The following is a 125,127-nucleotide window of genomic DNA, read 5'->3' as shown; positions in this document are numbered from 1 at the left end:
AATGCAACATTGTCAATATTGTGACTGCTGAAGACAGACAGATAAACACTGTCAAAGAGGCATTGTCAGTGTCGAAGAATGTCAAAGGAAATTTGTTACAGTTTCATCTTGTGTTCTGGATGCGCTATTGCTGAAGAGGAGTCAAAAATACTGCAAAATTATACTGGATGAATAACCTACCATAGCCTCATCTTCCTACTGCTGTTTACTCTTCTTGTTGCTATTTATTTCAGTTTATTTCAAGCACTTGACTTTTAAACAGGTAGACTTACTGAGATCAGAATCTATTTTTCAGATGAACACGAAAACATAAAAAAAGTACATGCTAGTTCCTCCAGTATAAAAATAGTCATGAATGCCAGTTATGTGTTATCACCTGCAGCAACTGCTCCTTCAGCTCTGAGTCCAAAACTTAGTGAGTGCAACAACACAAACATTTCCTGTGTTAGTGTTATCTTTTATTTCTTCTGTTTGATTGACTGCAAAAAGCACAATGGGTTACACGCATATGTTGAATTTTTGAAACTATCTTGTTTGCATTGCCGAGATAAAAAATGTTGATCAAATCAAATAACTAACCCCCACAGGTTGTGTGGAGAGCTCCTTCCCATTTATAGGCTATAATAATCAGGAATTTAATGTGAGGTAGTATTATGCTAAATCATATAATTTCATGCAATTAGGTAATATGGTGTTAAAGATAAAGAAAATGAATACAGTTATTTTGCATGGAAATAAATAAGTGCAATTGGAACTTTTTACAGTATGTGTTCAGTAAACTGTAAAGTCTAAGGACGCAGTTTAAAAAAGTTTCATGCAAACAGTTTGTCACCTAATTCATTAACACCTGAAATGCAGCACTGTACAAATATTTTATATAATCTTGTGTTCTTTTCCTGTGTTTTTATCATTATTGTTATTTTGTTCTGTGTTCTATTGCCTGTGTTGTTTTGCTATTTTTGGCTTGTACTGCACTTTGGTAAACTGTTGTTTTTAAATGTGCTTTATAAATCAATCTTGGATTGGGATCTAATTTTTGCATATTGGTCTTTACTATCTAGAGCAGGGCTGTTAAACTCATTTTAGCTCATGGGCCACATACAGCCCAATTTGAATTCAAATGGGCCAGACCGGTAAAACCATTGCATAATAATCTATTAATAACAAAGAATGTTTTTGCTTCCTTTTCGTGTAAACAAGTACATTCTGAAAACGCTCATCCATTTATAAAAAAAGATGATGAACAGCCTGAGATGTTGGAAAAAAGATTTCAAAAACATACCTCAGTTTTCCCACATTCAGTTGGTGTACAACTCACTGCCAATAAATGCTAACTTTCCCATACATTTCCACTCCTGTGTAGTAATGTTGGCATCACCGCACCAAACTAAAGTGAAAGTTATTAACGAAACAGGTTAAGTTATCCCCTGTCTTATAGTTTCAGCCTTAGCAATTGGGGTCATCTATATTATTCTCAGATATAAATCAGGTACTAATTCTTTTGTACTTAAGATGCTTACTAGCAATATTTTTTTACAGTGCTCAGTTTTTTTTAAATATGACCACCAAATAAGTATTCATTGACCTGTATGTATGCATGTAGGCTGGAAAAGCCTCTGAAGCAGCATTTTACCTGTCAGCTCACTGTTTAACTTACAAGTGCATCAATATTAGGTGTGTAAAGTCATACAATAGGCTAGACTGGATCCTTTGGCAGGCTGGTTACGGCCCGTATGTTTGACACGCCTAATCTAGAGAAGGGGAATCTTTTCTTTATAATCAGTTGCGGATGTAATAAAGTAATTCAGCAGCACTGATATGTGATTATATGATTTAACTAACAGCATATTAGAAGTACTTAACAGTCACTTAACCTCATCCTGCTACAACAATACAATTCTGAATATATGTTTATGCATCTGTAATAGTACTCCGTGGGTTTTTATATTACTTGTCTTTTTTAGTTACTGTTTTTAATTGCTATTTGATGATAGCATGCTAAGTTTCCCCTGCATACAAAATGTGCTGTAGAAATAAATTCGCTAGTGCTAGAACAATATATCCTAATACAATGCCAAAAGAAACCATTCAGTTGCTTTCTTGATTTTGCCAAAGACAATTTCCAAACATATTTTTAACAAAATCTAAAATGTTACCCATTGCCAAAAATCACTCTACAGAGGAGAGAAAGTAATGAATCTCTGAGAAAAAGCAACTTGCTATTGCTATAATATATCTTAACATGATGCAGAGAGGCAGCTCTGCTGCTTACTTTTAATTTCTTTCATTTTACTTTGCCAATGACAATTTCCAAACATATTCAAAATAAATTTAAAATGTAAATCAGTCAAAAATTGCTGGCTTTGGCTTTTTTAACAAATGAATCTGAACCTTTTTTTCCCCCTCCCATCTTTATTTGCTAAAAGTTAAGTTTTGAACATAATTGGAAAATTCCTGTGAATGTTTAAAAATGGCTGTCATCCTGTTTTTAAAATCCAATTTATTTCAACTTGATTTAATTAGCACAGAGAATTGGATTGTCTCATGATTGGCAAATCACATGGAGCTTAAACAAAATCAGAGATGATGTTCAAAGAGTTATCCCTTTACGTTATTATTATATATTATGCATCATTTGCTGCATCGTACGCAACGCATTACTGTACATATGATTTCGTGCTATCCTGTGTTTGGGGCCCCGTGCGTAAGCAGACCATAAGCTGGGACTTGTCAAAACAAAGTGGACCTAACGTAACAACTGAGCGCCGAGTGTATCCATGGAGAGATTACAACCACAAAGAAATCACAGTCAGATAATGACAGTGTGCAGTACTCAAGATACACTATCTTGCAACACACAGGTCACCCCGCCTGATATTTGCTATCACCATAGTAACTCGACATTGGTAATCATTTTGGAATTCCCCAACAGCGCGTGCTCCCTCACACACACACACACACACACACACACACACACACACGTACAAACACACACTGATGATTCAGAGAGGCGAGCTGCTCCTTTGGTACAGAGAAGAATGTAAAGGGAAAAAGGGGAATGAGAGACAGATTGAATTGTGGTTTCCACTGCGAGTTGTGAGTCACGAACACGAGGGAGGGAGGGACTGACAGAGAGAAAAAAGGAGACTATTCTGGGATGGCTGCTATAGCAACATAATAAGCAAAGGGGGCAGGTACTTGCATGGGTGTTTCCATAGCAATGCCCGGTGTGTGTATGGATAAATATCACATGCCACAAAGCAGACTGTAACGTAGTAAGAAACTTTTGTCTGCTTTGTTACTGTCTTTTAGGTGAGATAATATCCCGTCTTCCTGTTCTTCCAACGTAGCCCGAACAGTCTTTTCATGTCTGCACACTAGACTCATTTAACAGACTGATGCTGCTGGAAACACCTTTCACATGTTCGGTCTTGCCACTGTTGTCATATTGTGCAGTCAGCGTTATTAAGTTTACATTTGGATGCATAACTTACGCCCAGTTATTTCAACAGACCAGCCTTTCGGAAAGTGAGGTAACTTCATGGATTTGACACATTCATTGAGACACAGATACCTGTGTTCGCATGTGATTAGCCCACCGTGTGATCAATTTCTACACAGCGTCCAACAATCACTCACTGTTCAACTGTTTTGACTCATCGATCTAAGGGAATGATAAGGGGGTTTGCAACAGTTTCTCCTCCCTTTGGCTCACCAGCCATCTGTTGTGCTTCAACACAAGTAGATACCTTCCTCGGCTGCACATTCCAATCATAGCTGTAAATGTTCCAACACTTCGACTCTTTCTTTGGGTGGAGGGGGGTTTAAAGCATAAACCACCAACAAGTCAATACACGACATGGCAATCTATCCGTTCACAAGCAAAGTTGGGGTACCTGTTTGTTGAGTAAGCTCCTCCAGGCCAAAACTGCCTATTTTTTAACGAATATCGTAAGAAGTTTTTAATACGTCTTGAAATAATATCTGTTATTCTAAACTGTGCTGATTTTAGTTTTTAAACCTGAAAAGTACCTGTTTGCAACATGGGACAATTGCAGTTGTGTTTCATGAGAAGATAATGGTTACCCTGAGGCCAATGACAAAATTGAAGGTTCAGTACACTCCCAAACCTCAAAGTAATGCAAAGCTATTCATTTCTGACTCACTTTTAAGGTTAGTATTTTTTAATACACAATGCTGAATAATGAGTATAATTACTACATCCACTGGAAAGATAATGACAGGGCATCTATTAGCATGATTATATCTTTATTTCATTTTGTACCCAAGATTTTGTTTTTCCATGACAGACAGTGAGCAATATTTCTACGCATGGTAGTCATAGTAGTGCGTATTATAGTTTTGCTGTAGTTTGACAACATCATTCCCAATGCCCCACCTCCAGAATCTGGTAATATGAGCCACAGACAACTCTGGGGTTTCATGTCCAAAAGCGCAGGGGCTGTCTGTTTTCCCTCTGCCGTACCTCTCTCTCTCTTCCCTCATGTCACGCACTTTCCTCTCCACTCTCACACTGGCAACCTCTGTTGCAGGGCAACGCAAACTGCACAAGAAATAACTAATAAATAGTCCAGTTTCTAAACAATGATGACCTGCTTCAACTTCAAGATGTTACTTCCAGGCATCGTTACCAAAGCCTGCTTAGTTGCTGTAACGAATCGTCTTGTCTCTCCCTGCCTTCTTCAGCTATTTCCCCTCAACACACTCACCTTTGACCTCCTTCATTCCATTCCAGTACTAAATTACTATGCTGAGTTTTAGTGCCACGGGGAAATGTGCAGCTCACACCCCTTTAAGTGCACCAATGGGGAGATACGCCCCTCGCTCCGGAACCGAGGGCAAGATCCGAAGGTCACTTTCCTCGCCCAATAGGAACATATACGCATGCATTTCTACCACCATTGAGAGTCTGCATGCTTTTCATAATCCCCCGTTTTACATGTTTTTGTCAGTGTCCTAACATGCCGTCACTAGAAATCCATTCCAGCATTGACAGGTCACTGGCTGTGCCTCAAATGCGAAGAGGGGACACTTAAGGTGAAGAAGCCCTCAAGTGCTGACTAAGGACCCATTTTCCTGCCCCCATTTTTTGCTCTAGTTTAGTGTGTGTGTGTGTGTGTGTTAGTGGCATTGCAAGCCCAACCCCAGACCAGAGTCTTAGGAAAACTCTATAAAACTCAGAGGGAGGGACTGTGTATGTGTGGCGGCTGAGTGTTGTTTCTGTCCGCCTAGAGACGCCCCTACAACCGTCAGACAATAGTTACGCACTCTGGTATCGGCTGTTACAGAGCTGTTAACATGTCTGCAGAGAGAGACCTATCTACGTAAGGACTTTGCGACCAAAACTTAAACCTTTTGAGACCTAAGTTGATATCACTTTTCTTGTGTTGCATTCAGATGTGCCTTTCACATCTTTTTAAATATTTGAACCCAGAGCAAATCTGTTTGATTTCTTTCAAAAACATGAGAAAAAAAGCTAATGAGCAACTTGGCAAGAAATGTCCTGAAAAGTGCAAAAAATGAGCAGATATATATATATATATATATATATATATATATATATATTAAGTGACCATGAAAAATGTATTAATCTATAATTAATTATCCGAATTCAATATTTTAAATTATTTTTACAGATTTAATATAATTTCTAATTTTTTTTTTTTTTTCAGTTCATATCCTTGTCATGTCTTTTTTTAATTGAATTTATTTTTTGCACACTTTCATTATACTTTCTTTTTATTAATTACTTGCTAATTTCTGGGTCATTAAGTTGCTAATTTCCTTACTTCAAGCATTTACCCATGTTTGCTACCCAGGGTTAAAAAAACAAACAAACAAACTGCTCACTCTACTGTATAATTATAACTCTCATTATAGAATCACCAAAACGCTAAACCCATAGAAGAACTTCTTTAGCGGTAACATCTGCATTGTATTAACCTTTGTTAGAGAAAACTTTGTTGGATTCCATCCCCGGACTCCCCAGTGTTAGCTCTTCACCTCGCTGTTGCAAGCCCCCCCACCGGCCGCCTCACTCTTTTCCAGATGTGCGTCTTGCAACAACAGATGCTCAGCACATGCATACCATGCCAAAAGCTCCTATAGGGGGCTGACAGCCACACAGGGACCTTGTGCAGTGAAACAATACAGCCTCTCTCTCTCTGTTCTTCCCTCACCGGCACACCTCACTGCTGCTTTTTAGAAACACCCCCTTCACCACCACCAACCCTGTGCACGGACACAGAAAAATGTCCAAGGAAAGAGGAAGCGAGGAAGGAAAAAGAGGTAGTGAGTGTGTGGCTTAGAGAGAAATAAGGACACGGGGGGAGGAAGGTTGGCAGGACTGGAAGAGAAAATGTTGCTGTTGGCATCAAACTGTGTATTGTTCTTGTGGCTGGCTTTAGTTTGGCTTTTTAACTCTGAAGTTACTAAACACGAATAAAACCCACATTTGTATGGATTTGATATTGCAGCCACCATGTAGGAAACATCCAAGAGCTTTAAAACAACACGTGCTCACGCCTTACATTAATATGGTTTTTGACTGCATGATGAAAAGGCTTTTGTAGCACCACTCCCTCAGCAATCGAAGGGTTAGCCATCAGCAACGTTGTAATGCGGCAATGCTGTGGGTTAAGTCGAAGTTATTTGCTCAAGTTACAACCCTCTTCCACACCACGATCCACAGGATGGGTGAGTCATGTGTTCAAGGACTTGCAGGCGCTTCGCTGTTGTGGGAACATTTCCATTTTCTGATTTCCATGTAAGCGCAGAACAAACTAAAATGGCCTCCCTGATTCAACACTACGGTGGAAGATGGTTGCACCAAAATGATCTTGAATCATGCTCAGTAAGTTGGAGAAAATGACACATCTGACTCACTCCAGGGTGAGATTCCTTTCCTGTGCATCTCTCTCTCGTGAGTGTGAGTGTGTCAGAGCAAAAAACAGATCCACCCATGAGCTTTTTAACTTTAGATTCTAATATGATTAAATTAAGACTGATTGTGCTCAAAAAATTATTTAACATCCTCAAGAGTGACATTCAAAGATGACAAATTCTAACGAATATGAATAAGCTGGAATCATTAAATGGGCTGGTCCAGGTGTCCTGTTTTCCCTGCAGCTATAGCCAGCACACAGTGACGCACCAAACAAAGAAATCAGTTATAGCAGAAATGAAATAATGAGCAGGTGTGGGAACGGTCAACAACACATGATCATAATAAAGATACAAGCTTCGATATGGTTGGGTGTGTCACATTAAAGCATTTGTCTTCACAGTCTAACTTTCCCTCTACCAAACAGAAAAATAAAGCTTCAGAAACACCTCCCTTAATCAATAGATAAGAAATTAAAGAAAATATAGTTTGCTGTTAGTTGATAGCTATGATTGCACAGAAAATGGCAGACAATGAACATGGTCTATTCTTTTTTTTTTTTTCTTCTGAAACGATACCAACTTGCAGAAGTAGGCACCGAAAAATGACATTTCTGCATTTTAGTTTGGTGCTGTAAAACCATACAAGATATTTTTATGCCGGCCTATAATGTAAATGAGTTGTCCTCAGATGCACCCAATAAACAATAAGCAGTGTTTAGGAAATAACCCAAAAATTAGCAACAAACTTGTAAAAAGTACAAGAGATTTACCTGAAAATTAGTTCAAAAAATGTAAAAAAAATAAATAAATAAAAATTGAACAAGGAAATGACCTGAAAAAAGTGTCTTGAATAATATTTCTATAACAATTTTAAAATGTAATTATTGTGATTGTAACATCGGTTTTCTGGACATTTTTCCCTTGCTTTTTAAAAAATTTTCAAAATTACTAATTTCTTGCAATTTTAACTATTTCTTGCTACGTTGCTGTCATGTTCCCCTTTTTCCCAAATCAAACCATTTTGCTCAGGGTTAAAAAAAAAACAAAAAACCAAACACTTGTGAAAGGTGTCTGAACACACCACAACAAAGGTGTTGATCTGGGTTTCGAAGAGTTACAATATGCTGTATGTTCATGTAATGTTTTAAATGAAATGAAATTGTGAGTGACTCGATTGTGAAATTAGAATTATTGCAACAGTCTACGAAATTTTTTTATAGTCTGTGTGCAGACTTCTCGTTTCATCAGTGCTGATTTCTAACGCACATGTGCATAAACCGTTAAGAGGATTGAACTTAAAGGTTTTTGGTAAAATATGAAACAAATCTAAAAGTTGTGTCTGACTCAGTGAAACTTACAGGAAAACTACGACCTTATACTAATGCCCCTTAGCATAGTGGAACACATTTTAAAGGTTGTCCTCTTTATAAAGTTCAGCTTCAGGCTTTCTCTCATCTGAGAAGCACCAGAAACATCAAAAACAAAAACCCATAGTTTAAAGCAGACAGCATTCTTGTCTTAGTCTGAGTGAACCACAGAGCTCAGCCCAGTCATTTTCTCTGCTGGATTCTGCCCATTCAAAAAGCCAAACAGCTTTCCCACAAGTCTTTGCCTGCCCCCTGCAGGATTAGGAGCACAACAGCCGGACCGTCAGCCTGCAGTGTGAAAGTAACTGATAAGTAACTGTTCTGTGGGAACTATTCAAGTGTTATACAGAAAAAAAAGTTTCCCAATTAGGATACTTGCTAAATGTATTCATTCATTCTCAACATGAGCAATAAAACCGTAAAATGGGTCCGTTATCTTCGGAAGAAAGTCGCAACGTGACACCGAGCTGAAAAGCTTTGTTTCACTGACCTCTTCTGGTGGTAAATATCAACTTTGACACATATCACCACACCCAGCACTGCCTTTGGGTGTGGTGCTGTTGTGAATTCAACACAGATGTTCAGAGAATTGAATTAACTTCTATAGAAGTGTAGCAACATGTTCACTACTCTTGACAGCAAGTTGAAAAGGCAAGATTTTCAACTGCTGCATTACTCTTTTTATGTTGTGAGCTCAAATTTAAGTGTTCACCACAAACACTTTGAGTTTTGGTGTTTAGAGGTAGGATGTAGAATAAATGTATTTATAGCTGGGGTACCACTCACACGCAAAACTCAAACAGACGTCAGACCACACACATCAAATCCCATCGATGGCATTGTGGAAAATGCTTTATTTCGCAGGTCGAACAACAAAAAAACCAGTTTGGGGCCACTGAGACAATGACTCTTGTCTTGACTGTCATTCCAAGTCATTCTTGCAGTAAAGTAAGCACGTGGTGGCTGAAAGTCCATACGTTTTAAGTGCTGGAAAGCAGAAGCGCAGAGTGCTTTCGCTCAAGACTGCCTCCAGTGTCCTCTCACTTGAAGATCTTGCCCTGGTTGAAGGCTTTACCCACGTGCTTGAAGTCTCCCTCCCAGGCAAAGTACTCCTTTACCATGGTCTTGCACTCCTCGCTGTTTGGATCCAGCTTGCGCCAGTCATATGATTCGTAGTCGATCTGCCAGTCTGGGCACAGCTAAGAGGGGAATAAAAACATTACTTGAATGAGAGTGAATGTTCTTCAGGGTCTAATGAATAGATAATGTCGCACCTCAACTGATTATCAGATGATAGATTACGCAGCAGAGAATACTTAGACCGTAACATGGTGTGCATTGAAATGCAGATCATGAAAGCAGCGCGGTTAGCTTCAACAATCTAAAGAATTTCAAGTATAAAACGTTAAAAGATAACTTATTTTACTTTGAACACTGCCTCAAGCAATATGTTCATTCTGAGCTGCAGTCTAATTTAGCCAGTGAAAAAAGCCAAAACAGTATTGAAAACACCTACTGACCTACAACGTCTTAATATTACAGTCACTTTCAGATCCCGAGCTTAGGTATCGTTTGTGCCCACAGCATGAACCAGCCTGTTACCCACTGAACCAGAGACGACTGGGATGAATATGGTCTCAATTTTCTCTTCCCCTGTCAGATTAAGACTTGGTGCCATGAGTGGACACCGCCTTGCCCAAAGACAGGGGACCACCGGCTTAAGGACAAAATATTTGATTGGCTGTTACTCTTAAGAAACTTACCTAGAGAAAATTAGGGCTGCAACTGTCGGTGTATTTGAGAAAAAAATGTCACGGTACGGGGGTCACGGTCCAGTGCATGCAGCCACACGCGGAGTACACGGTATGCAGATTGATGCACGTAAAGTGGAAACAAAGTTCAAGTGCCAAGTTCCACCTGTTGCCATTCGCAACATATGTTGAGATTAGCACAGCCAGTCGACTGGCGTGCGAGACAGTCACACCGTGGCGAGCTGATATGAAGCAGGAGCTGCAGACCTGTACGCAGTTTTCCTGTCTGCTACAACTGTGACCGACAGAGTTGTGTGTTTTGTTTGGCTGTTTTGAACAATCAAATATAGCCAAGGTGGAGCACTGCGACTGCAGGTTTGATTTTTCTAGGTATTTCTGTAATGTCACCACATTAACAGATGCTTTGCAGTTTTCTAGGCTGTTGTGACCTGTTGTCTTTGTGTGTTTGTTCAGTGTTGTACAAAGTGTTTAAAATGTCCCTTTTTTTCAAATATTGAAAATAGTTTATAGTTGCCAGTGGGCAAAAAGCTTTCAGTCCCAAGCAAGAGGGTTTTGTCTGTCTTTGACACTTGCACTATTGTATGTCCAAAAATAAATGAACAAATGGATCCTTGTGCGTTTTCTTCCCCCCCCCCCCCCCACTGTTTTGAAACTCATAAACCAGGGTATGAACCCAACCCCGACTTTTGTGAACTATTAAACCCTTACTTAATGCATGAAAGATCAGAATCAGTTTGTATGAGCATTAAATGCTTGAGGGTGGTGACGTTATCAGGCCGGGACGTTATGGAAAGTGTGTTCACCCGGTTCAGTACTTACAGTGAAGGCCAGGTTTTGGCCTCTGAAGATCCAGATACCAGAGATGCTGCTGTCGTTGTTGGTGCCAAACAGGATGACGCTGGCGAAGGCATTCTTTCTGAGTTTGTCCAGACGCTGGAACATACCTGTTAAAAGGTTTGAGAAGTTATATCAATCAACAGAAACCAAAAGTCATAACATGTGTAATATGAACTGGATTTAACACACTGACAAATGGCATTTGTTAAATTTGACTCCGTTTCATGATTATCCTTTTCAGAAAGCGCCAAACAAAACAGACAGAGCTTTTTTTTTTTTTTTTTTTTTATAACACCTGCAGTGTATTTTTTTCACTGCCCCACAGTTAGTCTTGTTACTGTGCCCACAGCATGAACCAGCCTGTTACCCACTGAATCAGAGACGACTGGGATGAATATGGTCTCAAGTTTTTCTTCCCCTGTCAGATTAAGACTTAGTGCCATGGTAGGACACCGCCTTGCCCAAAGACAGGGGACCATATGTTATCCTCAAAGAGGTGAGTTTCCTAACTGGTGTACAGACCTGTTCCTACACATCAACTTTTAGGGAGCAGCAGCAGCAGCAGCCAAGATTGTTAAATTTAATTACTTCCAAGATAAGCATTGGCTCGTGCAGCGACTTTGCCTTGTTTAACTTATCCTTAGTAACGTACACTCTGAGTATGACCTTATTCCAACTTCACTGAACAGCTGTGCTACATTTAAATATGGGATAAAAACACTTGGGGAACAGATTTATGTTACTCAAGAATCTACAGACCTCCAGATGTTAAACAATTCTACATGCTCAACTGCAACCAATGTGTTCATAAAAACATGTACACCACTGTTAAAAAACAGACTGTTGTTCTTTGGACGATGACAGCAGACCTGAACAAATCTGTGAAAGTTACGGCAATACATGAATTAGCAAACCCCTATATGTGATGGCCCAAGACCTAATTTAAAAAGTTGCTTTCTGGAGTTTCTTTCCAACCACAGAGGCAACATATTGCTCCAGATAAATAAGTAAAGCTGAAAAACACAAAAATGTGCCTTCATGAACATCACGTCAACAAGCTATGGGACCCCTGAGGTCATTCGCTTTAGATTCAAGAGGATGGGTATAGTGGCGGCTGCTGAGTCTCACCTGTGATGAGGTTGCAGCTCTTGAAGGTAAGTGTGAGCTCCTCGGGGTATTTGTACTGGCTGTACCAGACAGAGTAGCCCTCCTGGTCAAAGTGCTCCCAAAAGTGGGGAATGGCTACTGTCAGGGTGTCCTCATTGGAATACTTTCTCTTGAACTCATCCATGACAAATGTGCTGGAAAAGTAAAGGGGGAAATGTGGGGTCATACATACGTCTGCACAGGTAGGTTAGAGAGTGTCATAAAGTTTAGATACATCGTCTTTAGAAGCACATTAACCTCCACTTCCTCTGCTGGCATTGATTATAACACTAGAAGCTAATTTCTGTTCATCAACAACTTCACTTTGCTGTAGTGTTATACTGATAATATGGAAAGCACAACCTGCAAGCTGATGGGTTTGTACTTTACTGTACTTGTGTCTTTTAGCTTTGGTTCACAACCTATATTGCGCCAAGAACCCCAAAATTGAGGTCACAGGTCCCCGTTTCTTAAGATTTCACCTTAGAGACCTCTGAAAAGGTTTTGGTTTTTGATATGATTAAGACCAAAATTCTCTTCTTCAACTACAATTGAAGATACAACTGTTAAGAAGTGAATCATATAATCACAATAGTCACTTATATTCACATTGGGTTCACTTCTATAGTAAATTAGCTGCTAGCCAAGGCTGGTACAATGACTTATAATTGTGTGCTGTACCTGTAAAAATAACATAAAATTCAACCATATGGACACATTGCCATGGTTAAAAACTTCATTACAGAAGGTGCAAGGTCCTACACTACAGACTACCCGAAAAACGAAACCCATCTCACAGAATAAAGTTTCAACTCTAGATCTTGAGGTTCAGTCTGGTTTGTGCTCATATCATGAAACAGCCTTTGACTCACAGAAACAGAGATGGCTGGGATGAATATATGGTCTCAAGTTTCTCTTCCCCTGTCAGATTAAGACTTGGTGCCATGACCGGACACTGCCTTGCCCAATGACAGGGGACCACCTGTTTGCTTCCTGATTGGTGCACAGGCCTGTTACTGCCACATGCACAGTCTGAAGAAAAGTTCTGCACTAAATGTTGTTCTTTGCCACTGCTCATATATACATTGTTCACAAAAAATGTGAAGAAATCAATGAGAGTGCTTGCCAGAAAACACTTTAGACAGAAAAGCAAAAACATCTTTCTACCTCTTTGGCAGGGCTGCGAAGGGGTCCTTGGCTTTGGGCTCAGCAGCCAAAACAGCATCGCAGTCATCCATCTCCTCCTCGGGGGCAGGCTTCTTCTCTTCCTTTTTCTTTTCCTTCTTCTCCTGGGGCTTGGCTGCCTCTTTTCCTCCCTTCTCTTTCTTAGCAGGGGTGTCTTTCTTGGGCTGCATCTCTGCAAACTTCTTGGCTGGAGAAACAAAACAAAATATTAAAAACATGTTTTCTGTTAAACCTTACAGTTTTCTGACTTTGGTATTGCAGTGAAAACCTGAAGGTGAGTTTTGTCTTATAAGGAAACATTACAATGCTCTAAGGTCATTTTCTATACTGTGCCCATATCATGAAACAGCCTTTTACCCACTGAAACGGAGATGGCTGGGATGAATATATGGACTCAAGTTTCTCTTCCCCTGTCAGATTAAGACTTGGTGCCATGACTGGACACTGCCTTGCCCAATGACAGGGGACCACCTGATCTCCCCTGAGGGGAGGGGAGCTGCCTTTCTGGCTAGGACTTTGAAGATGAATTGTAAAAACTGCAAGAAATTTGATGTTTGTTTTGTAAAAGCGATTGTTTTTTGTCCCTTAAGAGTAATTCAGTATTTCCTTTTTATTATTATTATCATCACATAAAAATAAATAGTTTTGTAAACCCTGTTTGTGTCAACTTGCATCTAGTTCTTTCAGTGACTGCTTTAGCCACAAACAGAAGAACAAAACTTTGAAAATTTAACTTCATTCTCAGGAGAAGACTTTTATCCAGGTGTCTTCAATGTTTTACAGATCAAAGACCCCTTACCTGAAGGAGAGGGAGCAGGGACCCCCTACTTCATACATTTTATACAGTGGAGCTGCATATTGAACTAGGCTCACAATAACATGAAGGGCGGCCTTAAGTGACACGTATAAACATACCTTTTAATGGTGCATACAATGCTACGCTATTAAAATAATTATTGGTAGATTCATACATTTATAGCTTAAGACTATAAAATTACGGACGTAGCTACTGTGACGTCACCCATTAGTCCCTGGACTCCAAATCTGAAGCCTCGAGTTTGGCTTTTTGACAGTTCCCATCTTGTTTTTTTGGAGATAAAAGTCACCGTATTTGGGCGACAGGCTGGAGAGGGGTGGGGGAGTGGGGGGTCTGACTGAGAAGGCGAGGACACTATCGACAGTCTGTCACTCAAAGAACTTAAGCAACCAATTTGTCTTCACTAAAAAGATGTTGGATTCAAGTCAATTTGTATTTATGGACATAATTTTGGGGGGAAAAATAGCTAAAATTAATTACCAAAAACTTTGGCAGACCTAGCTTCAGATATGGTGGATTTACAGCTCACATAAATCAAATATAATACAGTCTGACTGTTATCTAGTGTCCACAAAAAACGCTGCACATTTCTGGGGCCATCATGAATGCCGCTATCATACTGAACATCCTCCTGAAACCCTGTTCAAACTTCATATGGGAAAAAAAAAGGAATCGTTGCATATACATATTCAATAGCCAAATGGTACTTGACTGGCATAACTGAGTTGGGTACAGCCCTAGAAACAGCAGCATAAGCTACCATTTAAACAAAGTTAGGGTAAGCAGAGGGCCTGGTTAACTGTAAAATCAGTTGCACACCTACTTTATCACCTATCTTGAATGAATTTGGCTCAAAAATGTGACAAGAAAACCATTGCAACTCCCTTTAATTACACGGGATGCTCCAGCAGCCAAACACATGCTCAGTGTGTGGGCCTTTTTATCTCATTACTGGTGACTCACCATCAAACTGGGCCATCTTTTCACACAGCTTGACCTCTCCAAGGACAGCCTTGAACTGGGGCTGGTTGACACAGGTGGTGAACCAGCGAGTCACGTTGCCGAAGGGCTGACGGAAAGAAGGCTCAAGGACCTGCGGGGGACAGAGAGGCGTTGTGACTCAAATCAAATCAAATATTGCTCAATCAAATGTTAAAAAAAAAAAAAAAAAAATCAATGAAAAGAGTGACTGGCTTTGTGTAACTCATCTGTGTGCATATCAAACCTGTTTGTAGAGCCACAGCATGGAGCAGGCTACAGTGATGTCAGCAAGGCTGACCCTCTCACCCACAAGGAAGGTACGAGTGTTCAGGTGTTGGTTCAGCACTGTGAGAGCCCTCTTCACGTCCTCCTTGGCCTGCTCTGTGGCCTGGACAGATCCAAACAGAAGAATGACTGTGCAGGATTACATAAACTCTACTACAAGTGCCAAGTCTCAATTACAAGGTGTCACATTCTGGCCAACTGAAACTGGCCCCCACCTTCCACCGCAGCTACCAAATAATCCTCTAAGTGTTTAGCTTGACCAGAAAATGCTGAGCTGCAAACCTGTTTGTTGAACTGCATGATTCCCAGAGTGGGGAAAACCCATGCGCTGGCTGGAGGGATGATCTCTGAGTCAGCGAAGCTCACCCACTGCAGCACCTGGGCTGCGGCCTGGGGAGTGGCACCACGCAGGGCATCATTGCTCACTGTGGTTGAAATTTGGAAAGCGTTTATTTTTGTCAGTAACAATCTCTGGAGTCATACTGATTTCACAATATTATACATTTGTACAGTAAGCACACAGAAAAGGTTTGTTTCAGGGCTTTTAACTCTGTAATTCAATACAGATGTAAAATCAAGAATTTAAATCTGTTGTACAGACTTGTTACAAGTTTGACAGAAAGCTGCAAACAAACCCTGATGCATTTTAAACACGTAACTAGTCCATCAGGTACAGTAATTGATGGTTGCATTGTATTTAGGGCGTGCAGTACCAATGTGCTGCAAATGCTGGCACACAGTGACCCGTGGATCTTTAATAGGTTTGACGATTACAGTCCTGAATTACAATTAAAATTTGAAACCTATCGGAAACAAGGTATTCATGGGGAAACTGTCCCTTAAACCCTGCAGCATCTACTCTGCTTCCTTTAAGACTTCAGGTTAACTATATGGAGCTTTTGAAAACCCAAATTGAGAAGAGCATGCGACACATAAGTGAACCATTTGATCATAAATAAATGAGACTTACAGTAGTGAGCAATGGCATTACTCTCAAACAGACAGAAGCCGTCATCTCCCTGGTAGGCGGGGACCTACAAACAATGGCAGAATTCAACAATTTAACACATTTAGCATGTTTTTACCAAGACAATTATGCAATCAAGTGCATCATGAGACATGCTGAGTTTGACAGCAGTAGAGTAGTCAAACAGGTTAAAGCCCTTCTGCCTAGCTATATTTGATTATTGGTTAATATGCTTAAATGCAGTAACTGGTTCTTCACATTCATTGTTGACATTGAAACAATGAGTTCACAAAAGCATGCACATCTGTATGACAAAAAGACTAAGTGCTAGACAAGAGATAATACAAGAGTAGACAAAAAAGTCTGCACACTAGATTATCAGACTAGTCTGATGAGCATGTAGATCGAAACGTCACCTCGGTGATAATTATGTTAAATATACATGGGAGCATAATCAAGTGTGCAGACTTTTTGACACTGAAATAAGAGCCACTGTGTAAAAAAATAGCCCTTCAAGATGATCTTTACTGCACCTACCTTGCCCAGAGGGAAGTTGTTGAGGAAGGCAGGAGTACGGTTCGTCTGCCCAAAGGTGAAGGCAGGGGAGCTGCTGGCGACTTTGAGGCAAGCCCCACTGTACTGGGCTGCAATCTGGGCCTTGAAGGCCCGCCAGTTCTCTGGGTACGTGTACAGAGTCTGGAAAGGGGAGAGGCAACATTGCAATTATTAAACTTTACAAACACATAGCAAGTCTAATGTGAGCATGCATGTCACTTATTTGTTGCAGGTTAGTAGAAAGATATGGCAAGATGAGGATGTTCAAATGGCAATATCTCACCATGGTACAAAAAAAATACAATCTTGGCTCATTAATACTGACTTAAGAATACACTGACATATCCAAGACATACACTTCTTGTAACTGAAGCCACAAATCCAGGTAAAGGGAGATAGCTTGGTCTGGTAACGTTAGTGATTTTCATACAAACTCAAGAAGCTACACAGATCTGGATGCTCGACCATTTGAAAAGGACTGGACTGCTATGTGAGAATGTTGACAATGGAAAAACTGCCGGCAACTAATGTAAAATGCACCCTTTCGACCAAGTACAAGTAAAAAAAATCAGCCATATTCACGTGGCTTTCAGCTTGCTTTAAATGCTAACTGATGCTAGCTATCATTGCCGGCAATAGCAAGCCAACAGACAACGTCCGCATATAATTAGCTTTAAACAGTCGGCGTTTAGACTACAGAAACAGGACACATGCGCTAACTTTAGGCGAAAACGCCTATAAAGACAATTGTATGTTTTCACAGCTTGAAAATAGCCATGTTAACGTGGCACAAGCCTGGGCCAGGAGAGGGGCGTCATTCACTGTGAATGCAACGTCAGGATAGCGAAAGCTAACCTCAGTTTGTATGAACACTGAATGAAATCCTTCGTAAATGGCCTCAGTAACAGCTTCCTAACGGACCGATAGGATTGTTATCATATAAAGCTCTTTGATTAGAGTGCAGATGGACCCGATTTTCGGCGGATTGCGCCAGGAAAGTTGAAAGAAAACCCTCAAACTAGCCATCTTTCCATCTTACTCACCCCTGCCGCCATCTTCAGGACGAGAGAAAGAAAGAGCGAGCGCACCACTGACGTATTTACGGCCACAAGTCGTGCGCGCACTTAAAATTTTCCGCGTTCACGTGTCGCCTCACGTTAGGTAAGCACAGGGTGATGCTTTGCCACATTTTACACACAGAGCATGTCTCTTTGCACATAAAGATCAATGCTCTGACAAAATTTTAGCAGACTGTGACGTTTAAAAAGGAAACAAACATATAACAACAAATAAAATATTTTATTACAGTCTGGGTACAAAAAACATTAACAAGAGTTGAGACAGAAATTGTGAATTATAAATGAAAAAAACAGTAAATTAAGATATGCTACTTCTACACTCTATGCCATATTGTTATAAATGTAGCAAGCATTCATCTGTATTTTATTTCAGTCTTGCACCAGTTCCAATGAAAAATGCAGGCTGTTTAGCACAATAATACAATGGTGCTACTATGTTACCACACCATATCAATCAGTGTAGAAAAATATTTATTTTAACAATGACGAAACTAGGCTACCACATAAAATGTCCCATGTAAAATGTGCTCCCTCTGGGGCGAATCAGCTCACAAGACCTGAAAAGAAAACACAGAGGGCAAATTCAATCATAATAACAAAAAATAAAACAGCACAGCCAAAATTGTTCCATTGCAACCACGGTAACCAAATTGAAAAATTGTTTCAGCAAATAATGAACCATGTTTTCCTTATTGTGCACAATCATTTGACACTAAATAAATACATGCACAGCATTTTATCAGTTCTCATCTAACAACTGGTATGACAGTGTTCTGTGAAATACTCACCCAGATAATCATCCATGAGAGATCCAATGGCAAACTGAAAAATAAGGGAGAAACTTTTTACTGACTGTAAATCAGAAATTCAAAAATCAGTTCTGTAAACTGCGGTGCAACATCTGAGATATAGTGATACACCTTTGTAAGTAACACTTACAATGTCATTCTTGTCCACTCTTGTTCCCACAATCTTTAGTCGAATCTCATCATCTTGCTGGATTACTATGTCCTTTAAAAAAGAGGAAAACATCCTTGAATGTAAATTAAAGCGACAAAAAAATGACATTAGGAGCAAAGGAGTGAGTGGGACAACTAGTGCATTCTGAATTTATGACAGTACACTTTTTGTTCCATTTTTGCTGTCTCATGTTTCCAGAAAAATAGCTTCATTAACATCAATGTCAGTTTAATTTCCTGGATCTTTTTATGGGCTCATTTCATTTAAAAAGTTGTCAAAGACAAAGCAAGGAAGATTTGTTTAACTAAAAAAGTCAAGGAATATTTAGATCTTTTTTTTAACCTCCAGCTGGTAATAAGATATGATTAATATTCTTACCTCATCAACTGTTTTATAACAAGGAGGATTGGAATTGGGGTCGAACTCCATTTCTGAGGGGATGGACTACAAAAAATAAAAGAAAATCTTGTGAGATAAAGATAATACAAAACGGAAAAGTGCGTTAATGCCAACTTATTTGTTTAACAACTAAAGGTGTTAAGCTGACTCACATGACGAGAGATGAAGCAAGACATGGGACCAATTTCTGTGAACAATCCAACCTGCATATGAAAACAGAAATATATAGAATTCAGATAAAACACAAAAAAGATTTCTGTTATCACTTATTCATAACTTCACATTCAACGCATCAACAACTACAGAAGCATAAACCCTTTAGCACATTTACTGTGATAAAGTTAACGGACAAACTCTACAACAGGGAATTTCATTAACCAAAATAAAATGTAGGTATTTTTTTTTGTATAATTAGGATATCTCTACCAAACATTATCTTCATAATTAATATGTTTCATATTATTTTACTTTTTGACAGCATGTACTCATGAGATTTGGTCATGAAAATAACCGGTTGCAATACTGCACAGTTTTTTTTTTTAGACGTAAATGTACACATCTTGGACAGTAAACAGTGCAGAGTCAAGATGATTTATTATAGCATCAATATGTAAAATTTCATTTTTCATGTAAGAATAATGTCCAATCATAAAAATTTCCCTTGTGACCAGTGAACCTGCACTGTATTGTCCCTCACCTTGTTAACCTGAGTGACCACAGCATCCACCACCTCTCCTTTGAATGGGCGGAACACGATGGCCTTGTACTTGACTGGGTAGAGGACAAACCCTCTCCCCGGCTGGATTACACCCGCCCCGATGTTGTCAATGGTGGTGACCGCGATTACAAAGCCATACCTGAGTGAGATATTTACATAAATCAATGACATGTTTATGTGCATGCAAGAATATTAATGCAAAAACAAATATTGGGCCTGATTTGTTTCCTTGGCTGCTGTTGTATATTGCCAAGTCAAAACTCACAGTTTTACGCACAAGGCCATAGGTCAAAATGACTTAAATTAACCTAAAGTGCTGGAGCATCGGCCCTCCTGTTGGTGCCTACCAATTATGGATCTCCATCCTCCAAGAGTTTCAGCCTCTCCCCTTGATTCATTCACCTATGTTTCGATTATGTGTACTGTGTCTCACATCATTATTAATAAAAATCACATACAAATGAAACACATTCAACTGTTAAGTGACAGAGGATTCAACTTTCCGTTGTTTCTGAAAGTTGTGGCCCTCGCAGTCGACTTTATGCTTCTTTTCTGTGGCCATGTCTGCTACCTAGCAGAAAATGTCTGCTGCTTTAGTCTGTTTGCTTGATTACCATCAAATTAGCTGCATGGTTTCTACTTGGTGCATGTCTACTAACTCACCACGTGAGGTGAAACATAAAAAATGCAAAGTGACTTTGCTTAATAAACCAATATTGTGTGGCAGGCCACATACAGTATATTTTGAAAGACTTGCCAGGGGCCCCTTAAAATCTATCCGAGGGCCATTATTGGCCCCCGTGCCGTACTTTGGACGTGCCTGGTTCAGCCAGTCCTCTTTGGTATTTGGCGACACCTGGAAGCTGCATGAAATCCTCCTGGATCTGTCTTTTTTAATACTTACTTTGTGTCATATGGAAAGCCTATATTGTAATTTTATTATGTCCGTTTATTCTGTACACACACCATCTATTGCACATCTCTCTGTCCAGGGAAAGGGATTCATCCTCAGTTGCTCTTCCTGAGGTTTCATCCATTTTTTTCCCTATAAAGTTCCCATTTTGTCCTTATTCTTTGCAAGAGTCAAAGGACAGAGGGTGTGGTATGGTGTATAGCTTGTAAGGCCCCCTGAGGCAAACTGTTATTTGTGATATCATACTATATAAACAAAACTGAATTGCCTAGACAAAATGATTACTTATATTGTGGTACAAACTGTCAGATTGCACAGACAACCCTAATTATATTCATCACTTGATAGTTTTTCCCCTATTAAGCCTCCTCCCCTGAAAGCGTGCACACACACCTCTGCATTGTATTCAAGTTCACAGCACTTTAGTTACATCTGTTTCAGCCTAACACATGGAAGGTGTCACTGAAATGACAGTATAACATAACTTTCCAGTCAAATTACAGCCTCCTCGCTGCTTAACTAAGAAGCTCTCAGGACAAAAACCAGCTATTTGTATGTAAAGGCACATCATGAAGTATTGCAGCCACTCACTTGCCAGTGCATGTGCCCTCCACTTCTGTGAAAAGCTTCTGTTTCACAGTGTTGAGGAGGTTAGGGCCAAAATACCTCGGGTGTAGTAAGATTTCATGCTCCAAAGAAATCTAAGAACACAGAAAACATATGTAACAGGAGACAATGCTTACATTGGTGGTGTGCGAGTTGCATGCTTTAGATAATTCACTGTTTCTAAGTGGTTATGGATGTGATCCTGCCGGTGCTGCCTCCAGTGAATCAAAATTAGATGGAAAGATTTCTGTGTGTCTATAAAACAACAACAACGCTAATCAAAGTTTTGTTCAGCCGCATTAGCTATGCTAACCGATCAAGCTAAGCACACATTGATAAACAAAACACCCATTCACAGCTATTAGCCGGCTCATACACGGATGTTAATACACATACTTACATGGTAAAACATTGTTGCCGTTATGTTCGATTCGCACTCGATTAATTTTGTTGTTTTGGTAAATTATCTAACGCTTTTTTCACTGAATAGATGAGATTCAGCCGCCGCTCACAGCCATAGGTTCGCGACTAATTCATTTCCGGTGCACGCTGGGCACGCACGGAGTTGTCATGGGCTTTTGTGCCCTGGGTTCTTTCTCGCAGGGAGCTGGAGTAAACCAAGTACATTTATTTAAGTACTGAAGTTAAATACAAATTCGAGTTTCTTTTCATGTCACTTTATACATTTACTCCATTACATTTCAGAAGGAAATGTTGTACCTTAACTTTACTGCATTTATCCAAATACTTTAGTTACTTCACAGATTTTCGATTAAAAAAAACGCAAGAAGAGTTGATAAAATGATATTTTGTTGTAAATTAAATTTTTTATTAACGTCCAGCTGAAATGATTAGTTGATTAATAAATCAGTCGACTGACAGAAAATTAAATGCCAACTATTTTGATAAAAATGTAAGTCTTTTTTTTAAATATCTTTGAGGTTTGTTTATGTGATTCTAGGGTGCCTTTCCCACCTTTTAATAAAAAATAAAATAAGCTTGAGGGGTTTTTTGTGTTTTTTTTGTATTGTTCCGAGTTTTTAAGGTGTTTTTAAAAATAAGTTTGTGTTTTGCCTTAGTAAAAGATCATAATACTTCTTCCACAACTGGGTATAAAGCCACATGACTAACTTTCCACTGGAGGGCAGAAAAAAACCTGCCTCAACCCTTTTCATCTCAAACTTTAAGTGAATTGTTTATTTGGGGGGGACTTGTTGGACGTAAACTGCATAAATACCATAGATGTATACAGACGTAAACGCCCTATGGCACAACACTACACACGCGCAGCCAGGCGGCGGGGAGTAGCAGTGCACGAGGGCAGGGACAGACAGCAGGCGTGACTTAATGCTGCTCTGTGATTGGATAGTTTCACTGGAAGATTTTTAACAACACAACAAGAGATACATGGTAAACCTTATCATGATCAGTGTAACACAGACTTTTTATATCCCCTAATTTTTACAACAATAACAGGCGCCTGGCACTAGGAGAGACTGATAAATATATTTAAATTTTTTTTTTATTACATTAGCAGCTGTAAGTCGATACCTCTCAACTATTTGACTTCCTTGATCACTCTGGACAGGCTGCAAACTACTCGAGCTGACAGCTGATTTCGACGCGCCTCTCGACTGTTCTGCACTTTCTGACATGGCGTGCAACCTCGCGTCGAAGTTATTTCGCCCCCCTGTGTTCACACAGCTGGTAAGTTGCCGAATACTTTTTTTTTTACTTTGCTCCTCTGGGTGCTGTTTCTGTTTCACTCTCCCGTCCTCCGTCCAGGCGTCCCTCAGATCGGGTTGCGTGTCTCGTGGGAAGGCGGCGGCTGCGGCGGCGGCTGCGGGGATCAGACACTTGTCCAGCGATCCGCCACCGGAGAACATCAGCCGCTACCCAGTCCCATATAAGAAAGACCTCCCCTTTGATATAGTGGAGCTTATGGAGGAAGTTGAAGCAAAGGTGAAAAAAAACCCCTAAATAATCTATAAGAGGCATTTTACTCCACAGACAGCATTGTCACTAAGTCTTATTTCACTACCTGCTGTTGTCTTTACAGGGAGGGTTTTTGCCCAATGTCTTCAAAGCGCTTTCTCACAGACCAGCAGAGTTCAGAGCCTTCTTTGCTTACTACAATGAACTCATGAACAAAGAGACAGGTTTGTGTTTACGTTTTTCATTTCACATTCAGATTTCCATTATTTGTCTTTTTCATTATGGACTTCCATAAAAGCCAATAGCAGTGCAGGTCAATAATAAATAGCAGAATAAAAATGAAGTAGGTAAACGTCAAAGTTCAAAATCAGTCATAATTGAAAAAAAGTTATAAGCATCTGTAATTAGGTGAAAGCTATAAAGTGTATTGTTGCAGAGACATGAATGGCCCCTATAAGTGTCTATAAAGTGCAGTTTTATTTTGTTTTTTGACCACACCCATCTGATACAGACTGGTGCTTTAAACAGGCACTGGGGATTTTGGTGTGCACCCAGTCAGAGATGCTAATTCAAGGACTCAGACTGCATCTTGTCTCTAACTGAATCTGCAACTCTGGCTCTGCATAATTTACATTTTTATCTCTAGTTAGGGAGTTATTTAAAAAAAAAAGAAAAGAAAAGCTGAATGGGTGTATCATGAACCTACATGTGAACTTTGGCTTATTGACTAAGGAGAAGTTTGGACCCTGAGGGTAGACCAGTTAAGAACAAGTGGATTGTAATACGGATAGAGCATCTAATTATCGTGTTTCTGCTTTTCAGAGGTGGATTATTGAAAAATGCTTTTAATGAAAAAAGATTAAGACACTATGTGCCACAGAAGTTAACCTGAAAGTGGCCCAGTCCTCTTCAGCTAATATTTGACTTCACAAAACCAAACTATGTCAGTTGTGCGGTTTATGTGTGGTTATTGGATAACAGCTATCAGGCTTTTTATTACGTGTTTAGCCATATCGACATTCAAGCAAAACACAGAAAGCTTCCAATAAAAATCTACGAGGAACCACTGAATCAAACATTACAACCTCAGGACCTCAGACCACTAAACCGAACATTATAAACTTGCTTTGCGTGAGATTGTACAGGTGTTTTTGGCGCTGTTGTCACCTCCTGAATATCATGGACCTGTTCCAGGAGGCAGTTCACTCATTTATCTGTGTAACTTTGTTGATTCAAACCAGCCACCTCGCTCTGATACTGTGTACTTTATACTTTAGTGTTACTCGAATGTGTGTGTGTTTTTTTTCCACAATTCCATATTAATTTGACATCTAATGTCTTCCAGGCGGATTGACCAAGGCAGATCGTGAGCTGATTGTAGTGGCTACCAGTATCCACAACAAGTGCCTTTACTGTGTGGTATCCCACAGTGCATTGCATCGCATCTACTCCAAGAAACCCACTCTTTGCGACCAGGTATAATCTTTAAAGGAATACCTCACCCCCCAAAATGATCATTTTATATCAGTTACTCACTACATGTTATGCTGATTTTTTTTCTCTTTTTCTCGCATGTCTCCACAGTGAACAAAAATCCATTAACAGAAAAAAATCTTTATGAATTGAGATTAAAGGAGATTGTGCATAAAAACAGCAAAAATATATCAAAACATCTATGTGCAAACTCTCACACAACTCTTGCAGTATAATCCAAGTTTCATTTATTGAGTAGTATGCTCAAAGTACTTGACAAACACATGCATTTTTGCTAAAATAAAACAATTTAAAACACTTCAACAAAGTCTCATGCAAGGACGAGTAGCATGCCGGAACTGTTAATGTTTTATCAAAAATGTGACCAGATAAATGAGAGAAGGAATATACTGCACGAGCTGTGTGAGAGTTTGTAAATGGATGTTTAGATATAGTTTTGTTGTTGCTGATCTCTGTCCCCCTTTACTTTAATTCAATAAGAATTTTCTTTGTTTTTGGATTATTTGCTCACCGTGGAGGCATACGAGAAAAGTTTTTCCTGAATTCACTGTAACACGGGGTGAGTCATTAATAAAATAACCAATCACATTTCTTGTGTCTCAGAAAAGTTTTATATTAAATCCCATACATTCTGTCTAATGAGCTCCTTTCCTACTCTCACGCAGGTCATTGTTAACTATGAGAACGCAGAGCTGTCACCTCGTGAGCGCGCCATGCTGGACTTTGCGATGGCAGTGTGTCGTGCTGACACCATCACAGAGCAGCATTTCAAGTCTTTGGAGGAGGTGGGCTTTGACCGTGAGGATGCGTGGGACATTGCTGCCATCGCTGCTTTCTTTGCCATGTCCAACCGTCTCGCCCACCTCACCGACATGAGGCCAAACTTAGAATTTTATAATATGGGCCGTATACCACGGGACAAGAGCAAGGAGAAGGGGAAAGAGAAAGGAGAGTAGCGTTACAGACAGATGTCAGGGTGTTTTTTGGGTTTTTTTGCTCCCTTTTGTGTGAAGAATTAAAAGATTCCTGCTTAAATGAGATGCAATATTAGATCTATAGTTATCCAACTAGATAAGTAATTCTATTTGAATGTTAACACTAGAAATGGGAATTGATAACATTTTAATTGATACCAATGCCAGTATCGATTCTGCTTATTGGTCCAGTTCTTTATCAATTCCCCGAAAGATTCCTGATAAATTTTCCTAGTGGAAAAAGGGTAGGCCTACATTGGTTTCCAGCATCAACACAACTGTTTTGTCATCTCTGAATCTGAACACACTGTCGCAACAGAGCAGAAAAAAAGGCATACATGTGACTCAGTCTGTCTGTCATCATATATAAAAAAAAGACAATATTTGCTCAGCATTTATTTTCATTTAGATTTTCGTAGTCAAAGAGAAAACCTGCTAAGCCAGGCTGAGTGGTGCCATTGTTATTATAACACCCTTTCAGCAGCACAGATGCATTGTTCTCTCCTCTCTGCCGTGGCTTGTTTATGTTGGAAGTTTTCAGCAGCATAGACGCATGAGTTTGACATTACTGTTTGCCAATGTGCAACTATCAGAAAAACATACTGAAGTCTGTTTCCCCTGGAGATATCGTATCTTAACCTTTTCCAAACCCTTAGCATGAATCCTAACCACTGAGGGCGGCACTACGCATTAACAACAGGGAAACACTATTCGATGGGGGATCACTATCCGCAACACCGTCATTGATAAAAGGAAGTGATGAGCTCGGAAGAAAATGGGTTTGATGGATCAGACTATTTTGAGAACTGGTGCTCAAGTGGAACTGGTTCTCGGTAACCATCCCTAGTTAACACTGGAATTAGTTTATTCTGAGATCATAATTTACGTTCTACAGTCGCTTGAGTGAGCCATGGTCGACATGGAGAAACACTTGGCACTGAAAACGGAAGAAAGTGAAATAACTGACCTCACTGATATTTTAGTAAAAGCTTCAAATCAGTCAAAAGTCTCCTACTATTACCAAAGTGTTTCTGCACGGTCACCACTTTAAACATAGCACTTAAAGCTCCCTCACTTTTCTTTATAATCCTCTCATGTGTAAATGTGCATTATATCTGAATGACTCCAGTCTTTAAAATTCCTGCTCATTTAGATGACAAAGAGGCATGAGAGAAAATCTGTTTGATATGTACCTTCCTGTGTGTGTGTTAATGAGGCAGACACAGTTTTGTCGGTGTATTATTTGTCATTGTCTGTAACTGCTGTCATTATTTCTACGTATTTACCTTGATATTTTGACATTTTTTAGGTGGCTTTAGTTGTCACTTGAAACTTGCCATATGGTGGGGAAAAGTTACTTTTTTTGCACCTATTTGTCCATTATATTAAACTTAAACTGACATCAGTTCATTATTGTCTTTTTACTTCCATGTCATCGTCTTAAAACTTCTAAAAAACAATCACATGAAACTCAGAAACTCACTGAGAGTACTCTGTATAATTGGGTGTTGTCACTGGACTAGCAGGAAGAGTGTAAATAAGTTACAAGCATTGTTCACAGCAATGTGAGTTTGTGTACTAAAGTTACAAGATGAAAACTCTCAAAACTCTCTACACCTTCCATTTAACTTTTAAATAAACTATTTTTTCCTTATACTTTGTAAAAGTTGACACTTAATTTTTTGACTTTACTGCATAGCTTTTCTTGCAAATACTACTATTACTACTACTACTACTACTACTACTACTACTACTACTACTACTACTAATAATAATAATAATAATAATAATAATAACAGATGGTGGGACAGAAAAATGAAGAATTCACATAGTATTAGTAAAGATAATACTTTATCCAGGGGGAAATTTCTGTGCAGCAGTTGCGATACAAAGTTAGGTGAGTGTGGATAAGAAGCCTGCAATATACTAAAATAACAGCAGAAAAAACAAATGTGTAGTGAATAGAAAATAATATATATATATATAGCAAATATAAAACTAGACAACAGTAAGGTACACAACAAAAGAACTTGCCAACAGTAAGGTGCAAAATATTGGTACAAAAAATAACTGACAGAAAAGTGAGGTATTGCGTATCACCATCAGATGGCACCACATCCACACACATATTGGAGTGGCTTACATTTACACTGCTGAATGGTGAACGTGATCTCATACCCCATAAGAGCTGCACATGTGAGAGACATTAGCTGACACAACCTAAAAGAGAGAAAAAATCTTTTTCATTTTGTGCTATTATTAGTGTTAACATCATGCATGATGGATGCAAATCATAGCTATAATTTTTTGTTTCTTTCACGGGAGGTGTGATGAATCACTGCTGCTGATCTAATTTCTGTGCACTACACAACATTCTCTCCCAAAGTTTATTTTCTGGCAACCTACTTTTAATGTTGACGTCCCTGTGCTATCTATTACCTGCAGTGATACAAGTCAAACATGACTCCAGGCGTCAGCAGAAGATTTACTTTGGTGTGCATGTCTGAGTGACGCTGGAGTTACAAACACCGGATTGCAATGAGAGCACATTTGCAAATATTTTCTTTTCCATGTGCATTTGAAAACTACATTGCTCACTTTGATATGCTGGAGATATTTGCACTCTGGAGAACGTGTTTGACTATGAGCAGAGCTCTGGCGAATGACAGCCCAGTCCAAAGAATCACAAATGATGTATGGTGTACACGTTGAGTGACGATCTGAAAGTCACCCAGACACTGAAAGTCATCCAGACTGCATATTTACTTCAAGGGAGTGGGAATAACATACACACACTCACTTGAATTCCTCTGACAGAGGTTGAGACGCATTGTTGAATCGTCTGAAAGCTAATCTATTGACATTAGTAAAGGTCATTTCACTGATAGTTTCCTCCCTGTGCTTCTCCTGTTCTGTCCCTATCACCCTGATTCACTGCCATATGTCTCAGGAAGTGCTTTTGCACTATTACAGCTCATCATTAAGCACCAATCCTCCTGATCACCATGTCTCCTATTAGTAAAAAGGGAGACAACAGGCTCCAGACAAGGCTCATTTATGGTCTGCTGCTGTCCTGTTGTCACTCATCTTGTAACTCTCCAGGCCAACAACAGAGTAGAAAATTAACAGATCACATGAAAACAAAGTTAACGGCTTTCAGGTGGAGGCTTTCACCGGTTTGTCATTGTAGTTTGTTGGTACATTGATGGATAAATCAATAAGATTTTATTCCTGTTGCAAACTGGAAGGGGAGTCAGGGGAGGCTCTGTGCCTTGTCTTTATTCTCCTGAGGCAGATAAAGCAAGTCATGTCAAAAGGGGGCATGATAGAGAGCAGGAGAAAAGAGCTGTAGTGTAAAGTAAGAGGATTGCAGAGGTTGTCGGTCAAGTGGAAAAAAAAGATCACCGGTGAAGTAGACATCATTTATGAAGCTTAACTTTGACGTGGGTGGATATTACTGCACAGTAAAGAGCCGTAATGCAACAGGTTTAAGACACGCTTCATCTGCACAGCCCTCACAGTGGCTCTCACAGTATAGTATATTTTCCCACAACTTACAGAAATTTCTCAGTGGATTTTGCATACAGTTTGTGGTGTTTAAGGGAAACCCAATTCACTAAAAATCACAATTGAAACAGAATATAAAAGAATCACTTTACCACTCAGAGGTTTCACTCACACAGCTTTACAGCCTACTTCTAGAGACAATGGACAGTGCTAAATGTTATGTTAAAAAATGTCCCCCAGGTTTACAACACGAAAGAATCATGGACCAGAGAGATAATGGACAAAAAGAATTTCAAATGTTAAACCAACAAAGACAGAGGCCCTTAAAGTGACCAGATGCACCCATATCAAATATTATCACTTGATTGAATATGTATTATGAGTGGTTATCAGCCTCACAGACATGAGTTATAGGGGGCCATATGCTACATATATTAGAAGCTTCAGAGGGCCATTAGCAAAACTGCAAATCCGAGGACAGCAAAGGAATGACCTGTCCTACTCTACCAATGATCGCTAGTGCTTGTTGACTTTGTTGGTTGTATTTGTTAGGTTCAGGCAAGAGGAGTGGGATTGGTTTAGGGTAAAAATGTCAGCCAAGCAGAGTCAGAGTAGGGCAGAGTACAGCAGGCCAATCCTAGGATACAGAGATTCACTACAAGTTGTAACGTAAAGTTGTTTTGTTAGGTTTCATCCTCACTTTGGATAAGCGCCCCTACTACGTGATTAGATTGAGAAAAAAGATCGTGGTTAAAAATAAGTACAATTTTTTACGAAAGATGACATGACATGGAGCGATGTGACGTGGAAAACTACACGTGTCAGTTAAAATGAGTCAAGTTTAACTTTTGATTTCTCAAGGAACAGAAACACCTCTCTCCTAGGTTAAAGTCTTGTGTTTGACCAATCGACCACCTCATTCTCCTCTACGTATACTTGGACTTTCTCATTTTTACACTAATGATTTCTTACCTGACTTTGTCCTTTGCTCTCATCATAATTACTGCGGCAACTAGTAGATGCAGGAGGCCCCCTTCTAACCTATATCTATTAGGCTAATAACCACTGATAATGACCATTCTATATTATTTCTGCTGTTATGAACTCTAGTAATAACTGTCAAGTAAAGTTTATGCTTTGATACATGAAGCTGTTAAACTGTGAGTCTGCCATCTCTTTGTGTCCACGCAGTCTCCAGACTTCCTGCAGTTAGCGTCAACCCACATAGCTGGAGGAGAGATAAGAAGGGGTGCTTTTTGGAAGAAGTACTTCTAATCTTTTATGCCTCTGCTGGGTGTTCACATTAAACTTAACACAACTCTGAGAGTTGTCAAACAACTCTTGCAGTCTTCACACTCACAAAAGAGAGGAGCCAGAGTGGGCAGTTAAAGTAGAAAAAATGAATTTAAGGAAAACACTGAGGGATGCTATGCCCCAACTGTGCGTTCAGATTTTTCTCTCTCTGATTTGTAGTGGCCAAACACTTCAAACTGTGCTGATGATCAGTGCATAGCTTGCTGAACTGTAACATCAGCTTCAAAACCAATATAAAACCTTTCACCACATCTTTGACTTGATGTGAGGGCACAAGACTGGAAACTGCTCATTCGGTATGAGCAGGGATGAAGTATCAGGATGAGAAGAAACAACTTTTACAGTTTGAATTCTTGGTCTATCATTGCAGTTAGCATTTTAATGACAAACAGACAGAAGAGGTCATAGAAATCTTTCACTCTGCATCAGTGCAGGTTCAATTTCAGCCCACAGCTATATAACCAACCCCCCCACCACCACCTTCCTGTCTATCTATAGCCGTCCTATCACTAAAGGCAAAAACTTTCAAAATATAATCAAAATTTAAAGAAACAACTGCTGTATGGCAAGAATATCATGTTGTTGTAATTTTTAAATACAACATGCTATATTTCTTTCATATTTGAGAAAAGTTTGGTATTTTAGAGGGCAAGATGGACATCAGACCTTGAATCATGAGATATAATTCTTGAATTTATTATTTCTTTCTGTCAAAATTAGGTTTACACTCAGTTTGTTGTTTGATTGTGTTTATTGCTCTTTGAAGTAGTGCCTATTCAAACACAGATGTGACATCTTGTTATACCTGTATTTCTAGCACAGCTACAACTGATTAAAAAATGAGAAGTGGCCATTAATACCCTCGAAAGGAAGGAATAAGGGCTTTTTTCATAGGTTGCCATCATGTTTTTGGTGTTAAGTAATAACATACCAGTATAAAAACTGGCAGACATTTGAATCTCCCCCACAATAGCCTCAGTATACCAAAAAGCAGCAGTACTCAGGAAATGTGCTTCGAATAAAGGGTACTACTATAATTTTGTCCACTTACACACAGTTATTTTGTGCACAGATAGCACTTCAATATTAAAATCATCATTTGAGCTGAACTCTCAAAATAAAAATAACTGGAAATAATAAAATGTAGTCCCTGTTGCTCATTAATTATATCAAGAATTCTATTTTAGGATGGCTTTTTTCTTTAACTAAGATGCTCCATTTACACACCAGGGATACACTCACACTTTGTGACTCATTGAAGAAAATGCAGGCGGGCATAAGGGCTGAATTCTAACCAAGCAAGTACATATGGGACATTAGCAAATGGACAGACACAAGGACGAAGCCATTATGTTCGGTATTAAGAAAATGTCAGCTCCTGTTAACTGAGCATGCACGCTTGCGAGTCTGCATATGCACACAGTGTTGTGTTAATGTGTGTACCCAGTCGTTTACATTCCCCAGTAAAGTGTGTGTGTTCAATAAGCATGTTCTGTGAGCATATGCAGCTGGGGTCATTTGCATTGATTTAATTTGATGGAATTTCACATGTAAAAGAGCAGCTACTTTCCCCAACAGACCTACACCAAAGGCTGAACATGCAGTCAGTCACACAGCTGTGACACAGGGAGGACGAGTGAAAGGTAAAGCATCTTTGAAGATGGGCTAATTGAAATATGTCAATTTTGGTGCACATTGTTACAGTACTGTACACTGGTAGTATCAATTAATGTAGCTTAATTTAGAACATGGTCAGTGGGCCGCCCTGGACCTTGTCATGGGTCAAATCTTGCCCACAGTCTGTAAGTTGACTGACTGCTAAAGGAGCTCTAAAGCTGCTTAGGTACACGTTGATAAATGTTTTGTCTAACACATGATTGTTAGTTACCTCAAGTTACATAGCCCAGGGTTTGGAAAAGAAACATGGTTGGACATACCTTAAAACAGTGATTCCCAAACGGTGGTCGCCACCAGCTGCTCCTGTCACAAGAGGCCAACACCAGCCACAGAACTAGAAAGATGAAACTAGAAATTAATATGATCAATCTGCTAAAACACAAGTAAAACAAATGTCAAGTAAATATCAACCAAAACTGTTCCTGTGAATTGAACACAGCACATATTACTCTTGGTCAAACCACATGGTTTGATATTAAAGAGACATCCTCATATTTTGTCACCACTCTTTGACTATTATGTCCCTCTACAAAAAAAAAAAAGAAAAAAGGTGTTGGCATACCCACATTTTGTAATTCAATCATTTTTTATTAAATATCAAACAAATTAAACATTTAAGCAAAAATCTATGACCTTGGGATGCATTTGCACTCCTACATAACAATAAAATAATCCCATTTTAAACACAACGAGTTTGTTTGTCTCACCAGGGAAAGCTGTGCACAGCTATGGAGCAGCTATGAAGACACACCTGTGCTCCATCAGCCTCTTAACAACAAGGTGCTCTCACACTGATTAGCCAAATTGTGCCTGGGTCCTTGTGTCCCCCTCTAAAGTAATCTGTCCAACATAAAACCATAAAGCTCCTAATACTGCAGGATTGCTTTGCAAATTTCAGAATTACCTAGATCACCAGGATTTTTTCACTAACATCAGTGAAGACATTTATTAGTGTGGATGAGGAGTCAGAATGAGGAGACATGGATATCACAGAAAAGTAAATTTCTAAAAATCCTAAATCTGATCAGGGTGCAGGTAAAACTGCCAGCAGCTGTCACACAGTGCATCATGAAGATAAAAGTTACAGTGACTCACAAGGAAAGGTGTGGCAGCAGCCAAGGGAACTCTAAATATCAGCCAGCAAGAAAAGGAATACGTTACATGTTTGATGTTTGCCACCAGAAGAGGTAAACAACACAAGACTAGGACCCAAGTTACCCACCAAGTTCTTTTAAACTACTGCAGCATATAATGTCTATCTGAAACTCTAGCGCAGAGCTAAGCGATCCTCTGCTCCTCATCATCCTAACAACACTGAAATACGGACACGCTGCATCTCCACATGGCTGAAGCTCTTTCATGACCTCTCAGTCAACCAGTTTGAGAAGTGTTTTAGATTAGACTGTTCCAGACTGATAATCCAAATGCACATTTGCTCAGATTACTTCATGCCTGCGGATTAGAGCTCATGCACTATGTCATATTTGCGGCTGAAAGAGAGAGATTCATGCTTGTATTGTTTCTGTTTGTGTATCCTTGCTTGTTTCCTAGAGGGTATTTGTGCAGTCTAGTGTTTGTTTACTTTCTGCATTCATGGCCGGCTGTGCACTCACAGGTGCTGTATGTTGCCCTTTACGTTATTTAGTGATATATTTCAATAATATTGGGTTTTCTCAGTGAAAGAGCAGTTTGGTTCCCGCCAATTCAGCCATCAAAAAGTGTGACCTGCAGCCTGTTCTCTGAGCTCCATGAACACACTGGAGCTAATGGCTTCAATATTAGATGGAAGATTGTTTAATCGCTGTGATGTGTTTGGTTTTTGGCATCAATCCCAGTTTATAGTTCAAAGGCTGTTTTGTTTTTTCTGTGTTTTCACCGTGTTTAGGCTTCAGATCAGGCTTGAATCTAGGTTGTAATACTCTTAACTATTTCGTAAGACTGCTTTCTCTGCGGTTGTCCTTAAAACTTGGCAAAATTATCACTTGGCACTCTATTGGGCATATTTGCAAATGCTGTGCTCATTTGTTTGTGTGTGCCATGAATATGAATATCATTTGACTCATTTAATTGCTGCCATATCTCTTCTGGGGGGGGGGGTTTACATGTCTCACATATAAAACTGATGTTTTGGTTCCAGCCTGCAGACAGAGCCAAGTAAACAGTTGTCCAGACCCCTGGCCCCACCGAGAGGAGTGAGGGCTCCGCTCTGTGAGGACAGCCATGAGGAGAGCGAGAGGAGATGAGACTGATGGATGACAGACCTTCCTGTCCAGCCAGCCCCACTGCTGCTCTCTCATTTGGCAATGTGTCACATTAGCATTCAGGCTGTCCCTTTTTCCCACCCACCGAAATGAATCACAGCTTATTACAGTAATGAAAGTGTCACGACAGAATGTAATAATTAATGCCTTAATGAATTACTGAAAAGTAAAAACACAGGAAAGATAGAAATATATAAACAAAATAAAGAAAGTAGCACTGATTAGTTTCTGCAAAAATATAGACTTATCGATACACATCGATTCTGAATATTTGAAGTTTCTAGCAACAAGAAAATTCACAGACCAACTACATGCATTAAATCCTCTCACGAGATGTTACTCAGCCAATCAAATCTATGCATTACGATCAGCATTGCTACTGGAATGAGAGATACACACACCAGGGAGAGACGAGTCAGTTTAGATTCTCTTTCTTGCTGACTTTGTTGCTGTATAATAACAATACTAGACTACCTCACGTGCTCCAGGCTGTTCTCATGCACTGTTCGTTTGTATACCTACGAAAAGAAACGCACCACAATTCATTTATGCTGAAACCCATGCAATCATGAGCCAGTAATGCATTTATAATTGGGAAGGCTACAACCATGTGACCGAGGCATAATGAATTAAAGAGGAAGTAGACCAAAAGTAAGTTTTAGAAAGGAGTTTGGTGGGTCAAACAAGACAGAACTGTGAGAAACCAAGAGACCTTTGAGTTATTTTAAGGTACGTGGTCACAATATTTCTTCTCCTAAACATAACTTTACTTGCCTAAACCTAACCTGTGTAATTTTACATTATGTGCATAATATCCTTTTAGGGGCGCTAATTTGTTAGATATCATAAAAATGGTTTAATCCGCATTTTCATAAGAGATCATACGAATTGTTGCATAAGTATATGTTGTATGCTCCGGTCAAACGAATCATAATTCCCATGACTTTCGGGGCACTGTTGTTTTTCAATGTTTGTCCCAAAATTCATGGCAATCCCCCAAAACCACAAATGTCAACCTCATGATCGCACTACACTAAAAGTCAGGGGCTCACCAAAGTCAGTAAGCCTCATCCTCTGGGGTCCATGAATGTCTGTACAAAATGTCACGCCAGTCAATCCGATAGTGCTTGACTCTGAACCAAAGAGGTGGATTGACTGATCAACCAACCGGCAGACTGACACTGCCATCCATAGAGCCACAAGCATGACTGAAGAGTAAAGCGAGCAAATAAGTCGCAACAAAGGAGAATAAGAGCAGAAAGTGATCTAACCAAGGATCTGTTAGGAGTGTGCGAAGGTTAGAAATCGTTTGGACTTAAGAACTGGACAGGTGGCTGTGCAACGCGCAGGCCAAGGAGGGGAAAGACGATCATCTGGTGTGGCAGCAGAGTCCAGCAGGGTTGTTTTTCCACACTCCCTAGGGGATTGTGGGATTGATTGGGATTGGAATGAGAAAACGTGAAGAGGGAGCAAGAGAGGAGGTAAAGGTTCCCGGGGGATGAAGTCCACTAACTCTGCTGCCGAGCTGAAGCGTCTCTGTGTGTGTTGAGAAAGAAATAGCATTTGGCTGCTGAGGCCTGCCTACCCACAATCCACCTGCCACACACATGAACACACAGCGAGAGCTTCATTTTTCTTTTATCTAATAATGCTGGGCCAGCAGTTCAGCAGGCAGAGGTTGTTGCCATATTGGATGGTAATAAGACTGAGCTTCAATCCATAATTTTTTCATGGATTTCATTTCTCTACTGCCCTTTTTCGCTTTGCCCCATGGCTTTGTTGACCTGTTTATGGTTTGGATTTTAGAATAATGAACCTACAGTATATCAACTACCGTAGTTTCATTATTAACCATCACATATTAGATTTTAATCTCTATTCCTGAGGGGAAAAAGTATCTCTGTTTTGGTTCCTAACTTTTTGATTCCCTGTGAAGTTTACATCAGCTGCACGCTGAGCTCAGCAGTCTGACCGTTTGACACTCTCTGAACATGCAATCTGGTCTCGCTCAGGCCCCCGTCGTGCGCAGTGTGTGTGTGTGAATGTGTTTATGTTGATGGTGTATAAGCATGTTTATGTGTTGGTGTGTGCCTGCAGTTTTGTACACGTGTGTTTGTGAAGCATCCTGACACTCTGTCTTGCACTTTGCCACATTACAAATCAGGCTGCATATCATCAACGTCAGAGCTTCGTGTCACAGGCCTGGCATAAAACAACAATAGCAAACACAACAACAACAACAACAACAATACTTGTTTACATGTTGTCATCTCAGAAGCCTGAGTGTGACAGCTGAGCTGCTCTCCTTCACAGGGGGTTTGCTGTGCATACCAGGCAGTGTTGATGAGATTGGGGCACACACATCTGCTCCAATGGTTTGTTTTTCCCCCAGACTGTTATCTAATTTTCATGATGTAAGACACAATATTAGACACCCAGAACATAAGGAAGAGTGGGGAAGGGCAGAAAGATCCCAAATTCTGGAGACCAAGGAAATCCTTGAATGTTGTCTCTGGCTGGTAATATTACGTCTGGTCCCTCTGACATGTCATTTGAGGAATATCAGCTTTTGTGCGTCAGTCTGTCAAAGTGTGAAATAAAAGTATGGCTTCAGTGTACCTGAGTGGAACACCGACTGTAAAAGATAATGAGTAATATGTTGCACTGCATCCACATTTTGTTTGTTGTATAATTTTGTCGTTTGGTTAAATGTTGCTTTGTATTTTTGTATTCATATCTAGTTTACATTAAACAGTTGATGTTCTGGTTTAAAAGACAAATTTCAGATTTTTTTTCTGACCATAAAGTCAAATAAAACTCAAACTTTCAAGAGAAAAATAACTTTGTAGTATCTGTTTACAGCAGTATAAATAAAATGACAAAAAGCTTTTTCCTTCACAATTTCTCTATATTTTGTTGCATAATTTTAGCCTCACAAATCTTTCAGAGCCTTAATCTGGCAGAGGATCTTTATTATCTTTATCTTAGGACTCTTTATTTAAATAGAATGAATTGTAGATTGATAATAGAATGAATTGTAGATTGATATATCTGTGTATGAATGGTAACCATAACAGAATAAAGAACACTTGGTGTGCATTTGAAAATGAACATTGTGTTTTAGTCCTGCATTCACTGAGTCTCCACCTTCTCACCACTGTTGTGCTCTGATCCCTGATGAAATTCTCATGTGCGTCTCACAGGAACAGAACAGATTTCTAATTAAACTGTGTACAGTGTGGTGACTGACTGCTACAGTTTGTATTCCCCAAATTCCTGAATAATTACAAGGTTAAAACTGATTTAGATTATCTGCCTTTTCCCTTGCGACAAACACCATTGTGCTCAGGTTTGCTACGGTTGTACACAATCAGCGTTGTACATGTTTTTACACCCTAAACGCAATCCAGGATTGTGCTTTTTGCAAAGGCTGATTGTTGATTAATCAGCGCAGTGCTCACAAATGATAATCAGGATTTCATTTGGGTTCAAATGAGGATGCAAAATGTGATTTAATTTTGAATACATTAAAAACAAACAAAAAACAACAACTGCAGTCTATTGTAGTGAGGGTGTGCCACCAATCTTCTATTCTAACAGCCCAACCTATTCAAACTACATCACTTATTTAATCCAAATTGGGTTTTTTAATGTGTGTATGTTGCATTGAGCAGGTGATAATCTGAATTATAAAGTGAATATGAGTAAAGGCTCACAGTTCACTCTTAGTGCAGAAGCACCTCTCTCATACAGTAGGAACAGAAATACACACACAAACATATTTTTCACCCAAACGATCTCTATGATCACAGATAACATCACCAATATATTTTTCACTTAGGATGCCGTCTCCCTCTTCCATCACTCACTTGCTGTTTCTGTGGCTGCAGCTCTTTCTCTTATGGTTCAAAAATCAACACCGATGTCATTTTAAAGTGTGTCAGTGCTTGTGTTGATATAGACCTTATAACTGTCCTCATAATTTGGTCAGATGAGGCTTTGCACAGTTACTCACAGTGATTCAGTGCAGTCAGATTTAGGTTGGAGCAGCACTGCTTCAGGGTCTTGCCGACGGGAGTTGAGCTTGTTTGTGTTTGGGTGCGTTTCCTTGCCCTTTCTCTGTGGCTGCAGTTAGGGCGTCCTTGACTCTTCCTGCCTCCAGCAATGGTTGTTGTTGTTTTGTGTACCAAGACGACAGTGACCTCCCTCCTCTTTGTTTTGTTCCATTAATGAAGGTCACCTTGCTAGAGCAATAACCTACAACAGATTTGGACAATTTGAGCTAAATTTTTTAACAACATTTATTCCACCAAGGAGGTAATGTTTTCTGTCTTTGTTGTCTGTTTGTTAATAAAAGCAGATTTCAATTTTTAAAAAATAATGTAAAGAATGGATTTAACAGTTTTTGGTGCAAGTAATGCCCCTTTGCTGTCATTCTGAAAACCTTAAACTATATTTCATGCAGTACCCTTTTCCTATGATTGTATTTCGACATCATTAGTTTGATTTTCTCATTTTCTTCTTGTTTTGCTGTGCTTATTTTGCTCTTATCATTGCTTCCTAAACTTGACAAGGGCACAAAGAGCAATAAATTAAATGTTCACAGGTTAACTCACCAACACCCAAACACAGCAGGCAACAAATGACAGCAAACAGGTGCAGCTCCTCAGCCTTTAAGTAACCAAAACAGACTGATTGGCTGCAGGTTCCCAGATTCCACCAGCCAGTGGCACAAGAGAGGAGGAGATAGAGTTGAGGCCTGTAGAGCCCCGGGAGCAGCACAGCAGAAGTCAGTCAGATATTCACCTATAGGGAAAAGTAACAGGGGCAGTTCTGGCCACAGCATGCAGGTGAGGACGGGACTTTATAAAAAGTTAGCGAGTGGGTGCTAGATCATATGCAGCAGGCATCCAAGAGGTAGCTGAAAAAATCAATGAAATGACACAACCCCCCCAAACCCCCAAACAAAACAAAAAACAAACAAGGAAATGGCACCAAAAAAACAAACAAAAACAAAACAAAAAAAAAAACAATCTGGGGTTGGCTTTCACTTTCACTGGAGATATTGTTAAAAAACTAACCAGCAGTTCCAACATAGTACACCTTTATAGAATTATGCAGCCTTAGTAAGGGGCATGCACTCAGTGCATAAGGTCTTACTCAGTTTTTTGTTCTGTGCACAACCACGCGTTCATTTCTAATCTTGAATCTCAATCTAGCTAAGGTGAACAGTAGAAAATACAGAAAGAGGGATTAACCTTTAACACAGTGTACAAAGAGGCTGCTTGTCTTTCAGCCAAAATGCCTTGAGAACCTTCAGGCACTGGGCACACACACACACACACACACACACACGCACGAACATATGGACTGCCAGAGGTCACTTTTTATCATGAATTTGCCATTTCTATCCTTAACCTATAATCTAGCCTTGCAGCTGGGATCCTCTGTTTATCCTCGGTTATGTAACATCCTTTAGCCTACATGTGGTCTACTGACTAGTTGCTACCCTTAAATCCAGTCTCCTTCTTTCTTTTTTCATGTAAACAGAGTATTTAAACCACAAAACTTATGTTCCAACATGATCAGAAAAAAAATACAAAGAATAATCACATCCTATTTGTTTTGTTTTTCTGATTTTTACTTTTATCACTCACCTGAAAAGTTTTATTGGTTTACTCCTTTCCTCTTTGATTTTTCATACTCTCCCATATTGAAGATAGATTACAGGCAAATTGACGTGTGCTCTGTACCAAAAATAAAACATTATATCCCCTGCAAAAAAACTGCAGAGCTGAGCCAGATATTAAATTAAATTCAAAGTGGATTCCCACTTTAATCGTGCAATTGTATTAGGATAGTGTTGCAATACTAAAGCGGCTCTTATCTGATCAATCCAAATCACAACTAGTATAACCATTAACCGATAATCATACAGTTTGATGCTTGAAACATCTAAGGATAGTTTCTAAATTTTCGAATGAATCCCTGTTTAAAAAGTTTGTTGGAAGTGCTGTGCATCCCTCTGGCTGTGAGCTGCAGTACTTTCATCTGCCTCCGTCATGGACTGTTTCACTCATTTTTATTCCCATGCCCCTTTAATAAATGATTAGAATACTGACACAGTGCAGGAGGCATAACTCAGCACTTTAGTGTCCCTGTGTATTACACACACAAACACACACATGCAACACAGAGGAGCACTGACGTCACTCTGGTGGTCTGGCAGGTAGCTTTCAGTCAAGAAAATGTATCCCCCCACCCAAGATAAATAAATTCCACATCTGTAAAGTAAAAGTACTTTCTATACTAAGTCTAACTGTATCTCAGACATTTGCCTGTGTTTTTTGTCACACAAACTCTGTGTGAGCAGACACTGTTCGAAAGTAGTCTTAAGTTTGAGATGATCGATTCCGGAGGATGGATACACAGCTGATACCATTTGAAAGATTGATTACTGACGCCCTTTAATAACCTTGATACTCTGCAGACTTTTTTAAAATAAAAATGTATATCTCTTAAAGGAATAAATGCACCAACCATTGTGCCTCAAATGTGGGTTCTGTCTGACTGATTGGAGTTAATCCACAAAACATCAAACAACTGGAAGTCGAGAGGCAGCCTTTGTTGGCCACGCAAAAAAAAGAAATCAGAGCACATTTCCAAGACCACAGAAGGAAAACATGCCCCACATTCTTTGTCTTGCGTGCTTTTTTGGCACATTTCAGCTCAGATTTCTATTTGATTTTCTCTCCCATTCAATGTTTTATTTCCCTCCTTATCTCAAACCAAAGACAATTTTCTACCACTATCTAAGAAAAACAGAGCTTTACTGAAATACAGGAATTTATATAGTATATTTGTGTTTTCCTGATTAGGTTCTTTGACTTTGACCTGTCAAAAAAGTTGAGGCTCAAGCACAACTTTGAATTTTTTGCCCTTGTATCGAAGTAAGTGCATCCCATCCCATTAACATGGCACAATGAATGAATATATCACAGTAATGAAAGCTCAAGATTTAGAGTCCTCTGTGACACAAACACTAGACACTTTCATGTCTCATTAGTCTTCCTAATAATCAGTGATGACACTGATGGTGACATTGTGTTTGTGGATGTGCTAATTATTGCAAATGTACCACAACCATATAAATGACCGATTCTGATTTCCTCTTGCATGATCCTGAGTAATTTTGCACTTCACAGATCTGGTTGATCTGTTTTCTTGAAATTTGGCAGCGTACAGTAAAGCAGCATGCACTCTGATTGAACAACCGATAGTATTGGCTGATATTTTGCCTTCTAAATTAAAGGCTCAGTTCACTCTAAAATCCAAAACATATTTTTCCTCTTACCTGCATTGCTATTTATCAGTATAGATTGTTTTGGTGTGAGTTGCTGAGTGCTGGAGATATCGGTTGTAGAGGTGTCTGACTAGTCTTAAATGTAATAGAACTAGATGGCACTCGACTTGTGGTGCTCAAAGCACCAAATTATATTTGAAAAACTCAGAGGCAATGTCTCTTTCCAGAAATCATGACGGTGTTATTCAAGATACACAGTGATCTACAGACCTTGTTGTGAGCAGTTTAATAGGAATTATTTTCTCTCTACAGAACACCTCCTGACTGTATCACTGCTCAGAGGGATGTCATCTGCCGCTATTTTACCCAGCACCACCAATGTTACAGCACCACCGATGGCGATGTTAGCTTCTGGGTTGGCCTGCAGAGAAACATCAGCCCTGGAGCACTTAATAGTACAACAGGTAAGATGAAAAATAGACTATTTTTTGATTTGGGGTTGAACTGTTCCTTTAGCAAAAGCCTGCAGTTGACAGAAAGTAGAGGTTTTGGTTTGTGTGTTTGGGATAATGCTATGAATGCTGTAACATTACACGCTGTAATTTCAATTTGTTCACCGCACTCTGTGTATAAGGCTTACTGTAGTTTATGTGGTGAGTCTTCGGATGACTCGTTTCTTCTTAGAGTGAACCTTCCCTCCCTCCACACTCTGCCCCCACAGATGTTTCCAGAGCCTGTTATACAGAGAATAAATACACTTTTATTAACAGAGAGCCAAAAACTCACACTTGGAATGACAGAGAAAGAGATAAAGAGACCGATGACTTTAGCTACGACAAAGAAGTGGCTGGGAGGTGGAGGTGGAACTAAACACGTTAACAACTTTGTTATGTGAATCAGTCACTCGGCTCCCTCTACAAAACACAGACAAAACTCACTGACACATAGGGCCTTTTAGAAGTCTACAGTATATTCTCCAGTGATGCGGTGGCAGATGTGTTGTGAAGTTTTTGACTACTTATGTACAGTTAAGTCCAACAAGGTCCATGAAAACTGGTATTTTTTACAGCAGTTTTACTTGTCCTGCATCCTGTGGTTGAATGACTTGTGTGGTGTCAGAACTTTTGTTATAAGATGTACTGTACAATTCAACATACAGTATTTGACTACACTTTAAAGAGACACCTGTGCATTTTGTGTTACTGGTCAACACCAGTAAATACCAGTTGACGCAGTGCTTTTTGATACAATATAGTGGATGTTTCATTATTACTTTCCGAAACTGTTCTTACAGATTCTATTAGCTCAAATAAAACAGATGACACAAAATGAAAAGTGATCCCTAACAAGCATTCCTATTCTGAAGAATAGAGAAAATGCCTCTACATTTGTGTCAGAGCAATTAAATTATTTCAAATGTCGATCAAAGAGAAAGCAAAAACAATAAAACTCACAGTGAAACATCTCATTTTAATAACTAACCTAACATCGTTAGGGGAATGGTAAGAAGTCTGATTTCCCTAAAAAGAATGAAGTTAGTGTATGAGCTCAGACTGAGGTGGTATTTGTACATATGTGTGTGTGTATTTGTATATACAGGAGAACAAAAGTTGAGATGATTGAAATGAACTAAAAACAAGGCGGTGAGGTGGATGGTGGTGCTCTGTGAAACACTGTACAGTAAATTAAAGGTGCTGTATGTAACTCTCAAAAAAAGATATCATTGAATTTTGTTCCCTATACTTAGGGAAGTAAGTAGGGGTTCTGGGGGTCCTTCCCAAGAAAATATGTTTTCTGCATTCTGGTGACTGTAGGAACCAAAACAACAAATTAGCAAGTACACTGCATCAGCATTTTTATGTCAAATATATTTCATATTTCATTTGATTTAGTTTTTGGTTCACGACCATGGCACTCAAGCCAGGAGGAAGGAGGGAGGCCAGGCTGTAGGCTTGGCAGACCCACAGCAGGCTGTTGTCCCTGGCGCACACACTCCTGGGTCCTGGATGCCTACACAAGGTGGAACGGGAGACTCACCGTCTTTGGGAGACAGCTGGGTGACCCTCAGTCCCAGGGCCAACCCCAAACCCTTGCCAGAGTGTCCCATCAGACTTGTACACGTGTAAAGCGGTCAGCACAGAGATGAGGTCTCATGTGTCAACTAATGTGGGCCTGACGGGCGCCCCTGTCTGTCCTTGGAGAGTGAGAGAAGAAGAGAGAGGGGGAAGCACCAAAGGGTAGTACACATTTAGAGATGTAGGACTTAAACACGCTGGTCAGTGCCAGAAACAGGTTATAATAAAGAAAAGCAGAAAAAGGTGTGAAATAAGCAATAAACCCGGAGAAGACAATAAAACAAATGAGTCTTCAGGGAAAAACACAAGGGTTTGCATGTATGTCAATCCCAGGTCGTAAAATATTAACTTATTACTAACCCAAAGCGTCGGTTTTCAACAATCAACTACCTCTCTCCAGAGTTACATACAACACCTTTACACCATTTTTAAAAGAATAGTGCAGATAAAACAATGATATTTACACTGTTTTAAGGGTGAAGACAACAAACTGACACATTATCTTCCCCTTACTGATATCTTACTCAATGTAAAAAAGAAAATCTATACAGTGCCCTCCTCTGCTGCCCCAGTGATTCCCAACCTTTTGCCTCTAGTCTCCCCAGTGTCTTTTTGTTTAGTCTGCATGCCCAAACAATTGACCTCCTCTAGATAAAAACAATTTGTCTCTGACATTGAGACAGAGTTGGAGAATAAAAGCATGTTTTTATTCTTAATCTTAAATGCCAATGCAACCTAATGATCTTTCTCTGTAATTATTTATTCATCAGTCATGAATATTTTTTCCTGATTGGTTCAATTAACTACATGATTCAGCAGCTTGGCAGAGCTGCGAGGCTCCATTTACTTTCATGAGTTAATTTTTCTCATAAAACACTGCATGGCCCAGTTCCTTTCCAATGGGGTGCCCAGACTGCAGGTTGGGGACCACATACTGAACTCTTCATTGTTTTCTCCATCCACTCTCTCTCTCTCTCTCAATCTCTTCTTTAAAACATTATCTTTTTGTGCCATCTTCATTCCCTCTCTCCTGCTGCTGCAACCAGCTATGTGAAGTCCTTGGAAACAGCCTCTATGAAGTTGGGTGCCGACATGAGGATGGTGAAGGTGCAAATGATGGAGAAGAGAGAAAAGGCCACCAGGCACAGCCGGTCCACCACCGCTGCTGCAAACTTCCACTCGCTGCAGATGGCCTCAGCCTCGTCTTGGTCCCGGAACCGCTGCGCTATGTACGACACCTCCTCCAAAATACGCTGGATCTCTGGTGGAGGGATGCTGACTCCCATCCCAGGTCCAGCTCCCATTCCCAGGCCTGTGACACCACTGCCAACCCCTCCAGGTGGCTCAGCCTCATCGCTGGGGGAGCCGTGGGCTCGTCCCCCTAGTGCTACCCCGGAGTCGCTGGAGGGCGGGCAGTGTGGGCTCTCTATGGGGTGGTAGTTGCCGAAGTAGAGGCTCATGGAACCGTTGGAGGTGCCTGTGGGGCAAGGTGGGCAGGATGTCTGTGAGAGGGGCATGGTGAGGCTTGGTACGGTGCCCAGCTCTATGGAGCTGGTGCTGGAGTGGTGCTGGGATCTGTGACGGTACTTGTAACCAGGCCGCTTGCGCTCATCACCAGGCTGTTTCATACGGAGAAACCAGGCACACCAGTTCAGAAGAACCACCCGTACCTAAAAGAAGAAAGGGAGCATTACACGCACTCACATATTAACTAAGACATTTCTGTTAAATGCTACTAGCAATTACAAAAGAGACAATCATCTGATTAAATCAGTTTCAGTCACTCACCCACTTGGGCATCTTGCCTCCCTGAGGGTCATGATGGTGAAACTGCAGGACTATAACAGTCACCACCACAGACATCCCCACTATCATCATGGTGCTGGCAAAATACTGGGCTGCCAAGTGCAAAAAAAACCATCAGAAGACTTTTAATTTTGTTCAGAGATAAATACAAGATTATGCATTTTATTACTTTAAAAATGAACAAGCCAGTGGTCCCATTTAACAAACATGTTTTAACAGGTAAAACATTAAGCTTGAATTAATTCAAAAATAGGTTGATTTCACGCTGTAACATGAAAGAAAAGCACATCCAATCAATTTGTGCAAGAAGTCATATCGCTGAGGGGAATAATGCACACTTGCACTGGAGCAGGAGAAATAAAATCTGTGCAAAAATTGTGAAACAAATAGAGAATACGAGAAAACAAACCCAAAGACAATAGAAGAAAGAGAGAGAGAGAGAGAGAGAGAGAGAGAGAGAGAGAGAGAGAGAGAGAGAGAGAAAGACATTTGCGCCGGTTCTGGAGGGATGTTTTTACCCAGAGAAGGGAACAGTAAGAAAGGAGGGTAGCATTAACTGAAACTCACGCTCTTTCCGAGCATGTACAAACACACAAACACACAAACAAACACGCACACACACACACACACACACACACACACACACACACACACACACACACACACACACACACACACACACACACACACACACACACACACACACACATGCACAGCATCTCTGAGGGCATACCCTCCTTTTGGTTGTTTGCCAGTAGCTGTGAACAAAGAAGAATAAAAAGCTAAACACGACTACAGCTGCTGCAGTGGCAGCAAAGTCAAACTTTGTGCGACCTCGTGAGATCTGGGGTTATGACCACATTTGTTAGGATTGAGGAAAACACATGGAAAGGAAAAGCAAGGTGTGCTTGAAGGCATACTTCAACGCCCAAATGGTCACTTGTATGTTAATAATTCAGTCTGTGGTGCATTAAACGTGTGAGAAAAGCATTTTTTTTCCGCACGCCTCCATGGTGAACAAAAAATCCAAAAAGGTGAACACTCTTGATAAATAAACAAAATTAGGGATTGCGTTTTGCAACAGCGAAACTATATCGAAACATCAGTTTTACAAACTCAACATAACTTGTGCAGTTTAACCTAAGTCTTATTTATCAAGTGGTATGCTCAGTACTTCCAAACACATGCATTTTTGCTAAACCCTTATTTTTGAAACTTTTAACTTTTCTGCACTAACAGCGCAGGTGCAATAGTCGTCTGTGCGTGAGATTGTGATATAGTTTTATTGTTGTTAAAGCCGGCCCACTTTTACATCAACTCATCAAGAATTTTCTCTCTCTGGATTCTTCTTTCATCGTGGTTGCATGCAAGAAAAACAAATGAATTCAACATAACACTAGGTGAGTAATTGATATAAAATTTAACATTTGGGGGTGAGGTATTTCTTTAAGTGAGAGGAGAGGATCAAAAGGCAATAAAACAAAGAGGTCGGGAGAGATAAGGGGAAAAAAAGCAGCCAGGACAGAAAACAGCATTAAAAGATGTGTTTATGAGATGTGGAAGGACATTTTACTGTGTCCTGGCTGCTTTATGGACAGTCATTAATCAAACTGCCTACAGATAAGATGTACAATAATTCAAAACATAATTGTGAGACCTTCGGTTACAAACCACATTGTTGATTATGGCTGAACTAACTCAATTAAAAATGAATTAAAACTGAACAGAATAAAAATGAACTCAGCCAAACGGTCTTGAGAAAGATAAGACAGGTCTAAGTGAATTAACGAAAATGAAATGAACACATGCTTATCAGGTCATTAAAGGCTGATGATAAAAGACATATGGCCTGATTCTGGCAGCAGTGTTGAACGCTTACATTATATATTTACGGTCAAGCTCAAGCAGCTACAATAACTCACATCCACATTCAGCCGCTGTGTTTTAAAGGGTCATGAGTCATTTTAACAAGGCTGCTTAAAATGTCCCTGTTGGCCTTGTGTTGAGGTTGAGGGAAATAAAAAACCCAGATTAATCACTGTATTGATGAAGCATTTATCAAGCTTTTCTCAGCGAGGGCAGTTATCGCTGCACTGATGTAGCGTTGACCATGTTCAGCACGACCAAACACTACTCACATCAATACACTCACATAATGTACATTTGATATGTTCAATATATTTCACTTTGACCAAGAGAAACTGCTATGACACATTACATACAGGACTGCAAGTATAATCCAAAGCATGTACACTCTCTCTCTCTCACACACACATACAAGACAAAAAGACACATTTCTTCTAGGCCTGGTAAACTCTCACAGGTGACAGCTGAATTAGGAGCGTTAACCTGACTAACATGTCGCCTTTTTACTCACTCCACAAAGCCTTTGAGACCTCTCTCTTTCTGAGATATTCTGCCGCAAATATCACTTATCTCCTCCCATTTCTATGTCTGTTATTTCTTATTCTATCCTCCTTTACTTCTTGCCTCTCGAGTGGAGAATCGGACATTTCATAGCCTATTAATGCTGCTGACAGCTTTAGCTCTGGCCATCAAATTTAGTCCAGGGGCGCTGTGAAAAATGTATAGACGCCCTCAGGCTACTCAAACCAAAACCCAGATACCAAGATGGATTTTTATTTATGATTTCTTCGGAAGACCATTTACAGTATAGAGAGAGGTCAGGCAAAACTACACTTTACAACTCTCAATAATTAATGTTTTTTTTAATACTGGTTAGGCTTGGGGGGTATGTGTGTTTTCATACCTTCTTGCCATTTCACCGGGTTATATGACGGTATTTGTATTAAAACTTTAAAAAACAACAACATATAAGCTGAGATGCTGGTGACCGAAGCCATTTACAAGGTTTCCCACACAATTTTATGAGCAAAATTTCAAAAACTTCCCCATGACTTTTCAAGGACGAATAACTTGAACTACTTGCCTGCTGTTTTTCAAACTTTTGCCTGCTGTTTTTCAAACTTATCAGATTCAAACTCCACTCAAACATAATTTCATCTTGCTGGCACACATGAGAGATAGAACGTGAGGAGAAAATGAAAAAAGAAAAAAACCCTGTATGTGATGGTAAATAAAATGTCAATCACTGATGCATATTAGAGCTATGTTACATTGACAGCCACAGCAAAAAAGTTGCCAATATAATAAATAATGTGGAAATTTATGTAAGGGGTGGGGGAAGAAGCTGAAATAGCATCGTATCCCAGTAGTTTTGTGTGGCAATATCGTATTGATACACAAACTCCAAGTATTCATTTACAAAAACTTTACAAAACTTTTAGTAGCCTCCTACAATAATTATATCAATTGTTTTTCAGTCAACTGGATACAATTAGCTGCAATAAAAATGATAAAAGTGAAAAACTTTTTTTAAGCTATTTTATTATATAAGCAGATGTTCAGACAATTTTGCCTTGTGGACTTAGCTCAGTATTGAGCTTAGTAAGTTAGATTTTGGAGTTTTTTTTGCAACAAATAAATAGAACAAGTTACAAGAGGAATTGAAATTGGACAGTTATGTGTCAGTAGATAATTTCAAAAGCATGCTCGATGATATGGTTGTTGTACAGTGCTCCTGCTTGGTTTAATTCAATGACATGATAGTTTAAAAAAACAGCTACATTTTATTGTTGCTGGGTTTTTTTTGCTGTTGTTGTTATGTGTTCTCTAATGGCAGATTTTGTTATTTAACTTTTTGATCTCTTAACAGTTTTCATTGCTATTTATAATATTCAGGGAATTGCTGCAAAAGAGCTTAATACTATGCTTATGATTAGTGTCACCAATTCAGTATTTGACCAAATGTTTCCCCTTCTGTCCACTTGTTATGCCATTGAATAATGGGCAGAGATGTGTTTTTGCAGAAAATTATTATGTCACAGTGACGTTGAACTTTTACTCTTTGGATATAAAATGTAATCACTTTATTATTTCATCCTATTAGACATTTGTGAGAAATGCTGTCATAATTAGCATATTCATTCTTGAGTAATGGCCAAAAACATGTTTTGTGAGGTCACAGTGACTGCTGAAAACACACTCAAACTCACAAAAAACGCCCTGGTTAGTCTTTTCATTGTTCCAACAATCACCAGCTCTGGTTTGGTCAAAATTAACCCTTAAATAAACAAGTTGTGAAAATATGCTGGCTTTGTTGCTGTTTTCCCTACAGTCTCTCTTTGCTGTTGTCCGGTTTTAGTCCTGTAATGTTATCCACACGTCTCTGTTGCTAAATCTATGTGAAAAGGGTGACGAAAGCAGTGCACTGTAAAACATTGCATCAATACATCATCTCCATGTGAGTTTGATACAATAGAGGATCATCTGTTCTTTTGGTGGTATTGAAAAAGACCGTCAGGACTTACATAAACCCCAGCTGTTACTGTGGACTGATCAATGTCTGAGTGTTGCACCGACATAACAGTCACTTTAGTTGGACTTTTTCTAAGTAATCTTTTCCCTCTCTGTTTAGTAAGGCTTTTCTCAAGAGGTACGTACATCAGGTATAGCCCGGCTGAGATATATCACATCTGTTCAAAAATAAATGTCCTATCTGCAACGATGCCTTCCCTTCCTAGTGTCACTTCCTCCAGGTGATCCTACATTCATGCATGCTTAAGCACGTAACACGTGGACACACACACATAAATATAACCCACCGATGAGAGGAACAGAGTCGGACGTGGCAGGCATGATCTCTGCTACCAGAAGCATGAAGACAGTAAGCGAAAGCAGCACAGTGATGCCTTGAGACAGAGATTGAGAGACACACAGGGAGGGAGAGAGAAAGAGAACGTGAGTATATACACAGTGATGTGATCAGGGTCACTGGTGTATGAAATCATCCCTGTAATTACTTGTATGTGATCAGTAATGTTCTCATGACTGCAACCATTTATCAGCCCCTGGCTCCCCTGACGTGTCCAAGGTAGGCTACAGAAATCCTTCAAACACTTTGACTTAACCAGAGACTGCTCATTTACAGAGAGCTATTCATCAAAACTGACTGGCACTGATAGAATTCCACAACCGATCTAGTGGAAAACCTCTTATTTTGAAATTCAATTTTTCCAAGGTGATGTGACATGAATGTATTCATGACTTGCTATATGATTCATAATGACAAATATGCACGCAAAAATTCATGAGTGTGCTTTCAAATGCTAAAGTATTGGTGTGCAGTTGTGACTGCATTTGGATAAGCTTTAACACCTTGCTCTTCATGTCTGAAAACCACACAACTTTTAACGACTTTTTTTTCACTGACCAAAAGCCCTGTACTTCAAGGAGCTGTGTACAACATTCAGAGCATATATGTGATTGTGAATGTCTGCACATGGATCTGAACATGGAGGTAGCTGAGCTGACTTCTAGTGAGTATGGTGTGTCCAGCATGAACTGTGCTAACAGCGGCAACAGTGGTGAGAAAACAGTGTTAACTGGGGGTTTTACCAGAGGGTGGGTAATGGGTCTGTCCTACTTTCAGTAATAACTGCCATATGAGTATAAGAGTTGCATAGCAAACTGGGTATTTTTAAGGGTACTGACTGATTATGTCGATACTACCGAGTATCAAAATATGTAAATCATTTGAATCTAAGAGTCCACGTAGGTGAGAATGTCAACATTGTCAACAGAAGAGCCACCGAGTATGCAGAAGCCAGAAGGCCCTCTGTGGAACTTTATGGCCGGCTTCCAGGCTTTGGGGACTTTGCGGTGGAGACAACGAAGCTCTGTGGAACCGCCGGGTTCATAGAGGAGGTAAAAGTGCAGCACAGTGCTCTGACGCCACACGCCAGCCATGAAGCTCCGTTGGCTTTCCACCAAGTCCAAAACTATCTCTGTAACACCAATAGTTTTGGTCTATCTGGTCTATTTTATTTTCTACTTTGTTTTTAGAAATAGCCTTGTACTGCTGTTTGTGACTGTTTTTTAAATAATACACCTATTCCACATATTTGCCTGTTTTAACAGAGAGCTAGAGACTAGAAGACAAAAAAGCACACATACACAGACACACATACACACACAAGCAAGCAGAAAAGCAAAGGCGCTTGTTGACTGCAGCTTGTTAAAAAATTATTATTAGCCCACAAAATGACTGAAGGCTCTGAATGTTGTATAGAGCTCCTTTAAAAACTGCACAAACATCTTGACCATCTTTCTATCTTTTTTTCTATAGATCAACAACACATTTATCAAATGTTTGTGTTTATGTGTGTTTGAGTCCTTCTCACCCAGAGAAATCTTCTCCCCAGAGTCTGCAGGTAGCAGGAAGACCAGCAGGGCCAAGCCAGAGATCAGCACACATGGGATGAGCAAGTTGAGGCCATAGTATAGCGTCCTGCGGCGCATGGTGACAGTGAATGTCACATCAGGGTAAGGTTCCTTACAGCAGTCATAGTACAGCTCATTGCGCTTGGCTGGCACACCTAAGAGAGGAGCACCACACACACTGGTCAGGCACATTTTTGTGGACGAATATATTAATTCCAAGATGTAAATAGCTGCTATAATGAGAAACAGAAAAAAACAGAAAAAAATGTAGAATAAGAGATGCATTATTTAATCGAATGAACCACTGACAGCAGACATAGCACTTTTCTCTTCCTTCATTTTATTTGCATTGTTATTAAAATGTTCAGCAAGCCAAAAAAAGAAGGGTTGAACTATGTCACCTTGAACTCCAACTCTGGGGATGTGGTGTTTTGCTCTCACATATGGTCTGGCCACACACCTGCCAACGCGTCAAACATTCGTATTGCATGCCATCTGGTGCTGTCTGACACCCATTTCCAGCTAACCACCACCGCAGGGGCACAGGCACTGGGAACTGCGTTTTTTCTGTCCCAGCTGGAAACACCCCGCATGGGAGGTCTTCCAAAAATTCTTCCCTTTCCAGTTCATCCAGCTACAGCCATCCAAATGATATCCCATTGTGAAATCATTTATGTAGGACTCTGGACACAAGGAGTTGGCAAGGCCTGATCCCAGTGTAATGAGGGGGGGGCACAAATGTGGAAAGGCTATTTATGTATTCCGTGGGTGTAGTTTTGGGGTGGATGCAGAGGACACATCCTCTTATAATTCAGAACAGGTACATTTGCCCCTCCTATACTAATAAAAACATGATAATATTATATAATATGATATGATTGGTGCAGAAAAGGTAAAAATTGAACACAAATGTTCACCAGAATGCACAAAATTTTGTGTTTGACACAAATGTCCAAACCTCCCTGTTTCATATGCGTTCACCCCAGTGTTAAAACGGAACCTACGTCCTTGTATGTATCTGTGAATATTTTACGCTATAGCCTGTGAAACACTGTTTTGATCAGTCATGTCTGAATATTTGAGCTTCGTCAAACATTAAAATATATACTTTGTTAAAATATTGACTTTAAGGCAGGGGGTGTCCAAATCTTTTTGAATGGGGCCAGATAAGATAATGTGAAAATTCCTGAGGGGCAGGTGCTTTTCACATCATATGGGTAATAAGAAAATAAAATTCACACAAAATGACACAAACGCAACTGTTTCATCTTTAAGTGAAGTATTCAACATAGATCTTAGTTGGTGCATGTCTACAGACTGTATGGTTGTCCTGAAAAGATCATTTTCAAAGTTTGTTTTCATTTCATTTAAGGACTCAGATAAGGAAATCTTTGGGGACAACTAAAGAAATAAGTTTTATTTTACAATATACTTATTGAATTATGGAATTACACTGGATGCTCAAGTACATCCAACGATCCTGATGATTGCAAAGAAAAACAGTGCGTCTCTCTTACCCACAAGATCCCACTCCCCATTGGATATGTAGGTGGATGTGTCCACATCCAACATCTGGAGGTCCAGCAGCCAGCCGTTGTGCGTCCAGGAGCCAAACTTCAGGTCGCACTTTTGCACATCGAAAGGGAACCAGCGCACGTCAATGTAGCAGGTGCTCTTCAAGATGCCGGGGGGAATATACTGACAGTAACCTGAAGCATTCACCAGCACGTTGGTGTGAAAGGTGGCATCAAATCGCTCGTCCGCACTGGGGACGAAATAAGAGAGAGATGTGTTTGTGTGTGGACCTTCAAAACATTTTATTCATTTATACATTTTATTTTATTTTATATTTATACATTTTATTATAGGTTTTCTCAGTATGTACAATCACAAAGAGACAAAGATTCATAATAACAGAGTTTGCACATTTGGTTAAGACAAATTCAGGAATAAGAAAGGCATTCAGTTGAAGAACAGTAACAGATATATGTTTAAACCTGCAATTACTGATCTTTTGGGGCACCTGGAGGCAGCAGAAACAAGTTGTGTATACAACATTAACATTGCATCAAATCTTAAGTGATGCTAATTTGCACATCGAACAGTTTTGAAGCAACATTTGGAGTTTGAAGTCCTATCTTTCTTCACTCTCTTTTAACTCTGTTTTTGTCTCTCAAAACTCCTGAGGGAATTATCTGTCTCTTTAACCACTCCTTGGTCATTTGCTTATGTACGTGTATTTGTACACCTGTTTACGTGTACCAGTTTCTTTGCTGTTTATCTACAAGCCATCTGTGGATCAACCAGCCTGCTGTTCCACTCCTTCACTCCACATACGCACAGTTAAAACCCAGGTGAAATCCAGGACGCAGTGAAATTAAATATTCACTCCCATTGCTCATGCTATGCCAAATATGCAGTAACAGGAACCAAATCAGTGACATGAGAAACACCACAGATGCCTCCTTCACAGCTCTGCAGTTGACAACATGCTGTGATGATATATGGGCAGACATGCACAGGGTCTGCACAGTACACGTAAACGTTCAGATATTAAAAGTTTGAGAAGGGATATGTTTTCACTCAGCAGATTGTGAAACAGCATCAAAAGATCATTGAACAAAGAGAAATCTGTATTCACTGAAATTCTTGAATAGCAAACACTACCTTTGGGGACAGATACTTACAGTAAAGACACCTAACCTTAGACCCACTTCAGCTCTGGCACTCCAGATGAACTCTAATTAAGAATTAAAGAGTAGCCCCCCAGTGTCGACGAGCGTGTGAACTCTTAAATAAAGTGCCAGAGGCAAAGGCTGAACTTAGAATTTAAGCAGTGTCTTCTGTTTTGTTTCCTTGTGCAGTATATGGCCAAAATCCTGTTCAAACAAATTGATTCTCCACTGTAGCAACTAGCTGGAAGGTAATGTCTCCTTTCCTCCTCTTTATTGGTACTTTATATTAAAACATGCAAGCAGCTAAAGAGAACAAAAGATTTATTGTCAGCTTAGAGCAGAAAAACAAAATAAAGAAAACACAATTTGTGCTATATTTGTTTTGGATTGTGCTTCTAACTTTAGAGGGACAGAAAAACTAATGTTAGTTAATTGAACGTCAAAATTCATCTGCATTTACACGCCTCCATAAACAGTTACATAACCAGTTCCTCCTAATCTATTTTCATCAAACAGACGTGGATTTATTTCTCTCCTTTGTTTTAATAATAAGACAGTTTACAGGGTTTTTTCCCTCACTTGTTGACAGTGTGCATGGAGGTAACTGAATAAAAACCCCAAAGGATTGTCATTTACAAAATCATACAGCTTTAAGGGAACAAGAGCACCTATATAAAATCTCCAGCAATTGCCGTTTGAAACTAAAAGTCAAGTTTGAATGTATCTATAGCAGTAGAGAAATCCAACCCCACAAACACCAAAAGCTGCATAAAGGGAAAAAAAAGAAACAGCTTATATTGTAGCAAACAAATGGGGACATAAAAATAAAAAATCCCCTTCTGTGAGGCCTGCTGTTACTTTCCAGCAGAAGAATAACAAATATTAGTTTAAAGAATTGTCATTTTTATTCATTAAATGAAATTACCCTAACACACACACACACAAACATTCCTGTCAGTAAAGTCCTTCATCTGTCAGGCCACACAAAGCCCATTGTAGAGCTGACGGTCCTTTTCACCATACAATCCACACCGAATTAGAACTCAAACCCACACACTGAACTCTACATACAGCTACAGTATAAAGGCACACACAATACACCTATACATGCACACACACGGTGCAGTCCCCAGCGACAGAGATAACGCTGCTGTGTCTGAAACATCCTGGTGCCTCATTCAGCCCTGACAAAAGAACGTGGCATGCATCTTAACAGAATTTGTGGATAGACCCATTTTATCTGTCACTGCCTTTGCTTAAGATTGAGTGATTTACCTTTTTTCTGGGGGAATAAGTGTTGTAAATTTATTTCTTTTCTCTCTGTGAGTGTGTGCGTGGCCACCAGTCGTGGCTCCGGGTGCTGGGGGGTAGGGAGTTGTGGGTTGACCGAGGCGGAGCTATGCAATGAATTATTCAAGCGTTGGCCTTACTTTATCTGAAGGTGTGCGCATTCCTGCAATCAGCGCTTAAATACATTAGAGTACGTCCTGGACTGTGTGTGGGTGTGTGTTAGAGAGAACATACTGTACAAGTTATATGTCTGCAGGGAATGAGAGGTGTACACAACAATACAAGATATTTAAAGTTATTTAAAAGAGATAAACTAGAGCTTGTTTCAGGTACTGTTTTAAAATATTTCTATTTATTGTAGCTCCCTTCAGGAAAACCACTGTCTCATCTAATCATAAGATGTTTTTTGTCCATTACCGTCAAGATAAAATATTTTTGTATTTTCAAACAAAATACTTTTTGCAATGTACATATTTTAATAACTAAATGTGTATATCACTGAACATGTGATAGCCCTGGGAGAATGGGAAACAGTTGTGTTTATACAATGTATCCTTGCACACACATGCGCACATATACACCCCAAAGAAAGAGCGCTGTGGACATGTGAGAGTGCGGCAAGGTGGAAACGGAGACTGACCGACAATGACAATGGTGGCAGTGACAGGTCTCTGCACCATGGGACATGAGTCACCAAAGCTTCCCCCTCACTCACTCAACACCTGCTGCTGTCCTCACACAGGAACACACACAGACATCAATGACAAAAAGAAGTAAGCCACAAAGTCAAGAGTGTTCCTGAGGCAGAGAGAGAGAACAATGCAGGACTGAATAAATTATCACATTCAGTTATAAATATGTTGCCTGCACTGATCTTTAAAAGAAGACCAAGAAATAATAAGCAATATAACAATATTACAGGGACCCTGCATATTTTTACCAATGAAAGTTTCAAAACTTACCCGTCACTTTATTATAGTATTTTATCCCATTTCATGACTTGATTTAAGCAGTTAAAAATTGCTAAGGTAATGAGACTTTTACTCCAGTGTGCTATGCCCTGTGAAAGGCATAGAAATATGGTATGGAAAGCCTTTGTGTCTACACATACAGTGGACACAAAGCAGTAACATTATCTGGCCTCTCTATGATAGGCATGAAATATTTGCGGACACTGGCACTCTGTTGAGCTGCTGTTGTCTTGATGCCATTTCCTCTTTAGCATGTCTGACCAGAGCTGCATCCATGTTGCCAACGTCAAGCATTTTGTTGCAGATCCAGTGCAGCTACAGTCTGCCTCTCTCGAGTCATGTATTCTATTTGTCATTTGAACGTCATACATAATGACATGCACTTCCCAGGCAACTAGCTGCATACGCCAATCATTTGGTACTAATAATGTTTCAATGGTCATATAGTGAAGCACTAGATTTTAAATTACAAGGAAAGTACGGTGCGTGATGTTAGAAATATTTTTAGGATTTTTATGAACATATTTTAAACAATAGCCAAAACAACGCATATTAAAAACTTTTCCAAAACATTTCCAAACCAAACATTTCTGTTCCAAACCTTTATGAGGTCTGTTTTTCTAATTTCCTAACTTTTTCAGGAATGTTATGAGTGCGGGAAAGCTGATATTATGTATCTTTATTGTCATGATTTTTGTTGATTCCTGCCATCAGGTTGCGCAGGATTAAAGAACAAGGAGTACTACAAATCTTTCCAGAATTTGCTTTTGCACTTTGCAAACACTTTTTTCTAAGTCTGACAAATCAGCAAACAAGAATAAAAGAGAGCTAAAGAAAAAACCTAACCCCTTCCTTGAAGCTTTTAGCCATACACAGATGAGAGGCACACACAATATATATGTATACTCGCTTTGCATTAAGCCAAGACCTATCCATCCATGTACATTATGTCATGTCAGATGAACATTCAAGGCATTCAGCTGAACAGCCTCCGGGGGTCCTGACATTAGGCATTACGTTTGACAGCCTGAAGGCTCTGTGGTTAACTAACTGGTCAAGGAAGCTGCCGATGTTAAATCGGAGACGGCACAGCTTGTCAATGAATGAAATCACCGCAATGTTTAGCTCAGCTCGCAAGCAGAGAAATGCAAATGAGAAAAGTAAACAAAGTGCAAAAGTCAAGAGGAAGTGAGATCAAAACATCTCTCGCTTCCTGATGGTTTGTGGTTTTGTTAAATGGTGCACAACAAATATGCTTTGTTTTTTAAACATTGTGTTGCTAGTGTTGGCTAACTAGTGTCAAGATGGCCTTCGGGTTTTCTATTTCAATGGCGATTACAGACTATTGTCGCCCGCTGGTATGGAGAGTTATTTCCTCTCAGGCGGACACAGAATATGTGTGCTGGTTGGCTGTTGTGTGTCTGGGCCTTTCTACAAACTTTACATCACCCATGACGAATAGATTACTTCCAAACATCTCTATCATCATCTTCAAGAGAAAACAGAAGGCTTAGAATAATAATACTGGGATAATAATATGTGACATAATTGTTCTAAGAATAAATACTTTTTTTGCTCAAACTCCAGCAGCCCAAATAATTATGTTACTACGTAAAACTGAGCACAAACCTGCTACTGATTAAACCCATGGGAGCTCAGCTATTGTTGATTAGCAGAATTCCAGCAGGGCTGTCAGATGTCATCAGGCACTCTATGTATCTTTGACCTTGTAGAGTAAGAATAATATCCATAGGACAGTACGCACACTTGATACTCTCAGTCTGCAGTTTCGTACATCTCTCATGAGCACAAAGAGTGCAGGCTCTTGCTTATCATGATGTCATCAGCTCACTAATATGTCCCATAGCAAAAGAGGAGCCTCAGAGTTTTAGAAAAATTAAGGTTTGTCTTCATTCACAAATTCACATAAAAATGTTTTTACCGTCACTTCTTCATGGAATCTTTACAAATCTTGTTCCACATCAAAAACATGCATCTAAAGACAATGCATTGTACTTGATTTGCAGAATATTTATTCATTTAAGTGATATCAGAAAAGCCATCAAATCCGTCCATCTGTCCGTTTATTCAGTCATCCACCCATCTTAAAAAAAAAAAGCAGCAAAAAAAAATCCCTTCTACAATCCAACTATCCATTTATTCGATTAATTCTCCTTTTATCTTTATGGCCTGTCATAGTGCTCTGTCTGTGTTGTACATCTACCATCCCTGCTGGCAGAATTAGGATTCTGTCTGTGGTTTACCTGAATTGGACGTCCTTCATGTGCCTCATCGATCCCCAGTCAGGTGAGACCATTGACTTTTTCTCTAATGAGAGAGGAGGTCAACAGCTTGCATAGATGGCTTTTAGATCTGGATATTCTTTATACAAACACACACATAAATTTGTGCTCTCCAGACACATACACAAACGACGGGTGAGCTGGAGTCAAGCGTTTTATTGTAAACATGTATTTGTCCTATTGATATTACCTTCTTATGAATTAGGCTTGAGCAAGATCTATATTTTCATACATTCCTGACATTTCACTGGGAAGTCATTGTGGTATGTGTGACATTGTCCAAGGGTGTGTAATATGTAAATTTCCCAACCAGCCACCGTCAACTATGCCCATAGATTTAGCTAAGAGATCATTTTGAGTGGGTTCACACTGGACGCAAAGGCACTGTGAGGTAGACAGATTTTCTGTGAAATGATGCCCAATTCCTGTCAGCAGCCATTTCAACTAGTTGGGCTGTTTACAGAGGACATAAAAGCCCTGAGCTCCGCAGTTGGTTGGTGATCTGCAGTGATAATTTCAGCGTCTGGTCTATTTTTTCCGCGAGCAACGAGAAAAACCAAGAAGAAACACATTGATAATCTATTATGAATGATATAAAGGCTGTATAAGATATTATATAAAATATGCAGCCCATGCTTCCACATTTGTCAGTTGTGTCTAAAAAGACAGCAAGAGATATGAGCAGACACAAATGCACAAGCAGACAGAGACAGAGCTCTATGTGTGATTAGAAAAAAGCAGAGGAGCAGAATTGCTTGCTGACCGGCGCAGAAAATTATGCTTCTGGTGTCAACAGCCAGGCGAGGATTGCAACTGACATATTGGGTCACTTCCTAGTCCAGTGTCAACATGGTGCTACATTTATTTTTGTCTTTTTAAGCAATTACCTTATCATTCAAACTTGAAAAAATAAAACTCACTAAAACTGTCTTAAAAAACTAAAACTGGCTTAGTCTTTTCACTGTGCCAACAATCACCAACTTCACTTTGGTCAAAATAAACCCCTAATTCACCCAGTTGGATTTAAAACTATGCTTGCATTACCTCTGTTTTTTTCCCCACCATCGCTTTCTGTCATGTCAGCAGTTTACAGCCACTCACAATGTTTGTCAGCTCAGCTGCCTATTCTATCAATAGAGACTGACCTCTGGTGGTGGAAGCTGTGCACTACAATATGTGACCACAATACAGCATCTCTGTGTGAGTTTAATAGAAAGAGGAACGTCTGTATTTTTATCAGCATTGAAAATCATAGCACTGGAATTTCTACCCTTGTATACCATAATACAGTGATACTGCCCAAGGCTATTATGAATATAAGAGGTATTCACATTCTCTATGTAAAATGCACAAATATCTTCCATTGATTAGCGGAAGATTCAGCTTTCATGAGCATAGTCAAACAAAAACAACTTAAAAAGATGTTTAAGCATCACTAATGAGTCTGAGCCATGCTGAAAGCCATTGGCCGTACGGTAATTTCTACTCTTTGATCTAAATTGCAAGACATCAGCTGTTTATCAAAGTACGAAACCATTGCAAATATGGTGCACAACAATGTTTTCCTCAGGCTGTATGCATGGATATGGTCGGGTTGATAAATCCATGACTCAGAGTATAGATCATCCATGCGTGAAACATCAATGAGAGATAGTATGAGTCAGTTTGAGCACAATGATCTGAAAATCAGAAAAACAATGTGATAGAGATATGAGTGATTTCATATTGGGATAATATGAGCCAAGTTACTCATCACAGACAATATCTGATGTTTTTTTTTTTAGATTTATGCCACCCTACCTTTCTTCAACACACTGCATATCTGCATTTCACTGATGGCATCTGACCTCGGCACTCCTAAACATCATTAACTTCATATTAAAACAATAGAAAAGAATGAGTGGATTTATAGCGAGCTGTCGTCTGAGCTGCATGCTAATAAGCCTGAATGCATTCAACACAGTAAGACTAGCGTGTTATTGGGTGCACACTGATGGCCCACTGTGTAATGACGCGTGTTGTGCCATTACTGTCTGTAATTGTGTGACAGAGTGTGTGTGTGTGATTGGCTTGTGAAGACTGTGTTGCTTGTATACGGTTATTTTTGTGCATCACTCTGCAACTTGTGTGCATGTGTGTGCATATGTATTTACTGTGTATTAGTGACATGAGAACACAGAGGTGAGTGGTGTAATTAGTTAAGTGTGCATGCGCTTATGTGCATCTCCAGCAGTGATCCATGTTATTGCTTAAAACTGTAAATTTTCATCTTTCCTCAGGGGGCGTGTAAACCTTCCGGCTCGGCTGTAAACTGAATCTTCTCCTTCAGCTTCACTTTACAGTTCATCTTTTCTGACTTCAGAAAGGTAAGCGGTAAGCGGAAAACCAGCAACGTCAGCACTGTTTTTTTTTTTTTTTATGTAGTTATCTAAAATGAGGTGGACATGTTAAACAAGATACTTTTTTTTAAAACTGTCTTAAAAATAACATTTATATACAAATAATGTGAACCAGATATTTGGAAACAGAAAACTGACCAGATACTGAGAAAACATGTTTATTTAAACTGTAAACTGTTTGCTGATATGTGTTGATGGTCTAAGATCCTCTTAACTCACGATACTTTGGTTTATGACCAGATACCTGCAATACAGCTGACATTTTCATGAGTGTCATCTGTACACTGTATTTAGAGATAAATAGCACATTTGTATGCTAATACGCTAAACTAAGATGGTTATCATAGTAAGCATACACCCACTAAACATCAGTATGTTAACAGTGCCATTAATTGGGTTACCACTAAAACATTATGCAAATTTTATTTTTTTTACATTTTTTTAAATCCGCAGAAGAAAAAGTGAAGTTATGCGCTTTTCCACCCAATACTGTTTCACAAACATTGGGAGTCTAGATAAGCAGTAGATAAATTCTCCAGTCAAGTACTAGAACAGAGGAGGGTGCAATATTAAAAGATGTTATTATGTTATAATTAAAAGACCAGGAGTCAAACCTAAAACAAGCAAACAAAGGGGAGCACACTAGACAATGGTGATAAAGAGTTTTGAACAACTATTAATACAACCCTGTGCACTTGGAAGATTTCTGCTAATAGCGCTGTGTGCACATGCATGTTAAAAGCCACAAGAAAAAAAAGAGCTTGCAGTGACCTGTGCAATGGCAGTACTTCATAAACAGTACAACATCATTTATTCACTGAATCTGTTTCAACTGCAACTGAAGTCACATTTACCTTTTATTAATACACCAAATTTTCCATCGACCAAAGCATAAAAAATTTTTGGCCAATATTTTAAAATCTTTCCAAATTTTTATTGTTTCCACTCAGGTTGTTTCAGGCATGAATTGAATAGTTGCATAAAAAGAGTTGGATAGAAACGTACTTACAATGAAGTGTGAGCATGCTCACGTACAGAGGTGCTAGCATGGCTGTAGAGTAGACTAGAGTAGGCTAATTTATTTTCCCTTTACGTACAAAAATAGATACGTCCATTTGAAGCATGACTGTTACTGCCCTCATACTTCCTTCCTGCATCCTTTATGATGGCACGGATAAAGCCAATTGATGGCATTAGACGACAGTCAAAAGTTTCTGAGAAGTATGAATGAGGCGATGGTGAAGGTCACAATAATGTACCTTTTAATGGAGGCAGTATTGTATAGTGTGGTGGCTTTTGAGGCTGTTAAATACATCAGGACAAGCGGATGGAGAATTCTTTTCACAACATTATCAGTTTGTTCTGTCTTGGTCAACTCCTACTGTCTTATCTCGCTTGAACTGACCTACACTGCCCCCAGATCTTCGTTGTTACTGCTCACTTTAATCTGTATCTGTAAGTTTTTATCAAAGGTGCACAAATATGGACAAAATAAAAAACACAGAGTACAGGCAGAAGGCTCCATCCAAAAAAAATGATGAACTTTCACTACCTTAGCCAAGTGCTTTCAAACCTAAACCTACAAACACGTGGGCCTCGGGACACAGACCCCAGTCTCTGAGGTCAATGTGCTCTGTACACCAAGCTTCCAATGTCACCTCTTTCCTATGACTTCTGTGCAGACTGGATAAAATATTACAAGTGAACCTAATACAGAAAACACTTATTTTTCTTACAGTATTTACTTGGCAGAGCAAATACATCTAAATGTATGCTTGAGAAATCAGAGTTGCCGTTTTCATGTGTGAACAGATTGGAGCTGGTAGCAAAGTAACACAGAGCACGAGAGAAGGCTGCTGAGAAACTAGAAAGACACAAACAGGTAGACTGAGAGAAGAGGGGCAGAGTAACATGCTGACACCTTGACAGACAGAGAGGTACCCGGGATGATTTATAAAGAGGAGTCAGTGAAGGCTGGGAACGATAAAAAAATATGGAGAGAAAGAGTTGATTGAATAGAGTGAATTATAGTGAGACAGTGAGTTATGAAAGAGAGACGGAGGGAGACACAAATAGAATGAGATGAGAAGAGAGATGGTAAGATGGGATGGGTGATGGAGGTAGAGAGGGAGGAGTGGAGGCAGAGGGTAAAAGGCAGGGAGATTAGGATGGGTAATCCTTACAGGTCTGAAAGCTGAGCTTTTAAAATTTGGGTTAATACCCCCCAAACCTTTGTTTTGTCCTTGTATTCCCTGAAATGTGGGTGTGTTTAAGTGTGTGTATTGGGGGGAAATATGGACATCTTCTACCCTCCATCTACTCAAAAACATCAGTGAAGGCCAACTGCAAAGCTGTCTATCTCACTTTATGTGTTCACATCTATCAAATCATCCATTTTACAACCATTTTATCTGTGTCATTGTCTCCCTCTTTGTGGCTGAATCCGTCTTTTTTCCCCCCCAGTCTCAGACGATGATCCGTCTCTCACTCATGCATGCAAACGCGGTGCAATTAGTTGTCTGGAGAAAAACAACTGGCCTACATTTCTAACTGACTTGAGAAGTCTTGCACAGAAGCGTGAAGAGCAGTGGATACAGCCTGACCTGAATCAAAAAAATGCAATGAGCTTGCTAAAACCTCATTTATTAAAAAAGGACATTAGCCCGCATGTTTCCATTCTTAAAAAAAAAAAAACACAAAAAAAGATTTTTTTTGTGTTGAAAAACAACAGCATTTTGACCTCAATAGCTCATTAGCATTCATTGCATGACAGTAGTATCTTTGTTGTTAACAAGTCCAAATCAAATTATAAAGGAAATGGACAGCATATGTCAGCCACCACTCTGCATCTTAATGAGACTAACTGACAGTTTGAATGACACAGCTGAGATGATGGAAGGAGAGTAAAATCACTTCCAACATATGTCTGTTTCAATAAATTTTAACAAAGCAAATTCATTCTCAAAATATTTTTTTCTTTTAATCTTTATCAACCTCTTTGCTTTCCTAAAAGCAACCCGTTTCCTCATGTTGCCTGCAGTGTCACTCGGTTTAGTGCTTGATTGGGTGTGATTGTTTACCACCCTGGTTTAGAGAAACCCTGATACCGCTTTGGTTTGTGGAGATTAAAAATTGAATTCAATAAAAGGAGGATTAGACTGATATTTCAATCACTCCAACACCGTTACCCAAAAATATAAATAGCAAGAAAACATGCCGTCTCTGACAGGTGCGTTTATCTGCTGGACTGACAATTGTGGATTAAAACACCTATTTTATCACATTTGAGGATAAGAAAATAATGAAAGTATATTAAACTAAAAAAAATCATTTAAAAAGAATAGAAAAAGGTCAAAACCTTCTGAGATTAAACTGGGAATAATGGATTTTTTTGGTCACCTCAGGGCAGCAAAAAACAAGTCGTGAACACAGCACTGACATCACCTTTTAAGATAATATGGCTAACTTGTGTTAGTAAACACTTGCATATTTCTACATTCAAGGGTGAATTAATCAAGAAAAGATTCGGGGAACTGATAGCACCCAGAATTGTGAGTCACTTCGAGCTTGTGATTGGCCATGTCTCAAGGTCCGATTTACAAAAGACACTGCACTCATGACATTACAGCGCAAACCCACCCATAAAGTTTTGCAACTGAGTGTAGCTTGTCCTTTTTTTCAAATTGTTGCAATTATCCATGTGACAAGGTATGAATGTTGCATTTGCACCAAAAACACAGACGGCAGAACAATGGAAGAGAAAAATAAGACGGAAATGAACAGACCGTGAGCTACAGGCCCTGACTGATGAGGTGCAAAGGGATTTCATTATCACTGTAAAGTCTTCAATTCAGCACTTCAGTTAGTACAAACCCTCTAAAGATGCTAATAATTTTACTGTAACAACATATAGCTATTATTTCTGATCTTTGTGAATTGGATTGTATTTGCAATGAGGCTATTTTGCATAGAAATGAGAAAAATTTGCATTGAAACACTATTTGCTCAGCAGCACAGTTAGAGGTTAATTTCAACTGTTGTGGTTATGAATTACAGGGTTTCTTTTTGTCTTATTTGTGCAGGTTTAGCAGCCAAAAAAAGTCATGCAATCCTTTTGTTAGCATTCATGTGGAGTCATGTTTGGTCCCTCCACAACGGTAAGTCCAATATTCACTCTCATTTAACTCTGTTTTTGGTTTATACCAACTCATGAGGGAAATATTTGGCTCTTTAGCTGCTAAATGCTCCATTACGTTCACCAGCAAGTTGCTGTGTCAGTCTATTGTTTGGTGCAAAGAGGATTGCATACAGCAAGACTTTAGAGCTTTGGCCCTGAAAAAAGCTGCTGTGTCTGAAAAAGTCACCACGAGAGCAGCAAGAAGGAACCAAGGTACAACAGCGAGGTTGCAGCTGGGCAGCTAAACAAGGAGCTGAAACTCATCATAAAGCTCCTTAAAGTTGAGGGGAACTGCAGATTCAGGTGATAGTTCTCTGTAGGTTTGTCAATACGAGCTACCCCTTTGATTGTAACAATGTTTTCACATACTCATTGACACATTTTTAGTGTAACATCCGTTATAGTCACTTTAAGGAAGGTGAGGATCAGCAAGAGTAAGCAGTACTGACCTGTTGTAAAGGAGGATGTCAGGCGTCCAGATCTGGTCTGAAGGGAATCGCAGGTTCTGGACACCTGGGTAGTGTTCTGGATTCCAGCTCAGGTAGATGTCTGTCCAGTACTGATACAGAGAGAGAAATTTTTGATGACACATAACTTTGACATGATCTTACATTTTTAAATGCCTGCAATAACTCCCAAGCTTTGCCAAACTCATAATGTCCAATGGCTGGCTGAAGTAATCTAATTAAACTTTTACAAGAAAACAGCACATTTAATAGAAATAAGAAAGGTTGTGTTTCGCCAGGAAGGAGATGAAAATGGAGGGGTAAAAATTCTGAGGTTATCCAAGAATGGAAAGAAAGGCTATTTATTTATTTTATTTATCTAACATATATTTAACCAGGTTGGTCGCACTGAGATTAAGAATCTCTTTTTCAAAGGAGACGTGGCCAAGACAGTCGGCAGTGGAAAACACAAAATTGCAGACAGAGATGCAAAAGGAGACAAAATGCAATTTACAGGCACTAAAATAAGCATTAAAAGAGAACTATCTATCAGTCAAAAGGGAATTCTCCAGGAGTCATTTGTACAACTATTACTTTTACTGTTTCTAACCATGCATGCTGTGCATGGTGGCTGCACTGGAGTGTGAATCGCCCTATTTAGAGCCAGTGACTGGTTTCTTCATTCTGGCCTACTGTAGAATAATAAGGCAAAGTCCATCGTAAGGACCCCTCAGATACTTATGCTGCTACAGTGCCACAAGTGCAATTATCTTCCATGTGTAAATGATGTAAATATGTTTTGAGTTTGTACCCTTTTTTGTCACTATTGTACCTTATTTTTTTACTATTTATATTGTTCTTTTTCCTTGCTTATCTTGTACACACCTTGCTGCCCTAACAATGCAAATTCCCCCATTGTGGGACTAAGAAAGGATTATCTTATCTTAAGATCAGATTCAGATAAGACTCATAATTGTGCCAGTCCCATCAGATTTTGTTGTTTAATTTCATTATCTGACTTTTTGTTCCTTTATGTCCATACTGAGTTTGAGGGTTTAAACAGGGTCCAGTGAGACTTTATGTATGACAGTGACTTTGATGTAACATAGTAAAGAAGCTAACTGCACCAATGACAGATCTGAGCATTTTTTGCTGACACTAGATATTGAACAAAAGCCAGAGACTGTATCATATTAAGCTGCTGTGAGCTGTTAAATTCACCATTATAGGCAGAAGGCAGTAGCTAATGTAATCTTGGAGCCTGACTGGGCAAAGTCTCTCCTCCTCCAGGAAGCTGCATAAGAGGGGGGCACTGCTCACCCTGCAACTAATCTGGGAGTCGAAATGTCCTGAGAAGTACACTGCACACTGACTGACAAACAATAGAAAACCTGCCTGCTCGACTTGAGGAATCTCAGCCGACTGAGGAGACTTCAAAATTCAAATATCTGTTTTCCAGAGATCAGCCCTCATAAATGGCTCATTTTAAGGTAACGAAAACACACCGATTCTTGATTTAAGGTGATTCCACACTAATTAACACATAGTTATTAATGTCAGATTTTATCTCTGCTCATGTATCCCCCTATCCTACACTCTGGACTTAAAAAAAAATAAACAGTAAGCAAACACTATTAGATATGAGCTAGAGATGTGAGGTTTCTTCTTTCTGCTTCTTGAAAACTTTGTCCATTTATTTCGGGCCACCTCGTCTTTCCAAAGCATCAAGATGAGATTTCTGCTGCACTAAACAGTGAGCACCAATCAAAGTGTGTCCTACTTGAAACTGTTACACAGACTAATTTGGCTCGAGGCTATAAAACTGTCGGTGGAATTTTTCGCCTGTTGGCATTAAGTCCATTAACTATCAAGTTGACTGCCACTTAAATATGCTGCACTCTTCTCCTCCTCATGCTTCTCCCACTTTCTGCTTGACAGTCTGCCTGAGGTGATGTTTTCTCAAGTATGCTGATGCCAGCATTGAACATAGACACACACAAAGCACAGTCTCTCTCTCACCCACCCACATACCCACACACACACACACACACACACACACACACACACACACGGACAGCAACAACCGGTGGCTGAGTTCCAGTAATGATGATAAGTGTTTTGTGAAACTCTGAGCTCTGAAAAATAATTGCTTATTGCTTAAAAACACTTGGATGGATGATCTAACACTAGGTGGATATACAGTAAACATTAGATTATTAAATATTGCTTCTAGTCTCAGCAAGTACAAAAGAGTAATCCAGGAAATAAATTGTATCTGTGGACATGCATGGTTAACATGCAATGTCATCAACAAGCACTTAATATAGTGGCCCTAGTGATTTCTCACACACAGCCAGTGTCTTCAAAATATTACTGTGTAATAAAATCTGAAATATAATTAAAGCACATTATATTAATGGTCTTCTCAAACTTTGACTCACCAGCTGCAGCCATGCGTTGGTCATGAGCACTTGGTTCTTCTCATCCTGAGGACAGAAAAAAGATGAAGAGAAAAACAGAGAATAAGAGTTTCTTTTGTATAAGAGAAGACAAGCAGGCCAATCCATATTTAATATAGTGGAAAAGGGCTTTGTCATCAGCAAGTCAGTGCAGATACTTTGCATATCTGAAGAAGAACAAACCAGGCTCTGTAAAACTATGTAAAATCTGCTTTTATGTAACCAAGTGTAGCTCTTTTAAATGGTTTCACAGTGCAGACCTCTTTCAAATTACAAAACCCTTTTAAAAACAACTACAACATTGTAGGTTCTTGTAGATTCAAACCAGGAACTGTAGAATGTCCAGTAAATGAGACTAATTAAATCATATTAACAGACAAAATAAGATCATAAAGGAATGCTGAGTGTTTCTTTTCTTAACGGATCTGTAGCAGCTTCATCTGTTTACTTATTTAAGGTGTATGCCAAAATTTAAGCAAGGCAGTCACTGTACAATTTGAAAGCTATACAATTTGCCATTATGGTTCACAGTAATGCATTATTGCTAATGAGGAGGAATCCTCAAAGAGGCACAAATGCAGTTGTAGTAAATCTCCAGAAATCTACTCGTGGTTCTGCTTAAACTGTGCAACTGCTGGACGACCACCGACTAGAATTTCTAACCCATCTAAAAAAGCCAGTCAGGAGCACTGGATTGATTGTTCTCCCCTGAACACTGCACAGCAAACAATGCCCAACAAAGGTGAAATTCAACTAAAATTAATTGTGAGGCTGAAAAAAATTAGATCGGCAATGGACTCATATCATACAGCGTATGCACAGCTAAGTTAAACATGCTCCATAAATAAAGTGAGTGCTAACTTGTCATTTAGCATCATTAAAACAATACTGAAAACACACAGATGATCCAAAAAGCTTTAGCTCAACTGCAAGGTCCATCAAGGGGGAATGGCAAATAAGCCCAACCAGAATGTAAAAGCAACTATTTTTTAATTTTTGTTTGAGGTCTAAATTAGAGGATTTTTAACTTGTTTTAACCCCTAAAAACTTCTTGTTGGCTTGGCATCCCTATAAATTGTTTGGAAACTATGGAGATTGAAACCTGTGTCTTCAATCTATATAATGAACTTCAGAAATGTTTTCAAAGTGAAAATATAGCATTTGCAAAATTATTCTAGCTGCAAGGTAAAATTTGCATTTCTGCAAGCACCAGACTTTCTGCTCTGAGTGCAGAGTGGAAAAGTCAGGACAGGCGTGGCTGCCCTGATTCTGTGGTAGAAAGGAGAGGAAGGCTAAAAGCGATCTAAGAAGTTTTCCTTTTCAACGCACTGCATCCGTTTACCCATTTACCTGTATATCTCTTGTGTTCCTTTCCTGAACTTGGAGTTGAAAATGTGGGAACATATGGCAAACCCTTTTATAATGTATTTTCTGGAAGCAGATGACCCAAATTATTGTGCAAAATGGTCAAAGCTGAATGTAGTAATTGAAAATGTGTGTCTTCGAATTATCCAGCTGTGTGCGTGTGCGTGTGTGTTTGTGTGTGTGCGCGCACTTGCAATTTGTTGAAATGATCAAAAAAAGAATTGGGGGTCGTATAAGAATCATAACCTGAAAATATTAACCTCATTGACCTATTCAAGGTCAGAGCAGCAGAATGCCTGCAGCATGGTGTGGATAGTGAGCATGCACAGTAATAGACAATATATATTATACAATATACATGCCAATAAACACACTGAAACAGACTACCTGAATGAAAATATTTGTCAGTTTTTTTCCCCATCAAGAGGGTTATGTTGCAGATATTTGCCTTGGACATATTCATGTGTCATGTCTTTGTGGGTATTGCTTTAAGTTCAATATTTTTCCATTTCTAAAAACAGAGAAACAGTCATTACACCTTAACAACAAATACGAGAATTGTATTATTCAGTTCAGTGCACCTGCAGAGCAGCCACTCCACACTACACTGCCATATCAGATTACATTAGTCTCATATTATACCTGTAAAACCCACATTTTAATGCATTTGTTCATCATCTGTGATGTATAAATATCAGATTTCCACACAGTCAAAGAAAGTTTAAGTTCAGATATAAAGTCCTAACTAATAATGCCTATGTGCTATTGGGCAGACAAAATGAGAGTTCATTCAGGGTCTCCTCCACTGGTAAGTCAATTCATTGACTTTAAGGACACAGCTCTAGTAATATGCAGACTAATTATCTTAAGACCAGCCCACACTAAAAATGTAATAGACCAAACACATAAAACAACAGGTAATGACACATTTAACAACTTTTGCTCTTATTGTGTGTGAGAGCAGAGAATTGGCCAAAACTGCACAATATACACGAACACACAGGGTCCCGCCTCTCAGAACTGGAAATCTTGCAAATCTCCTACAATCAAACATGACTTTACAGAGTCAACAAGCATGACTCATACTTTTTGCACTACTTCTCACAGAAAATTTACAAAGAAAAAGGAATAGGATATCGGTAAAGTCACGGAGACAATGTGAACATGAATTGTACATGTTACAGCACGGGCCGGAGGTGAGTAAATTCTGAGTTGGATTCCCATCTGATACTGCAAAGCCCTCTGCGTGACCACCAGCGATCCTCTTTCTTCACTTTTATTTTTTGTTTCAAAATGAATCTGTTTCTACGTGTGCTTTTTTTAACACGAGCCTGTTTTCTTTGAGTCTTCATATGGACAAGTGCACCTTAAAACACATAGCTGACCTAGAAAATTGTGAGCACTGGTCAGTTAACGTTGTGTTTACTGTAAAGCTAATAAATAAATAAGCTGAATGAACATCTGCGTTCCCATGACAACTGAATAGTAAAGTTACAGTGCATATGCACCATGGTCTCAGTACATCAATTACTGCTACATAATTTAATCAATCCTACGTACCAACACAATAAAGGTTTTAAATAAAATTAATAAGCATTTTATGATATTTCTTACGTTGATGTTTAAAAATATCATCACAGCAAAATGAGCAGTAAATTCATAGCTTGTCTGGAGGATTCAGGGGAGAAGAGGCCTACACAGTATTTGCTGAGATGACACAAAGATGTTAAGTGGATTCAAAGGTATCTTTTTTTTTTTTTTTAACTCAAATTCAATCCTTTGGCAAAGGTGAATGAACATCCTTGCTGTGTTCTTAGCCCCTCCAGGATGTTCTGTGCAAACGTGCAACTTTACCACAAATTTGACGATTTAAAAAGGGAAAAATCTCATTCATTGAAGAGCTGCATGCAGCATATTGATTTGCTCAACCCTGCTCTCTTTGTGTTCATCATAAGACTACCAGAGCTCTGTGCCTTGGACAGTGTCACACACTCACACACACAATGACACGGCTCACTGCTAGCATCACACAGCTAACATTACCCAACGGGTTTAACAACAGAGTTGAGCCGGCTTGGTGTCAGATGTCGACCCTCCTTTGGTCATCTGCCCAAGCAGCAAAAGATGACGAAAAAAAATGAGATGATGTTGTGCTGTGTTAGCTTGGTGATCCTCAGCGATCAGCTGTTTCTGACCCCAAACTCCCCTACCATCACAAAAAGATTCTAATTCTGTAGGAAACACTGAATGCTAACAATAAGTGATTTTTTTGCAATTTTTACTTGCCCCAACAATTTAATTGCAAAGAATATGCCTACAAACATTTCAACATGCACCACAACTTGGCAGAAATACTGCCCTGGAAACAGGAATTTCAGGCCAAAATAATTACAAAATCAGCCAGCAAAACCGTGGAGGGACTGAAAGCTATTTTACCCCCACCCATACAAGCACCTTAACTGCTGGCTGAGCTTTATTACCTTGCTCAAAGTGTTAGTAACAACATTCAAATTCTGTCATTGTACTACTTACTATATTTTCCACACTGCTCAGTGGATAAAAAAGCAGGCTTCGCTCTTCTACTATCCCCCTCTGGAGCAGATGAAACAACAACAACTACCAGGAACAAGGACAAACAACCCTAAAATTGCCCCTCAGTGAAAAGTATAAGGCCCTGCAGGGAAAAAAACACTGTCTCTATCTGTCTCTTCTGACAAATGAGAGCAGAAATCTTGCTGTATGAAACTCTAAAATTCAACATGCTAACACTTCCCCAAAGTGTCCGCTCTCTGTGTCTCACAGGGTTTTGGTCCTCTCTGGTGGTTAATGAGTCAAAGAGTCATTTGAGGCCTCCTGCTACTCTGCGCAGAATTTTAACAATTTGAAAAGTCATTAAAGATATTCGACCTGGATTGATTTCTGGGTCACAGGCTGGAGGAAGGAAGGAATGGTAATTTTCAGAAATTGGGAATGTGTCAGGGGTGTCAAACTCAGGAAGATACAAAACACCGTCAGGACATCGACCCTTGGGAAGAGTTTGACACCACTTATCTGCAGTCTAGACAACATGAGAAAATGTGGAGGGGAAAATAAATAAGCAACATTAATGCCTCTTTCAGCAACTAATCTTGAGGAGCAAAACTTTTCAGACAGACAAAAGCAATGTATTAAAACCAGGCAATGGGTTTATGTTGCTGGGGGAGTGTTGCTCAAGGTACCAGTGAGTCATCCAGGAAATTCTGTTTGGGCAACATAACCTCCTCCACTCCACTCATCTCTACCATAGATCTATTTGTCTTTTTGTCGGGGAAAAGGGGACATTAAAGGGGAGATGGAAGGTCAACAGTATATGTGCACATCATCTAAAAACTGGAAACTTTAAAATAAATTTGAGATGCAGCCTAAAACTGGGCTCGCTGATTTATCAAGTGTCTCAGCTTTCTAGTCATATACAATTTACAAAATTTCAAGACTGAGTATGATCCCATTATGCAGAAATATTCAAACAAGTGAAAATTACATGTTTGTATGACATGGTTTTCACCCAAATCGCCAAAATTTAGCGTAACTTTTGGGGCGATATTTAACCTTCCTCCCGACAAGCTAAAATTACACAGCTAGTACCACTGGATTCCTTAGGTCTTCTTGTTTTATATCATACCATACTAGTCTTCACTCTTCAAGGACACCTGTGTTCTAGCATTGTGAAACTATTTAATGCTTTAAAGACATATCAGATGCCAAAACACAGCATACTCACAGCTACAAAGTTATCCACAAGGAATGTGTGCTTGCATGTATGTGACTGCAAACTCAGTGCCTTGCAACATAGGCTGTGCCAAGTTCAGGGTTTATTTTTCTCCAGACAACTCTTTTATTTTCACAGGAGCCCCATGTGTTGGCACCCCGACTGCATCAATGGATGCAAGCATTAACCATGCGTTATTTCAGGCATGTCTACTGCAGGTCTGAACGCAGCCCTAACCCCACTCTGCTTCAGTGGAGCAGCAAAAGAACAACTAGGCTCAGCCAGCTTTCCATGATAGATAAAGATTAAAAACAATAAAACATTGGTGTTATAAGAGAAATTAAGACAAACTACGTGTCAGTTACAGTAAAGTTGCAGCCAGTAGATCTTCAGGTAGACAGCCAACCCGAGAACACTAAAGAACAATGTGTGAAAGTATTGAGAGAGTGTGTTTGTGTGTGTGTGTGTGTGTGTGTGTGCGACCCAAATCCTTATGAGTCCCACTCCAGAGGGCCTTTATGTAACAGAATTCAAACAGGAGAAGTGCATTACTTCCGCTAACATTTAACACTGTTCCATAAGCACAATCCTGCAGCTGGATGTGTCATTTATTACACAGATGCCCACAGCTTCTAACATACACACATCAGACCAAAGCACACTCACAGAAAACACATTATTATATTTCACACTACACATATTACTTCTCTGTTTGCAGGTGTAATATTCAATTGTTGTTTCTTTCTTTTTCACACATTTTCTCTCACATTTTCTTGGATTCTTCACTTTGTATTTCTTCATCATACTGTTCAGTGTAACTGTGATCCTGACCCTGACAATGCAGTGATTGTGTTGTGGGGCTTTAAGCTTCTTTTACAGTCGCTTCCATGTGAAATTTCACTGAATGTGATACTAAAAACCTAAGAAGTAATTGATGCAGGTCAATAGCATAGTTGTGGATTCCACTTTCGCTTTTCACACTGTCCAACAGAGTGGTGTATCAGCAAAAATCTGGCATAAAGATACGTATTGCAATACAGGGGTCACAATTCCACATACCGTGCTATATGCAAGGCAATATGTTGTGATTTTTTTAAGTAATAGTTTTTTTTGGGGGGGGGGGTCTGTTTCATTTGTCATTTAAACTCACGCTGTCTCCTCTCTGAATTTGGACATTTTTTCAGGTCTGTGAATGCAGAACAGGCATAATTCTTCATTGGTCCTATTTTTTCCCCTGCAGCAGTTTGTGGGGGTTGAGTTGCTCGGTGGATAACTAACCATCAGTCTGATCAGAGCTGATCATATTAGATCACTGGATGAGAGGAGCATCTGCTACAGATGCTGAGGCAAGCAAACTTTTAGATCCAGCACAATGAACGGTTAAGTTTCACTTTCAGTGAGCCTGACGTTCTGCTGCTCCATCTGTACCCAGAAAATGATCTGTGCTCTGAGAGTGCAGCCCAATCAATAACTTCACAGTATATATATAGTCCAATAGTGCTCCTAATTAATGGTCTAGCTCCAAAACTAAAAAATCAATATGTGACGGCAGATATTTATTTATATTATCAAAACTAATAGTAGTTTTACAACTAATGCAGTATCACAACACACTTAATGACGATACTGTGTATTGATATTTTCTTACACCTCCAATGCCCAACCAAACAAACTTTGTATCTGGCCACACGTCTTACATTCTACACTGCCCAAACTACACATTATGACACATAAATAAAGAATACTGTTTCCCTCACCACATCTATGATCTGCAGCAGTGTGAGGCCGAGCTCCACCAGGATGGCAGCTGAGTCATTGACCACTGGTCTCTCCAGCCGGTTGTAGTTGGCCAGCAGCTCCTTGTAAAGCCTCCTCTGGTGTTCTCCCTGCAGGGATCCTGGAAGAAACAAAAGAAACAAGAGGAGACATGATTTGTCTGATGATTATCTTGAATACAAAGCCTCATCTGCAATAAAAACTGTTAAAGCTAAACACCAACATTTGAGGATGAAAGTGCATTCTTGATCTCAGGGGTTTATGTGCAAAATAATCTCGGAGGTTCTTAGGCTTACTTCAATAAAGCATAAGTGGATCTTTGACATTTTTTGTCACATATAATCAGCAGTTCCCTCATATTTCAGAGCTGACGGTACATGCCTCCAGCTGCTACGTTTCCTGTAGGTCACTCTTTGATTTACAGACACAGTGTGTGACGTCTTTATATTTGCATTTTAAACCGTAAATCTAAGGCTATAATAAAGATATTCCAGGGCAGGGTTTGAAAAAAAAATGTTATCAGTGTTTTGGCTTTGGCTTTCCCTTCAAATTGTACCTTGGAACATTTTCTTGTGTACCGAGGCTGAATTCTAATCCAGAAAGTAGCTTTAATGGCTTTTGTAACCTTTTACCCTTCCTTTGCTGGCACCAGCTTGCAGCCAGATTATAATTTACCTGATGGAGTTTGAAACTAGCTGCCATATACAGTGCCTATTCAGATTGCGGCAAGATGTGCTACAGTGCTTCCTGTAAACTTGCCTTTGGTATGACCAGTGTATAGGAGGAAGGTATGTTGAGCTAAAAGTGTTGATAAATAATGAATACTTTAAATATACACATGTGCTGACATAGGCATATATATCTGTAATGCACAAAGTGTGGCAGGACTGTGAGTTGGTGTAGTCTTAAGGTCCAGGGTGATTAAAATGATGTGTTTGTTGGCCCGACTCTCACCGCCATTATTGATCTTCTCTACCTCACCTTCAACACTCAGTTTGCACTGCCCATTTGATCCAAAAAAAAAGGGAGACAGACACACAGACACCTTCATGCACATACAAACAAGATCTAAAAACAATGTTAATGACCTTGTCACTGGTTTCAATATAACACTTTTCACAAACCAAGGACAGAAGTGAAACAGGGCAAACACTTTTGCAAAAATCATTCATATTACTAAGTTGTTTGCAGTAGTGTCATATTCAGCCCTCACATGCTCATTAGTTCATTGGTTTGTTCTCCCTGCAATGTCCTCACATTGCAGGTAAATTCAATTTTTGTCTTTCACATGTGACAGAGATCTTTTAATGATTTTAGGGTGCAGTGAGCAAGTGGTTTTCAAAATTTCCAGCTATGAGTGAGTGGATATGTGTGATGAAACCAAACACACTGATTTGATTCAGTATGGCCTCCATTCATTTTTGTAGACCTCTCCGTGAGCAGATGTTATATCCATAGACTGTATGACAGAAGTGGACAGAGCTCCAGGTCTGAAAAGTGGAGCCAATGCAGAAGGTGACTCCACTGGTTGCAAAAAGAGGTCAGAGTACACATGTTCCTAATGCTCTCAATCGCTAGTTTGAACTCATCTGCAATACAGCATGATGTATATTCTATAAAATACAATCCCATTTAGAGTAAAATCGATGGTAAAGCAGGGTTTGCTTTAGGGCGTGGCTTGACCTTGAGATTGTCATCACACTTTTATAGACAAAATAATAAAAATAATAATAATAATTATAATGGATTTGGCTGCCGTTCAATAAATTTAAACTGTCGACTCCAGTTTTGAGGTCTCAAGGTCAGTATTTCGTCAATCACTTTTTTTTTTTGTTGCCAGAGGTGATAGGCTGGCACTATGGAGGAGCGAGGGGCGGGTCTGACGCAGAAGCCAAGGATACTATGGGCAGACAGCCTGTCAGTCAAACCGGTCCACCCTTAATTATGTGTAACTTTAAATCTTAATAAAATGTAAATGGATGAGTTATGAAAAGTCACCCCCGTACAGTTGTCATGAGGGAAGAAATTAGCTATAGCGACCAAATCTGTCAGTCAAGATGACGGTGGCCAAAATGCTGAAGTAAGGGCTTTAAAACAGAAGTCCACAAACCAATTCTGTCCACTTCTGTTATGCAGTCTATGGTTGTACCTCAACAAGTGCATGATTGCACATGGAGATCTGTTCATAAGAATTATTTTTCAAACAGGCATTGGATATTTACCAACAAGTCAAACATGAAAATAAATTACTCACCCACTGCAGGGCTCCAATGTCTACCTTCTTATTACACCAAAGTGGTGACATTTCCAGCACAACCACTCTTCATCAGACTAAAGTCATCTAGACTATAGCCAACAGTAGTCTAGATTTTAGTCTGATGAAAAGCAGTTGTGCTCGAAACGTCATCACCTTGTTGTTATAAATAGGTGGAGAATTGAGCCCAGCAGTGTGCAAGCGAAAATGTTAATATCTGCTCACTTTCAGCTCAGCACCAATCTTTGTTAGTGTGGATGTGTGTGCATATTCCAAATTATTCACAAAGTCAAACATAACTGGTCTGTATTTTGTTATACCAAAGATTTCAAAAGGGTTTGTAGGAGCAACAAGATAGATAATTTTGTTAAATAAAAGAACTGAAATTCAAATTCAGAGAAATTCAGAGAAACACATAAATTGGTCAGCGGCATGCATATGTACCAGACACTTCACTTCACAGACAGTTGTATAACAATCACATATTGTTACACTTTTCATGCAAACAAACTGGGAGACATAGATTTATACAAATATAGTCAACAGCAGGCACAAAAATACCCTCTCTGTCATACATGCACAGCCTGTTATTGTTAGAAAATGTCCTAAAGAGGTCATCCCTATGCACACAGTATAATGACTCCCTCATGTGCACATACACTGGGGAATGGTATAAGGAAGTAAAACAGAAAAAGCAGAGATAAAAAGGACAAAATATCAGGAAGAGAAATGTAGTGTGGATGAAAAACGGATTAGAGAGAAGGAGGGGAGCTTGCTCTGCAGCCCTGTAAAGCCGTGAAGAGGAGAGGAGTGTGCCTTTGGCCCGGCACGCTGTTGATTGGCCCATTAAGGCCGTAATGAGGAGAGTTATGGCAGGACTGAGCCTGAGGTCAGAGACTGAGGAGCTCCGAGAAGCTGCTCAACACAGCAGAATCCCTTCTGCCGCTTCTATGGAGCCACACTGAGTGATTAATACATCAGACTGCATCCTCTCTTTTCATGCATCCATCTATCCATCTTCCGGTGCCTTATGTGGAAGTTGGATTGACAGATCCATGACATTCCTGCACACATTCACACTCACAGACACGGATGCAGACACTTTTTGTTTTTCAGACTCTCTGTCTATAAAAACGTTTGTTTGGGCACACAGGCAAGTGCTCTAATGGCTGGTGGCTTCAGCAAAGACAAAAACGCAATCTCAATAAATCAATATGCAGCACCACAAAGTCATAAATCTGTCTATCTATGCGCAATGTAATCTGCATACACACATGCACTCAAATTTAACTACAGTCTCATCTACAGCTGCTATCCTGCCAACCTCCCTCCTGTGTCTCCCCTGTGTTTTATTACAGTGGATTGTGAACTGAGGTCCAAACAAACATCACAAAACTAATAAAGTCAGTGAAGAAGAATTGAGAGCTCAGTCTCCATTGCTCCTTGTCTCATAAAACTCTGTTTGGAAGGAATTAAATAATCAAATACAATAAAGCCGTGCCAACTTTAATTCACAAACAAACGTGTGCAGCATACGCCAGGGATGAAGGGATACATCCATTAGTTTGTTGGGTGTTCTTTTTTTTTTAAATCATCTCACTAATGAAGCTGATATGAGGAGCTGGCAAGAAAACACAATTTCCTAAACCCAGCGAGAGGCCTCATCAAACAAACTCCAGCTGAGGGAGGGAATGAAAGTGGGTGTTAGAGGGTGAGGGTGGCTAGAAGATTTGTTGTTTGTTTGGCATCCTTTATCTTCCTGTTCACCATCCTTGACCTTTCATTCAAAAAGCATAATGGAGAAGTGTTCCGCTGAAATAAAGTCCATTGTCAAGAGGACTATTAAAAGTCTTGTCTAATGTTATCTTTTCATCAAATATTGTTTGTTTCAAATGGATTTAAGCAAATAGCTTGTCTTCAATTACAAAACTACACATGAAATTTAGATGGAGGGCAGAAAGTGATGATCTGTGAGCTGCATGAATAATAACAGAGATAAGTGACTACATAAAAGGGTTGGATGAACCTGCAGGCAGCAGTATCAACAGAAAAAGGGAAACTCATCGAGACTTCCTACATTATGGCAAGCCAGATGATGGTGTATGAAAGCCTCGAGGACTATAACGTGGTTGGATCCACGACCCAAAATTAAAGTAGTATTCAATTATTGTAATAGTGTTTTTTTAAATGTATAAGTAAATATGCTCTAATTTTGCTGTCTTTTTATATTTCAGCTCTGAACATGGATGCACCGCTGGCATCGGGCAACCAGAAAGCTAACTTTAACTATTTTCTGCGTACGAGGTCACCGTTACCATAAGTGTGGTGAAACACCTTGGGGGTAAAAAAAAATGAACAAGCTGTCACCACACTTTATATTTGCATGGCAATACCAACTCCAGGCAACATTTACATTTGAGGTTAGAACATATAATGTTAAAAATTGACTCAACTGATTGTGTAAACATTTAAATAAGTAAAAAGTAAGTCAGTTAAAATGCAGGCCTACTCTGAGTACACGCTACTGCATTACATTTTTGTAAAGGGTGGGGAGCATAATTAGGCCATAAATAAATTGCATTAAATGTCAACAAAAAAACTAGAAAACATCAGCAACATGAACCCTTATATCCAAACCAAAAATTCAATTCAATAGGCGGCACTTTGCAGCTTGTACATAAAATTGCTTATCAATTAGTTTAGTCTCTCTAGAATTAACCACAAAAGAGAGAACTCTTAACAAAAATGGCCAGCTATACAAATTAAATAACCTGACACTTCTTATAGAATCAACAGCAGAATGAAGTCATCCCCAAGGCACAAAACATGGAGCTGTCTAAATGCATTAATGGTCGAGCAGCTAAAACGCATGAATATGATTAAATGTTACTGGTCAGCTGATAGTCACAAAACTGTGAAGGAGCCAGTTATGTGACAAATGAATGCTTGTTTTTTTTAGTCACTAAAATGTTCACCTTTCCTCTTTTTACAATATTTTTCCCTGAAAGTTGCCATAAATGGATTTGAATATTTCCCAACAGAATAATGTCAGACGTCAAACTGTATCAATCGAATTTAAACACGTTTTTGCATTCTTGCAGACAGTACATTATTGTTGAATTGGCTGAATTCAAATCTTCCATTTCTGAATCAGACACAATTATTCATTTGTCAATTTCTAGGAATGCACAGATTTATCAGCTGAACTTTTCTATTGGCTGATATTTGCCTTGTTAACTGCCATCAGCCTATCAGCAAATAAAAAACGACAATCACTGATGGATAATGGTTTTTTTCCATTGTGTCACATCAATTTTTTTCATGTTAAAAAAGCTGTGCATGAGATTAACAGCATCCTGTCATCCTGGGGACAATAGAAAATGTGTTTCAGACAGAGATCTTCCAAAAGACACCTTTGGGACGTAAAGACGAAGTAAACTCACTATCAATGCTCAAAGAGCCTCACCCTAATGTTTTCCTGATATGCTAAATCTTGTACACCAAATCCATGTTAACATCAGTTGAGGGAGAGCTCATTAACTGTGAGCATTGGGCTAAGGTAAATTATTATGTTCTTTAGATGTTTTTAAATGTAGCTAATCTTGTAAAAAGTACCTTTTAAACCAGAAACTTGAACAAATATGTCTTAAGGAGAAATTTGTTGATGTTTTCACAACAAAATAAAACATTTATTAGAAAGGGATTCATGCTGTACATTTTAAAAAAGCTTTCGAAGCATTTCTTTTTATTTTATGTCAACTTACAATGAAGGTTGTTTGATAAATGTCTATTCAATTTGTACTTATTCAATGATAGTGTAACGAAGAGCTCAATGACTTTAAAACAGTTGTTATCTTTTTATGGTGAAGATTTCTTTGGTTCCCCGGCACAAAAGGGTGAATAAATACCAACAATAAAAAAAAACCCATCAACATCCTCTATTGGCCAAATTATTGTTTTAAACATCAGTATTGGTGTCAGCTCAGAATTTCACAATTGATGCATCCTAATGAATTGCCTATTCTAAAAAAGTAAAAAGTAAAAGTAAGTTCATTCTTCATAGTAACTGCCGTTTTTTTATGTTGTACAAAAAGGGACTTGCACATATTAAAACAGAAAATTAGCTTTCAGAATTTAGTGTTGCTATCTAGGGTGTCATTCAAAATCTCAAAGCCAATTAGATTTCAGGACCAGTCTTTTAATTTCAAGGTCACAATGTTTTGTTCAACCCCTCTGTGCCCAACTGAATTTAACACAAATGTCCCTTAGAAACAGGTAACATGTCTTTTTGATATTATTCTGCGTGCGTCCCACCTTGTCTACACTGATGTATGCATGTTAACCTAACCTCACTGATCTACAGCAGCACACTGATGTCGTCCCTGAGCTTCAGGATGTCTGAATATGGAATTAGTTCTAGTTTTAATAAGCAGAGCCAGACTGTTTCTGGGCACATCAGGGACCCCGAGGGCATCAGCACCCAAGGGGACATTCTATGTCAGCTCTCGGAAGCCCACAAAATATTAATGCATTTTGCAGATTCACAAGGTCTCCTTTGAGACCAAGCCAATTTTCTTTTTGAGAGTGTTTCCTCCACATCAACATTTATTAGAAGAATATTGGACGTGAGAGCAATCTCGCAAATTATTGTAAAAGAGAACGAAGAGGAAATGAAAAATGTGAGACACGTAGAGATGTAAATTTACTCTGTATATCTCAATGCATTTTGCTTTGTGCGCTGTGGTGGTAAGACACTTCCAAGAATGTGTCACCCTGCCTTTGATTTGGTCCAAACTGGGGGAGGCTCCAGCCCCTGACGTAAAGTTTTACAGCCTTTCAAATACTAAGGACAGAAATAACATTGTGGGTGTTTTTGGAATGGCACCCACCATTTTGTATAGGATTAGAGGAAACACATTACGGATTGACAACCATCGGGACATGGGATGGTTTGAAAAATTGATTTTGACAATAACGTCTACCACTGAGTCAGGATGGGACAGCTGCAGCCATAAACAGAGATAAAGGATAATTTTGCTTAGCATCAGCTAGAAGCAAACATTTCCACAGTGTGTGCAAGGGACGAAGTAATCAAATTTCAGAAACATGGCAACTCTTCACCAGTCTACTTCTCTTCTTCCCATTTTTCATACTTGTGAAGATTGCTATTGCTTTCAATGGTGTTTTATATCACCATTGCCCCTGCTAATTGAAAAGGAACAATTTCAGAGATTATCCAGATGCTTTCAAGCTTTGTATTGCATGCCTATACATTAAAGTTCGCTGAAAATGACACTTAATTCCATTTATGCTCAACCAACTTTTTAGCCTTTTCCAGAGCTTTCAACTAACTGCATCTCAGTTTTCATCAAAGAATGAAAACTGTGGAAAAAGCTGTCTGTAGTAGGTCAGAAATTACAAAACATTCTTTCATTTGTGTCAAACTGCCACAATATCAGCTTTTGCTGCCACATACTGATTTTCTACTTTTGGTGCTGGACAGTTTAGTTATTCAGATTACCACACTTTCGGTGCACAGAGTGTACTCTAGGTACAGACGGAGCTGCAGAATTTCAACCACATTAAAAATTGAAACGTGTTGACGTGTGTTTTTCCAACCTACTTTAGATGAAACCAGCTTTGTATCCATGAACTGCAAACCCCTTAAAAGTTTGCTTTCAATTGCCTCTGCAGCAGCTGGTCCTCTAATCTGTTTATGTGATCTGATCAAACACAAACTGACTGACTCATCAGTTAGTCATCCCGGGACTCTAACAACAAACTCCATCTGAGGAAGAAAAAAAACTCATGAAGAGCTCCACCTGCACTGTTTTTACAGAGATGATCACAAAGTGACACACACAGGAAAAAAAAACCTCTTTATAGAGCATGTAAAATCCTCCTTTACAAGTTACAATTCTCCACAAAACTCAAACACTTTCTGTCTTTAATTGTCATGTTGTTGAGGGGTCTAATCGACAAAGATTAAAAAGTAAAGATAGAAATGTCTCTAAACCACTTCATAATTAGATGTAACAACACAAAATAATACAATCCATTAACTGGGAGATGATCGACGGACAGACGGTCAGTTTTTTATATTCACACATATAACATGTGGTGAGATGGTGGGATTTAAACAGTTTTTTAATGTGTTATGCACATGTAAATGAAGTAAATTAATAAATTAATAAAGGGGAAATCACAGGCACACTCTTCCCATCTTGCCTCCCTCTCCCACTCTCAAGATTTCCACCGCTAATTCCAAATCTTTCCACCTTCTTCCCAAACATGTAAAAACCACTCCAGTCTTTGCAATATCCCACTCCTTTGCTATTCTGCTGTACAATATTCATTTTTCTCTATTTTGACTGCACCTCTCTTTCTCTATCAGTGACTTCATCCCTTTACAAGCCTCTCCAAATCTTGCGATATCTCCTCCTGTGATCCCTCTCTCTATGTATGCCTCTCTCTTGTTACCTCTATCCCTCCTTTTCAGTCTCTCTGCCTTGTCCTAAATTGATTTGTTTTTCTGTTTTCAGCCTTTCTGTTCTTGTTTGCGATGAATAAGTGCATTCTAGAGCCGATTAGATTGTGCAGAAATTAACAAAAAAAGCTGGAAATTAATTCATGATCATGATCAGTGTTGTCACAGTTTAGCATCATCTGCAAACAAACGGAGGGATTTTAAAGGAAAGTTACATGAGGTAGAGGGCAAGTCAGTCCAAATAAACAGGTAGAAGGTGAACTTTGTTCCACAACTGATGTGTGTGAGCTGTGAAGCAAAAAATATATAGATTTTGTCCAAAGCAACTCTCTGTCACACACACACATCAAAATACATTGAGAATTTCAGCTGGGTGATTCTGTCCCATATGAATATTTTTTACTGGGTCAATGCGTTCAGATGAGGCTTCCAAACACTCTCATCAGACACAGGCTATCCAAACACAGGCGGCCTGAGGGACCCATTCTGCCTCTTCCTTTCTCACACACAGACACAGACAGACGGACAGAGAGACACACACACAAACAGGAATGCTATTTTAGGCAAAGCACTAAATGACCACCTCTTACATCAGGGTTTTTTAGTGCTCCTGATGAGCTCAGCTAAACCATCAAGACTGAATCACTGTCCAACACACGCACACATACGCACGCGCACACATGCACACACACGCACACACACACACACACACACACACACACACACACACAAACAAACAATTAAAGTAATAAAAAAATAAGTTGAGGAAAAATTAATAAATGGTAATTTTTGGAGTTCAACATATGCTTACAGTGCATTTATAAATATATATATATATATATTAAATACAAACACAATGACTTAATTAATGAAGCAAATTTGGAGGTGCTTTACAGGACATACACATTTTCTATTGTCTTGAGTCTGCTGGGCAACATATCAGTATTATATTAATAGTGTAATATTAGACTATTATTTTAGATTTTGGATATTGTAATATTATAGGTTAGTCTTTTCCTGGTTTTAAAGGTTGTATCACAGTAAATTGATGTATTTTTCTGAACTTATCAGACTGTTCTAGCTGTTTTACTATTTGCCTTTACCCAAATTAAATCCACATTACTGATAAATATTTATTCAAAACCTTATTGTGTTAGTATTTTGTCGAAGCACCTATTGGTGACTCAACCTCAGATAAGCAGACAACAATGCTGGGATGGACAACCCTACAATACTGCCGCAATATCAATAAAGGTATCTGATCTAAAATATTGTAATTTATTTTCTAAATAACACCCAGCTCAAGACTGCCTTAATACAACACTCACGTACCTTTGAGTAGGTTGAAAGAGTTTTTTTGTCACTTTTAGCATTACGGTTCACACTAGCCATTGAAAGATCTCCACAGTCCTTATTACAACACAATGCATTATTAGTTTAACCAAAGCTAATATGGGGCTACAGCAGCAAAGGCTTGACAAATCCATAAAGTACCAAAGTGTGTTTAGTAAGGTTTGCTGCGGTAGTCCATGTTACCATTGTTAGGTCATACACCAAATAAGTAAAATCACGTAGGTTAGGTTAAGGAAAATATTTTTTTTAAGTACTTAACATCAAGTTAAGTTGATTAGATTTCTGAAAAGAAACATGGTGGCGACATATCTAAAACCAATTTAAAGTTCACTTTGTTTCACACGGGATGGAACAACAGTCTCCTTGGGGAAAGTCCTGTGCTGTTTGACCCATCCACAAACCTACTTTTTAAGTGAACTTTCACTCTATATAGTAATTCCATCTTAACTTCCATCAGCACTTTTATCACAGCCTTACTGATTATATGGGTTATATATGGATCCTGGGGCATTTCTGATGGGTATAAACATGAACAGTGCATGAGAACGATGACAACTATAAACTGACCGACAAGACATGCCAGCAGACAATTTGGTGTCAAAGTGAAAAGCAACAGCACCTACTTGCCATTATTTCTGATTTAAACCCATTACTAGAAGGGAATGTGACAAGATTAACAGCAGAAAGGGAGTTGTTTACATTGCTAAGTATGGTGGTGTGCTGCCTGTCACCTGCTGACCCTTATCAAACTGCTCACTGTGGCTGCTCATGACTTTTAAATTGCTCCCTGCAATATTTCAAACTGATCTGCTGTCAACAAATGACGGTTGTCTTGTTTTGCAAATGCATTTTAATGAACAATAATGGCAGTGCCAATCTCATTGACAAATACATCGCGTTTCCTGTTACTACCTGATAATAAAAATCAGCTCATGTCTCACCAATTAAATGCTTTAAATGTGAAGCTGCAGCAGTAGGAAATGTTCGGTTTATCCGAATTATCATTATCCACAGTACAGCACAGCACTCTAAAGATATTGAGGGCCATCAGCAAATATCTTTTCTTGTAAAATGTTTGGGGAAATTGGTATCATACTGGTGTTGTCACAAGTTTATTACCAGGGAAGATTTCCTCACTGTAGCACCCTTGCTGTTTAGTAAGGAATTTCTTCTTTGTGTCAATATCCTTTAACTGCTGCTTAGAAATAAAACAGTGTCCCACAATCCATATTTATCTTTGGTGTGCTTGCTTGACTGGCAGTTGTCTCAGTTCATTAAAGGGATTTTTTTGTAAGTTTCAAAAGGTGACATTATAGATGAATGTCCATATTTATCTACAGCTCAAGCGCAACTGGCTTCAGCTTCATTTTTTTAACACAAATAATCTCGCCCGTTAGTGAAACTGTGTAGACAGGGTCAACATGGAGCCTCTTTTGGTCTCTGCAGCTCCCAATGATATAATGTAAATTTTGATGAATACACAGCGAGAACACCACAGAGTTGTGGGACAAAAGTGTGGGGATGATAAAAATAGAAGTAAAAGTCTTAAGGTATGCTATGCAAGATTTTCCTGGAGACATCATAAAGACTCACACAGAGGCAATCACTCTCAGTCATCAGTGATGACCCACTCTCAGTATGTGCTGGTGTACTTCTCTGCAGAGACTCCACACTCTGCCTTTATTTTCTTATTTTCTGTGCTTGCTGCATTTGTGGGTGTGTACCCTCACTGTGCTTAAGTAAGGTTGGGACTTCATAAAAAGCATAATGACCAGCAGCTGGCATCAAAAAGATGTGACATGCAAAAAAAAAGGCAATAAAAGAGGTGAAATGGCAAATGAGAGTGAATTTGGGGTTGGCTTTTACCTTAACTTTGGCTGGCGAGCATGGTTACAAACAGTAACTGACAATCCTGCATAGTATTTTAAAAAAAAACAAAAAAAAAAAACTTAATTTTACTTCCATTAAGTTGAACTTTAACTTAAATGCTGACAGCATGTGTTTTCTTTTGACGTTTATCCAAATACTAATATAGAAACCACACTACTGTGAAACACACAGCTCATTATTTAGAGTAATCTTGTTTTATATGGTGGTAAACATGCTTGCTAAATCTCAAAAAATTATGTAAAGAGCCAAGTCTATTATCCAGTCTGGAGCATAACAGGGCTCTGATCCCAGAATGCTCTGGGACAGAGAGACTAGAGTTATGAACCTGGAGGGAGAATCAGGCTGCACAAAGAAACTGCTGACAGACCGCCAGTGAGAGCCGGAGGGCCTGGACAGTCAACACCACGACAAATGCTACACATCTACAGCCATTCTGATGCAAATGTCTTGTGTTAGTGTGAAGGAGAAAAATAAATAGCACTGCATAAACACAATACAATGGTGATATGGAAGGCGCAATATGATTAAAGCCATGGTACGTTTTGTTTGTTTGAAGAGGTTACATCTGCCGAACATAATTTACACCTTGAAGCTGGAACAATACACACACTACAAAAAGAGTTCTGAATATGGGTTAGGGCATTACAACATGGTGTTTGTTTTCAATCATGATTCATATAAAAAATGGCTATGTTAACCCATTGTGCAGGACAGGGAGTGGGTGAATGAGAAAACAAAACTGAAACTTCTAGTTTGGTTGTCATTCTATTGGGATTTTTTTACTTAATTAAAAATAGCTGCAGACAAAACTTGGAAAACTCTCATACATCACAAACTGACACCGGTGAAATTTCACTGGACACAGTAATACAGTATGATCAGCCATGTGTTCTGCTGAAATCAAGCATGTTTGATACTGATACGGCTATGTGGAGAAAATCAAATGTCAATATTTTTGAGAAAATACATTAATATCTTCATTACAGTATATTGTAGGGTTGACTATTGGTACTTTCCCAAATATTTACACAATGGTTGTTTTTTTATTTTTTTAAATGCAAATAATAGAATGGCTAAAAAGTCAAGTAAGTTCGGAAAATTAAATCACTTAACTGTAATGCAGGCTTTAAAACCGGGGATACTTTTACAATATTAGGATATCCATAATCTAAGCCGTTATCTCATATCACATTATCAATAAATCTATATATTGCCCAGCCCTAAAACATGGTTTATATACACAATATAGTTCATATTGCTTTCTCAAACCTGTTAGGATGTCCAACTTCACAGAGACCATCCATCTCTCCTCTAGATTATGACAAAGACCTTGAAAACTGTCATTTAACTGTCTGTAAGAAATGCACCCAAGGTGAACGATTAATGGGACTCAGTCAGACACTAAAATGTCTGATGGGTTGAAACAAAGTGTGTGTCTATGTCTCTGTGTGTAAAAAGCACATTGTCTTGTATTCACTCTAGTGAGAACAACATGTCTATAAAAAAAACACAGATCTTAAGAGGATACTTGTATTGTTGTTGTGTAACACGTATGTGTAGCTTACACACAGTTCTACCTCTAAAGCTCAGAGTCAAGTGAGCATAATTTCAAATGAAGGTGACTTCTACATTGGCAATAGTCTAGCACCTCATTATTTCACTATCAATAATTAGGTAGGGAAAAGAGTCAGGGGAGGTCAGCAGTGAAGTATCCAGATGTTCAGCAACTTTAAACCTGCATCTTAAGCCAGGTGGCTTGCTCATTGCCTAAGCTGTTTAAAAACACAGACAGGGAGACGGGGAGAGATGAAGAGGGAGAGGGAGTTGATAACAGCAGGCACAAAAATGAGAGACAGGATGGAAAGGAAGGGCGGGGGGGGGGGGAGATAATTTGGGTTATCGAGGGAGGTGAAAATGAAATGGAGGTTGGGGAAAACCCAGGACATCCATGAGTCCTTAAAATGTGCTCAAAATTCTTCTGAGCCATTAGAAAGTTCCTTTAATCAAGTTACACAGCTTTCTTTTGATGCTTGGTAAAAATTTCAGACACAGGTTTTACATATTGTGAGACTTCAACAAGAAAGGGTTGTGAAGTAATTAAACAAGAGCTAAATCTTTTATATTTTCATTCAGTAAGTAGCGAAAACAAAATGGGCTGTAGTGTTACACATGAGACACACTTCCGCTCAGCTGTAGCACACCTAGTGGCTCACCAATTTTGTTTGAAGAAGCTTTGCAGAGTTTCATAAATGAGGGTCTGAGTCTTTTAATGGTGAAAATATTGTAGTTACAGCAGCAGGCAGCTCTGCAGCAGCACCGAAAAAATAATGCTGCAAGTGTGAACACCACAAGTGTGTAAGCCACAGCAGTTTGGTGAGGTTGCCGTCACTCGCTGCTCATGCGTGCTGCATGTCCCCAGCATCGTTTTGTTAATTTGGTACACATGCATGTTGACTATCATTTTATGACCAAAGTGCCAGAAAAAATGTTGCACCGGATATTTTTGCAAACTATAAATATGTTACATTTGCAGATTATTTTGTAGCACAAATGTTAAAACATTGCATTTCTCACCAAAGCAGCGGTGAAGGGTCTGGTTAGGTGTAGACACAAAAATCGCTTGTTTTTGGTTAGGACAAGTTCAGGTTTTGGCTAAAAACCCGCAGGTTCAGCAGCTCAAACGCAGCTGGGAAAAGCAGCAATGTGTCCGTGAAAATCACCAAGGGTCTGTGGCTCAAACCCTGCTGTAACACAACGTGATGTGCTACTAAAACACCGAGATCTGGTGCAACAAACACTGATGGAAATGCCGTGAAGGCTTACTTAGAGAAAACATCTGCAGCTTTTCAGGTATCTTTCATAGGAGACATGCCATCGACATCCCCTCCAACTTCCAATGACAAAGTCAGCTTTTATATAACATCACTTTAGAAATGTTTATATGTTACAAATAAAAGGTGCAAATGTAACTTATTTATCATTTGTACAAACACTGCCTGTGCTGTATGTTAATACTGCGGGACAGTTTTAAATACCAAACAAGTTACTTAATTATCCTCTGCCCTTTAATATATAATTGCATTTTAATTTAGGCTTTCATTTGCTATATGTGTGTTGTGCTGCTTTGTTTTCAATAAAACACTAGTAAGCAATATAAAAGTTGTAAAAGGACTTATATCTGAAAACTGCAGCCACTAAAATAGACAAAAGGAAAGAGAAGGGCAGCATGTCATTGTCAAGCAGTAATGTAGAAGTAATCAGTAATGATGGGAGGTAAAGGGCGTGTCAAGGAGACACCAGGGAGAGTGAACAGAGACAGATGAGGGACGGTGAAGGAGACCACAGGGATAAAGTAATCTCAAAATAACCAATTTTACATAAGTGATTTTGACCGTCTCCACTTTCTGCTGCTAAATGTTTATCACTTCTTTGTGCAATTCTTTGTCTCTTTGTGTATTTCTAATTAAACGAGTTTCCATGTGCATGTACACGTGCTCATTAGCACTGTGTTCGTGTGTGTATGTGTGTGTGATGCTTAAAGCAATTGAGTCACGGACCCATCCATTAGCACATCATTTTTAGCATCATGTGACAATCCACAGTGGTAAGCAGCAGGGATCAGAGCGTATGGTGTTGTGTGTTAATGGAGTTTTGGATGGATGGATTCATACAGGAGGTTTATAATCTGTGGTTGAGGGCTCAGAGCTCTAAGACCACTGGATGTTTAATCCTAATCCAGGAGCTAAGACCTTCGTAGTGTTGCAACGCTGAGTGCGTGGGTATCACATCTATACTGCTACACCATGTTGAACACAATCTACCATGTCTTGTTTGTCTTTCTAGAGCTAAAACTTTTTAAAGAAAGCTCCACAGGTCAACAGCAATGGTTATATATATATCTCAAATTTAGGGTGCCACTGTACAGTTCCACTGTTTTGAGCATTGTCAGTGAATGAAAGGCAGCGTTAACACATGACTGAAATGCTAAACAAAGGCATACAAAGTACAATTAACATCAACTTTGCGATTAAAAAGCATAGAGTCTAAGTGGTGAGTAGTGCTGACTGTGGAAAATACAGGAGGCAAGCATACTGTGGAATAGAGAAAGAGAATAAATGAAAAAGACAGAGGAAGACATCAAGAGAGATGAGGTGTTGCATTGAAATCAAGTAGATATTATTATAGCATCTGTGCTAAGAAACTTTGCTGTTACAGGTGAGGGTCAGAAAAATAATTTAATGGAAGGGTATATTGTATTTTTGCTGCACCTGAATATGGGGCTGTATCTTTTATATTCCGCTATATCTAAAACTAAAATGTCCACAGCCTAAGGAGTAAATTTAAGTCTAATTCACTCCATCATCTGTCAACACAGCTGTTTGGAGCCCAAGATGTCACAAAATCTTTCTATTTCAAGGAAACCAAACTGTCCTATCTCGGCTCTGTTGGCAATTGTCTTGTGTTTCCCTGGACAGACTAAAGCTGCTTATCAATGGTGCAGTGGATGTGAACATACCAGGCCTACAAGCGACTAGCTGGCTCTTAAATCCCCCATGCCAAAAGACTCCTGCCAACAGTCAAATATGACCTGCTGTGACAAAGAACAAACTGTAGGGGGAGTCTGTAACGGGGTTTTGATAGCCATTTGAATCGAACATAAAGGTGAAATCCATCTATCTGTCTATCTAGCACTATCATTTACACTGTTTCTGAAGCTTATTCTTTAAAAGAAAGTTAACTTAAATGAATATTTCACTACTGGAAAGATGGTCTTTTCATAAAACAAGTTGTCTGTGCAGTAAACACACAAATACTTTGAAAATTGATGCTTTGTGACCAGAGAAAACAGAGGAATAGGCTGGTTTTGCTCACGAGGTAGAAAACCTACCACCATCAGAATGCACTGCATTACACAAAACCCCGCTCCCAGCTGGTGGGTGATGTAATGTGAGCTTGGTCGTTTTAACACAAGAAGTAATATGGCAGCCAGCTGGTGACAAACAATTTCAAATTACAGCCTAACAGTGCACTAAAATACGTTTCTGAAAAGATTTGTTCATATTTGATCATCACTTTTTTATTTTACCTTTTGATCTCAGTTATCAGTCTATGTTTTTCCAATGCAGGTACCCGTATGGGCGCCCACCTTCTGTTCAAACAGTGCACTAAAATTTGCCGGAAGACAGGAAACAAGGAGCAGAAAGATCTGGAAAGTTTAACACAGTTCTTTTATTTACACATACTACCCCTACAAAGCTGGTTGAAGATCAGCAAAGTATCCCTTAAAAAAACACTGAAAACTTTCTAACCTTGTTGCCAGATTTTTGTGAAAAGTAGAAAAAGAAAAACACACACTTTCAAAATATATGACTAATGTAGCTTTATATATCTTTTGCAGTGTTTTTGCACATAACAGATAGGACACATTGTGCCACCATGAGACAGCAACACTGTCCATGAAAGACAATGGAGGCCTTCTGTCATGGGTTAGCATGTAATTTATCCTCTTTACCTCTCCGTTCAGTCTTTGTCATTAAAGCCTGCATCGTCCCCTCTTCCCTCCCAAACCGATGGACATATGAGCAGGTGTAATGTAGCAGGTTTGATGTTTGCACATGGTAAACATATACTGTATATTTGCGCGCACGCACACACACACACACACACACACACACACACACACACACAAAGAGGGTTTGAGGCCATATCTTCATCACAGCCGCTGTGTCACAAAGCCATAAGTAAACACCCCAGATGTTACAGATGATGCTGATGATAGGATGGGGCTTAGGAGAGAATTAGAGTCATGCATGAACATCTAATTGCACACGAATGATCAAACATTAATGCACGACATGCACACAGTGTTTAAAAATAACTCTTAGTGTAATAAGTCACCCTTTTTACTAAAGATACACATGTGTACCAAACTAAAGTACATTAGGGGTACAGAAAGAGGTGGATTTTTTTTTTATTTGTCATTCAAAGATGTTATTCAACAATTATAGCCTCAATAACTTACACTAATCATTTAAAAGTTCCAGCTCTGTCATCATAACAAGAATGCAAACTATATTTGTTTACCATGATGTGTGATGAAAACTAAGCACCAGAAAATTGCAATTTCAATTAAATTCATGTTAAAATATATTGTCCCATTTTAATAGTTTCTGATGCAAAAGAGCAAGTTGCAATCGTAGAAAATATTTCAAACAAATATCAGACTAAAGCTTATTAGTCCATTTAGAGAATAGGATCAAAAATAAACTCACCTCTAGGTTATCCAAAACACATGAGAAACCCCTGCACGACCAATGATGATTTTCCGTCAAAATCATCGATTTATTACAGTCTTCGTTCATCTAAACATGTGCCTTAAAAAGTGGCTTAAAAGAAAAAAACATACAACTTAATCACTTTGCCAAACCTACCTTTGAACAGCATGGCCGCACAAATATAAAATCCAACAGAACATGGTCCCCAAAACTTCATCCTGGCACCGCTCTTTAGACTCCGCCGGCCCCCGACAGCGGGCTCTCAGTGTCGGCTAGACAGGGAATCAGCTCCGGCTTGGCGGTGGTGTGAACATGAGGCTGGGAAGAGACGAGAGAGGAGCGAGACGGAGTGTGTGAGATAAAAAAAAAGACTGACAGACCAGAATGAGTGTGGAGTTGAGATTGGCGCGTTCACGTTGCTTCACAAACACAGATTCCCTCACAGCGCTACTACACGGGGGCGCGCGTCCGAGCTGGATTTAGCAAAAAAAATATGGCTGCTGTAACTTAACTAGTTAAAAACGCTGAGAATAACTGCTGCAAAGTTTCTGCATAGTAGTATCTAAAAGTGAGCACCGGTTATACGCTGTTGCAGAGTATTCAACTGCTAATTTATGAAGACCTCACCATGTTTGGTTTTCCTCCAGATTGACTACTGCAGCCTCGAGCACGGCTTAGTTTTAGTGCCATATTTAGGCTGATTCAACACCTTAATTGTTGATGTTTTTGTTTAATTTGCTTCTTGGTTGAATACTGACGTTATCAAGTGATGTTAGCGTCTAATTAAGCTCCACTAACTTCACAAAGTCAGCTGTTATGTGTCTTTGTTTCTTACCTGTCTCCAAGCTGGCGCTCACCTACATTTAAGATGTGCGCGTGCAGCAGAGGGGGCGTGTGACGTGAGCTACACAGAGAGGGCGTGTTAGTGTGCGTGCATTTACTGCATTTGCAATAACTTTGCGAACTTGTTCACAGATTGCAGTTATATTCGTTGAGAGTCCATAGAGATTTAGTATTAGCATTTTTAATCGCTGTTTATTTGTTTGGGTTTTTTTTTAGTCTGCCCAACTTGTGAATGTGGAATTTACCCAATAAATCCCTTTTCCTCCATGTTTTTCTCCTTATGTAAAGTTGATCATCCACACAAAATATTATGGTGTACTTACAAATGACAGATAGTTTCTTCTTTTAATTTACAGAAAGTACAAGAATATTCAATATCCAGTCTAAATCTCTCCAATGTCTGTTTTGCTGGATACATTAAATGCAAAATTTTAAAGGAGACCTCTTTCACATTATTATTAAGACAGAATTTGTCCACAGAAATTTCTTGGTTAATTTTTGGCATGTAGCAGCAGCAGTGCATCACACATGAGGGTGTTACCAACATGTTTGCAGGTTTTGAGTAAAATAAAGCAGTGTGTGCTGTTTAGTTTTCTTCTTTATGGTGCTAGGTTCATTTGCACAAAACATTTAAGCATTTTAAAGTAACTGAAGTGATTTGTACTCTAATCATTTTTACAATAACAATGGCTCTAATGACTAGCCTATATAATGTGAAAGGGGTTGCTCATGATGTACTCACAGGGAATTATCAGGGAATATCGAAGCTGCAGTTCTGTCAGCTCTACGGGGATTTTTCTTGTCTTTCAGTACATTGTTTTGGTTTTACAGCGAGAACTTTACTCTTTTGGTTTGGTTACACTGCTCTCATCAGCATTGTTTTCAGTTCAGAGGCTCTCTTCAACCCAAATTACACTACCTGCTAAAAAAAAAGGGGCAGACAGACAGAAGTCTGTGACTAGCTGGTGATTGTAGGGTAGCTTTTAAAAGAAATGCAACCAAAAGAAGAGTATATGTGACTTACTCATCTTGTGGACTAGGACACAACTGCAAATAAATGCAAATGTTGCTCTCTGTCTGCTAAACATGTAAATAAATAAGCAATGGTTTGCAAACCCATTCGCCATATCAACTTAAATTCATAATGTTGTGTTCACAGCTTGATGAGCTGCCCCCAAGTGGCCAAAAATCCATTAATGCTGGTTTTAATAAAAGACAAAGTCATCAAGTTATAGCCACACACAAGTTTACACAACTCATCTCTGTTTTTCTCTGTGCTGGTTACGACCAGGCCTGAAACTCTGGCACAGATCACCTCCTCCTCCTTCTCCCACAGCTGTAGACTATCATTTATAAATATGATGTGTGTCGCGCTGCAATTTCCCACTTACTAATGTTACAAAGAGGTTCATCAACTGTATTTTTGTTGCATTTGTCACCTTTTTGTGCCAGCCTGGCTCATAATCAAATGACCTATTTATTCCAGTCCATAAATAATTTCAGTCGGAAATAGGATACAACAGGCGATGAGGGGGAACGCTGCGCATTTGTGCAAATATTCTCACCGCCTGGCTCCCTTTCTCTCCCTCTCAATGGAACAGGGGCGTATCATTTAAGAAGCAGTCCTATGCCAGTGGTATTAGACCAGTTCTTGCTATTTTCATACCCCACGCCTGTCTCATGGAGCTCCTTCAGAGGAGATTTATGCTGCTAGATGTGATTTGGTACAGAATCCCAAATGTGTCTGCTGAAGGTGGTGCCGACAGCCACTGTTGGGCTCAGTAAAACCTCTGATCAAAACCTTCATCCATGTACTTGCTCCCACTGGACAAACTTCTAGTCAGTCAGAAGGCTGTGCCATTGAAGTAATCCTCATTTTATCAAGGAAACCATACTGCGGCAAACGTGAACTTAAAACCCCCAGTAACTTCAAAGTTCTATGAAGAGCTGTCCATAGTGCTAAAATCCCCAACGGCAGTGCTCTGTTTTACCAGCAGTAATATACAGATAAGAAATGTATCAGAGTAATCAAGACAATAACATGAATTAATCCAAAATGATTCACTTTTTCCACTTCAAACTCAAAATGTACATACCCATCACAAAAATCAAACATGACAAAAGTATTATTACTGTCTGATAATTATCAAGTCAAGCTTATTATAAACTTAACATTTTACTGTATGACATATTTCTCATTTTGTTTTTTGTTTTTTTTTGCACAACATTTCAAGCTGTAACCTCTGAGGCTACAAAATAAAGGCCACCATGAAGTGCCAAAACTGCAGTTCCTTTATTGGCCACTCAAGGCTGGGTCCAGGACCAAGTCAGTCCCCATAGACCCCATGTTAAAATGCTAAACATTACAGCAGAAATAAGAATGTTTAAAGCCTGGTATTAAAACGGTTTTAGTCTCTATAATTAATTCTCCATTCATGACAACTGCAGGGGAGGTGAATTTTTATATAATTCACCCACGTCCATTTTATTAAGGCTTTAAGTTAAACATATTTAAGGATGTGTCTGCGTTGAGTGACAGGCTGTCTGCGGATAGTGTCTTTGGGCACTTGGTCAGATCTACCCCTCACACCTCCACAGCTCCACCCTATTGCCCAAAACCGATAACCTCACTTCACTTGTGGATCCAAAAATCCAAGATGGTAATGGCCAAATTGTCAAATTTGAGGCTTTAAGATGGGAAAACACAAACCAGTGGGCAGGGTGGGGAAGGTTACTTTCAAAAAGTTGTAGATTACAGATTACTGGTTACCCTGTTAAGAATATAATAAGTTGTCTAATTTATTTACATTTGATTACTTTTTGGTTCGTTTTCAATTTGGGCAACTAATATTGTTTAGTTACAAGGTGAATCAAGGTATTACAAGGAATCAAGGTATTACGAGAACAAACTTACATGATGCACACATCATGGGAGCCATACAAAAGATTAAACAAAAGAAGGAGACGGCATCCTCTCATTGAGGAAAGTGATTCCACCTGAGGGAGGTGGTTCCTTCCCAGGCAGGTGTGTTTGATTTATCCGACCTGCCTCAGGTTTGTCAGGTGATCTCTACTGAGGACTTTTAACACTACATACGAATGCTTTACTAAGAACACATTCTGACATATTCCCATTGCAAGTAGCAACATTTTGATCAGTAGCTGTAATTTAATTACATACTTTAATTACTAAATGATTACAAATACATTTATTTTGTAATTTAATTACACACTGCTACATGAAACTAATTACTCCCCAGAACTGCTAATGGGTCATGTCACAGTGGCTACATCCATTATATTTTCACAGTATTTGATTACATTAACTACGAAGATTTACATCTGGATATGCATACAGTATTGCAGACATTTTTTGTGTGTTTACACAGTGAGTCTTTGAGAATATGTTTCACCATAAATATTCATTTTCTCTCAATATGTTGTCTACTCTTAACTTTATTTTACCCCCTTAGTGGGGGAAGGGGTTGCAAACACTTACTAACACATGCTGTCACACACCAGAGAAACAATACACAAATACACACACAACAAAACCCCATCTCAAAACAGTGCAGACTCTTGCCGCCATAGCAAACTGATAACTGCTCAGACTTTGGTCTCTTCATCCAAAACTAAGACAGAAACAGAGAGTAACTTAAATCTGACCCCTCAGTTCTTCTTACCACATATTTAATAACACATATTGTTTTATCAGGTGGAACAACAAAGCAACAACACTTCTCAGAAACACAGCAGAGGTTTGGCTCTCAGGTGCCTACCGAACTATATTTGTTTAAACACCAAAGATCAGAAATACTTGTAGCTTTAGTTCTAAAAAAAAAAAAAAAAGTCCTGTCCCTGTGAATTTGAATCCACAATGCAGATTTTAAACTTCTCAGTATGGAGCTGGAGCCCACAATCTACCCACCCTTCTCCAAATACAGACAGAGAGGGAATCTGCATCATATTTTGGCTTTTTTTAAATGCACGATGCACTGATAGGAGGAGAAGAATAGCATAGAAGAAAGCACAGAAAGGAGTGGGCCGACCAGAGGGAGCTGTTAATTCTCTATCTTTTATAAATGAGAAGTGTTCTGCTAATGGACTTAAATGTTGTGGAGCCACCATCGCTACTTTCTTTCTTCTCCCTGTCCCTTTTTTCACCACATCCTTCTTGTGTTCTACTTAAAGCAAACCTAGCAAACATATAACTGCTGCAAACAGAGAGTGATTCATGTGTGGATGTATGTGACACCACATGTGAAAAAGTTAAAGTCAGCAATGACAAAATCAAAAGTTTGTATGAAATTTTAAATCCTATGTTTGGTTAAACACCCCTCTCACCCCTTTTCCCTAAATCAAATATTTGAAATATTCGCCTGTCCCAGCATGTGTGTGTGTGTGTGTGTGTGTGTGTGATAGAATGGGGTCAGATGAGTTTTAGTTTTGTCTGAGTCGCTACCTTTGATGTGTGGAAGATTTGGCTGTGCTAGAGAGCAACAAGGTCCCAGAGCTACCCAAGGTGCGTGTATGCATTTGCGAATCTGCATTTCTGTGTCTCTGCGTGTGTGTGTGTGTGTGTTATATGTCTGCATCGTGCATTCATACTTGTGGTGAGGGATGTTTACAGGAATACATGGACATGTGACAAATGAAAAATGGTAAGAAACAATTAATATGAGGCTTTATCAGCACTCTAAATGTTGTTTTTAGGTTATGTGTGAATGTCTGCCCACATGATGAAGTGCATCTCCTGAAAAAGCTCCTCCTCTGTTGTCCTGCTTCCAGCCAGCCATTTGTCTCAGTTACACTGCCCAGGTGGCGACTCAGTTTATTAAGGGATGTCAAATAAAAGGTCAGACCTCTCACACACACTTAGGAGCTTACTGAGGAAAAGGTCAGCAGTGCACACAAGGGTGAGAGAGAGACACACACTCTGCAAAACACAAACAAACACAGATAACAGAGAAGAGCTGTGCGCTGAGTGGGTGGCCAATATATGTGTGATCAAAGAAAGGCTCATGCAATTACACGCACTGTCACACTTTTTTTATATGCATACTTCGAGGTGCTTAGGTTCATAAATAGAAGGAGTTTAAATTATAAATGAGTTTTGTTCTGTTGGACTTTTAGTTATTGTCTCTCTGCATCAACCCTTAGCCTCACTTCAGCTTTAAGGTGGTCATTTTCGCGTGGCTACATCTGTGTTTGAGCGAGAGTGTAAATATTACATCACACAAAGAATTCACAGGAAGCCTCCTGCTCATATTTTAAAGGATGTGAGCTTTTAATGCAGCACCTTCAAAAGTGGAAACCCAAATTAATACTCTTGGGACCTGCTTTGAATTTTTTTGAGGTCTTACTCGCTTTTCTTGACTAAAAAACCAGGCTTTAAATCCCATTCCCTTAGGAATTACATGCATATTTTGTTAACATTTTCCCTGTTGATTAGATGTCTTATAAGATAGACAGTTTTAATTAATATCTTTATTTTTTGTCTATTCAATTACTGATTTTATGTCTGTAATTTACTTTTCTTAAACAAGTCTGATTCCTTCTGCTGTTTTTTTTTTTCAATCCATTGACATATATATATTTTAAAAAAACAAACAAACAAAAAAAAGAACCTTCCTCATGTGTGTCAAACACTGGCTTCATGCCTTGAGCAAAAAACATCAACTGTTTACCAACCATGAATGCAGTTAGAGCCCCACCCAGTGGAAGAAATGTTGATGTACAAATTATTGTGCATTAATAAAAACATATAATTATTCCTTGACCACAAACACATCATCTAAATTGCAACATGCAACACAAATCTGATGTCAGTAAGTTGGAGCAAAAATAATTAAAAATGATACATTTTTATTCAAATATAAACATCAAAACAAAAATATGGATTTGTGTGCACTAAAGCTGATTTATTTCAGACAACTCTTAATGAATTAAGTTTTTACTGACACACCAAATTGCTCCAGATTGCTGTCATGACTTCCACTTCAAAGGATGTTGACTGGAAAATAGTGAGTTTTGGGTTCATTCAATTCAAGAATCCTGCAATGTTTTAGTTTACCAAGAGACTTTTAGCCAAGACAGGGTCGTCTTTATGTCGACTCTCAGAGCTTAACTTGTTTCTATGGGGAAACACCAGTGTGTGTGTTTGTGTGTGTGTTTTGGGACGGTCTGTCTGGCACTTGGATAAGTGGTTAACTTGGGCAGCCAGCCTGATGCTTGATGCCGTTCACTCCTCTCTGGTTCAAAATCTGTGAAAGAAACTCTTGTTCACTTTCACATTCAGACGAGAGATTCTGAGCTCTGAAGACACTCATTCATCTGATCAGCAGCTCACACTGCAGGTAAATCTCACATTTCTGCTTCTTTTTTGACCACTTTATTTTTATTTTATTATCTACAGATTATTTATTGAGATAATATTTACACAAATGCTGAAAGGAAGCTGTAAATATGCATATGTGTGGCTTGTGAGTTGTATGTTCATGACTTCTTAGAAACATCCTTTGATTTTTTTTTTAATAGGCATGAAATTTGTGATCCTGTTTGCTCTTTTGAGTGGTAAGTCAAATAATTTCACATTTATTTTGAATCTTTAGTTAATCTTTACTTAATGAATGTTTAGTTAAACTGTGTTGATGTTTTAGATTTAGAGTCACTTGACAAAGCAATGTAATCTGATTACTAAAAATAAATTCAGATTTGCATTATCTCCAAACATAATCAGCTATTTAACATGTGCAAAGCTTTTAACAAAAACACTCTTTCATTATTGAAAATGTGTTTGTCTTTCCCATCTCTTTCCTCAGTGACCTAACCAGCTGTGTTAACTTTGATCTGATGTTTAAGTTAAAGAACGGCCTGGTTATATGAAATCAAAGCTCTGTTACCTGCAATTCACCAGTCTTGCACCCTAAACGTGTTTGTCATTGCTTTTGAAAGTACTATTGTTTCAATCTTGTGTTCAGGGGTATTTGCCGCCCCATTCATGAAGGAAGAAGAGGCAAAGCGATTCATCAGGCTAAAGAGACAGTCTGGATACTGGGATCCGCACCACTCTCAGAACCAGTGGGGTTACACCATTCAGGAGCAGGTAATGCTGAGCTGTGTGATGTGACATAGGGTCAACCAGTTTAAGAGTGATTTCTAGTCAGTAAATGCAAAAGCCATTAAAAACATGGGAGGGCGAGTATTAACAACTTAATAAGAAATGAACCAGAAATTTGTGAGAAATAAGGAAAAAGTACAAGAAAATTATCTGAAATTGAGCAAAAAAAGGAAATGAAAAAGAGACAGGAATAAAAAAAACAAAAGGGAAATGCCCTCGGGGGGAAAAAGCATAAAAATCTAGAATTTAGATTTTTTTTAAAAAAGTATATAAATATAGTTCACTAAACAATGTTCTTGTCTGGCAATTTGCTCATTGCCTGTGTCGTTGTTCTTCAGGCAAACGAATACTGGACAGCAATACGTACAGATGCCCAGTACTACATGGACATGAGTAACATGATGTTTGACCGCTCTGTGGCTACGTGAGTGAGCAGCAAATCAGTTTCAATGTGCCTTACAGCACCACGACTTCATAATGTTTTATTTTGCAAGTGAAGGCTGTCTTAGTGTCATTCTTTCCACTTTACCATAGTGCCAACCCGCCATAAGATAAGTATCCTCTAAGTTCATTACTGAATTGAAATTATACTCACTTTTATTTGTTTATTTTTAAATTTAAAAAAAAAGCTTTTGACAGCTATGTGTCAAAAGCAAGGCATAGCTTTCTGAAGCTGTTCACCTGGGCCGTATTACAAACAAACCACACTGTATCACCATGGCCTTGATGCAGTGCTCACCATCTAGTACCTTGTGCTGCTTCTATTGCATATTGTGTATTTATGCAAATTTACATTGATGTGTCCTGTGATATTATAGTATGTCTTTTAATTAACCATTTTTAATGGCAGATTTTGCACATACAAACCAAAGGCATTTACATGCAAAAATCTGTTTTCTTCACCTGCTTTACCCTCCCCGAGTGTTATAATCTGCTTTTCGTATAATATCAAAATTATATAATTCAGCAAAATTCCTTAAAATTAATTCCTTCTGTGTGGTTATGTTGCAGGGAAAACAACAGGCTGTATATGGAGATGCTGCGCAACGCACGAGCTCACCTGGACAGTCAGACACAGGTGTCAAGTCAACACAGATAAAAAAAAAATAAAAAAGCAAAACTGAGGAAATCAGAAATCGTATTGTAGACAAAAAAATACAATGCATCCTGGTGGTTAAAGATCAAACATTTACTCTATGTAATTTAGCCTGAATTACTTTTATAAAAGAATGTATTAGTTAGGCCTTCAAATACTGTACTGTATCTGTAAAAAGCTGACATTAGAGATGATATAGGCTATTTGTCAGGACTTTTAGCAACATGCAACAATACACATGTTAAAACACAGTTCTAGTGTGCATTTTAATAGTTTGTAGGATTTAGCAGCATTGATGAGCAGCAATGGAATATAATATCAATAATTATATTTTCATTGATTTATCTTCATCTGAAAAACCTTATATTTAAGAGAGCTGTTTATATCTACTTACTGATTGGGTCCTCTTAAACAGAGTCTGCCATTATGTCTTACAATAGCCCAGAAGGGACAAACCAAACACTGGCCCCAGATAGGGCCCTTGATACAATACCCTAATACCAAATGCTGCATTTTTGTAAAATGTGTAGCTTTATATATGCTACCACATATTTTTACTGAAACAATTGTAAATTAGAGTAGGTCTTATGAGTGTATTGGTTATTTTAGAACAACGATACCTGCAATATTTTATTCAATAAAAGTTAGAATCAAAGCAAATGAAATTGTGCTTTTTATTAATAGCTGAAAATTTCTTCTTTATTCCTGTCAGTCTTGCAATTTATGAACACTGGAAATAGTATCTAGTATAAACTGACATACATTTAAGAATCTCTTTCTCACATTTCATACTCATCCTTAGTAAATCTTCCATGGTGAGCTTTTGGAAATGAGATTGCAAGGCATAAAACACAAAAGGAAAAACTTACTTCACAAAGTGTGTCTGGGGGGAAAAAAAGGATTTATGTTTGTGTTTTCTATTGTGTGTTGTTTTTTTGTTCAAGGAGTTGTTCTCTACATCTCTTTGATTCACCACAGGATGGTGCTGTCATTTCACTAATATTATGTAGTTATTTTTGAGTTCTTTCCTGTTTTGTTCCTTTGTTATCTGTAACATCTGTGGGACTAGACGGTTAACTTTTTTTTAAAAATTGACCATTGTGTATGGCATTATCAACTTAAATTTCCCTTAAAAGAAGCAGAGGTAAATATGGTATTAATTCTGAAAAATAAAACATCAGATATTTAGAACAACTTTATTAGTGCAAATGAGTACATCAGTAAAACTACTGTACCTCTGAGGATTCTGTGATTTAAAGAATAAATATTCAAATTAATGTATTCAGAGAAGTTCATATTATGCTGCATGAAGTGCTTTCACGAACTGCAGAGACCAAAACATAGTACGATTTGTATTTGAAGAGGGTGAGAAAGACAAGGACTCAGTAAAAACAGTACAAGCTGTTTACATACAACATCACAAACTAGAGCTCTTAATGTCCTCAGTACCCAAACATGTGCTAACATCTTCAGGTATTCTGCAAACATAAAAGTTTGTTGCATCTCCAATGAAGGTGTAAGGACATTTTAATGTTGATACCTTGAGAGGTTCAATTGTATTCATTTTTTTTAATTTGAAGCTTTTATTGAGGTTTTTCCCCCCTACTACTACTTTCTTTAATATATGAATTCAATTTATGTTGCTGGTAGGTTTAATACAGGTGCAACCTCCCTTTGTGTGGCAAGCGGGAGAGCAAACATTTTTGACCACAATGAAAATGTTGGTTTTAAAATACTAACAATGTTAGTGTCAGCTTATCTTTACCTGCAACTGTACATAAATCCTGGGTTTAAACATAATCAACAGACATGAAACAAAAACAAATAAATATATTCAAAAATCTGTGAGCATTTAAATGTTGGTTTTGAATTTGAAAATCAACATTATGAACGAAGCTTTGAGGGTTCAAACTATTTGATACAGCAATACAATATTATACTACTACTACTAAAAAGTAGTTACAGCAAGTAACTTAATACTTGTGTGTACAATTAACATATTATTGAAGTGATAGCTTGATATTGGGGATTTAAGATGGTCTACTACATACATCAACGCCAATTAGAAACATAAAATGCCAACATGAAACTATGAGGAATTTAGTCCATAAATCAAGCCAATCATAACACTTCTAGTGATTTTCTGAAGTTTAATTTTATACTGAATGAAGTTTTCCCTTCTGAGCTTAAATACCTTTTTCTAAAATAACCACTATGTGTAATCTAGTGTATTGATAGCTGCATGCTACTTATAGCCATCATGTGTAGAATTCAAAATGTTATGATTTTGGTTGAAAAGCAACACAAGATGCACCAATTGACATTTGTATATAAACAAAATATGTTTTCATCATAATTTGGAATATGCAATAATGTGCAGAAAAAGCAGTCACATAATGACTTAATGACAGACTCAATGCATTACATAATGGATCTAGAGAAGAAACATAACCATCAAAGGGTCAAAGTTTTCCTTTACAAAATACCTGCAGCGGCCTCCAGTTGCTCAGTGGTAACAAATGTTTCTTAGATAATTGAAAGTGGACCATCAGTTGGCTGTGAAAAAGGTGTGTGATTGCTACTAGTTTGATGGTGGATCCTCACTTGCAGTTGGAGGAGGGATTTTCAAAAACATGTGCAGAGCTGGAGTGAAGATGAGGACAGTGCCCAGTACTGAGACGGTGAGGAAAGCCCACAGGAAGATCCTGTCTAACACCTGGGCCACAAACTTCCAGTCTTGTACCACCTGGGAAATCAAAGAGATGGGGGATGGTATCAAAGCAACACATGAAACACATGAAACATTAAAAAATACTTTAACCCCCCAAATAAACATTTGCACACCAAGTACTCATCCCATGTTATGTTGGATTCATAAAGAAAACTTGGCTGTCTCCAGGGTGAACAAAGAATCCAAATGCTTGATCTAGTTAAGTCAAAGGGATGTGTATTTGATGACAGCGAATCTATATCAAAACATCTGTTTACAAACTCATACACAACTCGCTGCAGTTTAATCCAAGTCTCATTTATCCAGTTGTATGCTCAGCACTTTGTAAACAGACAGTCCTTTCAGACCGGGAACTGAACGAAAAGTCTCTCAAAAACTCATTCATGCTCTCTGCAAAGCACGACTCCACTTACAAAAACAGTAACAGTAATTTTACCTTGCTGAATCCAGGAGCCTCTGGCCTACTTCTGCTTTAATTGGTAGTTAGTTTTTGCTGTTGTGTTACTTTTCTGAATCTAAATTAACCATTTAAAATGCCAGTGCCACACAATCACAGATAAAAAAAAAAAAAAAAACAGAAACAAACTGATCAAAGCAGTGGCAGGAGAGTGGCTCCTGTGTTCAGGAGCAAGATAAAATTACTATTTTTGTCAATGGAGTCTGGATTTGAAGAGAGCAAAGATTAAGTTTTGCTTATTATTCAGTTCCCCGTCAGAGAGGGCAGTCTGTTTGGCAAGCACTGAACACACGACTCAATAAATGAGACTTGGATTACACTGCATGAGTTGTGCCAAAGTTTGTAAACAGATGTCTTGATATAGTTTTGCTGTTGATAAACGCTTTTGCCTATGACATCAATTCATTCAAGAATTATCTCCATTTTTAGATCGCTTTGTTTCCCGGGAGCATGTGAGAAAAATGTTTTAATTACGAATTCAACACAACACAGGGTGAACAAGCCTAAATCTATTCTGCAATTAATCCTTCTTGATCATCTAAACCCACCTCGCGGATGAAGTGCTCCTTGCGGATATGTCTGCTGATGTAGCGCACTGAGTAGATAGCCTTGTCTAACATGGTCGCCCAGGCCTCGTCCTCCTTCCCCTCAGAAGTTGTCTGTCCATGAGCTCCACTGTTGGCTTTCTGGACTCCTTTGCGGCCACCAGAGCGAGTCTTCAGCTCAGGGCTTTCAGGAGCCAGCTCTGGGTAGTGGTAGCGATCAGTGTGTCCACGCATGCAGAGCAATCTCGGCAGTTTCTGAAGGAAGAGATTACGAACCCACGGCGACATTGGGTGGTAGGTAGCTGAGGAGCGATGGTGCACGTTGATGACAAAGACAGTGACGATGATTGAGAGCGTGACGAAGATCATGATGAACAACAAGTACTCTCCGATGAGCGGGATCACCTTTGAGGAGGAGGGGATGATTTCTTCTATGACCAGGAGGAACACAGTAAGCGACACAAGCACAGAGGTGGAGAGTGACAGCTTCTCACCCTCATCCGAGGGAAGGTAAAACACCAGGACGGTCAGAAAGGACAAACCCAAACACGGGATGATGAGGAACAGTGTGTAGAACAACGGCAACCTCTTCAGAATGAAGGAGTATGTGATGAAGGGATATGAATACATGCCATCCTTCCTGTTCCCTCTGGCACCAGTGGCGCTAAGGATTTCCCACTCCCCATTATCGAAGAAGTCCTTCCGATCTACCTGGTTGTCTATCAGGACCAGGTCCACCATGTTGCCATCATACGTCCAGGAGCCAAACTTCATGGTGCAGTTCTGCCGGTCGAAGGGGAAGAAGGTGACGTCCATAGTGCAGGCGGATTTGTAACTGGCAGGTGGCGTCCAGGTGATGGCCCCATTGAACTTGACAATGGCTTTGGTCATCAGGGAGCCCTCGAACCGACCATCAGCACTGACAAAACATGGAGAAAAATTTCAAGAAGTTCAGAAAATACATCTTAGTAACACATGTACAGAAGATGTTCAAATTTTTAATGGCATTACTAATATTATATCATCTAAAAAACCTTATAAATAATTGCAAAATGAAAATTAATGGACTAAATTAAAGTAGCATTTTTGATTACTACTCAATATTACATAACCATTATTTTAGTGCATAAGAGCTAAAATTATAGTTGTAAAATTTGATTACATCTTGAAAATGAGATTCCATACAAAAAATATAGAGAATTATATGAACTATATGAAGTATATGAACTTTTCATACTAACAGTATCTTAGTTTTTACTTAAGTTTCCCATGAAGATAATTGTCATTCAGTTGGAGTAGTCTTACTTTTCATAGAGGACGATGTCTGGGAGCCAGATATTTTCAGACGGGACTCTGATGGAAGTTATTCCTCCGTATTTGTCTGGATTCCATCGCAGCTTGTAATCGATCCACTCCTGATGGACGAAAACACAGGACACTGAATGAGCATCCTTTCATTGATGAAACATATTCCAATTCTCTCTTCTCGTTGCTCACAACCAACAGAGCGTCCTGATAGAGATCCTAAACATTTTTGTGATCTAGTTTTTTTTTTTTCCAATATTGTATTGAGAATAACAGCAAATCACTAGTCTGGATAGTTCTAACATACTGTATGTATTCATCAAATGCCCAAAAGACTGTTTTTCCTGTCCCTCCAAGCTTTAAAAATTCCCCTCTTGGCTCCCCCCAGTCTCGATGCCACATGGATAAGACATCCCAAAAACAAGACTAGAAAATAGAAAACTAAATAAACAATAACAATGATTAAAAAACAACTTATATATACCATCATGTAATGTATAAAAAAGAAATACTAAAATTAAACAAACCTTTCATTAGAATTGTTTAACAAAGAAATAACATCAATACACTTCTCTATTGCATAATGCAACACATTTTGAAACAGTCTAGCTGTTTAAAACAGAACAAAAAAAAACAATGCTTTTTTAGTCAAAGTTCTGCCAAGTTAATGCTATTTTTAAATGCTTCACATTAATGTTTTATATAATTAAAAGCGTGACATTTTTTTTTAACAAAAACAAGTGCAGAATTGTATTTACAGTATTTACACTAACTGTGCTTCCATAAAAGGTACCAGCTCATTCATATCAATATTATGATGTTCCCTCTCAACATATATTTGGCTGTATTATTCAAAAGTATGAGCTTGACTTCTCATTAATTTGTGATTATAAATAATAAGATTGACTGCAACTATTTTGTGTCTTGCTCACCTGTAACAGCCAAACGTTAGTTGTCATGAGCTGGTTCTTCTCATCCTAAAACAGACAGAAACAACAGACAAAAGAGTAATGTTTAAAAATGGATAAAAGTCCCTGGAAGCAAGATAAATGTGTGGGCATGTCACACAATTAGGTTTCAAACAAAAGGGTTTTCAAAACCTCAAAATTCAAAACAACACAATTGAAACCTAAAATCACTTCCAATGTCAATGTCTTTAATACATGGAGCCGTATATAGAAAGTAAAACAGCCTGGGAAAAAGGCTCTGATATCTCACATTTGTTCAGATAGTTTAAATAAACATGGATGACAAACAAGCAAATATTGGTTGTTGAAAATAATATAAATTAACAATGCCAGTTATATTAACATGAAAATGTTTATCTCTAGTAACAAAAAGCCAGAAAATCTACAGCAGTCATAAGGGTTGTATTTGAAGCTGTTTACAGCACAAACACGTGCTTCAATAGCGACATTAGATTTGATTAGTGGACTAGATGACAGGCTTGCTCATTTCCTTTGCCATGAAATCAGACAGAATCTCATTTACCTGTCTCTGCCACTTCCCTAGCAAACACGCAAAAAGAAACATAAAACCTGAGGTGGGTGCAGTGAACCCTGAAGCTGAAGCAATATAAATGCAGCAAGAGGAAAATAGATGAAGACAGGAATAGAGGGATGGAGAGTGGTTAACACAGGTTTATTTCCACATCACTGGAGGTGAGTTTGAAGAAAAGGGGGACGACTGAGAGCAAAAGACTTGAGAAAAACAAAGCGTGGAGAGATACACAAGGATGTAGCTGTTTCAGTGTATCCAGACCAGGCCTCAGCTGTCAGACTGAGTTGGATGTTCTGGTGATCACACAGAGCAGAGGTGAACCATAATCTAATGCTGAGCCATGTACAGTAGCAGCCCAGAGACACTCAGGGGACGGACATGGAGTAGCCAAGCTGCTGCTGTCGTCTCTCGGGTTAGCTCTCTTTCCAGCTCTCTTTTCCCAAACCAACATATCAACCTTTATTCTCTGCAAAGCCATAAGGGGTCTCTGTGTAATTCATAACTTATTGTCTTTGTCCAGCGCGCGTTAGGTGGAGGCACGAAGAGTTAAATCTGAACTGGTCGAGATGAATATTTAAAGCCCAGAAGAACAGCTAGTCCATTAGCATCCTCTGTTTTCTCCTCTTGGACACCTAAACCATCTCAACCTATCACCGCCTGCCACTGAAATATTAAAGGAACACTCCAGAGACAGAGAGTGTGTGATTGTAGATATGAAGAGAGCGTTCCTGATCTATTTCAGGACCTCAGAAAGCTCCACACTGTGACGCTGCCAGCGGCCTGTTTGGATTCAGGACCAGAGTTGTTCTAGTTTTGTATTTTTTTTCATCTTTTTTAATTTTTGTTTTCACTTCAGTTTAGTTTCAGTTAGTTTACAGGGTGGATTTGCTCAATTTTGTTTAGTTTTATGGTTACATTTTATTTTATTTTTTTAAGATTTTTTTTGTTTGCTTTTATAGCCTTTATTTGACAGCACAGTTTTGAGCGTGAAAGGGGGAGAGAGAGGGGGGCGACATGCAGGAAGCAAAGAGTCGAAGCCGGAATCGAACCAGCGGCCGCCGCGGCGAGGACACATCCTCTGTACATGAGGCGCTGCTCTATCCACTGAGCCACAAGGCGCCCCTTATTTTCTATTTTTAGTTTTGTTTTTATTATTCAGTATTAGTGTTAGTTGCATTATTATAAAATTGGGTGTTATTTGTCAGGGTAAGATTTAAGAAGTTCAGAAAAAAATATTACAAGACAAACACAACAATTTGTGACGGCAACTGAGTCACAGAGATGCGTCCAAAAACATATGAACCAAAGCCTTCTCATGCTTGTTGTGTTGACAAATTTGCCAAAACTGAAAAAGACTTAAGCCAAAAACCTCCTGTATATTTATTTTATTAGTTTTGTAAATACACATTTTTTCAATTAGCTCTTCCTTTTTTCCTTTTCCTATAGTCTCTTACCTATTTTATTTATTTCAGCTAAACTAGTATTTTTTCCACATATAACTTATGTTTTTAGTTTAGTTTTAGTTAACTGTAATAACCGTGTTTAGTATCACATAGTATATTGCTGTAAGCCAGGTGATATACTGGATTTTTTACATGAAATTCTTTCTGCTGCTTTCTTGGCCAGGACTCTCTTCAAGAGATTTTAAATCTCAATGAAAATATTTGTGGTTAAATAAAAGTAAATACATGAATAAAATAAAAAATAAATTGTTGGTTTTGATCTTTTCATTTAATTTGTTACCAATAAAAAAATATTAAATAAACCCAGACCTAACCTTTAAGATTTGAGTCATGATGAGGTTAAATATAAGGTTACAAAAAAGGTGTTAAATTGTTAAATAAATTGTTGGGGTTTAAAAATTGAACTTCTAATTACATTTCCTCTTGTGTTTTGTCAAAACTAAAACTGTATATGTCACATTCATATGCAACATCTGGTCAATGAAGCTGGTTACCTTTTCAAATAACTGAATACATTTCTATGTGACATCTTTAGTAAGTCCAAAGACCTACTGTACCAGACAATCGTAACCACTGGTGGGATCCAAACTACAAATCTCCTCATGAAAACAGAAGTGTGTGGCTGCATGTGTGTTCTCACCACATCAACCAGCTGGGAGATCTTGAGTCCGAAGCGTACCCTCACAGTGTCGTTGGCGTGCTGGATGGGCCTGACCCAGCGCTGGTAGCCTTGGAAAAGGTTCTTCAGCAGGGCGTCCTCCATCTCGGCCAAGGACACAAACTCACTCTTAGCTGGAACAAAGAGGAAGAGTCTGGATTAAAAACGGTTCATTACATTAGCACATGCTTTGTGTTAACTGATGATTATCATATCATAGAGTGAAGCTTTCACAAAAAAAGCAAAAATCTCTAGTTTTACTGCAGTGGACAGCAGTATAAATAGACAATAACAACTAGCTTCTAAATACTGTTGCTGAGTACCTTCTTTGTGTATTAAAAACATAAGAGTAAAGCTATTGTATGTCTTTAGAGAAGTTTTCAGCCACTTCTGGAAAGATACAGTCTGAGAGTAAGCTCCATTTGTTTGGCAGCAGCACCTTGACATTCAAATGCTCTGAATGTCTTCTTCGTCTTTATAAGATGACCTTTAAGAGAGCTTTCGCGCAAAGGAAGATCGTTGAATCTTTCAAAGTAGTTTCAGCACCATGGACAGCAACCTTGCTGCAACTGAAATGGATTTATTGTCACACTTTCAGATTGTGTTTAGCTGGGTGGAAATTTGCCTTGACAAACTTAACTGATTTGACTCATTAGTAAATCATCACTTGCCGTGAATCAACAGAATATGTATTAAACTGAGCAAACAAAAGTAGCAAACAAAAGTGTTTAAAACAAGTTGGGTCCAGCAAAATCTTCATCTATAAAAAGGCATTAACTGGAAAATTCTCCAGACACATCATAACTTCAGTCCTCCAGTTGTGTTTCGGCAGGTATTGTAGACACACCAGATACGAGAGGGTGAGAAGTGAATCATATAGCTCTGCAAATGGAGGGGGAGGTGACAGAGATAATATAAGCTGGGCAGTCAGCACATCAGTCAGCCTGAGGCGATATGATGTCTCTGGAGGGACGGAGACAGTAATATTGACAAAAGGCAGCTATAATGTCAGACACAGGGGACGTCAAGTGCAAAAGCTGGTCTGTGTGTGGTGAGGGGGACTGTGGACCTTTAACCAGCTGCTGGTTTCACCTCAGGCTCCACATCTGTCCGACATCATGAGGGGAATAAATGTAAAGTATCCACAGAGCAAAACACAAAACCACAAAGTCAGAGGGCATTCAAGTCCTATTGGATCACCTCTGTCTGCTCTTTCAATGACTCAGAGGTGCTGAGAGCTGGACACTGACACCTGACACCTGGGTTCCTGTTTTACTGATGACCAGTCAGCTTCAGCACAAACAGATATGGGCCCCAAAACATTATTCCTCAACTGATATGAGTGCAGTGGAAATAACTCTGATAATATCTGATTACTTTTGTCAATAGTATTTTTCTATTAATTCTAAACACATATTTTAGTTTTTATGCAATATTTTTAAAATTATTATGGGGTGTTTTTTTTTTTTTTTTTGGTTGTTTAGTTTTTATTATATGTTCTCTTGAGAGAGAAAATGTGGAAATGGAAAAACAACATAATTCCAACAGATATGAAAGGAGATGTAAGTAAAGTAATACATAAAAAATGCAACTGCAACAAATTGCCGTAAAGTAACAACAGACTTTTGGATAAACAGTGAATAAGTAGGTTGCACTTTTTGGGTGACGAGGTCATCAGAGGTTATGTGGAGCTGATCTGAATCTCTAGCAGACATGAATGTTGCACCACATGGTCCCTCTCCAAATAAAAATGATATACCAAGATATTGTTGTGGAAACTCCAAAAAATATTCAGATAAACACATCGGACTTTTCTTACCGGGTTTTTCGGCGAGGGACAGCGGGCAGAGGAAGAAGAGGAGGACCGCCAACTTCATCTTGTTGTTCCGCTCCAACCGCGCGCTCCTGCAGTCTCGTGCCACTATAGGCTGTCAAGCTCGGGATGACAAACAGTTCACACACCGAGATGGAAAAAGTAGCGTAGTGCTCAATACCATGCGAAAAGAAGCTCTCTGCAGCGGTTTCACAGAGAGCAGGGACCCGGTGTGAGGGCGCATTTGGCCGGTGTCCGCATGCTGTGACTCCGGTGGAGGCGTCACGGGGAGCGGCTGTTAGCGAAGCTCCTCTCCGGAGGAGGAGGAGGAGGGAGAGAGGAGGGGGGAGGGATGCCCGGGTGGGGCTGAGGCGTGGAGTTTAATGTGCAAAAAAAAAAAAAAAAAAGTTATAATATTCCTGATAGGGACTATGAAATAACACTTAAAGTTATGACATTTAAAATGTGTACAAAATTTGCACATTTAACAAAAGTCCGGGAGGAAGTTGGCCACATAATGACTTTAACATTTGTACCATTTCCTGCTATGAACACAATTAGGATGTGCTGCAGTAGGCTAACAGTTCCGTATGGCAAAGGCTGAATGTCATACTACTTATTAGACTACCTAATATCCTGTGGAGAGCTGCATGGCCCCCAGTAACAGAATAATAGTCCACAGAATAATTGGCATATGTAGCGAGATCAGCTGTGTATCTCGTGTCACTGTCGTTACTCGTCCACTGGAGAGCGCTAATAGGAGCAGTAACCCAGGACATCATGTTATTAGAGATTACATGACAGGAGAGGCCTTTACTGTTATTTAAAGACCCCTCCAGCTGTTAATCTGCCATTTAAAGATAACATAAAAGGCATGTAATGGAAAAAAGACTATTATAATCTTCAAGTTGTTTGTGTTCTGGCAGTATCAGGTTTTTGTGTATTAATTTACCATCAAATCAGTCAAATTGTTTAAAAAAAAGCCTATTGTGACTACTTTGGCTAATGGTAAAGCATGGTGAACCTGACAACAGCTGCACACCATGGACCATTAAACCTGTGCAGTGAAGTTTGTCTTCTCAAAAGGTTTTGCTGACACATGCAGTTGTGCATTGTTTCCCATTTTATAGTGTCAAAATGCTTATTCAGAGGCATTTTCTCTGTGATAACCTACAAATCATTGAAAAGTCTGAATAGTTCATGCAGATGTTTCAAATGAATACTTCTCCCGCAAAATGATCATTTGCATATCATTTGCTCATTTTGTGTTATGTTGAATTGGTTAAGAAAATCTTGCTTTTCTTGCTTGTCTTCACATTGAAGAAAAAATTGAAAAGTGGAGAATATACTTGCTGAACTGATGCCATATGGGCTGTCTTTAACAACAGCAAAACTATACCAAAACATCTTTTTACAAACTCTCACTCAACTGGTGCAGTATAATCAAAGTGTCATTTATCCAGTTGTATGTTCAATACTTCCCAACAGCTCTTTCTGACAGCGAACATAACTCAAATTTTACCTTCTCAAAGTTAGACTCTGTTGACAAAAGCAGTTGCTGAACACAAAAGCTGCTAGTCTGCCATTGTCTCCATCAGTTTGTTTGTTTTGTTGTGCGACTAGTGTTTTAAAGGGTTAATTCAGCTTCAGCAATGTCACACAAAACACAAATTAAATATCAAGGTTGAAGTAGACCAGCAGGTCCAGTGTTCAGTGAGATAAAATAACTGTTTTTGTAAATGGAGCCTGGCTTTGAAGGGACCACAGATAAGTTTCACTTTTAGTTAATTTTAAATACCATGGTTTTTGTGAAAATGCATGTATTTGGGAAATAATAAGAGACTTGTATTACACAAGTTGTGTGAGTTTGTAAACAGTTGTTTTCTTATAGTTTTGCTGTTGTTAAACATGGCCTCCTTTCACTTTAGTTTAACAAAAATCATCTCAATTTTGGATTCTGCATTCTCTGTGGAGGCAGGTGAGTAAAATAAAGTTTTCTTGATGATTTCAACAAAACAGCTTCAGTAAAAATAAAGTAATGTACGAACTGGCTATATGGTACAGAAGTCAAACTTTTAACTTAAATATAAATGACTATTAAATTTGTAAATACCGACACAGAGATGAAACAAACAAACAAACAAAAAAACACACACATGCACACACATGCCACATCTGCGTAGGTGTTTCCCTGGTGTGGGCCTGTCCTGTCCTATCAATGAACCAACTACCATGAGAGATTCATGGGCTCTCAAACAGCACACACTCTGTCACAGCCAGGTGTTCCCAGTGTCAGACACTCAGTGAGCCATAAAGGCATTATCTGTCCCAGGATGCATTTCTTTGTCTGTGTATTCATGAATTGCACCCATAGACGTAACAAATCTGAGAGTATAAGGACCAGCAGGTTGCACAGACTCACGGGAACATCATCATAGACCAGAGCGTATCTATTTATTTGGTGTTATTGTCAGTGCAGCAGGTTGAGCGACCAAATGCTGCATCACAATTATGTAACACTTTGATTGTTTTTTTTCCCTTTTCTCTTTTTCTTGTCTTTTTTTCCTTTAAACACACAAAAACCAAACAGAATAAATACAAGTCACTCTGCAGCCAGCAATCTGTATAAAAGACAAGAAAAAGAGAACAGAAGGTCTGATTCATACACAAAGAAAAAGAGACAGGAAAGAAAAAGAGAACAGAAAAAGAGTGCATAAACTCATTAACATCACCCCCACACAAACACACACTGATGGCGATGGTGGTTTATAAATCAGAGCTGAGAACAACAACACTTTTGATGAAGAACTGCTTGCTGAGAAATCTGTACTGTGTTACCAGCTGACTTCTAAAAGAGTGCATTTGAGGTGAGAAATAAGCTGTTGATAGAAATGGACTTTACAGTTAAGTGTCTAAGAGAGCCATAGCTTCCCGTTATCAATAAAATTAATAAATGTAAAAAAAAAAAAAAATCACATTCAAGGATTTAAACTAGCAAACACACACCTGCACAATACAGAGCCCCTGAGGGGACATGGACAGAAAAATAGAATGGAAAAAAAAAAAAGAAATACTGTAATGTAGCACAAAGAGGCAAAATGTGGAGCATTTTCACTCACTGATGAGGAAACTGATTTATGTTGTGGATGTAAAAATCTGCCACTTTGCACCTGCATCCCACATAACGATGTCTAAAATTAAAAATTGATGTCTGGCTGGGATTTGACTAACATGTAGGTACACCATATTACTAGAAGTATGTGGACACCCAAAAAACGCAGGTGGACATGAATACTGGTGCCGCAAAGTGTGTGAACAGCGGTCTTGCCAGTTAATATATCTTCACTCAGTGCATCAAATGATAATTCATGGTTGTTATTGATTCAGATAGTTAACATGGTTGGACAAAGTTTGTAACCCCAAAATGTTTTAAAGTGTGAGTTTGATCATATCTAAAAAATGACAGAAAGAAAAAAAAGCTCCATCACCTCTAAATAAACAGCAACATATTACTACAAAACATATTTGGTACCTAAAAGCTGCTGAAACACTACAGTGACTCCCTAAATCACAGCTGGTTTTATTGTTTGTTGGTTTCAAACAGAGATCTGTAGATGTCTGCATCTACCATCACCTCCACCTCCCAATGACAAAGTCAGCTCATATAGAATTTCACTTTAAAAACATTGATACGATATTTATGAAACTTAAAAATTAAAAGGTATTTGTGGTTTGCAGAAACATACCATGCCAACATTTTCCTCTGGCGACTGGGCTGCAGTTTCACATTAACAGTGTTGCTGATTAATGTGCATCGTTGCTGTAAAAATGAAACAAAAACAGTTTCAGTTTTCAGTTTGTGCAATGTTTTTGCATTGACTGGAGGAGTAACTAGCAGGAAGACTCAAGCATAACTCTAAGGCAGAATCTTAATTGGAAAGGTTATTTACTTGAAAAAGGTTCGTTGTACAGGGAGTCAGTCAGGAAATCGAGCAAACAACTCCAGCAAAGAGAGGACAAAAGGTCTACAAGCAGAGATCACCACCAACTAAGCCAAACAGTAGCAAGAAGTCGGGAACACTTGATTCAAGGTACAAAGACAAACTGGTACAGAGAAAAAGCAACACACAGGCTAAATATAGGGAAGAGTAATGAGGTACAGGTGAAACTAATCAGGCCAAGGTGAGCGATCACACAGGAGGGTAACACACAAGTGCAGGAGGTGAAGCATCTCCAAACAAAAGAGGAGGTGAGATATCAAATAAAACAGGAAACCATTAAAGACTGATATGAAACAAAGAAAAACATTACCTACAGAGCAGGATGGGACAAAAATCCACCCCTGAAAGGTGTGCCTCACACCCATACAAGAAACTGAATTTCTATAAAAACTAGGTTATACTCTTAAAGTCTACAAAGTTCATTATGATTTTTTAATTTTGGTTCCAATGAAAACACTTGATGTTGAGGTCTGTGGATTGGAGTTTCCAACTGAGCACCACAAACAAAAACCCAGGCAGAAACCTTTATAACTAACATCATTTATATTCAAACACAGAAAATTTAAAGCATAACTACAATGTCGTCATGGTCTAATTTTGTGATTTGGGTGAAATGACAGTGAACGAGGGAAATAGGAAATAATGTAGGTCCTCCTAAGTATAGCAAAATAAACATAAATTCATAGGTGTAGATTTTAGTGGGAAGAAGGGCGCATTTTAAATAAAATAATGCATCCTCATACAGTGGTTTGTTTGATATGCTATGAATTAGCACCCCACGATTAATGTAACATTTTTAACGTAAAGCAAGTTAAGTTACTGTGGCTAGATGAAGGAGAAGGAAACATGATGAGGAGGTATACCTAAAATTAGTCCACTTAAAGGTCACACATTTGCCAATACTGGTCTCCTGGGGAAAGTCCTGTGTTTTTGGGACACATCCACCACCCCAACCTGCCTCCATACTGGGAGGCTTTCTAAATAAATACTGTCAGCGCATTGGTCAGGTGATCTAATGTTGGGCACAATTTACTGGCTTATTATTATGTGGGATGTTTGAAGTCTGATGCATTATTTTTCATGCGAAAACATCTTAACAGTGCAAGAGAACAAGCTGAATATAAACATGAGAGTAGCAGAAGCCTTTATTTTGACAAACTTAGACATTTAAACCTTAAAGTAATGCAGAAAAGGCAGAAGTAAGTGCATTAAAAAAATCACCCAAACTAATGAAATTAAGTGGGTGAAACTCAAAAATGTCTCCCCCCTCCCTTTTCATGTGTCCCATCCCATATTGAAACAAAAGCTACACCCCTGCATGGAACACATATAGACACACCGACTCCAACACACATGTGCATATATTCTGCAGCTAACCAGGCATGAAGCACACATTTTCTCTTTTGTATTTTTACCCTCGCTCTCACACACACACACACACACACTCTCCTCCTCCATGGGCTGAAGTGACGGGGATAACGGGAGGCTGATTATCACAACGAAATTATCCTGATTTTCTGCTCCACTTGGAGCCGTGGGGCAGGCAGCTGCTGCCTCCGAGATCGTCCCGTCCGCCTCGCCTCTAATCATTTGGAAACATAAATTCTCGCGGGCTGGAAACCTGCCGGTCCCTTCCACAGTCGTCTGCAGCTGCACGGTGTGTGTGTGTTAGCTAATGTGTGTGAGAAGACGGAAAGTAAAGGGAGGACACATTTTTGCATCTGTATGTGTGCTTTTGCAAGATATTAAAACTGGTTTGTGTGTGTGTGTGTGTGTGTGTGTGTTGTTTTTGTTTTCTCAGCCAGTTGTTTAGCTCATAATTAAAGTCTGCATAATTTTACTTGGTGCAGAAATAAGTCTGTCTCCTAAGGCCAGCGGTTTTAATCTTAATCTGTTATTTTTAAGTTCTTCTTAAAAACTGGTGATAAATGCAGGAGGGTGGAAACAGCAAGGGGAATCAAATCTCTCAGATTCAGAGATTCAAAGCAAAAACACAAAGTCACTGGTCTCACATGCTAATACCATTAGCCCACTGACACTAACACCAGCACTGTAAGTAGAAACCCTGATAACCTTTTAAGCCTTTGCGTATCAATAGGAGCCAAAGTAACTTCTGGAAGCAAACTTTTTCAAAATTAGTCAAAGTTTTTAGTGATCTGACGCAAAAAATCCCCACTCATTAATAATGCAAGAGTTCAGTTACTTTGATATTTTAATCATCATAAAGAACCAAAGAGCTGTAGATCAAAATAGATGGAAAAATTCTGATCAGATGAGAAAAAAAGTCACTGGAAATTTTGTCAAAACTCACAGAAGAGAGAACAGAAATGAAAAGGGAGGTTTGTTAGGAGAAAGTGGCTAGTCAGCAGGAGAGCAGTGCATTCTGGGGTGAATGACGTCTTTCAGGGTCAAATGTTAATTATATCAGAGTTCAACGCCGGCCACTGCTGGTTAGCAGCAAACTGAGCTTTCTTACTCAGCAGACACACAAAATATTTATTGACCTCTAACATGATACTTTGATCCAGACGTCTCACTCTGATTTTCCCTTTGACTTCGTCTGCCTGACGCGATGAGAAGAAAAGGCCGCTGATTGTTTGAAACTCAAGCCTGCCAGGCAGTGTTACAATGCTGTCTCCTTCAGATAACGCACTGTAGGAATGACTGAGGAGCAATAATCATGTGCAGCAGCCGTGTGAAATAATTATGCTGTGTGTGTGTGTGTGTGTGTGTGTGTGTGTGTGTGTGTGTGTGTGTGCGTGCGTGTGTGCGTGTGTGTGGGTGTGCGTGTGTGCGTGTGTGTGGGGTGCGTGTGTGTGTTTGTGTGTGTGTGTGTGTGTGGGTCACAAACTGGCTCAATGAATGTGACAAGGAGGAGTCCACACAAGAAATTTAGTAAAAAAATCATAATTTATAAAACTGAGATTAACTTAAATGAACAATGGAGTGTGTAGATCAGCAAAGTCTATAATGAAAGCCATGCGTGGCTGTGTGTCAGGTGTGCTGTGGAGGTACTGAGAGTGCAAAACCAAAATCAGCAATGAAGGGTGGATGTCTATATCTACCAGTTACTTACACCAGTACTTAAAAAAATCCTAATGAATAAGTTTGCAAACCAATCTAAGTGGGGACAAATACTGCTCCCTTCCAACATCCACAAAAAATAGTTTTTCAAAACTAATAAGAAAAGCCATAAGAGTCACAAACCAGACTGGTCAAAAATAATAACCAAGCCTAGTTTGTCACATTAAGGCTAGATTCAACCTTACCTAATGGATCTGCTCTCAGGGTCCCCATTCTTCACAAGCTGGCTCAGTGACAAGGAGGGAGAGATTTATTGAAAGCAATTATACGTTTTTAAACTAAGACATAAGAAAATGAACAATGGAGTGTGGAAATCAGCAAAGTCAGTAGTGAGAGCCATGCATGGATGTTTGTCAAGTGTGCTGTGGAGATGTTGAGAGTGTGAAATGCAGGGTGGATGTCTGCTGAAGGAATGGAGAGAACGAGTTAATCCCTTGCCCAGCTTTTGTAGGTGGGAAGGCCCAGGTGAACGAAATCAAGCTCACAATCCTCCTATGTCAGCCAGCTTCCTGATTCAAGGTGTGATGATCAGGTTGGCTAGAACCACGTCCAAGACAGTGGGAGGGGCATCACAGTGTGTTTGTGTTAAAAGTGTAACAAGGTTTTACTTGACTCTTTCATAGATTAAAGATATTCTTAAGAAAAAAAAAAATTTTTTTAAAAACAAACCATGAAAAAACTTATTTTTCCCTGTAGGGAATAAAATATCAAATCAATCAATCAAATCTTTATTTGTATGGCACTTTTCATACAAAGAGTAACACAAAGTGCCTCACAGAGATTAAAAACAATAACAGAAATGAAAAACATCAAAGAAAATCAAGAAAAATACAGACAGCCTGACCCTCCCACCCCCACATATACGTACGCAACAAAACACACACAATCATGTAGATATTCCCACACATATTCACATAGGCACCCGAACACCCCCCCCCTCACCACCCACACACACACGCACACACACACCAACACACACCAGCTGTTACTAAAGAGACATGGCTAGGCACTGAGACCTGAGGCGAGGGAGAAGCTACCTTTGGGGGCCAACCTCACTGAGAGAGGTCACGGTCCAGCATTGCCGGGGCGCCGCCACAGAGACCATCCCAACCCGGGCAGACAGGAGTGCCCGCAACAAGATGCCGAGCCCTCTAGTCTCCCGGGCCGAAACAGTCCACGGTACAGCACCCCCAATGGTGGACCAGAGACAACTCCCAGTCCGGTAGGCCCCGATGAGGAAACACTGGAGCTAAAAACTAATACAATAAAATAAGGTAAAGAACATAAAAGCTAAGAACATAAGGGACTAAAACAGTAAAATAAGACAAAGAATACAAGTGCACAGTAAAATAGTTTAAAGATTATAACAGCTAAAAAATAAATAAATAAATAAATAAATAAATATGGAAATATAGTGTTTCCACAACAACAGATTTTTAAGTGACAATGGTGGTCAGTGGGACACCTGATACACAACTGGTCCAGACTGAAATATGTCAACATCTGTTAAATGATAGTCATTTTGTATTGACATTCATATCCTCCAGGTGATCGGTGATCTCCTCACCTTCAGCGCCACCATGAGGTGGGCAGTCTCAGTTTTGAAAGAAATAACTCGGCAAATGTTGGATGGATTATTGTGAAATTTGGTGCAAATATCAACACCCTCTTGAATCTGAATCCTGCTGAGTGGCGTTGTACATTTATGCAAACCATGGATATGTTAAATTTGTGTGTTCCATATGTAGAGGATATGTTGAAACTTTACGTTTCTTTTTATGTTGGAACAACACTGTTCTTAACATGCAGTTAGGTTTAGGCACCAGAACTATGTAATAAGTGTTAGGATAAGATCAAATTTTGGCTTAAAATACCCAGTTTGGTCATAACAAACATGGCTTGAAATGTCCCGACCTCTTAAACCAGCCCGTTTTCTCCCAACATGTCAAATGCTGCTTAAAAAAAAAGCAGGCAGCAACCCAACTCATCAAACTGCTGATTTGTCAATGGTAGCTGGCGTCACATGCAGATTCAAAGGCACCATTTGTGGCAGTATGATACCCACTGGGATGTTGCACCATCTACCCTCACCTTCTCTTTCTGATGAGAAAAGTACATTTTATTCTGGTGACTGGACTGTTTCATGGCGCATCATCATGAGGTTGATATTTTTTGTTCAGGATGACCCAAACCCATGGATGGATTGCAAGTCCTAGCTTTGGCTAATCCTGTTTTTTCTCTCTTTTTTTCCTGTTCTTTAGATTGTGATCAAATACCTGAAAAACTAATGACATTTCCATCAGCTTCATCTGTGCTTTGTGTATAATGCACATGGTGACATCCTAAAATCCTTAAAATTCAGCATGTCATTGAACATTTAGCTCAAAGCACCACAGTGTGGTCTCACAAGTTACAGAATCACCTGGAGCGCCTGGTGGCTCTGTGGATAGAGCAGCACCCCATATACAGAGGGTTATATCCTCGCTGCAGCGGCTGCAGGTTCGATTCTGGCCTCAGCCCTTTGCTGCATGTTGCCCCCCCCCGAAAAAAAATCTTTAAAAAGTTAGAGAATCACTAAAATGAAGAAATATATGTCACCTTTTTTTTAGAAGTGTTGCCTAAAGTGAAGAATAAAAACCTGCTTAAATTAGAATATCTTTGTTAGGTTAAAAAAAAGTAGATGTCAGTCAGCTTGAATTACTTAATTGTTCCAACAGATTTCAAATAGGCTTACGTATTTCAATCTATTTCAATCAACATGACATTTTTTGTAAGGCAGCAATCAAGACCTCTGACAGCTTTCAGCATTGATGTAATTGTGCCCTCTGGCATTTAATGTATGCATGCACTTTAAATGAACCCTTTGAGAGACATAATTAATAATGTTGCTATTATTACACTATCAATTTTCAGCTCCACATTTTTGTATTGTGATACATATTGTAAACTCCCTGTGTGTGTGTGTGTGTGTGTGTGTGTGTGTGTGTGTGTGTGTGTGTGTGTGTGTGTGTGTGTGTGTACAGTTCAGTCCAGAGCCAGCTGGGATAGAGTGAATGAGCTCTGGTACAGTAAAGATGTCATCAGATATGAGTCAGCTGTGCTTTGCATCTGTATTTCTGCATATATGCATGAGTGTCTTTAAATATGTTTATGTGTATGTGTTTGTGCAAAGGCTTGTCTGATGTGCACAAATAAATTGTAACCATCCACCAGTTTTGGGATAATTTGCAAATACGTATGTAGCTCTATTTTTGCACATTTTCAGATATGTATCTACATGTAGACATGTACTGTTTAAGTGCTGATGTGTGTTACTTCAGGGCTTTGCACCCTGGGGTGTCAACAATAAGGATGGCTGAGTGTGTATTTCGTCTCTCAGTGTCTGTCTCTGTGTGTCATTGCCCATGAGGAGTCCACATAGTGCTTGCTGTCCCAGGAGAAATCAGTCTCCATTTCTCATCTAGAGTTGCAGAAATGTTGTGTAACCTTCAGTTGCCTCTGGACAACTCTGACAGATAATGAGGCACCTTCTGTCACGCACTCACATATGCAGTGTGTCACATTCATAATAAGCCTCAGCGATGCCATCAGAAAGTCTTGACTCTGCTGAGCTTCTGGCACAAGATTTCACATTGTATTTACATCCCCGCCCTGCTTCCTGACACACACTGTTGTGAGCAAATGGAAAGTTAAATGACACCATATTGTGACAGCAAATGCAACAGAAACAGTTGTTTTGGCCCCAAAAATCAGTCCAGCTGTTGTTCATCATGAGGTTCATTAAACGGACAATGACGTCTCTGGATTTACACCAACTCTGTCTTCGTTTCCTTACCCAAAAGGCTGAGTGTGTCCTTTATAACATCATCCACACTAATCTTGAATCACTGCTTTTTCCTCCACCAGATCATGTTACTTTAAGGTCCTGCATGTTAGAACAAGGCTTTAACAAGTTCAGTTCAAAAAAATCTTTTAAACCATTATGCACTACACCTAATTTTACCAAAGTTTATCCTCCATCTTAAGTATCTTAAAGCTAATATTGTAGAATAAGTGAGGACAGATTTATGTGTCAGGAGAGGTTTGAGAAGTGACTTCAGTAATATTGCTGACCATGTTTACCAACTTTATTTTTTCAAAACAAAAACTTGTCACTGTTTGTATCTAATTTTACCACCTTGACTCCACACTGCCCAGGGTGAACTTCTCCACCCTTCAACCATTTAACACAGGGCTATTCAACTATATTCTTCAGGGGGCCACATTTTCAGTAAGATAAGTGCCTGATGCCCAAACTTTTCTCCAACAATTAAGCATGTACACTTGCCGCTTTTTTTTAAAAAAAAAAACAACTTTAATTTCATTGCAAAAGTAGCATCATAATCAGAAAAAAATCATAAAAGTTGGCAATGTTTCCCTTATTATACTTTTTCTCATCAACAGATTTAAGGAACAAAACTATGCCCTACTGCACAACCCTCAGTACAAGTCATGCAAAAAT

The 125,127-nt window shown here is 39.0% G+C and overlaps 6 protein-coding genes and 1 long non-coding RNA gene across 7 annotated transcripts; 2 read left to right on the top strand and 5 right to left on the bottom strand.

Moving 5' to 3' along the window:
- Positions 1-9,098: 9,098 nt before the first annotated feature.
- On the bottom strand, positions 9,099-17,947 carry eef1g (eukaryotic translation elongation factor 1 gamma). The gene is made up of 10 exons (XM_042493271.1): positions 17,862-17,947; positions 16,801-16,959; positions 16,267-16,330; positions 15,579-15,721; positions 15,256-15,399; positions 14,994-15,123; positions 13,196-13,400; positions 12,011-12,183; positions 10,865-10,989; positions 9,099-9,472 (listed from the first exon to the last, which is right to left on the bottom strand). The coding sequence occupies exons 1-10, from the start codon at positions 17,871-17,873 to the stop codon at positions 9,314-9,316; spliced, it is 1,314 nt and encodes a 437-aa protein (XP_042349205.1). The 5' UTR covers positions 17,874-17,947; the 3' UTR covers positions 9,099-9,313.
- A 151-nt stretch (positions 17,948-18,098) lies between these two features.
- polr2g (RNA polymerase II subunit G) lies at positions 18,099-22,049 on the bottom strand. Its single transcript, XM_042493463.1, has 8 exons — positions 21,894-22,049; positions 21,479-21,588; positions 19,954-20,113; positions 19,409-19,459; positions 19,236-19,301; positions 18,837-18,908; positions 18,686-18,719; positions 18,099-18,454 (listed from the first exon to the last, which is right to left on the bottom strand). The coding sequence occupies exons 1-8, from the start codon at positions 21,903-21,905 to the stop codon at positions 18,441-18,443; spliced, it is 519 nt and encodes a 172-aa protein (XP_042349397.1). The 5' UTR covers positions 21,906-22,049; the 3' UTR covers positions 18,099-18,440.
- A 799-nt stretch (positions 22,050-22,848) lies between these two features.
- On the top strand, positions 22,849-27,301 carry si:ch211-175m2.5 (uncharacterized protein LOC568697 homolog). Its single transcript, XM_042493200.1, has 5 exons — positions 22,849-23,200; positions 23,279-23,455; positions 23,553-23,652; positions 24,774-24,904; positions 25,588-27,301. The coding sequence occupies exons 1-5, from the start codon at positions 23,147-23,149 to the stop codon at positions 25,876-25,878; spliced, it is 753 nt and encodes a 250-aa protein (XP_042349134.1). The 5' UTR covers positions 22,849-23,146; the 3' UTR covers positions 25,879-27,301.
- Positions 27,302-28,082: 781 nt separating this feature from the next.
- On the bottom strand, positions 28,083-39,317 carry LOC121948569. The gene is made up of 4 exons (XR_006106160.1): positions 39,272-39,317; positions 38,671-38,912; positions 32,655-32,728; positions 28,083-28,116 (listed from the first exon to the last, which is right to left on the bottom strand). It is a non-coding gene; the product is annotated as an uncharacterized LOC121948569 (long non-coding RNA).
- A 5,735-nt stretch (positions 39,318-45,052) lies between these two features.
- On the bottom strand, positions 45,053-94,788 carry LOC121947805 (neuronal acetylcholine receptor subunit alpha-7-like). Its single transcript, XM_042492926.1, has 10 exons — positions 94,638-94,788; positions 94,167-94,328; positions 75,733-75,872; positions 68,845-68,889; positions 66,407-66,516; positions 53,660-53,907; positions 52,103-52,297; positions 50,525-50,611; positions 45,822-45,931; positions 45,053-45,703 (listed from the first exon to the last, which is right to left on the bottom strand). The coding sequence occupies exons 2-10, from the start codon at positions 94,225-94,227 to the stop codon at positions 45,080-45,082; spliced, it is 1,620 nt and encodes a 539-aa protein (XP_042348860.1). The 5' UTR covers positions 94,228-94,328; positions 94,638-94,788; the 3' UTR covers positions 45,053-45,079.
- A 6,604-nt stretch (positions 94,789-101,392) lies between these two features.
- LOC121948488 (uncharacterized protein C3orf85-like) lies at positions 101,393-103,072 on the top strand. The gene is made up of 4 exons (XM_042493886.1): positions 101,393-101,426; positions 101,834-101,958; positions 102,312-102,397; positions 102,985-103,072. The coding sequence occupies exons 1-4, from the start codon at positions 101,393-101,395 to the stop codon at positions 103,070-103,072; spliced, it is 333 nt and encodes a 110-aa protein (XP_042349820.1).
- A 2,523-nt stretch (positions 103,073-105,595) lies between these two features.
- Positions 105,596-113,605, bottom strand: LOC121947806 (neuronal acetylcholine receptor subunit non-alpha-2-like). The gene is made up of 6 exons (XM_042492927.1): positions 113,548-113,605; positions 111,711-111,862; positions 109,040-109,084; positions 108,108-108,217; positions 106,806-107,721; positions 105,596-105,815 (listed from the first exon to the last, which is right to left on the bottom strand). Exons 1-6 carry the CDS (start codon positions 113,603-113,605, stop codon positions 105,651-105,653), a joined length of 1,446 nt encoding a protein of 481 aa, XP_042348861.1. The 3' UTR covers positions 105,596-105,650.
- Between the last annotated feature and the right edge of the window lie 11,522 nt (positions 113,606-125,127).

This window comes from Plectropomus leopardus, chromosome 9 (genome assembly GCF_008729295.1).
Source record: "Plectropomus leopardus isolate mb chromosome 9, YSFRI_Pleo_2.0, whole genome shotgun sequence".
NCBI classification, from domain to species: Eukaryota; Metazoa; Chordata; class Actinopteri; order Perciformes; family Serranidae; genus Plectropomus; species Plectropomus leopardus.
Note: the sequence above shows the minus strand (reverse complement) of the source record. Positions and strands in the feature narration are given on the sequence as shown.

What these genes read in the sequence shown, in the direction of transcription:
- eef1g (XM_042493271.1), bottom strand. An exon ending in TGCTGTGGCTCTACAAACAG is followed by an intron (nt 15,124 to 15,255) that starts GTTTGATATGCA and finishes TGTCCCCCGCAG; the next exon opens with GTCCTTGAGCCTTCTTTCCG. An exon ending in GAGCTGCAACCTCATCACAG is followed by an intron (nt 10,990 to 12,010) that starts GTGAGACTCAGC and finishes ACCTTTTAACAG; the next exon opens with GTATGTTCCAGCGTCTGGAC.
- LOC121948488 (XM_042493886.1), top strand. Translation starts at nt 101,393, where the DNA reads ATGAAATTTGTGATCCTGTTTGCTCTTTTGAGTG. An exon ending in CCTGTTTGCTCTTTTGAGTG is followed by an intron (nt 101,427 to 101,833) that starts GTAAGTCAAATA and finishes TCTTGTGTTCAG; the next exon opens with GGGTATTTGCCGCCCCATTC. An exon ending in GTTACACCATTCAGGAGCAG is followed by an intron (nt 101,959 to 102,311) that starts GTAATGCTGAGC and finishes GTTGTTCTTCAG; the next exon opens with GCAAACGAATACTGGACAGC.
- LOC121947805 (XM_042492926.1), bottom strand. Translation starts at nt 94,227, where the DNA reads ATGAAGTTTTGGGGACCATGTTCTGTTGGATTTTATATTTGTGCGGCC. An exon ending in CCAACGCATGGCTGCAGCTG is followed by an intron (nt 66,517 to 68,844) that starts GTGAGTCAAAGT and finishes TCTCTGTATCAG; the next exon opens with TACTGGACAGACATCTACCT. An exon ending in TGGGGAGAAGATTTCTCTGG is followed by an intron (nt 50,612 to 52,102) that starts GTGAGAAGGACT and finishes CTCTGTCTCAAG; the next exon opens with GCATCACTGTGCTGCTTTCG.
- LOC121947806 (XM_042492927.1), bottom strand. Translation starts at nt 113,605, where the DNA reads ATGAAGTTGGCGGTCCTCCTCTTCTTCCTCTGCCCGCTGTCCCTCGCC. An exon ending in GTCCCTCGCCGAAAAACCCG is followed by an intron (nt 111,863 to 113,547) that starts GTAAGAAAAGTC and finishes TCTTTGTTCCAG; the next exon opens with CTAAGAGTGAGTTTGTGTCC. An exon ending in TCTCCCAGCTGGTTGATGTG is followed by an intron (nt 109,085 to 111,710) that starts GTGAGAACACAC and finishes TGTCTGTTTTAG; the next exon opens with GATGAGAAGAACCAGCTCAT.
- si:ch211-175m2.5 (XM_042493200.1), top strand. Translation starts at nt 23,147, where the DNA reads ATGGCGTGCAACCTCGCGTCGAAGTTATTTCGCCCCCCTGTGTTCACA. An exon ending in CCCCTGTGTTCACACAGCTG is followed by an intron (nt 23,201 to 23,278) that starts GTAAGTTGCCGA and finishes TCCTCCGTCCAG; the next exon opens with GCGTCCCTCAGATCGGGTTG. An exon ending in ACTCATGAACAAAGAGACAG is followed by an intron (nt 23,653 to 24,773) that starts GTTTGTGTTTAC and finishes AATGTCTTCCAG; the next exon opens with GCGGATTGACCAAGGCAGAT.
- polr2g (XM_042493463.1), bottom strand. An exon ending in CTTGCTTCATCTCTCGTCAT is followed by an intron (nt 19,302 to 19,408) that starts GTGAGTCAGCTT and finishes TATTTTTTGTAG; the next exon opens with TCCATCCCCTCAGAAATGGA. An exon ending in GAGTGGACAAGAATGACATT is followed by an intron (nt 18,720 to 18,836) that starts GTAAGTGTTACT and finishes CTTATTTTTCAG; the next exon opens with TTTGCCATTGGATCTCTCAT.